General features: G+C 46.2%; 1 protein-coding gene across 1 annotated transcript; it reads right to left on the bottom strand.

The window, feature by feature from the left end:
- Positions 1-31,161: 31,161 nt before the first annotated feature.
- On the bottom strand, positions 31,162-125,466 carry LOC127573778 (T-box transcription factor TBX22-like). Its single transcript, XM_052022284.1, has 9 exons — positions 125,299-125,466; positions 44,487-44,886; positions 43,720-43,876; positions 42,932-43,033; positions 34,051-34,225; positions 33,196-33,360; positions 32,719-32,783; positions 31,875-31,969; positions 31,162-31,733 (listed from the first exon to the last, which is right to left on the bottom strand). The coding sequence occupies exons 1-9, from the start codon at positions 125,464-125,466 to the stop codon at positions 31,162-31,164; spliced, it is 1,899 nt and encodes a 632-aa protein (XP_051878244.1).
- Positions 125,467-144,179: the final 18,713 nt, after the last annotated feature.

Below are 144,179 nucleotides of genomic sequence, written 5' to 3'. Positions count from 1 at the left end.
CCGGGATCACAACCCAATGAGTGTCCCCGGGACCACGCGCAACAACTTCCCCCTTCTGAGGGGGACCTTGTGGCTGTCGCACCCACACCCTCCCGGAGTCCTCAGTCTCAGGGGGTTCGGGGTCTCGCAAGTCGGGTGGTGGGGAGTGGGCCAGATGATGGGATAATGGAGACCCCCCTTGGCCAGTGGGCTGAGTGTTGAGCTGATCGACGGCCTGCTGCAGCACGCTCAACCACCCCTGCAGTGTGCGGGAGGGTGTCAGCGTGCGTATGGTTTCTTTCAGCAGGCCGTTCATTCTTTCTATCAGGCCTGATGCCTGGGGGTGGTAGGGGATATGAAACAGCCACGAGATCCCCGCCTCCGCCGCCCAGTTTTGTACCTTAGCCCCCGCGAAGTGTGAGCCCTGATCAGATTGTACCTCCCATGGGTCTCCATAGATGGAGAAGAGGTACTGCAATCCTTTGATGGTGCTGTTCTGTTCGGCCCTCTCACAGGGCACCGCCACCAGGACACCCAAGTATGTATCCACCATTGTCAGGGCATACTGTGCTTTATTGTGGCATGGGAGCGGTTTGATATAGCCTATTTACCACATGCGACCCGCTCCCGTGCCACAGCGAATGTAACCCGGTGGCCCCACCGGCCAGCCCCATGGTTTTACCTGGTGGCAGGTGGGACAATTTGCGACAGTGGTTTTACACTGATCCACTGTAAGGGCGACCCTGAACTGTTCTGCCCAGCGCCGTGTACCATCAGCCCCTAAGTGACCGCTCTTACAGTGCCCCCATACGGCTAGGGCACTGAGGTCGGGTTCCTCCGGGGGAACAATAATGCAGCGTATCTGGGCAGCCTGGTCCACAGCGGCATTATATATGGCCTCCTGAGTATTCTTGTGGGTGTGGGCATCCATGCGGTGGACTGATATCTGTCTCTGGCGGCTTGGTCCCAGATATAGTGCCAGTGTTCCTGTCCCCAGAGGGGGTGTCCGTGAATTCCCCACCCCGTCTCGTGGCACCGTGCCATCCACACCGCCACACCATTGGCTACTGCCCAGGAATCGGTACAGACGTGGACTGGCCCGGTGGCGTCCCATAGGGTAAGTGCCACCGCCGCCAGCTCAGCCAATTGACTGGACCCTCCTGCTCTCTCTTTTGTTAATGTTTTCCCCGTGGCGGGATGAAGTGCCGCCGCTTCCCAATGTTGTTTCCTGTTTTTCCAGCGGCTGGAGCCATCCATGAACCAGGCATGCAGTTTCTGTTCGGGATCGAGGGAGTCGAAAGGTTGGCCCCAGGATATGGGAGAGGGCTTGATCTCGGGTATGTCTGGGGATGGATGTGGGACTGGGGGAAGGACATGACCTGTTCGTGGAGGTGGCTGACCCCTTCCAGACCGGGTTCTGCCCGGTCCGCGATGTACCACTTCCACTTCACTATCGAGGACCTCTTTGTGTGTGGAGTTGGGGGACTTGACCCAACGCATTATGGGCAGGTAGGGACCAAGGACCACAGGGTCAGTACCGGTTTGGTTCTTGGTTGCGAGGAGCGCCAGGTAGCAGGCTAGCAGCTGGCACTCGAAGGGGCTGTAGCGAGTGGCAGCCTCAGGCAGTGATTTGGTCCAGAAGCCGAGCGGGACTCTGCGCCCCTGGACCTTCTGCCAGAGGTTCCACTCAGCCATCAACTGGCCAGCAGAGACCTGTAACTCGAAGGGGACCCCTTCCTGTCATGGGGAGAGGGACAGGGCTTGCTCCACTGCCTGTCTGGCTGCTTCAAAGGTGGCCTGTTGTTCAGGCCCCCATGAGAAAGGGGCTTTCTTGCAGGAGATCTTATAAAGCGGTCTCAGGAGTACGGTGAGGTGAGAGATCTGTTGCCATCAGTAGCCAAGGAGGTCCACAAAGCTCTGGGTGTCCATCTTGTTGGTGGGGACAGCAGAATTTAAAATGTTGTTCTTCGCAGTGTCAGCAATTTCTCTTCTGTCTGCGTGCCACTGTATGCCCAGGAACAATACATTCTGTGCTGGGCCTTGTATTAATGGCCCAGCCCCATTCTCTGAGGGAGGATATTAACATATCAAGAGCCTCTGAGACAATAGCCTCCGAGAGCCCCTGTCAATTACGCGGTCTATGTAATGGGTGGCTGACACCCCTGGGGGGAGGTGAATGGCTTGCAAATCTCGGGCTGCTAAACCATGACAGATTGTGGGGCTGTGCATGTAGCCTTGTGGTAGACGTTGAAATGTCTACCTCCCATCCCAGGTGAATGCAAATTGGTCCTGGGAGGTCTGGTGCAGGGGGATGGGGAAAAATGCATTAGCTAAATCTACCACAGCATACCAAGGTTTGTCTGGGCGCCCTGCAATATCTTCCACTAAAGTGACGATATCGGGTACTGCGAATGCGAGGGGGGGACAGCCTTGTTTAAGTGTCAGTAATCATGCGCCACGTCCCATTCTTTTTGCGGACGGGCCAGACAGGGCTATTAAAAGGGGATGCTGTGGGTCTAATGACTCCCTCCCGCAGCAGGGCTTAGACAGCCTCTGTAATGTCTCGGCGTCCCCCTGGCACCCTATATTGTCTACTGCAAATGATCTTGGAGGGAGGGGGAACAACGACCGGCTCCCACTTGGCCGCGCCGACCACCACCGTAGCACAGGACATTCCAAAGGTGAACTTGCCATGGTTGGTGTGCAGGGACTGTCCCTTCAAATGCTTTTAAATTTTAAATTAAGTTAAACTACATTTTATTTACAGCATGGTAACAGGCCCTTTCGGCCCAACAAGTCCGCGCCGCCCATTTTAAACCCCAAATTAACCTACCCGTACGTCTTTAGAATGTGGGAGAAAACCGGAGCACCCGGAGGAAACCCACGCAGATACGAGAGAACGTACAAACTCCTTACAGACAGCGACAGGAATCGAACCCCGATTGCTGGCGCTGTAATAGCGTCGCGCTAGACATTGATCCCCAGTATATATTCCGTGGAGTCTGCGATTAAAACAGTCACAGTTCGAGGAGGTTGGTTCCCGATGGTCATGTGACCCTGACTTCCTTTGCAGGCAGAAGGGAACCCCCCAACCCCTCCATCTGCATTTGGGACCCCTTCCACACAGCAGGGTTCCCCGGGACGATGGTGTGCTGGGCACCCATGTCGACGAGTGCCATCCACCTCTGCACATTCCCCTTTCCCCAGTGTACCACTACGGGTATATGTGGCCTCAGGTCCCCCGGGCGTGGAAGGGTGACGGAGCAGACACACTGGGGACCCTAGCCTTCATCCTATGGGAGCAGGGTAGGGGGCTGCCACCCCATGGTTGAGGATTCCTGCTGGTGGAAGTGGGACATTTCCTGTCGCAGCAGGTCCCGGAGCTGAGCCCAGAGGGCAGTGAAAGCTGCTTCGGGTGGGGGAGGTGCAGAGGCAGTATCGGTTTCTGCGGGGGCAGCCCATGTGGTCCGGCGGTTGGGGGTGCCTCCCGTGTCGGGTTTGGCCCTGGGGTGGTTGCGGGGCGTCCCCCGGCCAGGCTTTCCCCCACAGAGCTCCTTCCATCATGCATGGAGAGCGGGGGTCGGGATCCCATCTATGGTAGCGTGGTCCACCCTTGCAAGCAATAGGTCCAGGTACAGCTGCTTGTGCGTGAGGCGAGAGGTGGTGTCCCCAGCCTTCATCTCCGCTCTACGGACCTGTGTGGGCACCCCCCGCTGCATGTATTCTAACCCTTCCAGGAGGGTAATGGCTTCCCATACGGTCCTCCCATTGGCAGGTCCCATGAGGGGAGGACCACTGGCCTCAGGTCAGGGTGCGCGGTGGTGAACAGGTACCCCGCTAGCGCACTGATCGCAATAGTATTTTCTAACAGCCTGAGGTCACCCATCCCTGCGTATATGCCAGTCACTAGTGCCCATTCCCGGATGACCCTGGTGCCCTCACTGACTGTGCTCCACTGTGGTCGCGCGTATAAATCCCATTCAAGGAGGGTAGGGTACCAGACTCTCATGGCGGCCACTACCCGATCCCACAGGGCAGCGGTGTCCCCGATCCCTCCCGGTGATGCCCACAAACCGTTTTTAGTGCTCTGTTGGTCCAACAAGCTCCCCAGGGCACTCACCTCCTGGTGGGAGAGGCTCAAGTTGGGGGCCCCCTCATCCCACAGTCGGAGCAGACATGCGGCCAGCAGTTCGCCTGGCAGCTGGCAGTACCGATCTGCCAGTAGGGTGAGCTCTTTAACGGAGAAGTCCCAGGTCTCCGTAGTCTCGGAGGGGCCACGGTCATCTTCCCCTATGGGGGTCCCATCCTGAATCCCTTCTCTTCTATGGCAGACCTGGGAACGCGTGGTGACGGGTCAAGCTGGCAGGGGCTTGGGCGCATAGGGCGGGGGGGGTGGTATGATGGGGCTCGGGCTCTTCGGGTACCCCCTCCTCATCCTCATCCATACAAATGTCCCCATCCCCCAGCCATGCATCCAGCTTGTCACCATGCTGGACCAAGGCATGGATTTTAAACGGGTCCGGTTGCCAGCCAGACCTGCGGGCAGCTTGTGCCTGCTGTACTTGAATCAACTGGCAGGTGACCTCGGTACCCCTGGCTTCGAGGTCGTTGGCCTGAGTCTGGGCAGTCTGAACGGCCTCCTGCAGCGTGCAACATCGCTGCCGAAGTGTTTCTATCTCCTTTTCCCTCTGTAGGCAGGTATCCCATAACTAGTTAGTAATCTCAACCTGATGCCTCAAAAGGGATGCCGGGAGCCAGAAGGCCGCCGTTTGACTCCCTTTAGCTCTGGGGAACCCCAACTTCTGGAGGAGGGCCACCATATGGTGCTCCAGTTTCTTACCACATGGATCTAACTGTTCAGCCCAGTCCACTGGCTTACAGTGGTCTCCAGCAGACTGGCCAGGCTCCCAAATCCCTCTCTCTCGTCAGGCCATCCTGGGATCCTCTCCTTAGTGCCTACACTTTCCTTCTTTCCCCTGTTCCAGAACATCCTACCCGCATCTGTGTCCAGCCAATACCCTCAAGACCCTGCTCGCAGTGCCAATTGTTATGAGAAAGGTTCTTATGGATCTTAAAGATAGAGGTATCTGGACACACAGTCTTTGTACTTTAAAAAGGAGGATTTTATTTACAAAGACCAACGTGGGAACAGAATGTGAAGGAACAAATGCACACTCACACACTAGCACTCGGGTGATGGCGAAACGTGGGGGAAGTCACAACAGTGATGAAGTGCATGCAAGCACACACACAGACACACGCAACGAACTAGAACAAATGATCAGGGAATGAACAAATATGTTGTCTGAATCCCCTGAATCTGGACAAACAATGGCTCTACACTACTGTGAATCTACTTAGGATGCTCCTAGACCCCTGTGGAAGTGAACCCTCTCACTTGTGGTCTCGACCCCGGCAGCAATCAGAAAAGAGAGAGAGCTGCCCACGCGTACCACCTTTTATAGGGCTGGAACTGGGTGGAGCCCGTTCAGGTAATTCAAGCAAGCCAATGATTCAGGGTCAAGAACAAAGGTGTGTTACCAAGCCAATCCTTAGGTGTGCTCTAAATGGGTGGGGTGGAGCCGAACCCTTGATTGACAGCGGTGTACCTTCCAACCCAATGGGCAATGCTATCATCCGACCATGGGGGTCAGTTAGTGTTGTCACTATCATCTGACCCCTGGCCTTTCATACTACAGCAACCCAGAGGTTATTCCCCTTGAGGTCCTGCTTTTCAGCTTCCTATCTAGCTCCCCATATTCCCTCTTCAAGACCTCATCTTTTTTCCTACCTATGTCATTGGTACCAATATGTACCACTACTTCCAGCTGTTTGCCCTACCCCTTCAGAATGCTGTGGACCCAATCTGATACGTCCCTGACCCCGGCACCCAGGAGGCAACATAGCATCTAGGAGTCCCTTTAACACCCACAGAATTTCTTATCTGCCCCCCTTACTATTGAATCCCCTATCACTACTGCTCTCCCTTCTTTACCACATGACCAGCCTTAGTGCCAGAGACCTGGTCACTGCGGCTTTTTCCCTGTAGGTCATCCCCCCCAACAGTATCCAAAGCTGTATACCTTTTATTGAGGGGAACCACCACAACAGTACTCTGCACTACCTGCCTTTTCTCCTTCCTTCTCCTGACAGTCACCCAGCTACCTGCTTCCTGCAGCTTAGGAGTGACTGCCTCCTTGCAGCTCTTATCTATGAACTCCTCGTTCTCCTGTAGGAGCCAAAGGTCATCCAGCTGCATCTCCAGTTCCCTAACATGGTCAGTAAGGAGCTGCAGCTGGATGTATCTCGTGCAGATGTAGCTATCAGGGAGTTTGGAGGTATCCCAGAACTCCCACATCTCACACCACTGAGCCCGGAGCCATTCTTATTACTGTAGCCTGGCACTGAAGGAAAAATCAAAGAAAGAATGAAAGAAACTTACCAGAGACTTACCTTAGCCTCTGCCTTCTCACGCTGAAGCCTCTTGAGCCAAAGCCTCAAGTGCTCCACTCTAACCCTGGTCCACTCACACAATGGCCACTCCCACAAAGGCCGCTCTGCTTATACCTACCTTCCTTTTATCAATTATTAACAATTTGCAAATGTGCCTCTTTCAGACTCTTTCAAGGTGAAACTCACAAGCACATGCACAGAGACTCAACTCTTTTCAAAGCTGCCACCTCAAATTTTGCTCCAACTCCCAACTCTGCAAGGTGAAACTCATGTGATTGGCTCTTAATTGTCTCCTGAATCCTGGGGCAATGAGGGATAAAGAACTAATGCCAACAGAGGCAGAACTGTCTCTGTTTTGTCAATGAAGTTTCAGAAAATGCCTGATACTTTGGCCTAAATTTAACCTCAAGAAGACATGTCCTTTTATCCAACATTGTTAGGGAAATTCACTTAGATGTAAAATTTGTTTTCAAAAATATTTTTGATTTAATTATTTTCTTTTGTCTTGCTTAAGAACCAATCTATTCCATGCAATGCAATGTGAATGAACTGTACAAGGAACCCTCAACTGCCTGAGTTCATGACTCCTCTTCCATTCAACATAACAAACAATATGTTCAGTCTATAGCTTTGGACCTGGCTGATGTTGTTCCATTGTAATTATATACTATGTTTTAGTAAAGTATTTAAAAATATTATTACTGTATTTGTTGTTTTAAAAATCTCTGAGCTGAACTTGTTATGCAAGGAAATGCACAATATCAGGAGTATTCCTTAACAGAGAGCCAGAGCAAATAATTTTAGAGAACATGTTAAAGCTTCACCCCTTAAGGTTAGAAGTGGCAGAACAGGAAGTCTACCTTCAGGTGTAGCTGACAGCTTAGTAACTGGAACTCCCTCTGCTTGTTGCCAGAAGTTACGAAGATTGTTGGGTGCACTAAATATTGATGGGAGAGTGAGATACCATGGCTGCACCCCACCGTACCAGGGAATCCGACTTCAGCAGGGTGTTGCAGACATTCTCACTCATGGTTTGTATTACTCTGCAATGTGATGACGGCTCTTTGTTGTTGTTGTTGAAAGCTCCACATGGACCCATCGATCACATCCTGCCATCTTCAGCCCCGCTAACAAATTATGGTCCAAAAGGTTAAGTGTTGGTTGGGAGAACATGTGTGGGCGTGGAGCAGCGCATGCCAGAAGAGCGGCCCCGTGACACAGAGCCTGCAGGGACATTGAGGGCAAGTGTTAAATTACTGGCCTTTGAGGCACCCAGTTCAAGTGACAGAAGGAAAAATAAACCTAACCGGTCACAACTTCAGATCAGGCACTGCATCTGATACTCATTTTTTGTAACCAGTGGATAAAATAAACTGTGAAACACTACTGCCTTATTAAAAACATGGACCCACAGCGTTGCAATCTTTTAACAGCACAGGAATTTACTGACTTTTGCTTCTGGACTGGTAAGTCATTAAGTAAAACAAGTTAACATTACCTCTACAGAACTGGATTGTAAGTGTGTTACCCTGAGAGTGCTTTAATGACAATAACAGACAGATTGTTTAAGATGCACAGGAGCAAATCTTCAACATTAGACAAACACATTTTCAGGCTTTAGAAAACTATTAACATTTTATGAAGCACAAAGCTTCGTTCATTCATCTCACTAGCAGATGTCTTAATCAATGAAATATGGAGAAGAATTTTAACCTCAAGGAGCACGACAGTTGTAAACCAGAAAAAAACCCTAGCCTGGTTCCAATCACTCGAGTTCTGTTTTTAATTCTATCGCATTAGCATACTTAGAAACAAACTCCTTCAGAAAGGCAGATTGCCTCTCGAGTAAGATAATAACTAAATAGAAGTGATATTTCAAATGACCCTCAAATTTAATGGCACCTCATAAACTCCCCAGACTGGCTGAGTCAGTAGCAGCAATATGAGAACGGAATGGCAACTGAGGGGTCAATCAATCTCATAGAAATACTGAGACTTGGAACTGTGAGTGAGAACAGGCCACCCCCAACATATTTGTTGGGATTTATACATTGGCTGAATCAGAATGGATGGCTGCCTCGATCGGATATTGGACAAGGAGCAATATGACCTGTTCAGAGAGAGGGAGTAACAGAAAGGAGTGCAGGAGCAAATCATGCAGCAGAATTGGCAGGGACCACAAGGAGAGACCCAGCTTCCTTGACACATCTGAACAGCAATGTTTCATGTAACAATGTTAAATCAGGCGCTGACAGACATCTTGCCTCTCCTAAAGAAAGACCTAGTGACTGTCCTTAATTTCTTTGGCTCAGGAACCTTCCAAAGCTCTGCTGAAAACATAAACAGATTCTCCCTAATTGATAATCTATAAATTCAACAAGGTGGGGATTTAGGCCTGGCTGCCAAGGCTACTGATTATGACAACTTTTCTTGTGATGAAGCTAGTCAGGAGGTGGGATTTGTGGTCTGGCTATCTTCTCAAAGGTGCAGAGTGTTATCAGCTGAGCACAATGATAACCAGCTCATTCAGGAGGGTTTGTGGACTTCAGGGCTTCCATTCCATCATCATGTAACCACAAGATGATATTTCTGCATGGTCCTTGGTGATTACACAGTGCTTTTGTTTTTCCTTTAACAGCCAAACTTCGTAATATCATTGGATCTGGAACCAGATTTAAGAAATGCCTTAAAAAAGGGATACCCTATTCATCCTTAATTGAATCTAACCAATGAAGCCAAAGGGATTACTGCAGGACCACCAGGTGGTGATGGTCAGCATGTTACAAGTGCATTTCAGGAGACTAGATAAATCTGAAAGTGCCGGTTAATATGTAACAGTCAGGGTTCAGAATGGTCGTAGCCTGCTGGACAGTAACATTGAGCAGCAGTGAAGTCTGGACCAACAACAGAAATAATGTAAGGATTCTCTTCAGACAATTTAGATGTGGCACATTCAAGAAATAACTGTGTATAAGGGTGGGGTTATGGACACAAAGTGAAGTTGCCAGTTCCAAAGGTTCCTTTTGAAATCATCCATTTATGTTCCAGGAGCACCACTGCTCCCACTCTGTTGCAGTGGACTTTGGTCCCAGTCAATACAGGAAGCCCAAAACTGAGTTAACTACTACCCTAATAAATGGCAGATATCTCACCATCCGTTCTGTGTCTCCAAGGTTGATCAGTCTGATCACTGAAAGTCTAAAAGCCGCAGATGATGGAAATCTGAAATGGAAATAGAAGGATTGACGTGTGTTTATTTTAATGCAAGGAGTATAAAGTGTAAGGGAGATGAACTTAGAGCATGGATCAGTATACAGAACGATGATGTTGTGGCCATTACAGAGACTTGGCTGAGAGAGGGACAGGACTGGATGCTTATTGTTCCAGGGTTTTGATGTTTTAGAAGAGAGGGAGGTAAAAGAGGGGGATGAGCTGTGCTATTAATCAGGGACAACATCATAGCTGCATTCAAAGGGGACATAATGGAGGGCTTATCCACTGAGTCTATATGGGTAGAACTCAAAAATATATGCAATTACTCTGATGGGTTGACACCACAGATCCCCCAGTAGCCACCAGAATATTGATGAAAAGGCACGTAGGCAGATTAGGGAGAGGTGCAAAAACAACAGCGTTATCATAGTGGATGACTTGAATTTCCCCAAAATAGACTGGGACCTCCTTAGTGCAAGAGGGTTGGACAGGGTAGATTTGTTAGATGCATCCAGGAGAGTTTCTTAATCAGTATGAACCTTGCATTGCGAAATGAGCCAGGCCAAGTGACTAACCTATCAATGGGGGAGCATGTCGGACACATGTCAGATGTGGAGGCTGCTTAAACACCAACTGCACAGTGTACAGGACTGGTAGGTTTCAGTAAGAAGGGAGGACAAGAAGGTAAAGGTAAATGGAAACCTTGGATGATGAAAGAGGTTGTGAATTTAGTCAAGAAGAGAAAGGAAACATCTGTAAGGTTTAGGAAGCTAAAAATAAACAGGGGCCCTTAAGGGAATACAAAGAATCCAGAGAAGAACTCAAGAAGGGAATTAGGAGGGGCCATGAAAAGTCCTTGGCTAGTAGGATTAAAAGGAATCTCAAAGCATTATATACATACATGAAGAGCAAGATGATAACGAGGGAGAGGGCAGGACCACTCAAGGATAAAGGAGGGAACATGTGCTTGGAGGCGAAGAATGTGGGTGAGGTCCTAAATGAGTACCTTGAGTTGATATTTAGCAAGGAGAAGGATGTGGAGGATAGTGAGAGCAGCATAGAGTGCACTAATATGCTAGGGCATTTTGAGATAAAGAGGGAGTGTTGGGTCTCTTGAAGAACATTAAAGTGGATGTCCCCAGGGCCTGATGGGATATACCCCAGGTTATTGGGAGCGGCAAGAAATCAGATTGTTGGGGCCTTGATCAAGATCTTTGTGTCCTATCTAGCCACAGGCAAGGTCCTGGAGGAATGGTGAGTAACTAATGTTGTTCTGTTGTACAAGAAGGGAAATGAGGCAATCCTGGAAGCTATAGACTGGTGGGTCTTGCATCAGTGGTAGGAAAGATATTGGAGAGGATTCTTCGGGATGTGATTTATGAGCATTAATGACCTAATTAGGGAACAGTCAGCATGGCTTTGTGCAGGGCAAGGTCATATCTGGTTAACTTGATTGAGTTTTCGAGGAGGTAACGAAGGTGATTGGGTGAAGCTAGAGGAGGGGATGTTGTCTAGATGGATTGTTGCAAGAGGCGTTTGACAAGGTCCCTCATGGTAGGCTCATCCAGAAGATTAAAGATGCATGGGATCCACGATGACTTGCCATTTGGATTCAGACCTGGCTTGTCCAGAGGAGATAGAGGGTAGTGGTCAATGGATCTTCTTCTGGCTGGAGGTCCATGACTAGTGGTGTTCTGCAGGGATTCATACTGGGACCTCTGCTGTTCATGATAGATATAAATGACCTGGGTGAAAACGTGGATGGGTGGGTTAATAAGTCTGCACAAGACACAAAGTATGTTGGCATTGTGGATAGCGTAGATGATTGCCAAAGGATACTGCTGGGGAAGTGTGAAGTTTTAGACTTTGGGAGATCTCAAGAAAGGGAAAGTACACAGTTAATGGCAGGACCCTTATTGGTGTTGATGTACAGAGGGATCTTGGGGTCCAAGTACATACTGTAGCTCCCTGAAAGTGGCCACACAAGTCGATCGGGTAGTAAAGGAGGTACATGGCATGCTTGCCTTTATTAGTCGAGGCATTGAGTTCAAGAGTCAGGAAGTTATATTGCAGCTTTATGAAACTCTGCTTAGGGCTGCATCTGGAGTATTGCATTCAATTCTGGTCACCCCTATGTAGGAACCATGTGGAGGCTTTGAAAAGGTTGCAGAAGAAGTTTACCAGGTTGATGCCTGAATTGGAGGGCATGTGCTGTAAGGAAAGTTCAGACAAACTATGGTTGTTTTCTCTGGAGCAGCAGAGGCTGAGGGGAGACCCGATAGAGTTTTATAAAATTATGAGAGGCATAAATGGAGTAGACAGCCAGTATCTTCTTTCCCAGGGTCGAAATGTCTAATACTAGAGGGCGTGCATTTAAGGTGAGAGCAAGTAAGTTCAAAGGGCAAGTTTGCTTTTTTACACAGAGACTAGTCGGTGCCAGGAATGCACTGCCAGGGATAGTCATAGAAGCAATATGATAAGATGTGTTTAAGTGGTTTACATGTGCTGTACTGTTCTATGGTCAAAACAGAAAGTGCTGGAAATACACAGCAGGTTCAGCAGCATCTGTGGAGTGAAGAACAGGATTAGTTTTTCAGGTCAATGACCCTAGATCACTGTTCCATCTACCTGTCTAAGTGTCTTTTAAATATTGTTATTATACCTGCCTCAACTACATTCTCTGGCAGCTCCTTCCATATATAAAAAAATTCTCAATGTAGTGGTTTTGTTTTGTGGCTTCAGGTTTAGTGTTAGACTTTTACCAGTTAAATTCATCAAAAATGCCTGAAGTCCAATCTCTAGTCATTTGTGCTGAAGGGTGTAACCCTCTTTGTGCGTTGTTCATCTGTGGACAACCATTGAAGAAGTGCGACAGGAGGTATTGTGTGATGTTCCGAGGACACTGAGTGCAATTGCCGGGAGTCGTGGTCATGTCTTCAGAAGCAGAGTAGCTAGCTCATGGAACAGTGCTTGGTAGGTATATTCATATGGGCAAATGCAGCAAATGGGATTAGTTTAGATGGGCATTTTGGTCGGCATGGGCAAGTTGGGCCGAAGGGCCTGTTTCCTTCACCATGAGGCATTGAGTATAGGAGTTGGATGTGATGCCTACGTTGTACAAATTATTGGTGAGACTGCATTTGGAATAGCGTGTGCAGTTCTGGTCACCATGCTATAGGAAGGATGTGATTAAGCTGGAGAGGGTACAAAAAGATTCACAACGATGTTGCCAAGACTGGTGGGCCTGCATTTTCAGGAGAGACTGGATGGGCTGGGACTGTTTCCCTGGAGCGAAGGAGACTGAGGAGGTTACCTTGAGGTTTAAAAACTATGACACTCATAGATAGGGTGAATAATCATAATCCTTTAACCAGGGTAGGGGATTATAAAACTGAAGAGAACAGGTTTAAGGTGACAGAGAACGGATTTAAATGGAACCTGAGGGGTAGGTTTTTCACAAAAAGAGTGGTAGGTATTTGGAATGAACTGCTGGATGAAGTAGCAGATAATAACAATATTTAAAAGACATTTGGAGAGGGACATGGATGGGAAAGGTTTAGAGGGATACGGGCCAAACACAAGCAAGTGGCATTAGAGTGGATAGTTCACCTTGGTTGGCATGGATAAGTTGGGCTAAAGGGCCAGTTTCCATGCAATATAAGTCTATGAATCTATGAATTCCCTTGAAGAAGTCATGGTTTTCTTCCCTTTAAGAGTGTTTTAACCTGAGCCTCATGTTTCAGGGGCAATACTGCTTGCTGGACCACCATTGTCTCATCATTCATATAGAGACCGATGTGAAATATGTGGGGAATTCCTCCGTGGCCATCAGTGGAGAGCAGATAGGGTGGGACTGGAATCGAGGAAAACTGGAGCACATGGTCTCATGGAGAAGACCACCCCCTTCCCAGAGTATGGAATGGGCCAATCACACCCTTTAGGTGGCCCTAAACCCTTCTGATCAGTAGCAGTCATCCAGCTCATGGATCAAGCAGTCTGGGAACTGCAGTTAATGCTCCACTGTGTCCTCAATCAATATAAAGGCTGCTAGCAATGACTCCTTTGTAAATTAAAGATCACAGAAGATTATGTGTAAGACAAAATTATGTCCCAGGCAATCACAAATGACTCACCTCTTTCACAGTGATGGACTCCTCAGTTATTTATGAAGCTTGAGGGTTGCAACTTTCCTATTGGTGTGGATAACCACAGGAAGTGCCTGGTCCAATGGGAGGAACTTCCACTGAAAAGGCCATAAACCAACTGAGAAGCAACAATGTCTCTGGAACAAACGATGTCCCTGCTGAAGTTCTAAAGCTCAGCAAAAGGAACTTCTAATGTGAATTTGCAAACTGGTATTGCTTCCATCAGAAGGGTTATGAGAGGGGACTTCAGAGACTCCACAATTGTGACCACCTTCAAGAAAAGAGACAAGTCAGAGGGTCCCTTTCTGTCTGGAGCCCCTCTTCAACCCACCTCCTCCCAGTGGCCTCAATGGTCTCTGAGTCATAGGATGCATTCCTTCCATCACAAAGACATACAATGGACATCACCGCGTGACCTCTCCAAGAAAAATGCATGGAGCAGAACAAACCACTATCTATTTCCATTCTCACAAAAGCCTTCAACACTGGTGACTAGGAGAGGCTGTGGACTATGCTGAGGTCAAGAAGGTTGAGAGCTTCAAGTTCCTAGGAGTGAACATCACCAATAGCCTGTCCTGGTCCAACCATGTAGATGCCACGTCCAAGAAAGCTCACCAGTTCTTCTACTTCCTCGGGAGACTAAAGAAAATTTGGCATGTCCCCATCTACCCTCACCAATTTTTATCAATGCACTATAGAAAGCATCCTATCCGGATGCCACCATGGCTTGAAATGGCACTGCTCTTGCCCGAGACCATAAGAAACTGCTGAGAGTTGCGGACACAGCTCTGCACATCGCAGAAACCAGCCTCCCTCCATGGACTCTGTCTATAACTTCTCGCTGCCTCAGTAAAGCAGCCAACATAATCAAAGACAACCCCCTCCACCCCCCAGACATTCTCTCTTCTACCCCCTCCCATCAGGCAGAAGATCAAAAGCCTGAAAGCACATACCACCAGGCTCAAGGACAACTTCTATCCTGCTGTTATAAGACTATTTAATGGTTCCCCAGTATGATAAGATGGACTCTTCACCTCATAATCTACTTCATATAACCTTGCAACCTTATTGTCTACCTACACTGGCACTTTCTCTGTACCCGTTACACTTTATTCTGCATTCTGTTATTGTTTTACCTTGTACTACCTCAATGCACTGTGTAATGAATTGTATGAATGGTATGTAAGACAAGTTTTTCACTGCACATCGGTACAAGTGACAATAATAAACCAATACCAATAATACACGGGTATTTTTTTGTCCTCCCATTTGAGTACCTAGAGGAAGTAACTTGCTGATTCAGAGAGCACACAAACAGGGGCTAGAGAAACTCAGCAGGTCAGGCAGCATCTGTGGGAGGGAATGGACAATCGAAATTTCGAGACGCTTCATCTGGACTGAAAGATAAGAGGGGAGATAGTCAGTTATAAAGAGGTGAGGAGGGGTGGAGCAAGAGTTGTCAAGCAATAGCTAGAACCCAGATGAGGGGGCTGAGACGCAGAGGGGGAGGGAGGAAAGTAGGAATGATGTCAGAAGCCTGGAAGGTGATAGGTGGAAGTGACAAAGTGCTGAAGATGATGGAATCTGATTGGAGAGGACGGCGGACCATTGATGAAGGGAAGGAGGAGGGGAGGGGAACTTGTGGGGAAGAATGTGTGGGTGATGGGCAGACTGAGTGGGTGGAGAGGGAAAAGAGAAAGGGTGATGGGTGCCGGTTGCATGAGGAGGAGAGAGCAAAGGAGAAAAGTCACAGAGGGGAAGCGATTACTGGAAGTTTGGGAAATTCAAAGTTCATGCCAACAGGTTGGAGACTGCCCAGCAGAATGTGAGGTGCTGGTTCCCCATCTGCTGATTTAACTTAACTTCGTCCTGACTCAGAAAGTGTCATGTCCCCTCTGCCCCTTCCTCCACTGATACATTGCGTGAGTGAGCTACACATCCTGCCCTGCACTCATGTCTGAGGTACACATCCTGCCCTTGACCCACGTCTGAGGTACACGTCCTGCCCTGTACCCATGCATGAGGTACATGTCCTGCTGTGTATCTATGTGTGAGTTAAAAGTCTTGCCCTGTACCAATCTGTGTGCTACACGTCCAGCCCTGCACACATGTGTGAGCAACATGTCCTGCCCTGTATCCATGTGTGAGCTACACGTCCTGTCCTGTACCCATGTGTTAGGTTCATGTTCTGCCCTGTACCCATGTGTGAGCTACACATCCTGCCTTGAATTCATGTGTGAGCTACACATCCTGTCCTGTACCCACATGTGAGGTACATTTCTTGCCCTGTACGCATGACTGAAGTACATGTCCTGCCATGTATCCATGAGTGAGCTGCACGTCCTGGCCTGTACACATGTGTGAGTTGAACATCCTGCGCTGATCCCATTTGTGAGCTACACATGCTGCCCTGTACCCACTTGTTCTATATAGAATGTCGCATTCCCCATCCCCCCGCCACTCCATTCCAGCTTTCAACTGGATGATGTCTTGAGCTTTTGGCTCTGTCAGTTGAGAAGGAGTATCTTTCTCAAATTTGTTTGTTGTCAGAAATTTGTCTCCATCCTGTGTCTGCAACATGAGAACATTCAAGCTATAATTCTATCAAACATATCTACCACAGACCCTACCCCAGAGCAGACTGGTCAAGTGAGGCTGTGTCATTGCTTCCAGGATCAACATCTTCATCTGTCTCTTGCCTTGTGTTGAATTTACTGCCACTTCTTTCAGGAATGCCAGCCTCAAAGAAGTTCTGCTCTCCTCTCCAACAGTATTTACGTCTGCCTTTGGCTCTCCCATTATCTCTGTTTCTCTTTACACAGATGCTGCCAGACCTGCTGATTGATTCCAGCATGGTCTTAGTTCAGATTTCCAGCACCTACAATTTTGTTTTTCATTTTTCTCTTCTCAATCGTTCTTGCCACAGTATTGTGCCTCATATCCAACAGACTTCCTACTAGACTGAAACTAATCAGCAGGATGAATGACTAATGTTCAACACCCTGTTTGCTGTCATTAAGAAGTAAAATGATTCCAATGTCTGCAGTATGCAGCCAGTTGTTGTGTATCACACATTCAGAGGCCAAGCTCCAGATCATTGTTGACTTGTTCACTGAAGCAACGAAGGGAATGGGCCATATACACAAACATCTGCAAAGCAAAAGTGCTCTGCCTGTCTGTCCTGTTACATGACACTGTTTCCTGGCAACAAAGATCCATGAGTCACTGGGAAATGTGGATCACTTTCCATATCCCAGCAGTCACTTCTCAGCAAAGGCAGATAACAACTCACCACCTACACAGCCTTCAGCTTTCTCAGGAAAGGAGCATTCAAAGATTAAGGGTTCAAACCCAGAACTAGCTTGTGAGCAGTACTGACTCCTGCCCTCCTGTATGCTTTGGAGACTTGGGCTACCTATAGCAGGCATTCAAAGCAAAGGAGAGATACAACCAGTGGTGACTCAACAAAATCCTTTATGTCCAACAACTCCAGTAATGAGATTTGAAATTACATAACCAGTTTCAGTGGCCACTGCCTAACTCCATATTCCCAAAACATCCACTCTGTTCAGAGCTCCCTCATGCTGTTATGGGAGTTGAGAGGAAATGATCAAAGACCCCTTTAAGAAAATGTCACTTCTTCACCAACTTGTGGCATTCATTGGCCAATGATCACTCAAAATAGAGGAGGAGCATTCACATGGCCAATGAGAATTTAGATTTCTTAATCTTAACCATGTGAAATCCCAGCAAAAACAACAGGAGGAATGGACCTTCTCCCAAACTGCCCTCCCACCACAGACTGTCAGTCACCTGTTGCACCAATGACAGTCGCAGGTTCTCACATCAACCTCATCAGCTGCCTCAGAATCCACGGAACTGGAATGGAAGCAAGTTGTTCTCGACCCTAAGCCTGCATGAACTCAAGGCAGGAAGACCTCGCATTTCACATTCAGCATGGGATGGAGGAAAGTGTTCACTAAGTGCCCATCTCAGTGCATTGTTGCTGAGGTAGGGTAATCCTCCTGACATGTGTCACTTTACAATTGGAGTTCTGATGTTCCAAATCCAAAGGCAAAGTAGTGCCAGAACTCAATGTATAATAGCTCTGGAGTCAATGTTCTTTTTCTCCTTAGTGCGTTCAGTTGATTCTCAACAAGATTGCATCCAGTATTCAACTACTTCTTTATCTTGAACATCAAAAAACTGCAGATGCCGGATATCCGAAGTAAAAATAGAAAATGCTGCATCAATTTGAAAACTACTCAGTAAGTAAAGCAACATCTGTGCAAGGGCAAACAGTGTTAATACTTCAGGACAAAGACCCTTCATCAGAATGAGAAAGAAAGAAAATAATTTCTTTTAATTTGCAATAAAGGGTGAGAGTGGGATGGATAGGACAAAGGGAATGTCTCTGGTAGGGTGAGGCCAGGGTCGCCAAGATGCTTCCACTATTTGTGCAGCAGTGTAGTTTGTACAAAGGAATCCTTCACTCCAGCTGTAGGTACCCTGCCATCTTAAGCACCATGCAAAGAAAGATCTATTGTTATTAGAATTTTGGTTAGTTATGAAAAGATGTACAATAATGCAGTCAATTCATCAAACATTGCAGAAATCAAAGCATTTTAAACTGCTTTCTGGTAGAGTGGAATGGAATAGAAGAAGTTAAAAAGGAGTGATTTGGCTATGATATTCTCAGTGATGCCTTGTGGTCACCTCTTGAGCCACACACATGAACCAGTAAGTTTTTGTGTCACTGGGAAATGAGCCTCTCTTTCTGCATGAATGTTAAAGCTGCCACCGCTGTATAATTAAGAATGGGGTTTCCTTTACCCAGTATTCTGGCAAAGGCTGAAAGCCACTCATTTTAACCCTTTAAGATTGCTTAACTAAAGTCTGCATTAAAATAGCCCACAGATTTCCCGAGAGCTGGAAAGTCTGCGGCAGATTTTACTGACACACAAGGTACCACAAGGAGTCCACCAGTGCAGCCCAGACACAATCAGTAAGACCAGCCTTTGGCACTTGTTTTGAGCCAGAAAGGCTGTTCCCCCATAAACATTATGTGATATACTGTTATTTTTTGAGGTATTTTTTGAGGTAGCATACATAAGGTCTAAGCAGCAAGGTTCAGACAGGGCCCGTGAGGATTATAGAGTAGCGAGGAAGGAACTTAAGAAAGGGCTGAGGAGAGCTAGAAGGGGACATGAAAAGGCATTGGCTAGTAGGGTTAAGGAAAATCCCAAGGCCTTTTTCACGTACGTGAAGGGTAGGAGGACGGCTAGGGTAAAGGTAGGTCCGATTAAAGACAAAGGTGGGAGAATGTGCCTGGAGGCGGCAGAAGTAGGAGAAGTTCTCAATGAATACTTCTCTTCGGTATTCACCAGGGAGAGGGGTCTTGATGACGCGGAAGGGAGTGCTGGTAAGGGTAATGTTCTCGAGGGTGTAGATATCAAGAGAGAGAATGTGTTGAAGTTGTTAAATAATATCAAGACAGATAAATCTCCGGGGCCTGACGGGATTTTCCCCAGGCTGCTTCGAGAGGCAAGGGAGGAGATTGTTGAACAGCTGGTAAGGATCTTTGAGTCCTCGTTGTCCACGGGGATGGTGCCGGAGGATTCGAAGGTGGCGAATGTTGTCCACTTGTTCAAAAAAGGTAGTAGTAATAGTCCAGGGAATTACAGACCGGTGAGCCTTATGTCTGTGGTGGGTAAGCTGTTAGAAAGGATTCTAAGGGATAGGATCTAATCATAGACTGATTAGGGACAGCCAGCATGGCTTTGTGAAGGGAAGATCTTGCCTCACAAGCCTGATAGAGTTCTTTGAGGAGGTGACGAAGAAGATTGATGAGGGTAGTGCGGTGGATGTGGTCTATATGGATTTTAGTAAGGCGTTTGATAAGGTTCCTCATGGTAGGCTTCTTCAGAAGGTCAGAGGCCAAGGGATCCAAGGAAGCTTGGCTGTGTGGATTAGGAATTGGCTTGCCTGTAGAAAGCAGAGGGTTGTGGTGGAAGGAGTGCCCTCGGATTGGAGGGCAGTGACTAGTGGTGTCCCGCAGGAATCGGTTCTGGGACCTCTACTTTTTGTAATATTTATAGGTGACTTAGATGAGGAGGTGGAAGGCTGGGTTAGTAAGTTTGCGGACGACACTAAGATCAGCGGTGTTGTGAATAATGTGGAGGGCTGTCGGAACTTACAGAGGGATATTGATAGGATGCAGAGCTGGGCTGACAAGTGGCAGATGGAGTTCAATCCGGAGAAGTGTGAAGTGGTACACTTTGGAAGGACAAACTTCAGGGCAGAGTACAAGGTAAATGGCAAGGTCCTTGGCAGTGTGGAGGAGCAGAGGGATCTGGGGGTTCATATTCACAGTTCACTGAAAGTTGCCTCACAGGTGGATAGAGCAGTTAAGAAGGCCTACGGGATGTTACCTTTCATAAATCGTGGGATTGAGTTTAAGAGCCGCGAAGTGATGATGCAGCTTTACAAAACTCTAGTTAGACCACACTTAGTTTTGGTCGCAGCATTATAGGAAGGATGTGGAGGCATTGGAGAGGGTGCACAGGAGATTTACCAGGATGCTGCCTGGATTAGAGCATATGGAATATGAGCACAAGCTTAAGGTGCTAGGGCTTTATTCACTGGAAAGGAGGAGGATGAGAGGAGACATGATAGAGGTATATAAAATATTGAGAGGAATAGATAGAGTAGACAGCCAGCGCCTCCTTCCCAGGGCGCCAATGCTCAAGATGAGGGGGCATGGCTTTAAGGATATGGGTGGGAGGTTCAGGGGAGATGCCAGGGGGAGGTTTTTCACCCAGAGAGTGGTTGGTGTATGGAATGCACTGCCTGGGGTGGTGGTGGAGGCAGATACATTGGACAGGTTCAAGAGTTTGTTGGATAGGCACATGGAGGAATGTGAGATAGAGGGATATGTGGGAGGAAAGGGTTAGGTAGTGTGAGAGTGGTTTGATGGATGGCACAACATGGTGGGCCAAAGGGCCTGTTTTGTGCTGTATGGTTCTATGGTTCTATGGTATTTAACAGCAGGACGGCTTTGTAAATACCAGAAACGTTTGTTTGTTTTAGAGTTACACTTGATCACAATCAGCATTGAGCATGGAGGTTCCTTGGATAGCTGACAGTAAGTGTAGTAATTTTGTGTTTAACATCACCAATGCTAATGGCACACAACACTCTGAACATCTTACAGCACTGGCATCAGTGTGAATCAACAGTGGCATCTCCTGCCTGTTCTACTGGCTGTCCCTGTGTTGCACTTGTGGACCCCTCATAGAATCAATGGAACAACAGGATCTAAGAGTCATAGAGTTATACGGAACAGAAATAGGACCTTCAGCTAAACTCATCCATGCCGACCAAGTTATTTACCTGAGCTGGTCCCATTTCTCTGAATTTGGCCCATATCCCTCTAATCCTTTCCTATCCATATACCTGATCAAATGTCCTTTAAGCATTGTAATTGTACCCGCCTCTATCACCTGCTGGCAACGCTTTCCATATACCCAACACCCTCTGTGTGAAAAGCTTGCCCCACTGGTCCCCTTTAAATCTTTCCCCTCTCACCTTAAACCTATGCCCTCTGGTTTTAGACTCCTCTACCCTGGAAGTGAGACAATGACCATCCAAGTTATCTATGCCCCTCATGATTTTATAAACTGCTATAAGGTGACCCCTCAGTCTCCTACACTCCAGGGAACAAAGCCCCAGCCTATCCAGTCTCTCCTTATACTGTAACTCAAGCCCTCCAGTCCCAGTAACATCCTTGTGAATCTTTCCTGCATCCTTTCCAGCTTAAAGGCATCCTTCCTCTGTTTCAGCAACAATAGCTGTACGCAGTACTCTAAGTGTAGTCCCACTGACATACAATTGTAACATGACGCCCCAACTCCTGTACTCAATGCCCTGATTGATGAAGGCCAGTGTGCCAAATGCCTTCTTCATCACCCTGTCTACCTGTGTCACTACTTTCAGGGAACTTCTGCAGACTTTCCAGCTTTTAGCCTGAGTTTGTACTGAATTAAACCTGATGCAAGCATGTGCTTTCATGGGGTAACAGCAGTGAACACGAGGGCTTTCAAGGTAATTTTTACAGAAAAACCCAGTCCATTATATGGGCTATTGTTATACACCATGAGAACACTTTAAGCTGAATTCTGACTCCGGATAAACCACATATAATTACCCAGCTCTTTCTACACCAAAGCTGATATCTCTATTTTTCACATGACATGTTATTTTGTAACTCAAGAGGAGATTTAATACATTATTTGCAGTGACTTTGTTCATTGTTTCTGGAAATATTGGAACATTGGGCAAGAAATATGATTGATGTTTACTTTCCAAATGCTTCAGAGTGAAGAATTTAATCCTCATTCCTATTAAATAATTCTGATAGAAGATCTCATTCCATGGCCTTCGCAGGTGGTCTCACATTGTAACCAGATGAACTAATTTAATAAAATGAAGCTGTGCATGCTGCTATTTCTCTGGATTGGGAATAAGGCCCAGATGTGGCCTTAACACTTCAGTGAAATGAACAGGAAGGTTCTCTATACTACTAATATAGCAAGTCCCTGAGCACAAATAGCATAATTTGAAGTCCTAACTTTGACCTGCAAAATTATACCTGTCTACATGCACTACCGGTTAGTTGATGTTACATAAACTTGCACAGATTGAAAATAGGCCATGTGGTTGTAAACTCAGTCTACCCCAAATCTCCCCCAAAACTGAAATAATATTGGAGATTGTCAGAGAAATTGCAGCTGGAGAAATTTATAAATCTGGAACTGTACCTGGGATTAGCACATCCTTTGCACTAATCACTGATGCCTTAAGTAACACGTATGTATTCAACCATTTCTGTTTTATTTTCAAGTTTGGACTTCCAGCTCATGGTTTTCAATGCATTAAGGTTCAATTTATTTTTTTAACCTGAGGTCTAATATTCGCAGGAGGGTTTTTTTCCTTACTTTAGTATCATTTCCTCATAAATAATTCAGGAATATTCTTTATTTATTAAGCATGGTTTGATGTTTTCAAATCTGGAATATAGATCTGAAGGGGACATTTTTCACCTGAACTCTGGTACAGAAAGAATTTCAGTGAATTGGCTTTCCTCATCCATAATCAGATTCCCCTTCCCAAGTTCAAAGGTACCATGCTGTCCCTCATTTATTTAACCTATTATACTCAATCTCTTGACCTTGCACTTTTTAAATCAAGAAATTGCTTCGATTTTCCTCAAAACATCTTCAAAGCCATAAACCCAGAGCCTGGATATGACTGGCCAGAGGGTGTTCATTTAAATCATGTTAAAGTCACTGAAAAAATTAATTCTAATGACCATTAAGATTAAATCCAGACAGATTGAAACCCAACATTTATTCTTCTTCTGTGGGTCATGCAACAAATCTGTATGGGCTAAAATTGAAAATACAACGTGCATTGAAAAGAACAAAAGCAAGTTGTTAAAACAACGTGAAATGCAATGCATAACAGTTTTCAGATGTATGACAACAGAGATGTGTGCAGTTTACTGAAAAAAAAATTAGGGAAACGTGAACACAGGACTGTTGACAGATGGCAACTGCTTCCCGGATAATAGTCTAAAATAGTCTACTCCATTCACTGCTAACATATTTGGCATGTACTTTCATGAATAATAGAATGCACTGTGTCTCCATTTTGATAAGTACGACCATGTATAACCACATTCATGGCTGTAATCTATTTTCCTAATAGAAGGGTGATCACATTCTCCCAAGCCTGGTCATTGGAAGATGATTGGTTTTCCAGTTATTAGAAATCTTTATTTGTGACATATTTGAGTTTAGCTTTTTTTTCCATATTACACAGGAGTAGACAAAACTGGATCTGTCATTAACACTGGCGTCTCCATCAGTTCACTTGGCAACACAAATCTAACAAGTGTTCATCAGCTTCAGTTTTGAGATTTTCTATTAACCCAGCAGCCTCAGCAGATTATTTTGTGAGGTGTGTATGTGGAGTGTGTGAATATGAGACAACTAATGTGACTTTTTTTTCTCTACAAAAGAGTAATTATAAAATAAAGCAATCCTGTTTGGTGACTGGAGGAATGCCCATAATTTGTTGTTGGACAGATTTCTTACCGTCACTTTGACTGTATGAAACCCCTCAAAGCACAGACCAAGTATTCTGTTCATAGAGATAAAACATCTGAAGATGGAAAGAGACAATGAATGTGAAACCGTCACAGAGGTTTGGTCAAGGAGAACACAGAAGAAAGGTTCTTAGCACAGTAGATGGAGAATTTGTCCAATGTTAATTGTTTTACACTCAAACTCCCAGGTCACTACATACATGGAGAAGTGATCTATAAAGAGAGATCCCTGAGCCCGCATGGAACAAAATTTTTAATTTTGCCGTCCCCAAGAACAAAACCGACACACAGAGGTTCGTGGGACTCCTTGGTTATTGGAGACAGCATATCCCGCACCTTACTATGATCCTGAGACCCCTCCATAGGGTTTCCCGAAAAAAGGCCACCTTTTCCTGGGGGCCTGAACAGCAGGTCACCTTTGAGACAGCGAAGCAAGCTGTGGAGCAAGCCCTGACCCTTGCCCCCCATCAGGAAGGGGTCCCCTTTGAATTACAAGTCTCCAGTACCGAGTCAATCGCTGAATGGAGCCTCTGGCAAAGGACTCAGGGGCACAGAGTCCCGTCTGTCTTCTGGACTAAGTCCTTGCCGGAGGCTGCTGCCAGCTACAGCCTTTTCAAGCGCCAGCTGCTGGCCTGTTACCTGACGCTCCTCCCCACAGAACGCCAAACTGGCACTGACCCCGTCATCCTTCGCCCCCATCTGCCCATCATGCGATGGGTCAAGTCCCCCGACTCCACTCACAAAGAGGGCTGAGCCCAGAGGTGAAGTGGAAGTGGTCCTTCACGGACCGGGCTTGGCCCGGTCCGGAAGGGGTCAGCCGCCTCCACGAAAAGGTCATGTCCTTTCCCCAATCCCAGTGTAAGACCACAGTCGTGAACTGCCCCATCTGCCAGCAGGTAAAACCACAAGGTTGGTCAACGGGGCCACTGGGCCATATTTGCCGCAGCTCGGGAGAGGGTCACGTGTGGCAGGTAGATTATATTGGACCGCTCCCACGCCATAACAGAAAGCAATACGTCCTAACGATGGTGGACACGTGCTCAGGTGTCCTGGTGGCAGTGCCCTGTGAAAGGGCTGACCAGAACAGCACCCTCAAGGGATTGCAGTATCTCTCCTCCATCTATGGAGTACCGTGGGAGGTACAGTCCGATCAGGGCTCCCGTTTCGTGGGGGCCAAGGTACAAAACTGGGCAGCAGAGGAGGGGATCTCATGGCTGTTTCACATCCCCTACCATCCCCAGGCATCGGGCCTGATCGAGAAGATGAACGGCCTGCTGAAGGAGACGATACGCACTCTGACACCCTCCCGCAAACTGCAGGGATGGTCGGGCATGCTACAGCAGGCCGTCGATCAGCTGAACACACGGCCCACTGTCCAAGGGGGGTCTCCATTATCCCGCCATCTGGCTTACTCCCCACCATCCAACTTGCGAGACCTCGAATCCCCCGGGACTGAGAAGTCTGGGAGGGTCTGGGTCCAACAGCCACAAGGCCCCCTCAGAAGGGGGAAGTCATTGCGCGCGGTCCTGGGGACACTCGCTGGGTCACGATTCCGGGTCGAACTAACCTGTCCTGTCTCCATACCCAACACTTGACCCGCCGGGAATGAGTTTGTTTCCCCCATTACAGGATGATGGCACTGCTCCCTCCACCCTCCATCTCTTTCTGCAGACTGTGATGATTGAGGAGATGTCTGCTCAACCTTCCCTTGAAATTACTCACGGATCCACCAGCACCTCCAAAGACGGAACCGTGGAACATGTGGAACAGTTGAATCTACCCCTGAATCCCAGCACACGCCGTTGAAGCCTTGCCATCGATGATGATTCCTTTGGCTACTTGTCAGAATGGACTGTTTACATGGACTCTCTTGTTTTTATTAGTTTTCTTTTTATCTCTGTTGCGTCAGTGTTGCGTGGTTCGGTCTCCCTGTTGCGCCTGACGAGCTCGTTATATCCATGTTCTGGGGGGGCTGGATGGTAGTTCCTCATCATTTCCCCCACCACTGCACATTCCTTCCAGAGATTCCAAATGGGGTGGGTGTTTCAGGAGCTGGTATTTCCCTTCATACAATTTGACCTCCACGTGAGTCCCGACCCTCAGGGTATTCCGCAGTGGTGTAGACTCCAGGATGAGTACAGTTCCACATTTTCAGTTGGCTGTTTTGAGTTTGAGCGAGACTGGTGTCCAGGTGCCCCATGACCACTGCTGATGGTGCCACTAAGCTGGGGTTCCTTAAACTCCAAACATGACCTACTAGATCTCCGGCTCCAGTACCTACCCATGGCTCCCCACGGGCTGGTACAGTTGCTGTCTTCCAGTGTTTGACGGTGCTCTGAATCCACACTCGATGAACAGGGGGAGCACCCAGCACACAGTGGGTACAGGGACAGCAGGGTCATCACGGAGGTGGAGAGGCTCGAGGGGATAGCCTGCCCCCTGTATTGCATGGCCAGACTGTCCCATGAGAAACGACGACAGCAGCGGAGCTGACTGCAGTCAGGCTGGTAACCTGGTAGAATCAGATGGCCCTGGATGGTCCACTCGCTGCGGATGGTGGTACATGTGCGGTGATTACAAAGGAGTGCTGCACCTTTATCTCTGATAAACCCAGCAACCCCTCCAACCTGGCTGCTCACTTCGGGGACTTGGTGGCCAAAACTCAGCACCAAGGGACCAGATCCTCCAGCACAACACCTTATGGGAAACAAGTGGCCATTTGGGTCACTGGGGGATGTTGGGCTACTGTCATCCACTGGCCATTGCCCTCCTTTTGTTGATTATGGTTTCTGTGAACCCTGATAGCTCCCCCCTTGATTAGCAAGTCATCTAACTTCCGAGGGGTGGAATGTTGTGAGAAATCCACATGGCTGTCACGTGACAGTAATGACACTGACCCCCGCTGACCGGAGGACAGCATTGCTCCTCAGATCGGAAGTGATACTACTGTCAATCAAGCTGCGGCTCCACCCACCCCTCAGGTGTGAGAGTACCTTTTGCCTCTGAACTTGCCTGACCAGTACCCTTTGTCTCTGAACCTGCTGGACCATTGGCTGTGGCAGGAACCTTTGTCTTTGACTCCCACACCATTGGCTCATTTAAATCACAACAGTGAGGCTCCACCCAGCCTCCTAGCACCATAAAAAGGGCTGCATCCACTAGCCCTTTCTCTTTTGACGACCCCAGGAGTAATGAGACAATGCTGCAGAGATCATTGGTAAGAGTGCATCACACATGGTCAGGGAGCATTTCACTCAGACTCAGAGAGCATTAAGGGCCAATGCTAGTGTGGGACGGGCATTGAAGTGTTATATCCTGAAGTTGTACATTGTTACTGTGTGCTTGTGTGTATGTGTGAGTGTATCCTCAACTAGTTGTGATCCCCTCTTATGTTCGTGGTATCCTGTGCGTGAGTGAGCGTGTGTCTGTTCCCATCCATTCTGTCCTGTGTTTGCCTTTGTGATTAAACTAGTATTGGTCTACAAAGCTCATGTTCGGAGTCCTTGATCCTTAAGACAGAAAACTTGTGTCCTTAAGACACACAACATGGTGACTTGACCATTTGGATTCAGAATTGGCTTGCCCATAGAAGGTGGAGGGTAGTTTCCAATGGGTCTTATACTGGCTGGAGGTCTATGACCAGTGGTGTTCCACAGGGATCTGTACTGGTATCACTACTGTTTGTGATATATATGAATGACTTGGATGAAAACGTGGATTGGTAAATTTGCAGATGACACAAAGATTGGTGGCATTGTGGATAGTGTAGATGGTTGCCCAAGGATACAGTGGGATATGGATCAGTTAGACTTTAGCAAGGCCTTTGACAAGGTCTCACATGGTAAATTGGTCCAGAAAGTTAGAGCACATGGGATCCAGGGTGAGCCGGCCAACTGGATAAAAAATTGGCTTGGTGGAATGAGTCAGAGAGTGGTCATGGAGGATTGTCTATCAGAGTGGAGACTTGTGACCAGAGTGGAGACTTGTTACAGGGATCGATATTGTGTCCCCTGCTGTCAGGAATTGGACTCACCAGTGTTTTGTACAACTGTAACGTGATGTCCCAGATCTTGTACTCAGTGCTCTGTCCCATGAAGGCAAGTGTATCAAATGCTTTCTTCACCACCCTGTCTACCTGTGATCCAAGATATTATCCAAGATATTATCTTGTTATACTCTATAAATTTGTCCTCCACACAATTACAGTGTGAAAAAGTTTTCCATTGGTGGATGTAGATGTTATGCACTGATATATCCTGCATGACCTTATCACTGGAGTGAGTCCCAAATATCTGAGTCCCCACTTAAAAGCCATCAATATAAATACTGGCAATTACTTAAGGAAGAATAATTGTGTCCCTATCACAGAACTCAGCACAGTTAAAATGGCACTTTACTTCCACATGAAAGCAAAATTTACAATATTCTCAGTATGATCGCCAAGTGCACAAAAGCATGTAATGTGAAACCACTTTAGTTATCATTGGTAATCACACATCACATGATTTTCACATTAGGTTCAGCATGATTGTATAAAACCAGATTTGAAAATAACCTTGATGGCCCATTTAATGTTTGGGCACTTCCTACTGCTAGAAGATGCTGTGCACTCAAAGCAAAAACATAAGTACAATGCTCCCAGCCTTATCATGCTGAGATCTTATCAATCAGAGTGCCACAGCAAGGTTGTACTCTGTGAATCTCAGCTTGAGCCTGGTATCTATCATATGCCTACAGCAAAATGTAACAGATAACTTAATCATATTAGTATCTCCTAGAAATTTAAATAACCCCTTTCTGGCAGCTCTGTCATACTGATGCCAAATTTTAAATAAATTTTAAGTTATAACCACCAGGAGCACTTCACTTCCTTTGTTTAGTTTAATATCTTCATAGTTCAATGAATAAACAGAAAATTCAATCCTCAGCAATACATACTGGATCTCAGTATAATCAGACAAATATTAAAAATTAGTTTATGGTAATGTATTGCATTTTTTAGAAAGTAGTTTTAAAGCATCTTGTGAGTTTTCTTTAGTTATAAAAATCTACATAAACAAACAAAGACTCGCTGCTACATTGAGTAAGTACTGGAGAGACCTTTACTGCAGCTATTTTTTCTTGATGCCAATGTTCTACACAAGCCTTATCCAGCCCTCTTCACTCAAGGGAAGGAAGGAATTTTAATCCTTTCTCCTTTATCCACTCCTTTTCAAATGAATCATTTATAGAGTCCCAAACCACTTGATATCAATGAAACATATAGTTGGCATTGTAATACACTGAAAGCTGGCATGATATTGGGCTTTTTACCATAAGGAATATGTTAGTAATGTATTAGCACTCTAGCACTGCATGATATGGAAATAAGATGTACATCACCATTATCCCAATGGACTTTGCAGATTATTATTTTGAGGCATAATAATAATTGCTATGCCGGTGAATGTAGTTAAAATTTCCACAAGATGGTTTAGATTGTTTCAAAATGTCAAACTGGTTTGAAGAAAACAATTATCCAGTTTAAATTGAAATAAATACCAATTCATCTTTCTTAGTACAGAGTAGTTCTGTATCCATATGGTGCCAACAGAGAAGCACTCCAATAACTATCTGGCTATTGTAGAACCAACCCTGACAAACCACACACTGTCACTATCCAAATACTGCAACAGGTGCAAATAATCGTTCAACAGCTAATGCCCCACTGACATTAATAATCACAGACATCAAGAGCCAATAGTTTTATTTTACAATGCATGCTCACTGGTGCTAGCAGTTCAGGATAAAATAGGAAAATTCCACACCCTAATAATTAAAAGTCAGAGAGAGATAAACATTGTTTCCCTCCATAAGTGGAGAGAATTTCCTATCAATGGCTTATATTTTTCAGTAAAATCTGCCTATTGTGTTGGTATGTAGTAGATCTCTGTGAAATTGATTGTATTAATCTGCCAGGAAATGAGATAGCTTTGGGTGCGAGTTCCTGTATTGCATCGTATCTCGGTTGTGTGGGACTGGATGATGCCTTTTCCTCTATGTGTTATTGTCAGCAAGACCTTACAAACTTTGTAGTGAGGAGGGTCACGCCATCTCATATTGTGAACATTTCTGCAGTTTCCCATAATGGTCTGTCGCTGCAAGTTCACTGATCTAGCTGTGAATAAATTAGTTAAATGTGAATTCCTGTTGGTGATGATATTTGCAGATTGACAAGGTCATTGAAATGGTTGTTTTAAGAGCACTTTGACCCTTTGAAGCGTGACAAAAGGATACTAGACTCAAAGCAACTACTTTGTTTGGATAGTGTTGTTCAAAGATTGTTATATATACACATATAGGTTTAATTCTCTTCAAAATATTGCTGCCAGCTACTGTCCTGGGAGTTAACCGGTGCTTCCAGTGACTTCCGCGTTGATGAAGTATTAATACATCAGATCATCAGAAACATTTCGGGACAATGTTCCACCAGTGGTTCCAACACGCTGCCCTTGTGTTCTGTCTTTTCACAAACGCGATGCTGTTAGGTTTCATATGTTGAAGAGAATGATATTCAAATGCGCATAATACTTTCAAATCTCAGATACAAAATAGTCCTACCGCACGTTTAGAAATCTACATCTGATAAACTGTATTTTAAATATGTTTGTGTGGAGAAGTGGCCCCACGTTCAGGATGTGAGCGCCGAGCTAAAGGAGTGCTCGCGGTGCTCTGTGTTGTGTTGGGGTCTGCGTGGAGGACATTTCGGCGCGGCCAATTGACGTTGAATGTGTGTAGAGGTCCAAGCCTTCCAAAGTATTCTATTTTGGAGGAACAGAGTGCGCCATAAAGTGTCGAGGAAGGGTTTGTGTGAAGTGTAAGAATCTATCGGACTGTGCCTTGCAATATGTTACCCCCTTTGTCTCTGTACAAAGTCAAACATACAGTGTGGGCGGGTGTCGCTGGTTTCCGAGGAATGAATTGTAGAACGAAACTTCAACCCGACAACAACTTTACAATGAATCTCCCATCCAATTCAGAGCTGTTCTGCTGAGTTCGGCATTTTCCGAAATTGCATGTTGTTTTTCTTTTAACAGCAAAAGCCGGTCACAGACGTTGGTGAATCGCTGTCCTGCGTGGAAACAAGTCCCGCAATGTACTTCCAATCGCCTGTTCCCAGGGCAAGCGGACATTTACAGTTCTCCCCGTTGTGCCCTCGCCTGGTTAGAGGCAGTGGTTGACAGTCTGGGTCCACCGGACTGTCTTACCCTCTCTGAAGCTCTGCTCAGTTACCGGAGAGCCTGCGGTGCGCTGGGTCCCCAGTTTGAGTGGACCTGCCGCCAGTCTAGAAGGTGCGGACACACTGTACCCACAGAGAGAGTGAGGGCGCCGCGCACACCAGCCGTGGGGACTGAGGTCCGGCTGAGCCTCGGTACCCGCTGGGTGCGCCAGGTGAGACAGAAGCACAGTGGGAGCGAGGTGCAGACCGTGCCCGCTGCCCTCTCCACCTCTCCCGGTCAGCGCCGTGAGTGAGGACACGGAGGGGACACGAAGCATGAGCGGCGGAGCTCTCTGTGTGACCAACAGGTCGGGGGGCGAGGTGTCGCAGGCCGGCAGGGCGAAGCGCTGGGGTCCAGGGCCGCCCTTGTCACACACCGGGCTGTAGCGGGCGGTGTTCCGGCATGTCACCGCGAGGGATCCCGCGCCGAAGTGAAGCAGCCCCGGCGAGCAGGTCGGAAGCAGCTCGGAGCGGGTCCCGGTACCGGGTCTCCCCAGCGGGCAGTCGAAGCAGCCGGCTGCGGAAGGAAGGTTCACAGATTAAAAGGCAGCCTGGAATTGGCTGAGGAGGTGGTGGTGGAAGAGACAGAGACTTATTGAAAGATTGAACATTTTGTTGAGGTCACATGGATTCACGGATTCAGAGACATTGCACACACCTGTTTTTTGGATGTCAAATGCCTGAAAACCCAGCGATGGCCGGCAGTTCGTGGGCCTCCAGGGGTAATTGTCCATCACTTGCTCCAGACCAACCCTAAATGCAAGAGGACAGTTTAATCGCGCCTACAGTATCCAAGGTATAACGACTATTCTGGGAACACCTGACAGTCACGTGTCTCTTGGAAAATGAACCCCCATTCAAAAGTCCCCAATTACTGTAATCACTCTAACTATCTGCAAGTTACCTGATAACACTGTGTGGACACAGCTCAGCACATCATTGAAACCAGCCTCCCCTCCACGGACTCTGTCTACACTTCTCGCTGCCTCCATAAAGCAGCCAACATTATCAAAGACCCCACACACCCCAGACATTCTTTCTTCTTCCCTTCCCAACCGGCAGAAGATACAAAAGCTTGAAAGCATGTATCACCGGGCTCAAGGACAGTTTCTATCCTGCTGTTATAAGACTATTGAAGGGTCCTCTTGTACCATAAGATGCATTCTTGACCTCACAATCTACCTCGCCATGGCCTTGCAGCTTATTGTCTGCCTGCACTGCACTTTCTCTATAACTGTAACACATTATTCTGCATCCTGTTATTGTTTTCCCTTGTACTACCTCAATTCATTGATGTGATGAAATGATCTGTATGGACGACATGCAAAAGAAAACTTTTCACGGTACCTCGGTGCCCGTGACAATAATAAACCAATAAACACCCCCTGTTAACCAACTAGCAGCGTTTAGGATGATATCTGAATCTGTAACTCCATCGCCGCGCACAGAAGAATCTATGAACTATTGAAATAAAGGTTTCGCCAGACCAGGACTGTGTGTACCTGTTTCTCCCGGGATCCCTAAAACCTTTAGCGAAAGGATTTCTGTCAATTTTCAATCTTGTGATCTACAAGGAAAGTAAAAGGGGTTACAATAAATAATAGGTTGATTTAAAAGCTGAAGGTTAGAAGCCACACTCGGAAAGGTTTGGGACATAATGGAAAACTGACAGAAAAACACGGCAGAAAGGGCGGTGCTTCGATCGGGGATTCAAAGAACTTTAGTATCAGAAAATTAAGTTCCAGTAAATAACGTAGAATCGAGATTTAAGATGAAAAGAATGTTGTTTTATATAAACATGTAAATCGATAAAGGTGTATAATCAAATTAATGCAATGTGTGTAATTGGATTGTGTCCAGAATTCAGCCGTTATACGGGAGGTGACTTCCCCTCAGCTGTCCGTTCCCTTTCTCTCCCCTTCCCTCCCTTCCCGCTGCCCCCCTCTCGCCCCCTCCCGCCTGTCAGTGCCACTGTTTACCTGTTGGTTCTGATAAGCTGTCACAGTGGTGAACTCTGTCTCTGGAAAGGCGAAGGTGTGCAGTCCATGGGGCGGGAGGCGCTGATTTACAGAGAGATCCGTGTCCGCCTCCTTCACTACCACATGGATCCGCGGACGGTACCTGTGCATGGATTGCAGGATAATCTGGCGGGAATGATACAAATGTTGGATCAGCGTTGTATTTACAACAAAAATAACACATATTGTGTGCATTAAACTGCCCATCATCTCCCTTGCGTTGTACTGTACGTGTCGACACAGACTACATGTTCGATTAACGAACAAACAAGCTAAAGTTAAAAATCCTCCGCTCATGTGTTTGAAACTGCGAGCTACTTCCCTGCTCACCGTGAGCCCACTGGATTTACTCCACTGCTGCTGTGGGTTCTGCTCAACACCGGCTCAGCCCGGGGAATGGACAAGCTGCCGTTTCTCGTTTGGCCCAGCCCAGCCCAGCCCCACAGACCGGTGTGGGAGCGCGACTCCCGTAGTGCACTGACCATTAAATGCCAGACTCGTGTGTGCCGGCTCTGTAAAAGAACCGCCGAACGATACCCAGTCGTCTGCTCGCTTCCCAAACTCCAGCACCTTCCTCCCTTTTAAAGCACCGACCCAATTCCCCTTGAAAATTTGTTATTGAATCTGCCGCCAGTATCATTCCGGGTCATGACACGAACGCGTTATTACTGAGGTGTTACCGTGCGGTCTACACACTCACTCAGACCTGAAGGTTCGTCCACACAATATGTTTGTTGGGCTGATTCGGATTGTGGCTACAAGGCCACAGTTTTCAGGGGAGGGGGTGTGCACTTCTGAGACGACGATAACTCTTACATGTCCTTTCTGGTCCAAGTCGTTGTTGGTAAGTTTCACCCGGTCGAAGCTGATGACCTGTTTCATCCAGGACTGTCCTGAAGTTGGCGAGTCGGGGTGGACGTAGAGTCGGGGCGTCAGCGGAGACTGTTCGCTGTTTCCGGCCACCATCCACTGGGAACTGTGGTACACGTACCTGCCAACATCATACACGTGTACAAGTCTCTGGAAAAATTCCCATTCAATTCCCCCTGCAGAAAGCCTTTGTGACAGACAATGTTTTCAAGATCAGAAGCAGTTTTTGTTTTGCGAGTTCCCTAGATCTGCGGTGACCAGAAACGGGTTCATTATGTGCCATTATGTTGAACAGTCAAACTTCCTCTTAACCTTCTCTGCTCTAAGGAAAACAGTTCTATAGACATCCCATCCATCTGAAATTCTAATTACTATTTCCTAGACCAATGTACATTGAATAGTGTCTCATCTAAAACCTAAGGATACACATTCAGTAAATTGCTTTGAAGAGCGGTTACTGCCACATAAGATTATAGAGCTGTTGACGGATAGATCTCACTTTGCGGTATTTTCTATACCCGCAGTCACTGACTGGTTACTTTTTGCCCCATGGTTTCGATCTGCAGCTCACGTACAACGTTCTACATAAACGACAAACGTTTACATGTTTCGATTTGTTATGTAAGTAATTCAGAAGGTAAATAAGCTTTTATTGCTAGGGGGTAAGAGTTCAAAAATAGAGAGGTATTGTTACAATTGTACTGGGTGTTAGTGAGGCTGCAACTGAAGTATTGTACACAGTTTTGGTCCTCTTATTTAAGGATATTGGAGGCAGTCAGATGAGATTCATTAGGCTAATTCCTGGAAGGACAGGGTTCTCCTATCACAATAGCTAAAAATGTAGACTGTGGAGTTTAGAGGAATGAGTGCTGATGTTAGTGAAACATTTAAGCTCCTTAGGTAGCATGACAAAGTAGATGTTGAGATGTTTCCTCCGGTGGACAAATCTGGAATGAGGGGATACTGTCAACAGTCTAGGGGTTACATGTTTCAGACATGACAGAGAGGGGTGTAAAAGAGGTGGGGGAGTTGCGCTACTGATAGGGAAAATGTCACAGCTGCACTCAAAGAGGACATCCACTGAGGCAATATGGGTAGAGCTCAGGAATAAGAAAGATGCAAACACTCTGATAGGGTTATACTACAGGCCGCCCAATAGCTAGTGGAAGATAGAGGAACAGATACGTAGCAGATTATGGAAGAATGTAAAAACAACAGGGTTGTCATAATGGGTGACTTTAACTTTCCCAATATTGACTGGGACTCCCTTAGTGCCAGTGGCTTGGGCGGGGCAGAATTTTTTCGGTGCATCCAGGAGGGTTTCTTGAAATAATATGTGGATAGTCCAACCTGAGTAGGGGCCATATTAAACCTTGTACCAGGGAATGAGCCTAGCCAGGTGATCAAATTTCTGTAGGGTAGCATTTTGGGAACAATGATCATCATTCCATAAGTTTTAAGATAGTTATGGATAAGAATAAGACTAATTCTTGGGTGAAAGTGCTAAATTGGGGAGAAGCCTAATTACAACAGGGGGACTGGAGAAAGTAGACTGGGAGTAGCTGGGAATTAATACATATCTGATATGTGGGAGCTGATTAGAGTTCAGGACCAGCATGTTCCTGTGATGATGAAACATGGGGATGGCAAGATTTGGCAACCTTGAATGATGAGAGACATTTTAAATTTAAACAGAAAGAGAAAGGAAGCTTATTTAAGGTTAGGAAGCTGAAATCAGACAGGGCCTAAAGGAAGCAGGAAATAACAAGCAAGGAATTAAGAGGGTTAAAAGGGGCCACGAAATGTCCTTGCCACATAGGATTAAGGAGAATCCCAAGGCATATTAGGAGCAAGAGGATTGCTTGGGACAGGGTAATTCCACTCAAGGACAAGGGAGAGAATTAATGTCTTGAGTGAGAGAAAGTGGGTGAGGTCCTTATGATCAATTTACATTGGTACCCACCAAGGAGAAAGACATAGGGGATAGCGAGATCAAGGAGGGTATGTTGATATTTCACAGCATGTCAGTATTAAGAAGGAGGTGGTGTTGGGGCTCTTGAAAAACATTAAGATTGGTAAGTCCCCAGGGTCTGATGGGATCTATCTCAGGATATGGGGGGGGGGGGGGTGAATTTCTGGGGCCTTGACAGAGATGTTTGTATCTTATTTAGCCATGGGCTAGGTCCCAGAAGACTCAAAGATAGCCAATGTCGTTCCTATGTTTAAGAAGGGCAATAGGAATAATCCAGGATATTACAGGCCAGTGAACCTTACATTAATGATAGGGAAATTATAGAACCATAGAACAATACAGCACAATAAGGCCCTTCGGCCCATCAAGTTGTGCCGACCTTCAAACTACTCCGAAGACTATCTAACCCCTTCCTCCCATATATCCCTCCATCTTAAATTCCTCCATATGTTTTTCTAACAATCTCTTCAACTTGTCCAATGTATCAGCCTCCACCACCACCCCTGGCAGCACATTCCATGCACCAAACACTCTCTGGGTGAAAAACCTCCCTCTGATATCTACTTTGAACTTCCCACCCATTACCTTAAAGCCAAGCCCTCTTGTATTGAGCATTGGTGCTCTGGGAAAGAAGCACTAGCTCTCCACTCTATCTATTCCTCTTAATACTTTGCATACCTCTATCATGTCTCCTCTCATCCTCCTTCTCTCCAATGAGTAAAGCCCTAGCTCCTTTAGTATCTCCTCATAATCTATCCTTTCCAATGCCTCCACATCCTTCCTATAATGAGGTGACCAGAACTGGACACAGTACTCCAAGTGTGGTCTAACCAGAGTTTTGTAAAGTTGCATCATCACTTTGCGGCTCTTAAACTCGATCCCACGGTTTATGAAAGCTAAAATCCCATAAGCTTTCTTAACTCCCCTATCCACCTGTGTGGCAATTTTCAGTGATCTGTGGATATGAACCCCCAGATCCCTCTGCTCCTCTACACTGTCCAGAATCCTGCCATTTACCTTGTATTCCACCTTGGAGTTTGTCCTTCCAAAGTATGCCACCTCACACTTCTCCGGATTAAACTCCATCTGCCACTTATCAGCCCAGCTTTGCATCCTCTCAATATTCCTACATAAGCTTTGACAACCCACCACACTATCCACAACACCAACGATCTTTGTGTCATCTACAAACTTGCTAACCCACCCTTCCACACCCTCATCTAAGTCATTAATAAATATCATAAAAAGTAGAGGTCCCAGAACCGATCCTTGTGGGACATCACTAGTCACAGCCCTCCAATCTGAATGCACTCCTTCCACCACAACCCTCTGGTTTCTACAGGCAAGCCAATTCTGAATCCACACAGCCAGGCCTCCCTGGATCCCTTAGCCTCTGACCTTCTGAACAAACCTACCATGCGGAACCTTGCCAATGCCTTACTAAAAGTCCATGTAAACCATATCTACTGCACTACCCTCATCAATCTTCCTGGTCACCTCCTCCAAGAACCCTATCAGGCTAGTGAGGCAAGATCTTCCCTTCACAAATCCATGCTGGCTGTCTCTAATCAGTACATGATTCTCTAAATGCTCATAGATCCTATCTCTAAGAATCCTTTATAACAGCTTGCCCACCACAAACGTAAGGCTCACTGGTCTGTAATTCCCTGGACTAACCCTACTAACTTTTTTGAACAAGGGAACAACATTCGCCACCCTCCAATCCTGCGGTACCATCCCCGTGGACAACGAGGACTCAAAGATTCTAGCCAATGGTTCAGCAATCTCCTCCCTCGCCTCATGAAGCAGCCTGGGGAATATTCCGTCAGGCCCCGGGGACTTATCTGTCCTAATATTTTCTAACAGCTCCAACACATCCTCGCTCTTGATATCTACACACTTTAGAACATTACCCTTCCCAACACTGTCCTCAGCATCATTAAGACCCCTCTCCTTGGTGAATACTGAAGAGAAGTATTCATTGAGAACCTCACCCACTTCCACAGCTTCCAGGCACATCTTCCCACCTTTGTCTTTAATCAGACCTACCTTTACTCTAGCCATCCTTCTGCTCTTCACGTTCGAGTAAAAAGCCTTGGGATTCTCCTTAATCCTACTCGCCAAGGCCTTTTCATGTCCCCTTCTCATGCTCCTCAGCCCCTTCTTAAGTTCCCTTCTTGCTACTCTTTGTGAAGGGAAGATCTTGCCTCACAAGCCTGCTAGGGTTCTTTGAGGAGGTGACTAGGAAGATTGATGAGGGTAGTGTAGTGGATGTGGTCTACATGGGTTTAGTAAGGCGTTTGACAAGGTTCCGCATGGTAGGCTTCTTCTAAAGGTCAGAGGCCAAGGGATCCGGGGAAGCTTGGCCATGTGGATTCAAAATTGGCTTGCCTGTAGAAAGCAGAGGGTTGTGGTGGAGAGAGTGCATTCCGATTGGAGGGCTGTGACTAGTGGTGACCCACAGGGATCAGTTCTGGGACCTCTACTATTTGTGATATTTATTAACGACTTAAATGAGGGTGTGGAAGGATGGGTTTGCAAGTTTGCAGATGACACAAAGATCGGTGGTGTTGCGGATAGTGTGGAGGGCTGTAGAAGCTTGCAGAGGGAAGCTTGCAGAGCTGGGCTGACAAGTGGCAGATGGAGTTCAATCCAGAGAAGTGTGAGGTAGTACACTTTGGAAGGACAAACTCCAAGGCGGAGTACAAGGTAAATGGCAGGATTCTGGACAGTGTAGAGGAGCAGAGGGATCTGGGGGTTCATATCCACAGATCACTGAAAGTTGCCTCGCAGGTGGATAGGGTAGTTAAGAAAGCTTATGGGATGTTAGTTTTCATAAATCGGGGGATTGACTATAAGAGCCATGAAGTGATGATGTAGCTTTACAAAGCTCTGGTTAGGCTACACATAGAGTACTGTGTCCATTTCTGGTCACCTCATTAGAAGGATGTGGAGGCATTGGAAAGGGTGCAGAGGAGATTTACCAGGATGTTGCCTGGATTAGAGAGTATGGATTATGAGGAGAGACTAAAGGAACTAGGGCTCTCCTCTTTGGAGAGAAGGAGGATGAGGGGAGACATGATAGAGGTATACAAGATATTGAGAGGAATAGATAGAGTGGACAGCCAGCGCCTCTTTCCCAGGGCGCCAATGCTCAAAACAAGACGACATGGCTTTAAGGTATTTGGTGGGAAGTTCAAGGGTGATGCCAGAGGGACGTTTTTCACACAGAAAGTGGTTGGTGCATGGAATGCGCTGCCTGGGGTGGTGGTGGAGGCTGATACATTGGACAATTTCAAGAGATTGTTAGATAAGCATATGGAGGAACTTAAGTTAGAGGGATATGTGGGAGGAAGGGGTTAGTCTTCGGTGTGGTTTGAAGGGCGGCACAACATGGTGGGCCAAAGGGCCTGTATTGTGCCGTATTGTTCTATGGTTCTATGGTTCTATTCCTCATGAGCCCTGTCTGATCCTTGCTGCTTACACCTTATGTATGCTGCCTTCTTCTTCCTAACTAATTGTTCCACCTCCCTTGTCACTCATGGTTCCTTCACCCTGCCATTCCTTCCCTGCCTCACCGGGACAAACTTATCCCTAACATCCTTCAAGAGATTCCTGAACATCGACCACATCTCTGTAGTACATTTCCCCTCAAAAATGTCACCCCAATTTACACTCTCAAGTTCTCGCCTTATAGCCCCATAATTCGCCTTTCCCCAATTAAATATCTTCCCGTCCTCTTTGCTCCTATCTTTGTCCATGACAATGCTAAAGGTTATGGAGCAGTGGTCGCTGTCCCCCAAATGCTCACCCACTGAGAGATCTGTCACCTGACCCGGTTCATTACCTAAAACTAGATCTAATATGGCATTCCCTCTAGTCGGCCTGTCAACATACTGTGACAGGAATCCATCCTGTACACACTTAACAAACTCTGCCCCGTCTAAACCTTTGGCACTAAGCAGGTGCCAATCAATATTTGGGAAGTTGAAGTCTCCCACTATAATAATCCTGTTATTTTGGCATCTTTCCAAAATCTGCCTCCCAATCTGTTCCTCAGTATCACTACCACTACCAGGGGGCCTATAGAATACTCCCAGTAGAGTAACTGCTCACTGTCACAGAACCTCCTATCTGTTTCCCTGACTATCGTGTCCCCTATCACTACTGTCTTCCTCTTCTCCTCCCTTCCGTTCTGAGCAGCAGAACCAGTCCTAGTGTCAGAGACCTGGCTACTGCTGCTAGGCCCCTGCAGGTCATCCCCCCCAACAGCTTCCAAAGCGGAAAACCTGTTATTGAGGGGAACAGCCTCCAGGGTCCTCTCCACTACCTGCCTGTTCATTTTCTTTTTCCTTTTCCCTACCCTGACAGTCACCCTTCTAGCTACTTCCTGGACTCCAGAAGTACCTGCTGTAAGGGTGGTGACTGTCTCCTGATGTACAGTATCTACATAACTCTCTCCCTCCCTGATACTCTGCAGTGTTTGAATCTGCAACTCCAGCTCATCAAGTTTGAGCCGAAGTTCCTCCAGCCTCAAGCACTTACTGCAGATGTGGTCATTGTGGACCGCAGCAAGGTCCATGACCTCCTACATCAAGCAGCTGCAGCATACCACCATGTCCTCCATCTGAACTAATTCTCTTTTTCTCCCTACCTAGTTTTTTCCTCCTTAAAAATTTATAACAGATAACAGGTAAACCTTACCTTTACTTACCAGCTACTCATCTGCCTCACCCTTTTAAGCCAAAGCCCCTTGAGCCAAAGCCCAAATCACTCTGCTTCCCCCTCACTCAGCTGCCCGCTCCGACGCTGCCCGCTGGATATGGCAGATTTCTTTTTAAACTGTGCACACGCTAACGACTGACATCACGCGCCTGTGCACTTCCTCCCCACTGTCTCCGAAACCGTTAGAAGAAAGAGAAAAAAAACACTTAGCTTCTCGGAGTTCCTCGGCCGTTTCCGTGGAGTTCCAAGGAGATTATTGGAGAAGATTTTTGGGGACTGCATTTGGAAAAACAGGCACTTATTATGGAGCATGGGTTTGTGCAGGGGAGGTCATGTCTTACAAACTTGACTGAGCTTTTTGAGGAGGAGATGAAGATGATTGATGAGGGTAGGGCAGAGGATGTTGATAACATGGACTTTAGTAAAACTTTCAACAAGGTCCCTCACGTAGGCTGATCTAGAAGATTAAGATGCACAGGATCCAATGGTGATTTGGTAAGATGGATCTAAAATTGGCTTGGTCAGTGAAGTCAGAAGGTAGTGGTGAAGGGGTGTTATTCTGACTGGAAGTCTGTGACCAGTGGGGTTCTGTAGAGGTCAGTGCTGGACTCTCTGTTGTTTGTAATATATATAAATGATTCAGATGAAAATGTAAGTTGTCTAATTCATAAATTTGCATGCAATTGATGGAGTTGTACATAATGAGGATGGATGTCAAAGGCAATAGTTGGATGTAGATTATTTGAAAATTTGGGCAGAGAAATGGCAGATGAAGTTTAATCTGGCCAAATCTGAGTTGTTGCAGTTTGGGTGATCAAATATTAAGGACAGTACACAGTTGGTGGCAGGACCCTTAACAGTGTTGATGTACAGAGGAATCTTGAGGTCCAAATCCAAAGCTGCCTGAAAGTGGCTGCACAAGTTGATCGGGTGGTAAGAAAGGCATATGGTATATACATTGAGTGGGGCATTGAGTATAAAAGTTGAGAAGTCATGATGCAGCTGTAAAAAACTTTGGTTAGGCCACATTTGGAGTAACGTCTGCAGTTCTGGTCACCACACTATTGGAAGGATGTGGAGGCTTTGGAGAAGGTGCAGAAGAGGCTCACCAGGATGTTGCCTAACTGTAAGGAGAGGTTGGGCAAACTTGTGTTGTTTCCCCTGGAGTTCCAGAAGCTGAGGGGAAACCTGCTAGAAGTTTATAGAATTATGAGAGGGCTCAATAGATATTCAGAGTCTTTTTCCCTGGGTGGAAATGTCAAATACGAGAGGCATAGGTTTAAGATGAGAGGGGGAAAGTTTAAAGGAGACGTGTAAGGCAAGTTTATTACACAGAGAGTGGTAGGTGCCTGCAACATGCTGTCAGAGAAGGTGGTAGAAGCAGATATGATGGCAATGTTTCAGAGGCATTTAGATAGACACATGGACAGGCAGGGAATAGACCATGTGTAGGCGGATGGGATTAGTTAGATTGGCATCTGGTTGGGCCTGTTCCTGTGCTGTACAGTTCCATGTTCTCTGTTCCATGTTCTATATTCTATGTTCTGTGTTCTGTGTCTTATGTTTAAGACCATTTAAAACTGAGGTGTGGACTTCTCACAGGATGGTTAATCTCTGTAACTCTGTACTTCAGAGGGTTGTGAACATTCAAACATCGGGGTACTGAAATTGGTGGATATCGTTGTGAAAGGTTGGGGAATTAAGGGTTATGGGGAACTGGCACAGAAGAGGAGTTGAGACTTGGGATAGATCAGCCATGATCATACTAAATGGCGGGGTAGGATTGAGGGCCCGAGAGGCCTACTCGTACTCCTATTTTCTTGTGAATTCTCATGTCTACTCATATGTCGTATAATGTTGAACTCATGTAATATTCTCTTGACTCTAAAGTTGAGGGAATCTTGTTTTGTAGGCAAAAATATATGTTCCCCAGGGAGTCGGTATGAGCTGATTAAGTTCCAGTTGAAGTTAATTACTCATCTAATTGCTGAATGGTTATTTAAAGAGAATTAAAGGATGCCCGCTTTACTGTCTGTGTGTGTCATGTTTTCTACAGGGCAGCGGCGTCGGTTTGTCACCGTGCCGGTGTAGAACTCAGTCTTCACGATGAAGATCTGAAGCGAAAGGTACCTGTATCTCTTGGAATCCACGGGGATAATATCCATGGCGATGTAATAGTGCTGCTCGGGTTCCAGACCTCTGATTTTCACCCTGACGGCGGGAAACATGCGCCTGTGCAGGAATCAGCACCGTTAGAACTGAATGTGCACTTTGACCCGCCTCACCAAGGTAGAGGCAGACAAAGTACGAAACATTATCGAGTTGTAAATGGGGTTTCTTCACTGGTTGAAGAACCTGCCTCGCCGATTCTGCCGATCTATAATCAATGCCGCTTGCAGTGTCTTCCAGGCAATCCCATTATTTGGGGAAATACAAATCTTAACATTAAAATCTTAACTTTTTTAAAGTGAAAACCACAAATCAGTGGGCTCGCTTTTAATGTACGTAGAGGCGACAGAACTGCATTGCGGTAAATGTCTGATATTAATATAAACTTCTGATTCCATTTCCAAAACTCCAAATTACAGACATTTATAAACCTTCCAAATGAACAGATCATTCAACCCTAAACGCCAGCCTCAAAATAAATCTCCAGCCAAGCAAACACATTTCTGGAAGTAACTGGACCCGTTCATCAGAACTGATTTAAGACATTAATCCACATTATACCTTGCAAATCTTCAGTTAACTCAAGTGAGATTCTTTTTGTTTTTACTTTATCGATTTTTTTCCAACGGGCAATGCCTCTTAAAAACAACTAGTTTTCGTTATGTTCGTTATACGCCGAGGAAGGAACATCCACAGTAAATGAAGGAAGTGAAAGGGTCTGCACGTCGTGCACAGAGCCAGTGTCTCACCTGCCAGCTTTCGTGATGATCATCTCGGTTCCAATCTCATGAAACCTCTTCCAAAGATCCGTCCCTTGTAATTCTACCTGTGGACCTTCAGAGGCACCGCCGAGTGATCCGGGAGACGGAGACGTAAGGGTTTTGGCCCCTTCTGCTCTCGCCTCCTCTGATTGATCATATGCAAGAAATCAAGAACAATATTCTGATCGAAACAGTCACCAACCCACTTCCAGTGCGGCCGCCTCACTCGCGGTTACATTAACCTCCCGAAGCCCCCAGCTCATTGACACGGTTTCTCTCTCTCTCTCAAACCATAGCAATCTGGGTGAATTTTAATCTTACTACAGTTTAGCTAACGTAACTCAAACGGCAGTCACGTTTCGGCATCTACTGTCTATTTTGTGAATCCTCAACCACTCGAGCCACTGATATTTTCTATTGTTAATCTATTCTCATTTCCAGAAAGAGAAACCTATCTGTTAAAAAGGGAAAATAAAAGCCCACGGAGGTCGATTCAACCCCGAATAAAAAAACCTGCACGTAAAACGATTAAAAATATATATAACGTGTTAACTGAAAAAAACAAAGGAACATTCGGGACCCCGATTATAAATTATTTAATCGAATTTGGAACAGTATTTAATTATTCCTGAGTTGTTATTACAGTCCCTTGCAGGTTTAATCAAACACTATTGAAGTGTGAAGTCGAGGGAGACCTCTCTGGTATTGAAGTGTGTGGAAGTCAGTTGGATCAATAGTCAGTGTAGAAGACTAACCAGACTGTTCGTCCTCTTCGTACTTCGGTTCCCCGGGCCGATTCCGCATGTCGTTAAATCGGCCTCTCAGCTTCCCATTCCCAATATCTTCATGTTTTCTCTTCAGGGAATTGCCCACTAGAGATTCCACGGAGAAAGCGTGAGCCCTGGAACTGAGAGCCATCGGGCTGCCAACATCCAACATTGGCGGCGACACACCAGCCCGAATACTGAGGGCAGTTGGACTAATCCGCGGGAAGGGACTGGGAGACCGGTCGGATTCTCTCTGAGCCCCAGACTCAATCCCATTCCAGCTAGCGAAAAGCTTTGACCGGATGGCGCGCTCCTGTCTGCACCTCCAGGCAAATGTGCATTTCTTCAGTGTCAAGTGGGGCACTTGTGGAGGGCGAGAGCTCGCCGCCTGTCAAAGTCAAACCAATAATACCAGTGCAGACAAGAACGAGTGAAGCTCCACTCATCACTAATTATAACCAGAGAAGAGCCTACTTTCCACTGGCTGAACGTGGAGATAATCGTTTGCAGCCATACCTGTCTGTGTGTAGGTACAGTATGTGAATGTGGGCATGTGCACATCACTGTCACGTTTTATTAGCCGTGTAACAAGATGAGCTCAACGTTGGCAAATAACCCATCTTAAAAGGGAAATGATCTAATAACTGGCGCAAGTGTCCATCCGTATGTTCTACATATTTATATGTGTATTTATATGTGTGGGCAGTTACACATGTATATCCATAAAATATATGTGTTAATTCCTGTCTGCTGGTCTGTATCTCTGTACACACAAGAACATGTCATGTGTACATGGGCTTATTTTCTAAATCTTGTTAAGTTTTCGTTGATTTGGAAACGCTCCGGGTGTAATCCTGTGTAAGTGCACATGTGGTCAGAACTGTAGAATATCAATCACGGGACTTGCATCTCGATTCGAGAGATGTGTTTCTAAGTGGATAACAGAGAAGAAAGTGTAGGGGGGGTGTGACATGTTGATGAGCTTCTGGAATGGGGGAACCGGTTAAAGTTTGTTATTATAGTCTCTGCATTTTGCAATTATCTCTGCTCTAGGATGCGCTTCCCGAAATACTTCCCCGTTCAGGCACTCGGTGATTCAGTGTGTAAGTCGAACATGGACGTGGAATCCTTTCCATTGGCAGAACTACTATCGGAATATAAAATCACTTGGCATTGCACGTCATTTTCTGTGCCGAAGATTTTCTACCTTTATATCTAATCTAAAACCGCAAATGCGCTGTTCATACATGTGCGATCTGGAGTGACCGCGTCCTTGTAATGTTCAGCTCAGCGCTGACAGCCGAACCCGGCAGGGTCAGTGGGTTAGTTCATAGCCCTGCTCCACAGGGCCCACAGATCATGGCTTGAGAGGCAGCCTGCCCGTCCAGGATTCACACCAGTTCCCCGTAACTACCGCTCCCCTCCATACCAAGAGCTCCGAGCTATTCCAGTCCCTGCAAGTGTTTTCGTTTATTCTTTAGTCGATAGATAAAACCGAATTAATCATGGAACATTGTAAAGACATAGTAAGAATTTATTGCTCCGTAATCTCCAATAAAAAACTGTTTAAAAAGAAAGCAAGTACTCAGACAAAATACTTCAACATTCTCAGTACCGGTAGTGATTTCCCATAGGACCCGTGGAAAAACAAGGTTTAAGTTTTAATAAAACCCCAGAGTTGTTGTTCGTAGGATTTTTACGGTGCCTGATACTTGACATCAGTTTTTGAACAAGTTCGGGAAGCTTAACAACGAGGTGTAAATTTAATTTCAATCTGCCAGAAAGTGCACGTTAACAAGTTCCGACCAGATTCTGCATTCGGACATTGAGCCCCCTTTCTCACGCTCGCCGCCAGCGCTGGAGAATTAACTTGCCCCAGGTAAATTCAACTTTCAATAACCAGATGCACTCAGGGTGGCCAATTATTTATACATTCACAGCATTTAAGCAGGAAAGTTCGATAGAATTTCCACCCGAAAAATGAATTAAGCCATTGAATGCTCCGTGTTGGGCAACCGCACTTTCTTCCTTCTGAATTCTAACCGTGCAAAAGATCACTGAACAAGTTAGCCCAAGTGATTAAAATTCCAGACGCGGTAATATTAAACGAATCAATAAAATATGTATATATTTACAGAATATCTTATTTCACAAATGATTCGTTTACCAAAACAATATTGCCCATACAAAATTATTTTAAATGCAGTCCAATATTTATAACGATGAAGTTGTATTATCGTTTGATTGAAGTCTTCAAGGATTTTACTACTGGGATTTCTTCAGCCAAAATGTAGGCATTTAAAAGGTTCACAATTCCCCACTGATATTCCCCTTACCAATTATAATATTTAATTGTTGTTGCAGTTTAAAATCCACTCTAGTTCTGTTTTTTTTTACTGGCGAATTTAACACGCGTTGTCCAGAAAGACAAAATAAAAGATGAGGCAGGTATACCATATGAGCTGAACGGAACAGAAACACAGCTGATTGACATTTAACTGTTTCCACATGTAAAAATATTTTCTTTCATGAAACTTGAATGGAAATGGACAAGCAAAGGTTTCTCGGAGGATGGGCACAGCTCTGCGGTGCGTTCTCGGTTTCCTTTCTCAATTTCCATTGGATTATTTCAACAATTGCTTTTCTTCTGGTTTATTGAAACTGACCTAATATTTCCAGCAATCTATGCTTGAATGACTGAAACTAAAGAGAACGTGAGATGATGTAGAATTCTCTTCTTTTCGGACAGTACATTCAATATTCTAATCGTAAATGAGATTAAGCTGAGAATGCACTATTTGGAATTTATACTATACTAAGATTACTGAGTACTCTAACCTAAAGAGAGCTTTAAGGGTTATCTTAAAATTTTTAATATTTTAACTTTTCAGTCGATTCGCCTCATGATTTTGAGGAACAGGTATTGTTTCCTTTCTTGTGTCTTATCGGTTAACAAAAGAAAGGTATACCCAACTTTACAGGGCAACGTTACAGGATATTTTAATAGTTAATTACAGAAATAAGTTATAGGTTGCTCACGGGAACCTTAAACGACGATGACAGAATTGCGCTTAGATTTCAAACGGTCAATATGTGTGTGAATATGTGTGTGCATATCTGTGTGTGTTACCACAGATTGTGACAGTTAATTGCTCAGAGCAGTGTGATTAATTTCGATTTGCAGCGATCACATTTCAAACACATCGAAGAAGAAACATGACACACCGCGGTGTTTGCAGAATAAATTATCGCGCCATTCTATTTCTTGTTCAGCCGTGAATTGGATTTCATTCAAATCTTTACTGTTGGAGAATTACTACATTTCTGAATCATTAATTACTGGAAAGTATAATCGTTCCCAAAGCACCAACATGACATGGAACACACAAAAAAAGTGCTGGAAGAACTCAAAAGGCCAGGCCGAAACACCGACTGTTTATTTCCCTCCATCGATGCTGCCTGGCCTGTTGAGTTCCTCCAACATTTTTTTGTGTATTGCTCCAGATTCTGCAGAATCTCCCGTGTAACACTGCATGCAGTACATTAATGTGGTACCTTATTCGGTCCGAGAGGAACCTGCTTTGTAACTCCCAATATAAACTACCTTTTCATGTAAAAAGGATACTCGTGGGTGATTAGCAACTTGTTAAAACTAACGGCGGCGGGGGGGGGGGGGGGGGGGGGGGGGGCAGGCAGGTTGTTGTTGTAAATCGTAAGTTTTCCACAAATTTAGGCACCACAATCCGAATCTTAAAGCTTCAATGTGAACAACTATAATGGGCTGAGACACCTCTTTGATTCGAACCGTTGTGAGAGATTGAGACGGGCGGTAACATCTCTCCATTAAAGGTTTTTTTTATCGTTCGATGAATGGAACCCTTTTAATAACGAAATTTATGGAAATATTTTTAAATCCATCAGTTGTCCTGCCGTAACCGTGTGTATGGGGAGAGTTGAGATTCGCCAAGGGACAGGAGTTCTCTGTGGGGATTGCCCGTTCATCCGTCGACAGTCATGCTGATAGGGATGCAGTTAAACAGGAAATTGGAGCTACATGTAAGAGGGCTGCACGTGTAATCATGAACAACTTTAATCTACATATAGATTGGTCAAATCAAATTAGATATCTTTATCGCATACAGTGAAATGCATCTTTGCGAGGAATATTCTGGGGGCATCCCGCAAGCGTCGCCACGCTGCAGGTGTTAACATAGCATGCCCACGACTTCCTAACCTGTTAGTCTTTGGAATGTGGGAGGAAACCAGAGCACCCAGAGGAAACCCACGCAGACACAGGGAGAACGTATAAACTCCTTACAGACAGTTGTGTTCAGTTCTGTTCGCAGCATTATAGGAAGGATGTGGAGGTGTTGGAGAGGGTGCAGAGGAGATTTACCAGGATGCTGCCTGGATTAGAGCGTATGGAATATGAGGAGAGGCTTAAGGTGCTAGAGCTTTATTCACTGGAAAGGAGGAGGATGAGAGGAGACATGATAGAGGTATATAAAATATTGAGAGGAATAGATAGAGCAGACAGTCAGCGCCTCCTTCCCAGGGCACCAATGCTCAAGACAAGAGGGCATGGCTCTAAGGTTATGGGTAGGAGGTTCATGGGAGATGTCAGGGGGAGGTTTTTCACCCAGAGAGTGGTTGGTGCATGGAATGCACTGCCTGGGGTGATGGTGGAGGCAGATACATTGGACAGGTTCAAGAGTTTGTTGGATAGGCACATGGAGGAATGTGAGATAGAGGGATATGCAGGAGGAAAGGGTTAGATAGTGTGAGGGTGGTTTAATGGATGGCACAACATGGTGGGCCGAAGGGCCTGTTTTGTGCTGTATGATTCTATGGTTCTATGGTTCTATGGAGAGCGGCTGGAATTGAACCCAGGTCGCTGGTGCTGTGATAGTGTTATGCTAACCACTACACTACCGTGCCTGCCTTAATTACCAATAATTACTAATTAGGAATTACTGGAATGTGTACCTGATGGTTCTCACAGTCTCATAACTTCCCCCATTTCTGGTGTATTGGTATTGGTATCTGTTTATTATTGTCACTTATACCGAGGTACAGTGAAAAGCTTGTCTTACAAACCCATCGTACAGGTCAATCCATTACATAGTGCAGTTACATTGAGTTAGTACAAAGTACATTGATATAGTACAGGTAAAAACAGTAACAGTACAGTGTAAAGTCTCACAGCTACAGAGAAAGTGCAGTGCAATAAGGTGCAAGGTCACAACAAGTGACTTGAGGTCATAGTCCATCTCATTGTATAAGGGAACTGTTCAATAGTCTTATCACAGTGGAGTAGAAGCTGTCCTGAAGTCTGGTGGTATGTGTCCTCAGGCTCCTGTATCTTCTACCCGATGGAAGAGGAGAGAAGAGAGAATGTCCCGGGTGGATGGGGTCTTTGATGATGCTGGCTGCTACACCAAGACAACGAGAGGTAAAGAGAGAGTCCAAGGAGGGGAGGCTGGTGTCCGTGATGCGCTGGGCTGTGTCCACAACTCTCTGCAGCTTCTTGCGGTCCTGGGCAGAGCAGCTGCCATACCAAGCCATGATACATCCAGATAGGATGCTTTCTATGGTGCATTAGTAAAAGTTTGTGAGAGTCAAAGGGGACAAACCAAATTTCTTTAGCCTCCTGAGGAAGCAGAGGCACTGGTGAGCTTTCTTGGCTGTGGTATCTGAATGATTTGACCAGGACAGGCTGTTGGTGATGTTCACTCCCAGGAACTTGAAGCTCTCAATCCTCTTGACCTCAGCACCATTGATGTAGACAGGTGCATGTACACCATCCCCTTTCCTGAAGTCAATTACCAGCTCTTTTGTTTTGTTGACGTTGAGGGAAAAGTTGTTGTCATGACACCATTCCACTAAGCTCTCTATCTCCTTCCTGTACTCCGACTTATCGCTGTTTGAGATACAGTCTACAATGGTTGTATCATCTGCAAACTTGTAGATGGAGTTAGAGCAGAATCTGGCCACACTATCGTGAGTGAATAGGGAGTAGAGTAGAGGGCTGAGGATGCAGCCTTGTGGGGCACCAGTGTTGAGAATAATCGTGCCAGAGGTATTGCTGCCTATCCTCACTGATTGCACTCTGTTTGTTAGAAAGTCAGGGATCCAGTTACAGAGGGAGTTGTTGAGTCCTACCTTCACTGACCTTTGTTGGACCAACACACTGAGGAACCAACCAGAGAGCCCAAGTTTAATGTGGGAAAGTGTGAGGCCATGCACCCTAGTAAAAGGAACCTGAAGCAAGACTGTTATCGAAATGGAGAAAGATCGTAGATGAGCCAAGTACAAAGGATCTAAGTAGACACAAGAAACTGCAAATACTAGAACCTGGAGCAACAAACAATCTGCTGGAGGAACTCAGCGGGCTGAGGAGCATCTGTAGGAGGGAAAAAGTTATCAATGTTTCAGGTTAAAACCCTGCATCAGAACTGAGAGTGGAGAGGGGAGATGGCCAGCATAAGGAGGAGAAGGGGAGTGGCGAGAAGTATTCCGAGGCAATTGGTGACAGAGGAGGGGTGTAAGATGACAGGCAGGTAGTGCCAGGTAGGGAAGGGGAGTGGGGGTGGAGTGGGAAGACAGAGGCAGGTGAATGATAAATGGAGGCAGACAGAGGGAGAGGGAAAAGAGAAAAAAACAGATGGAACAGGGTGGGAGAGGAGAGACAGCTGCTGGAGGGCGATAAGCAGGAACACAAAGGGCTACCAGTGCTGGACTCTGATAAGTAAAGGAGGTGACAATGAGAACCATTAGGGGAGAGGTGAAGGGCAGGAAGAACCAGATGGGCAGTAGGGGGAGGGGAGAGGGAAACCTGTGCGTGGTGGGTGGACGGAACCAAGATAGGGGAGGGGAAAGGGAAAAATATGGGTGAAAGGAGCCTGGGGGGAGGGTGGTAAAGGGAACAGAATTGGGAGGACCGGAGGATCAGAAGTGGGGGGGAAGGGGGTGTTGAGAGGGGAAAAAAGGAAAAGGTGGGAGTTTACCTAAAATCGGAAAACTCAATTTTCATTCCATTGGGCTGTAGACTACCCAGATGGAATATAAGGTTTTGCTCCTCCAGTTTGCATTGGGCTTCATTCTGTCAGTAGAGAAGGCCAAGGACGGACAGGTCAGTGTGAGAATGGAAAAGGGAGTTGAAATGTATCTATAGCTGGGAGCTTGGTATGGCCATTGTGGACTAAGCGTAGATGTTCTGTGAAATGGTTACTCAGTCTGTGCTTGGTCTCACTGATGTAGAAGAAGCCACATTGGGGGCACTAAATGTAGTTGACAAGGTTAGGGGAGATGCATGTGAACCTTTACCTCACCTGAAAGGACTATTTAGGTCCCTGGATGGTAGTGAGGTGGATGTGGAGGGATGAGAGAACCAGGGAGTCATAGAGGGAGTGGTCCCTGCAGAAGATGAAAAGGGGTGGGGAGGAGAAGGTGTGGCTGGTGGTGGGATCTTGTTGCAGCTGGTGGAATTGACAAAGGATGATGTGCTGGATGTGGAGGCTCATAGGGTGAAAGGTGAGGATTAGGGGACTTATATCTCTGTTTTGTCTGGGAGGAGGTGGAGTGAGAGCAGAAGTATGAGGAACAGAGGGGATGTGAGATTGGGCTCCATCAAACACAGCAGAAGGGAAGCCACATCTCCTAAAAAAGGAGGACATTTCAGACGTCTTGGAGCAGAAAGCCTCATCTTGAGAGCAGATGCAGTGGAAACAGAGAAACTGGGAGAAAGGACTGGCGTCCTTACAAGAGACAGGGTGGGAAGAGGTGTACTCTAAGTAGCTGTGGGAGTTGGTGGGTTTATAGTAAATTTTGTAATTAACATCAGTGATTATTATGTTAGTAAATAATACCCCTTCACACATAGGTTTCCCCACCCTTACCCCACCATCTGGTTCCAACTGTCATTCAGTTGGACCACACCTGGTATTGTGTATTATTTTCATCTCCCAATTTAAGAAAGGATATATTGGTGTTGGAGACAGTCCAAAAGAGGTTCACTCAGCCAATTCCTGGGATGAGATGGTTATTCTATCACAGGCAGCTAAAAAAATTAGATCTAATATCTTCAGCGTTTGAGAATGAGAGGTGATCTTTTTGAAACAAGTACGATTCTGGGAGACACACAACAGGGTAGATATCGAGATGTTTCCAATGTGGGAGAATCTCAGAGGACACAGTTACAAGGTAAGGGGGCAGGCATTTAAAACTTAGGTGTACAGGGAATTCTTCTTGCAGAAGGTGCTGCATTTCTGCAATTCTCTACTCAAGAAGGTTCTGGAGATCATTAGGTTATTTAAAGAAGTAGATAATTTTTTGAAAGATCAGGGAAGTGAGAGCTTGAGGAATTGTCACAGTGGAGGCAAGTCATATCAAAAGGAGGGGCAGGTTGAGAGCCATAGAATCATACAGCATGGAAACAGGCCCTTTGGCCCAACTTGTCCATGCCAACGTGTTGCCCAGTGAGTTAGTTCCATCTGCCCGCATTTGGCCCATAGCTCTCTGAACCTCTCCTTATCTAGATGGCTTTTAAATGTTGCTAATGTGTCCACCTCAACCACTACCTCTGGCAGCTTATTCCAAATTTGAACCACCCTTTGAGTGAAGAAGCTGTCCCTTTTAAATCTCTTGCCTCTGATCTTAAGCTTATGCCCTCTTGTTTTTAGCACCCCCTCCCTGGAAAAAAGACAAGGTGCTTTCATCCTGTCTATGCCCTTCATGATCTTATATGGCTCTATCAGGTTACTCCTCAGTCTCCTATGTTCCAGGGAATACAGTTCTTGTCTACACAACCTCTCCTTGTAACTCAGGCCTCCAAGTCCAGGCAACATCCTGGTAAATCTTTTCTGCACTCTTTCCAGTTTATTAACATCTTTCCTATAACAGGATGACCAAAACTGCACACAAAACTCCAAGTTCGGCTTTACCAACGTCTTGTATAACTGCAACATAACTTCCAATCTCCTATATTCAATGCCTTGACTGATGAAGGCCAACGTGCCAAATGCCTTTATTACCACCCTGTCTACCTGTGATGCTGCTTTCAGTGAACTATGTACTTGCACTCCTTGGTCCTTCTGTTCCACAACACTCCCCAGGGCCCTATATTCACTGTATAAACTAACTTAAATTGCTCCAATTTTCTTATGTTCTAATGTTCCTATGATTAGGGACAAAGGAGTTGTAGAACAATTGAACACACATTTTGGTTCTGTCTTCACAACAGTGTACACAAATTACCTACCAGATATGTTAGACAACTGAAGGTACAGAGAGAGAGAGGGAGGAAATGAAGAAAATCACAATTAATCAGGAAGTAATATTAGGTAGATTAATGGAGCTAAAGGCAGACAAATCCATAGGACATAATGTATATCCCAGAGTACTAAAGGTTGAACACTTGGAAATAGTCATCTTCCAAAATTCCTTCAACTCCGAAGGATGGAAAACGTAACCCCTTTATTTAAAAATGGAGGAAAGGGAAAACAGGAAATTACGAACCAGTCATCATAACATCAGTGGTGGAGAAAATGCAAGAATCTGTTCTGAAACTCGCAATACATTAGCAGGGGGAGAGAGTGTGCCCTTTGAGGAGGATGCAGAAAGGTTTCAACAAGATTTAGGTAAAGTTGGGTGAGTAAGCAATGATGGCAGATGCAGTTTCACTTGCATAAGTAATCAGATGTCCACTTTGGTTGTAAAACCAGAAAAGTTATTATCTGAATCGTGATAGATTGGGAAAAAGCAAAATGCAAAGAAATCCACGTGTCCCTGTACAATTGCTGAAAGCAAACATTCAGGTGCAGCAAGCAGTCAGGAAGACAACTGATAAATTGGCTTTCATTGCAAGAGGATTTGAATACAGCAGAAAGGATGTCTTGCTGCAGCTGTACAAAGCTTGGTGAGACCCCATTGAGAGGTTTGCATGTAGTTCTGTGTTCCTCAGCTGACAAAGGATGTTATTGCAGTGGAGGAAGTCCATCCAAGGTTTACCACGCTGATTTCAGGGGTGACAGGACTGAGATATGAGGAGAGTCATTGGCTGGGTCATTATTCACTGGGATGTAGAAAAATTAGAGGAGATTTCATAGAAAGCTATAAAATTCTAACAGGATGAGATAGACTAGGTACAGAAGGGATGTTTGCAATGGCCAGGGAGTCCAGACCAGGGGGTTACAGTCTCTCAATGTCAGGTAGTAATAACTAAGGTTAGGAGAAATTTCTCCACCCAGAAGGAGGTAAACCTGTGGAATTCTCCACCACAGAAGGTAATAGAGCCCACGGAAATGGATATATTCAGGAATGTGGTAGATTTACTTCTTAATGCCAAAGGATCAAGGGATATGTGAGGAAGTTGGGAATGGGGCACTGACCCAGCCATGAACAATGGAGCAACCCTGAAGAACCAGTTGGCCTAAGCCTGCTCCAATCTTCCATGTTTCTGAAGTGACCGCTGAGGCCATTGTGACACCCCAGAATCTGCCACAGTTTGGAAGGAGGTCCTTCTCCGGGGTGATTCAGTGCATAAATTGGGAGGTGGTGTGCTCCTTCTACCATTTATGCTGGCTTTGGAGTGCTCCTGATGAATGGACTTAGTTATTCATGTGATCTGCGATTCTCCTTCCGAAGTTTGAGCTCTCCTGGACTAGTGCATCCCACAAATCAGGGTGAATTTGTACTTTTTCAAGGAAACTTTGAGAATATAACTGAATTTCTTGTCCATCAGATAATCTTTTACCATGACAGAGCTCAAAATAATATGGCTATTTTGGGAGTCTCGTGTGAAAAATCTTGGCATATCAGTTGATGCTAAACTAATGCAACTAGGGCTCGTGGCTAGGGATAATGGCCTGAGAAAGATGATTCTTGTCTGTAATTACTGTGAAGAAGCCATGAGCTCAGGGGACGGAACTGTGATATCCTCAAGCATATCGATGTTATGAAGGAGGAGGTGTTGGAGATTTTGAAACACATAAAGGTACATGAATCCCCATGGCTTAACCTGGTGTATCCTAGGACATTGTTGGAAGCAAGACAGGAGATTGTGAACCCTTGGCAGAGATTATTGTGTGTTTGTTAGCCACAGGCAAGGTACCAAAAGACTAAGAGATAGCTAATTTTGTGCCTTTATTTAAGAAAGGCAGCAGGGATAAGCTGGTGAGCCTTACCTCAGTGGTGGGAAAGTTATTGGAAGAGATTCTGAGGAACAGGATTTATTTGCATTGGGAAAGGTGAGGACTGATCAGGGATAGCCGGCATGGCTTTATCTGTGGGAAATGTTGTCTCATGAATTTGATAGAGTTTTTTGAAGAGGTAATCAAGATGATTGACAAGGGCAGGGCAGTTGATGTTGTTCTCATGGACGTTAGCAGAGCCTTTGACAAGGTCCCACTTGGTAGACTGGTCCAGAAGGTCAGATCACATGTGATCCAGGGTGAACTAGCCAATTGGATACAAAATCGGCTAGGTGGTAGGAGTCAGAGTGGGGTGGTGGAGGTTTGTTTTTCAGGTTGGAGGTTTATGACCAGTTGTGCACCACAGGGGTGCTGGGTCCACTGTTATTTGTTATATATATGAAAGATTTGGATGAGATTGTAGGTGGCACGATTAGTAAGTTTGCAGATGACACCAAAATTGGTGGTGTGGTGGACAGTGAAGAAGATTGTCTAAGCTCACAATGGGATGTTGATCAACTGAGAAAGATGGAATTTAACTTGGAGAAATGTGGAGTGATGCATTTTGGGAAGTAAACCAGGGCAGGATGTACACATTGAATGACAGGGCTCTGGGCAGTGTTGCTGAACAGAGAGACCTGGTGGTACAGGTAAATAGTTCCCTGAAAGTGGGAACACAGGTGGACAGGATGGTGAGGAAGGCATATGGCAAGCTTGTCATCATTGAGTACAAGAGTTGGGACATGATATTACAGTTGTACAAAGTATTCGTTAAGTCACCCTTGGAGTATTGTGTGTAATTTTGGTCACCACACTATAAGAAGGATGAATTAAGCTCAAGAGGGTGCAGAAAAGATTCACAAAGATGTTGCTTAGATTGGAGGGCTTGAATTATTAGGAGAGATTGGATCGGTGGGTCTGTTTTCCCTGGAGCGACGGAGGCTGAGAGGTGACATGATAGAAGTCTATAAAATTGTGAGAGGTATAAATGGGGTAGATAGCCAGTGTTTGCTTCCCATGATATGGGTGTGTAAATCTAGAGGCCATAGGTTTAAAATGAGAGGGAGAAGGTTTGAAGGCTAAATAAGGCACAGAGAGGGAATGTGGAGCCAGGGCAGGTGGTTTCAGAGTAAAGGGAGGGGCATATTGTCTGAGAGGGTGTGAGCGGAGTCATTGAACAGTTTCCATTTGGATGTGGGCAGATCTCTGGTCTATAGGGAATGAAGGGACATGGTGAATGAGCAGAAAAGTGGAGTTAAGCCAAGATCCTATCAACCACAGTCTTACTGAGGGGCAGAGTGGGCTTGAGGGGCTGTATGGCTGACCCATGCACCCATGTCTATTGCTGTTATGGGTAGGGTTCAGATGGGGCACAGTGGCACAGAGAATAGAGCTGCTGCCTCATAGCACCAGGTACCCAGGTTCAATCTTGCCCACAGCTGCTGTCTGTGTCGAGTTTGCAGATTCTCCTGTGACTCCGTGGGTTTCCTCTGCGTTCTCCACTTTCCTCTCACATCCCAAACAGATGTTGGACTTTTAAAAACTGTTAAAAGTGCCCTCAAAAATTTTTAAAATATCTTCTTTAAAGTAGAAATATCGTTCAAATTCCTTAGATATCTTTACCCACCAGAAAATATTGAGCTCACTCTAGCAAATTTCAATTAACCCAGCACTCTCAATTTTTTCAAGGAAATGTGTTTAGGATTTCTGCTATGTGGAGTGAAGTGATTGAATTTTAAATGACCTCACAAATTTTATGATTGTGCCCTTTTGTTCCAGATATGTCTGTTCAGTGAAATCATCTATTTGTATCAGATCCTTCAGTCATATTAAATATCTTGATTATGTAAACTTTCAACATTATAGGCTTGAGAATATAAATCAAATTTATGCAATTTGCCCCTATCATTTAAAGATTTAGGTCTTGGTAACTTCGGGTGGCTCTGTAATCCTTCCAATGTCAATTTTTTTTTAAATTCCTGTGTATGTGAGCTCTACTGGAAGTTCAACATTCATTGCTCTTGGGTATGAAGTAGCACTTTTTTGTATCTTCTGGTGAAAAGGAGATTAAAGAAAAGAAGGCAAGATCCAATGGAGCGGCCATTTTTGGGTGGCCATTTTGAGGAGGGTAGCCTTGAGGTGGAAGTGTAGACTTTGGTGAACACTAGGCTTTGGTGAACCCCAGGCTTCAATGAGGAGAGTGAGCAGCAACAGGGTAAGTTTTTGTTTTCCTTTCCTTTCCTTGGTTCTACAAGTTGTTGAAAGCAGCAGGGCTGGCAGTCAGTAGAGTGGTCTGCCCCTCCTGTGAGATGTGGGAGATCAGAAAGTGTTGAAGTGTCCCTAACGACTATGTCTGCAGGAGGTGAGTCCAGCTATAGCTCCTCTCAGACTGCAGGGATTGGTTGGAGCAGCTGTTGGACTCTGCTGCTCAGACTGATCCATGCAGTCTGAGAGGAGCACACTGGAGCATACAAAGGTATATGTCAGTTAATGTCATTGTTTCTCTGGGAAGATCCACTCTGATGTTCATTTTTATGGGGACAAGCAGATAACAAAGCATGTTTTGTATCAGTAACCAGTGAGTTTTAAATCTAACTGATGCATGTAATCTACTGCCTTTGGGATTGGTGGCTCTACAGCAGAGCCCTTGGGAAATCACTGTGCAGCAAAGGCAGACATCGGTGATGAAATTCAAAATCATCCTCAAGTGCCAGCATCATTATTGTTTGAGTTAGGAAAAGGGGGTTTCAACATCAGGATCTCAGACCTGGTGCAAAACTCCACTGGTCTCCTGGGTAGCAGTGATACCTGCCCTCCCATATGCTTCTAGTATCTGGACCACTTACAGAAGGTAACTGAAGGCACTGGAAAGATATCACCAATGCTGTCTCTGCAAATCCCTTCAAATTCACTGGAAGGATAAGGAGACGAATGTCAGTGACTTCTTCCAGCCTAACATCTCCACCACTGAGGCCCTGATTGCACTCCGTTGGTTCATATGTCAGACACTAGACTTTCAAAACAGACCCAGCATTCCGAGCTTTCTCATGGGGAAAGATTACCAGGCAGACAGAGGAAAATATTCAGGATACACTTAAAACCTCCTTGGAAGAAAATATTACAATTCTGCCCGACTTCTGAAAATTCCTGACCCATGACTGCCCAAAGTGCAGAAGGAACATCTGAAATGGCGTTGAGAATGGTGAGTCCCTGCGTCAGGAGCAGACAAAAGTCCTGTGTCAATGGCAGAAGGATCACAGAATATCATAAATGACCTGCTCCATCTGTGGAAAAGATTGTGGTTCACACACAGACCTCTTCAAGATCCCACAGAGCAGAAGCAAATTATCCTCGATCCAGAGGCACTGTAGCAATATATCACTGGAGAGGAACTGACCAGGCTGACAGAAAGATATCGACCTAGCAATTTGTTTGCAGCATATTGTTTTACTGATGCAAAGTGGACAACCAGCCATTTAATATGGTGATTTTATGCTTCCTTGGCCAAAGTGAATGGCCCACCTGTTCAGTAATGACTCCTGCAAGGCATCAAGGGCAGTAAACCAGGGTAAATGTTTGTCTCTTTGCAACTTGTGAATGATGTCATTTTGGGACCCCTGTCCAACATTTGTTGGTAGCTCTGCTCACTACACACTGAGCGCAGTTGGGTATCTGGTGGCCAAACTAACTAAAGGATACATCTTGCAAATGAAAGTTTTGATTTTTAACTTCCCTTTCTTGTTGGATCAGTTGAGCACTTCTCAGCTCCTCAGTAAATCTATCGGAGTCTCCCAGCCACAACGTTATCTCCACATCATTCCCCACCCTGTGTCCTTGACTTTGTTTGGCACTTTAATCTGCATCCCAACTGGCCAGTCATTATTCCACTGAAGCCAGTGGACCAATTCCATGTGTTACCACCAGCCTCAACGTGTTGTCAATTCTCGTCAATTATTAGAGGGGAAAGATTAGAGGGGACCTGAGCGGTAAGATTTTACTTAGAGGGTGGTGGGTAATGGGAACAAGCTGCCAGAGGAAGTGTTCGAGGCAGGTACAGTTACAACATTTGAAAAACATTTGGACAAGTACATGGATAGGAGGGGTTTGGGGAAAATGGTCAAATGCAGACATTTGGGACTAGCTCAGGAATACACCTTGGTTGGTATGGACGAGTTGGGCTGAAGGGTCTGTTTCTGTGCTACAGGTATATGGCTCTATGAATATATTAGCAACTGCGAAGAAGCCTCGTCTCTGGGGACTCTTGCACTTCTAGTCTGATTTCCCATGTCATCCTGGTTGTGCTTAAATAACTCTAAACATATGGGAATTCTTGGAAGTCAACTGTATCCTGCTTTAGCTCTCTTTTGTAGTTTGCATTAGTATATCAAAGCCCTGTAGCTCCAGGCAAGTTGCACAACATTCTTGTTGAGTAAATAAAACACCGGGATGCTGTCTGAGTAAGACATTGCCTTGGATATAAATTGCTCAGTTTTCATCAATGCAATATTCTTCAAGGTTTCTATGATATAGTATGCTTAAAAAGTGGCCTTCACATTGAGAAAACGTACTGTTCTTAAATAATGCCAAGTTATGATAGTAATGATTGAGCTGTGGACACAGCTCAGCACATCACGAAAACCAGCCTCATCTTCAGGGGCTCTGTCTATATTTCTCACTGACTCAGAAAAGCAGCCAACATAATCATGGACCCCACCCACCCTGGACATACTCTCTTCTCCCACCTCCCAACAAGCAGAAGATACAAAGTCTTTGAGGCAGCTTCTATCCCGCTGTTATAAGACTATTGAACGGTCCCCTTGTACGTGAGCTTATGACTCACACTTACCGGGAATTCCTGGTTCACAGGAAATAATTGCAACTCCCAATCCCAATTACAAACAGTGAGGATGGACTCTTGACTTTACAATCTACCTCGTCATGGCCTTGCACCTTATTATCTGCCTGTATTGCACTATTTCTGTAACTGTAACACTTTAACACTTTATTCTGCATTCTATTATTGTTTTCCCTTGCAATACCTCAATGTACTGATGTGATGACATGATCTATATGGATTGTATGCAAAACAAAATTTTTCACTGTACATGTGACAATAATAAACCAATTTACCAATTTGCCAAGGAAAATGGTTGTAAGCAATAACACCTTGCCACTGGCGTTATTACATCTGTTACCTGCCCAATGTTGAGCTGTCAGTCACACTGCTGCCCAAGGCAACACCATGAGGATAGATTGGAAAATGTTACACAGAGGCTAGTAACAGCATAGGAAGATCCTGCAAGGCAATGTCAGGAAAAAACAGACATCTTTTCTCATAATGACTGGGTCACATCTTTTCTCATAATGACTGGGTCACAGCTTCTAGTACCTGAGAACAATATGAAAGAATTGCGTTGTCCGTTGGATGTCAAAGAAAACAAAATGTTAGTTTACATTATTTGCATAGAATGGTGCATCACTGGTGTATTCAGCCCTTTAATGTTGTACAATGGACATGATGCTCTCATTTTATAAATGTTGCAGTGTTTCTGATGTTGTTCTTATTGCTCCCAGTTTCTATTATTTGTAAATCACAATAGACCATTATTTTTCTGGTACCTTATTTCATGCATTTATGATGAAATATTACATATGTGATACCAAAATGAGCTTGTACAAAATTTATATCTGTGTTAGGATGTTAGGTGCATCCAGGAGGGTTTCCTAAATCAGTATATAGATAGTCCAACAAGAGGAGGGGCTGTACTGGATCTGGTGTTGGAAAATGAGCCTGGCCAGGTGACCGATCATACGGTGGGAGAACAGTTAGAGAACAGTTAACTACAACTCTTTAAGTTTTGAGGTAGCTATAGATAAAGATAAGTATGGACCTTGCAGGAGATTATTAAATTGGAGCAGGGCAAATTACAAGAGTATTAGACAGTGTCACGAACCAGCAACAAAAGAAACACACTGAGCATGATTCAGTGTTAAAAACTATTTTATTAATCACTACTTATGATAATACGTAAAATAAAAGTAAAAATGTTAGTATGTTAGAATTCAAAAATGTTAAACCTTGAACGTTAACCCCAAAACTAAACTCTTTGTGTGTGTGTGTGACAAAGTCCCAAACTCCAAGTTCCGGAATGTTTCTTAAAGTTCAGTTCCGCAAGCCATAAGGTGAAACATGACCAAGGGCTTCTTCAACAACCACCGTTGTCTGAAGATAAGACGTAGACGTAGAGAAACATAGAGAGAGTAAATACGAAATCCAAATGTTCCACGATGGAACCCAAACGACACTCCAGTGTTTACTCGGTAGTGACTTCCTCACCCCGAAAAGCATCCGAATCGTGGTCGTCCACACACAAATACCTGTTTCCTTCTACAGGTCAGCAACAAAGTGAACTCCACCGGATTACTTCCAACTTCCATACATGGATTTCAGTGGCAGACATAGATATTGTTTCTCATCCATCGATAGAGAAAACTAGCAGGCTGGTGTCTCTCTCCCTTCTCTCTCTCTTCTCTTCTTCTTCTTCTTCAACAACGTCATTACGTCCTTTATCTTCTATTGACGTAAGCACGCCCCACACACACACACACACACACACACACACACACACACACACACACACACACACACACACACACACACACACTCTCTCTCTATCTTAAAGGGACTTTTACTGAGTCCGTAACAACAGAAACTAGGGAGAGTTAATTGGGAATGGCTGTTTTTGGGCATGTCCAAAATTGACATGTGGAGGATGTATAAAGACCAACTGCAGAGAGCACAGGACATGTATGATCCAAAAAAAGGAAGGACAAGGATGGTATGTAAGGAAAAATTGGATGTTGAGAGAGGTGGTGAATTTAGTCAAGAAGAAAAAGAAAGTTTATGTAAGATTTAGGAAGCTAAAATCAAATGGAGTGCTGAAGGATCACAAAGAAGTTAGAAAAGAACTCAAGAAGGGAATTAGGAGAGCCAGGAGGGGTCATAAAAAGTCCATGACAAGTAGGATTAAAGAGAATCCCAATGCATTCTATACATACGTCAAGAGCAAGAAGATAAATAAGGAGAGGGTAGGACCATTCAAGGATAAAGGAAGGAACATGTGCTTGGAGGTGGAGGATGTGGGAAAGGTCCTAAATGAGTACTTTGTGTTGGTATTTACCAAGGTATTCTCCTTGGTAACTACTAATACAAAGTATTCATTTAGAGTAATTTGTGTTGGATTGAGAGATGACCGTGGAGTGTACTAAAATGCTGGGGAATTTTGAGATAAAGAAGGAGGTAGTGTTGGGTCTCTTAAAGAACATTAAGGTGGGAAAGTCTTCAGGGCTGGATGGGATATGTGCCAGGTTATTGAGAGAGGCAAGAGATGAGATTTCTTGGGCCTTGACAAAGATCTTTGTGTCCTCTCTAGCCACTGGGGATGTCCCTGGAGGACTGGCAAGTAGCTAATATTCCTCTATTGTTAAAGAAATAGGGAGAATCTTGGAAGCTATAGACCGGTGAGTCTCACATCAGTGATAGGGAAGCTATTGGAGAGGATCCTTGGCAATAGGATCTATGAGCATTTGGTCTAATTAGGGACAGTCAGCATGATTTTGCATGGGGCAAGTCAAGGTACCTTCAATCTCTTACCTTCCAAGGAATAAAGTCCCAGCCTACCCAACCTCTCCCTATAACTCAGGCCCTTGAGTCCTGGCAACGTCCTTGTAAATCTTCTCTGCACTCATTCCAGTTTAATTATGTCTCTACAGTAACAGGGTGACCAAAACTATACACAATACTCTAGGTGCAGCCTCTCCAACATTTTGTCCAATGGCAACATAACATTCCAACTCCTGTACTCGATGCCCTGACTGATGGAGGCCAGCATGCCAAACATCTTCTTCACCACCCTTTCTACCTGTGATGCTACTTTCAGTGAACAATGTACTTGTACTCCTAGGTCCCTCTGTTCTACAACACTGCCCAGGGCCTGACCATTCACTGTACACGTCCAACCCTGGTTTGACTTCCCAAAATGCAACACTTTGCCCTTATCCAAATTGAAATCTATTTGCCAATCCTCGGCCCATTTACCTAGGTGACTAAGGTCTCCATTTAATTTTTGTAAACCTTCTTCTCTGTCTATGATACCACCTATTTTAGTGTTATCTGAAAATTTACTCATCATGCCTTGTACATTCACATCTAAATCATTTATATAAATAATGAACAACAAAGGTCCCTGCACCAACCCCTGTGGCACACCATTAGTCACAGGCCTCCAGTCCGAGAAACAACCTTCCTCTATCACTCTCTGCTTCCTACTATAGGTCCAGTTATGAATTTAGTTAGCTACCTCTCCCAGACTAGCCTGCCACTTGGGACCTTGTCAAAGGACTTGCTAAAGTCCATATAGGCAATATCCACTGCCCTACCCTTATCTATCCTCTTGGTTACCTCTTCTGAAACCTCAAAAAGATTTGTCAGACACAATTTTGCATTCACAAATGTATGCTGACTATCCTGAATTAGACCTTGCCTATCCAAATGCTGGTAGATCCTGTTCCTCAGAATCCACCATTGATGTCAGACTCACCAGCCTGTAGTTCCCTGGCTTGTTGTTGCCGCACTTCTTAAATAGCAGTGCAACATTAAACACTGTCCAGTCTTCCAGAACTTCATCTATGGCTAAAGATGAAGCAAATATCTCTGCAAGGGCCTCCACAATTTCCTCCCTAGCCTCCTACAAGGTCCAAGGATGCATTCGGTCTGGCTCTGAGGATTTATCCACCTTAATGTACCCCAAGGCCGCCAATACCTCCTCCTTGAAAATTCATATGTGGTCTAAGACATAATCACTCATTGCCCTCCTTTATTTAGCATTGATCATTTTATCCACAGTAAAAGCTGATGTTTATTAAGAAGATCATTAAAAATCTCACCCATCTCCTGAGGCTCCAAACATGCTGATCTTTAAGGGGACCTATTCTCTGCCTTGCCATCCTTCTATTCTTAATATATGTATAGAATCTCTTGGAATTTCCCTAACCTTGTCTGCCAGATCCATCTCATATCCTCTTTTTGCCCTCCTGATTTCCCTCTTAAATGTACTCCTACACTTATAGTCATTGTGCCTAAACCCAAGGTATGCCAGAGTTCCCTAAACTTTCCAGACTTGCCCTTCACCTTAGCAGGAATATGCTACCCCTGGACTCTTAAAAGCCTCTCACTTGCCAGTCATCCATTTACCAGCAAATAGTCTCACCCAATCGACCTCCACAAGATCCCGCCTAAAACCTATGAAATTGGCCCTACCCTAGTTTAGGACCTTAACCTGTAAACCTGTCCTATCTTTCTCCATAACTATTTTAAAATTAATGGAATTGTGATCACTTAAAACTAATATAATTATGATCATACTAATCCCACTTGCCTTCATTGATTCCATTTAAAGACTTAGACGAAGACAGCACCAGGCTAAATTTACATCTTTATGTGATGCAATGATAAATAGAAAGTCTCTATTCAATTTTACTGATTTTGACTTTCTCCATATTCTGTGTCATTCTATGATTAGACCAGTAGAAGAGAAGGTTTTACATCCATCAAAACCTTACGCAAGTGAGGGAGGGTGCCTCAATTGGAGAGTTGGGGCAGTCAGTCTCTGGGGATGAGACTGGTGTGAATGATGGGGAATTGACACTGTGAGTAATTGGTGAGGAATCACTTTAAGTTTGTGGGCTAAAACTGGACTCATTGGAGAATCCAGTGGTCAAGGGTATTGATGGATTTGCCAGGTAGAATCTGTCTGCAGACTCTGGACTTCCATGTTTTTACATACATGCACTGAAGTCCTGTACTAGAGAAGTCTTGTACTGGCATACACACACTAAATGTCAATAATTCATCATAGAACTGCTGAGAATTTCCTGGCAAGTTTCTGGCCAAGGTTTGGAGGTGTGATATTTTATTCACTTGAGGATAACCCTTAACTGGTTAGCCGTAAGAAAGATCCTAAAAAACCTACTTAAAGGTTGCTTAGAACTTGAGTTACAAAGAGCGCTCGAAAGATTGGCGGGGATGGGACACATTCAGGGAATGAGTTGAAATAACCAAACTGAGGCTGAAGGGAAACAATGTCACATTAAAGACAATAGCACAACCTTCACTGTTGATCCTCAACAAGATTTATGGCCATTATGATGGTAAGGGGCATTACAGAAAGAAAGGGTGACAGAGCTCTCAAGATGACAACCTTCTGTTACTCTTCACCTCTGCAATCTATACTTTCAATCATTTCAGAGTCTGCATGTAAACTGAGAAAGAACAGTTGTGAAAAAGGATGTGAAGGGTTCCAACAATTGAGATATATTTAATTATCTATTTAATTTGTGACATCCTTTACATATTGATTTTTCTGGGGATCTCCTTTTGAATATAAATGTCTCCTTAGCCCTTTTCAAATTATGTGGAATTAAGGTAAGGGTTGTAATGATGAGAGTAGCCAAAGGCTGATGTTAATCATACAGACTGAATGAGAAATGGAAAGATTGTGAAGAAAATTTGAAGAATTTCTAGTCTGTAGTGACAGTGGAAAGACCATGGAGTGGTATGAACTAATGGGAGTTTTTGCAGTAACAAAAACATTGTTTTTGAGTTAAACATTGTATTTCTGTATTTCCATATGACATAGGCCTTTGGCTCATCGAGTCTCTGCCTGCTCTCTGAGCAATCCCATTCCTTACTTATTTCCCTATAACTTATTCTCTCTCACATGCCCATTAACTCCCTCCAGATTCTCCTATCATTGACTTCCCCAACATCGGCATCCACACAGTAACCATTGCAAATTGGATCCAAAATCGTTCTGGTAATAGGAGGCAGAGGGTGATGGTGGAGGATTACTTTTGTGACAGTAAGTCTATGACCAGTAGTGCACTGCAGAAATAGGTGCTGAGACCCTTACTCTTTGTAATATCTATTAATGGTTTGGAAGTGAATGGAGTAGGTATGATCAGTAAGTTTGCAGTTCACATGAATATTGGTGCTGTTGATAGTGAGAGGGACAGTCTTAACCTACAGGACAAATATCTGGATGAGCACTTGAATCACCAAGGATAGCATAGATTGGTACTTGGTGGACATGGTGGGACAAAGGCTGCTTCTGATCAGTATGACTCTATTGACCAGAAATCTGATGGAACAAGTAACAAAATCACTGTGACAGTAAAAGCAGGTCATGGGCTTAGTATTCTGTGATGAGTGATGCATCTGGTCCCCAAATTTTTCCGTCTAGGTACAAACCAGGAGTGTGTTGGAATACATGTCTTTTTGATGCAGCTTCAATGCTTCAAGTCAATAACTTGCCTCGTTTGGTACAGAGCCCTCCATCCTAACATTCATCCCCTTCACCACTGGCACATCCTGATTGCTGTGTATACTATTCAAAGAATGCACTTCACGTACATGCCAAGACTGGGCTGATAACAGCTTCCAGACTCACAATATCCAAAGACAATGGTGGTGGGTGTATGAATATCACTACCTGCAGATTCCCTCCAGGTACACAGCACAATGACTTGGAAATATGTCACTGTTCCTCAATCACCATTAGGTCTAAATTCTGAAACTCCTGACTCCAGTCACAGAGTGACTGCAAATATTAAAAAAGGTATTGGTATTGGTTTATTATTGTCACTTGTACCGAGATACAGTGAAAACCTTGTCTTGCATACTGTTCATACAGGTCAATTCATTACACAGTGTATTGAGGTAGGACAGGGTAAATGCAATAACAGAATACAGAGTAAAGTGCCACAGCTACAGGCAAGTGCAGTGCAGGTAGACAATAAGGTGCAAGGTCATAACAAGGTAGATTGTGAGGTCAAGAGTACATCCCATTGTATAAGGGAACCATTCAATAATCTTATCACATGGGATAGAAGCTGTCCTTGAGCCTGGTGATATGTGCCCTCAGGCTCCTGTATCTTCTGCCTGTTGGGAGAGGAGAGAAGAGAGAATGACCCGGGTGGGTGGGTTCTTTGATTATGCTGCCTGCTTCACCAAGGCAGCAAGAGATATAGACTGAGTCCATGGAGGGGAGGCTGGAAGGGAACCTAACATTCAAATTTTCAGGAGCAATTTGCAATAGGAAATAAATGTTGATCATAAATCTCAGTATAGTCTGGAATTACTTCTGAACTTTGGTATTGTATGTATGCCCTGACATCAAATGCCTAACACTGTGTCATTGAAGTGATTGTTAACTTCCTTATCCTTGCCTTCTCTTGATGTGCCCCAATTTCATTCGTGCAGACAATTGATGAGTAAAGTGATCCAAAAAGCCCTACACCAAATTTATCTCATAGAGTCATTAAGTCATACAGCACAGAAACAGGCCCTTTGGCCCAACTGGTCCATGCTAACCAAGCTTCCCATCTAAGCTAATCCAATTTACCCACGTTTGGTCCATATTCTTCTAAACCTTTTCCATCCATGTACCTGTCCAATTGAATGTTGCTAATGTACCTGACTCAACCACTTCCACTGGAAGCTCATTCCATATACTCACCACCCTCTTGGTGAAAAAGTTGCCCATCAGGTTCCTATTAAATCTCTCCCCTCTCACCTTCAACCTATGTCCTCTAGTTCTTGATTCCCCAACCCTGGAAAACAGACTGTCCCCATCCACCCTATATATGCACCTCATAATTTTATACACCTCTATAAGATCATCCCTTAGTCACCATTATCCTCATCAACCATGTACTTATACTCCTAGGTCCATCTGTTCTACAACACTTCCTTGGGCCCTATTGTTCAACGTGAAAGTCCTCCCCTCAGTTGTCTTCCCAAAATGCAACATCTTGCACTTATACAAATTAAACTCCATTTTCTATTTCTCGGCCCACTTACCCAGCCAATCAAGATCCCTCTGTAAATCCTGATAACAATTTACACTGTCAGCATCACCACCTATTTTAGTGTCATCTACAAAATTACTAACCATGTCTTGTACATTCTCATCCAAATCATTGATATAGATGACAACTAGCAATGAACCTAGCGCCAAGCCCTGGGGAAGACCTCTACTCACGGGCCTCCAGTTTGAAAAAACAACCTTCCACTATTACTCTCTGGTTTCTACCATCAAGTCACTTCTGTATCCAACTAGCTAGGTCTCTGAGGATTTAATTTTCCCATGTGATCTAACTTTCCATAGCAGCCTGCCATGTGGAACCTTAGCAAAGTTCTTACTAAAGTCCATATAGACCACATCTAATGCCTTGTCCTCATCGACCTTCTTGGTTACTTCTTCAAAAAATTCAGTCAAATTCGTGAGACATGATCTCCCATGCACAAAGCTGTGCTGACTATCCCGAATCAACTCCTGTCTTTCCAAATGCATGTATATCTTATACCTCAGAATCATCTCCAGTAACTTATCTACCACCCTTGTTAGGGTCACTGGTCCATAGTTCCCAGGTTTATCTTTGCAGCCGTTTTTAAGTAAAGGCACACTTAACAAATTCCACCCTACCTAAGCCCTTAGCACTGAGAGTCCCAGTCTATATTAGGAAAGTTAAAAAACCCTACAATGATAACCCTATTATTCCTGCAACATTCTGCAATCTCTCTGCATATTTGTTCCTCTAATTCTCATTGATATTGGGGGGCCTGTAATACAATCCCAACAAGGTGATCATTCCTTAGGATACCTAGGATCATCCAGGACTCTGAAAGCATCACAGACAAGAGTTTTAGCAAGGTGGTCACACCTAAGGTGCAGGCAGCAGATAGCTGGGTGACCACCGGGAAAGGTAAAGTGAGCAGGCAGAGAGTGCAGGGTTCCCCTGTGGCCATCCCCCTCAGCAACAAATGTGCCCTTGAGATGACCCAGGGCCCAGCAGCAGCAGCAAGTCAGTGGCACTGGGGCTGGCTCTGAGACTCAGCAGGGAAGGGTAAAGTCATGCAGATCAATAGTGATAGGACACTCGATAGTTAGGGGGACAGACAAGAGATTCTGCGGCTGCAAAAGAAATGCCAGGGTGGTGTGTTGCCTCTTGGTTGCCAGGGTCAAGGATGTCTCAGGGTGGCTACAGAACATTCTCAAGGGAGAGAGGGAGCAGCAGAGGTTGTAAAGCTCATTGGTACCAAAGACATAGGTAGAAAGGAGGATGATGTCCTGCACAATGAGTATAGGGAGTTAGGAAAGAGGCTGAAAAGCAGTACCTCGAAAATAGTAATTTCTGGATTACTCCCAGTGCCAAGTGCGAGTCAGGGCAGGAATAGAAAGATAGAACAGATGAATATGTGGCTGAGGAACTGGTGCAGGGGGCAGGGTTTCAGGTTCTTGGATCATTGGAACCTCTTCTGGGGCAGGGGCGACCTGTACAAGAGGGACAATTTGCACCCTAACTGGAGGGAAACCAATATCCTGGCCAGGAGGTCCACTGGTGCTCCTAGGGAGGCTTTAAACTAGTTTGGCAGGGGATGGAAACTCGAGCACCATGTCAGAAAGTGGAGGGATTGAGAGGAAGGCAGATGTCATGACCAGTAAGTCTGTAAGGAAGAACAGGCAGGAGCAAGGTAATAGACACAATGGGATGGATGGGCTGAAATGTGTTTATTTTAATGCAAGGAGTATTATGGGTAAGGGTGATGAACTTAGTGCATGGACCAGCACATGGAACTATGATGTTGTGCCCATTACAGAGACCCGACTGAGAGAGGGACAGGACTTGATGCTTGATGTTCCAGGATTTCGATGCTTTAGTAAAGATAGAGAGGGAGGATAAAGGGAGGGAGGTAAAAGGGAGGGTGGTTGGGAGAGTTCTGTTCGCCTACGTACAGTAAGGATATCAATAAGCTTGAAATGATGCAGAGAAAATTTACATGGATGTTGCCAGGACTTGAGGACCTGAGTTATAGGGAAAGGTTGAATAGATTAAGATTTTATTCCCTGGAGGACAGGAGAATGAGGGGACATCTTATAGAGGTATACACAATTAAGAGGGGTATAGATAGGGTGAATGCGTGCAGGTGTTTTACCCTAAGGTTGGGTGAGACTAGAACTAGAGGACATACATTTAGGGTGAAAGGTGAAATATGTGAGAGGAATCTGAGGGGGAATTACTTCCCTCAGAGGGTGGTGCATGTGTTGAACAAGCTGTCTGTGGAAGTGGTAGATGTTGGTTCAATTGTAACATTTAAGAGAAGTTTTGATAGGTGCATGAATGAGAGAGGTATGGAGGGCTATGGTCTGGGTGCAGGTAGATGGGCTTGAAAATGAGTATAAGGTATAATGAAAGGTTAGGAGAGTAGAAGATTGTGAGCCCTGAAAAGAGAATGGCTGTAATAGACTGCTTGAAATAGCTGTGCTTCACTTTGTAATGCCTTGCTTCAGAAATTTTGCTTGCTTCAGCTAGTTTTCTTCAGCCTTGAGATATGATTATACAGTAAAATCAGTTCTTGTCTCAGCAAGTCTGCAGACTTGACTCTTGCTCCACTAAACTGACCCTGAGCCCACCATGAGAATCCTTATGTATGCAAAGATAATTGGTGGAACAAGATGGTCTGAAAAGATTAAGGAACCATAGCTTTTGTAGAAATAGTAACTTTTTAAAGTAAATTCCTTTGTAACCAATCACGATGTAGAAAATAAGTGCCATGCTGCCTAACTAATGCATGATCATTCCTTGTATGGTAATTGTTTGCACCTCTGAAAAAGTATAAGAATGTATGTAGATCAATGTATCTCAGAGACCACCCGGTCTGGGATGTAGGTGCCTGGCTTGGTGCTCTCTCCTCAGATCAAGTAATAAAGAGATTGAATGAGAACAGTGGTCTTTTGAGTCTTCTCTCCGACTGAATTCGACAATTTGGCGAGCCAGCCAGGAGTCCAAACGGCACCCAGCGGTGAATCGGTGTAAGTGGAAGAGGCAGAAACTCGCGATTGGAGACAAGATGGGCCCACAGGACGATTTGACCCTGGTCTCCTCTCAGCCGTGATTCTGTAGCTCTCCCCCTTCGATCCCCAACTGGAGTGACCTAAGGACTCCTCGAACCAGAGGAGGGGAAATAGGTCGGTAAGACCTATTTATTTAAGTATTATTAATCTAGCTAGGCGCAGAGCGGAGTAACCAGGCCCTGCCTCCCGACAAAGGTTTGAACAATCTGGCTAGGCGCAGAGCGGGGTAACCAGGCCTCACCGGCTGATGATTAGTGAGACAAGGAGAACGAGAAGGGGAAATCGGGCCCCCATAAGACCCGGTAAAGAGTTGAAGGTAAGAGATTGTGAGTGCTCGGGGAAAAGAGAAGGGGGGTGGAGGAGATAAGAGTCACCGAAACAGCATCCTGCCTTAGACCGGTTGTTAAGAGGGAAAATCCCCCACGCGAAGGTCAGAACCTGAAGTGAATGCTGGAGTAGAGTGACAAAATGGGTCAAACCTTAGACAAAGGGGATGTTAAAACACCCTTGGGAAAATTGTGTAAAGAAAATCCAGATCTAAAAAAGAGTTTTCATCAACTTAGTGCACGATTGAACAAGAAATTGGGGGACTATAATTGGCCATTGGGGGGGGGGGACTTGGGATTTAGAAAAACGTACGCGCACTGAAACAGAGGTTTGTAAGACAAATTGTTCCCAAAATTGGAAGGATCTCACTACTAGATGGAAAGGGGTGGCAGAGAAATTGAATGAGAAATCTAAACAGACCTCTTGGGGAGTAAACGCCAAAAGGAGGGATATCCCTATTACAGATGACCAGGGTATACCCCGTCCATATATAGTCCTTAAAGCCTTGTGTGAATTGTATGATAAAAAAGCAATTAAAGCAAAGGGGGAAACTGGTAAATGAATGGCGCCTTTGGACATGTCTGGACTTCAACTACTTTTTGAGAGTAGGGAAGACACCGATATGGAAGATGTAGTGCCTCCGCCCCTCCCTTACCCCAATGGGGGCGCGGCTGTTTCCCCATTGTATCTCCAATTTCCCTCCCAACTTCCCACCTACTCAGAATCAGAGGAACAGGGAGTTGAGAAAACCGACCTAGCAGGGAGAATTTTTTTGACCCCATCGCTTGTCGTACTAGGTCTCATGATGAAAAAGGGAAACTTTCAAACTCCCCTGGAGTGTAACCCAGGAGCTAGGGAGATAAAGACTCTCCAGGGTACAAAGCCCAAGACTTCTGCAACCCATCATCAGACCTTGGCACCCAACCTCAGGCAGTTCCATAGCAAACCCACAGGGAAGGGAGTACATTTAAACCGCCCTGAGAACGGGCAGAATAGCGACCCTGAGGATACGGACTCAGATACAGATGATGACCATTCAGGGAGGCATTGGCTAGAACCATGGCCCCTGATAGGCCATACCTAAGTGGCAGTGCCCCTCGGAAAAGTCCTCTGAAGCCCCCGGCTAAACGACAACTTCCCATACGAAGGGCTCCAAACCCCAGGGTGGGACAACAACGGTCAGGGTGATACGGTTGAAGTATATACCCCCTGGAAAACCCCCAGGAGATGTATATGATCATGAATTGGGGCCCCTCGATATGAAAACAAAACCCGAAGATTTTATTGAGCACCTAATGAGTACCATTAGAATCTATCAGGCTACATCCAGGGACCTATACAGCCTTTGCTGTATGTCCCTTTCTGTGCACAAGAGGGACAAATGGCAACAGAATTTGCAACATAATACGTGGGAGGAATTTGAGGTCGCCCACCCTAACTCAGGTGATCAGGTGTGCCTAATAAGGGAAGCCCTTCAAAAAACACTGCAACAACCAATAGATTTAATGAGAGTGATGTCCTGTAAGCCAAAGAAAGATGAGGATGGCCCAGAATTTTTTGATAGGTTCTGCTCCACCTATGCGACCTATGCAGATGATGAGAATTTCCAGAGGGGAAATACATCCCTCACTTTAATGCCCTTCTTATGCGATGCCTCCCAGAGGAGGTCAGTAGAGCTATAGAGATACATACCTTAGATTGGGCTGTTAAATCTAAACCTGATATGAGAAATCTAGTTACTCACCTCTGGGGACATTCCAAGGCAAACACTGCACCAGTAACTGTTAAAAGGGAAATGATCCAACGTTCCATGAACCCCAGTAGGCCTCAATGAAGACGACCGATGGATTCTTCCTCGAGACAACCCTGGCCCAATAATGTGGGTTGGCAAATGGAACCACAGCCATGTGTTCTGGGATGAGTTGAGCAGTGGGGGCATGGATACATCAACCACCCGAACGGGCCTCACTGCCGGGGACCCCCTTACATCCCAGCCCCGCCAAGATCCCGTGGACCCCTGGCAATGTTCCGTTCCTCTTGCTTTGCATGTGGAGGTGTGGGACATTGGAAGCAGGATTGTCCCTTTGCAGACTCCGTCACTCCACCTCGCGGACCTCCATCCCACCCGCCTAACCCTCCACTCCCAAAAATGGCCCCTTTTACCACTCGCAATCCTTTCCAGCAATGACTCCTTAAGGGCAAACGGGCATATCAAATCCCACGGGAAATCCCTGTGCTAAGTAATGGGCCCAGCAGAAGAACTGGTCATTCACATTCAGGTAGAATCTGCCAGCCTACCTTTTCTACTTGATACCGCGCTTCGCCTCTACCCTGATAAGGCAACTAGATTAGCTTGTGATTTTCCCCTTCAATAATATGATTTCTCTATCGGGATTTTCTAACCAAGTCCAGTGGTTACCCCTAACGCAACCACTACAGTATGTTATGGTTGTCAGCAATCCATATTCCATTTGGGATAACCCAGTCACTGGGTACGAATATCGCAGGGAGAGATATGCTATGCGCACCCTCCTATATCCCTGGACTGCACTACAGATGGGATTACTTTAAATGAACCAAATAAGGTGCTCGCATCCTTTGGATGCTACCCCCCCCCACAGTGGTGGTCCTTAGATATTGATGATTTCCCCTTGGCCCTTATCCTCAGCCCAAAAAATCCCCATATAAACCTCACGTAACTCTTGCCTATGATCCCTCGGGAAGATCAATAGAGCTTCGTGCCACGTTTGCCCAGTTTGAAGGTCTGAACTATATGATAACCTTTTTTGCGCTAGTTACTGCTGCCTTAGGGGTTGCCCTCGCTGTAGAAGTCCCCCCTTTTCCTATGGCATCAGCTCCAGGGCATAGCCCCCCATATTACCCTGGCCATTTCGGAAGGACATACAGCTAAGGAGTTGGGTCCGGAGGTCTTTAGGGCCCTCCAACAAACCGACCCCCTACAACATGATGAGGAACAAGTATACAACGGGGGAAAAATCCAGTATTTTGCATATCCACTCACTTGTCCTGGAATTGTACTACACCACCAACCCCCCATGGATCCCTTACAGGATCCTCCCTCTGAGACCTGGGCTTATTCCAAGACGCAAGTGGGCTTGACCGATAGTGCACCGGTAGAAATCCTTCTAAAACCCGAGGTAAAGTTTCCCCAAGTAAAACAATGTCCACTTAAGGCTGAGGCAGTACAAGGGCTACGTCCCCTTCTTGCATCGCTCCTCCAACAAGGCATTTTAGTTCCCTGTCAGTCTCCTTGTAATACTCTGATTCTAGCAGTCCCGAAGCCGGGATGCCCTGAGTGGCGCCTTGTTCAGGATCTACGGGCTATTAACGCCATTGTGGCTCCACTTCATGCTGTGGTGCCTAACCCTGCAACGATTCTCAGTTTAATTCCAGCATCGGCCAAATGGTTCACCATTACTGATTTTCAACATGCCTTCTTTTCAATTCCTTTGCACGAGAACTTGCAGTACCTTTTTGCCTTCACCTTTGAGGAAAGACAGTATACCTGGACCCCGCCTGCCCCAGGGATTCATCACTCTCCCACTATATTTTCACAGACCCTCTGCGGCCAACTGCATGATATTCATTTTCCAGGGCAGTCCGTTCTCATACAGTATATAGATAATCTGCTACTGGCCAGTGGCACCCAGGACAGCAATTTTACCGATACTAATTATTTATTGAATGCTCTCCATTCACACGACTATGTTGTCCCACCAACCAAGGTCAAACGGGGCCAGTCCCAGGTTAAGTTCCTTGGGGTCCTGATTAGTGCCGAGGGTAGGATGCTAACGCCTGATAGAACGAGGGACAGGATCTACTTGTTTTTTGGAAAGGCAAGGACTAATTAGGGATAGTCAGCATGGGAAATGTGTCTCACGAATCTGACTGAGTGTTTTGACAAGGTGACCAAGAGGATTGAAGAGGTTAGGGCAGAAGACATTGTCTACATGGTCCCATATGGTAGGCTAGTCAGGTTTTCTGAAGCAGTATATAGAGAGTCCTACTGGGAAGGGGGATGCATTTGTCCTTAGGCAATGTGGATGGGTAAGTGATTGAAGGGTCTGTGGAGGAACCTTTCAGAACAGTGACCAGCATTCAATTAGCTTCAAGGTAGTCATTGGAAAAAGATAAAGTTGGTCATTGAATTAGAGCCTAAATTTGGGGGGAGGGCAAAAATAAGCCATGAAATGATCTTGGCAAGTAGGATTAAGGAGAATTCCAAAACCTTTTATGAGGATATTAGAAGCAAAAGGGTAGCTAAGGAAGGAATAGGTTCCTTCAGGGACTAAAAGAGTAATCTATGGGTGGAGACAGGGGACATGAACAAGATCCTAAATGAATAGTTCTCATCAGTGTTCCCAAGGAGATGGAGGTGGAGATTGGAGAATTAAGGGATGGGTACACTGTACCGTAGCATAGCGGTTAGCGCGACACTATTACAGCGCCAGCGATCGGGGTTCGATTCCCGTCGCTGTCTGTAAGGAGTTTGTGCATTCTCCCGTGTCTGCGTGGGTTTCCTCCGGGTGCTCCGGTTTCCTCCCACATTCCAAAGACATACAGGTAGGTTAATTTAGGTTTAAAATGGGCAGCACCGACTCGTTGGGCTGGAAGGGCCTGTTACCACGCTGTAAATAAAATTTAAAAATTTTAAAAAATATTCTGCAGCATGTCTGTATCAGGAAGGAGGAAGTGTTAGAGATATTGGAGCACATTAAGGTGGATAAATCCCCAGGGCCAGATGGGATCTATCCCAGGATGCTAACAAAGCAAAGGAGAAGATTGCTGGAGTACTGGCAGTGATTTTTACATCTTCATTAGTCACAGGTGAAGTATCAGAAGATTGTAGCATGGCTAATGTTGTTCCCTTATTTAAAAGGACAGTAGGGATAAGGCTGGAATCTGCAGGCCGGTAAACGTTTCATCAGTGGTAGGGAAGTTGTTGGAGAAGATTCTGAGGGACTCGACTTATGTTTACTTGGCAAGGCAGGGACAGATTAGGAGAAATCAGCATGGTTTTTTGCAGGGGAGATCATGTCTCATAAATCTGATTGAGCTTTTTGAGGAGGTAACTGAGGAGACTGATGAAGGTAGGGTGATAGATATTTTCTTTATGGACTTTAGTAAGACTTTTGCCAAGGTCCTGCCTGACAGCTGGTCCAGAAGGTTATGGCATAAGGGATCTGAGGAGTGTAGGTGAACTGGATCTAAAACTGGCTGAGTGATAGGAGACAGAGGGTAGTGGTGGATGGGTGTTTTTCTGACTGGAAAACTGTAACCAGTGGTGTACCACAGGGATCAGTGCTGGGACCTTTGTTGTTTGTCATATATAGATATTGGTATCGGATTATTATTGTCACCTGTACTGAAATGCATAGAGTCATAGAGCAATATAGCATTGAGACAGGCCCTCAGGCCCAACTTGTCCAGAAGGTTCTTAGAAACAGCCATTTTATTAGGTGCTCATCACAGTACAGGTCAGACAGGCTCGGTCTGTACCAGCAAGCAAGGCAAATAAAGAAGTAACAAAGGAACTTGAGCACATGTTCTTCCTTTATACTGCAAACCGGTCTGAACCAGTTTAGATAAGGAAACCTGTGAACAGGTACTGACTGAATCACTCTTCAGTTTTGCAGACGAAGAAACTACAGAAGTATAAAACCAAATGTACTATAAGTTACTAAAAGTTTACAGACAAAAGGGTGATATACAAACATATAAGCAAGCATAAAGAAGGTGAAACTACAAGGAAAAACAATAAAAACAACAATCTGGACCCTAATCCAACAGTCCTTCCTTTGATTCTAAATACAACATTTTGAATCAGTACACCTGAACATTCAGAGGTAAAACAACTTGCGGTACCAGTGTCGAGTATAAGACTAAATCATGTCCAGTGGTTTGTGACTTTGTTTGACTGGTTAGTGGTTTATTCACTGTAGCCCAGTGGCATAGGCACTGAGTCAGAGATTACTAGCATATTAACTTCAGGGCTTGCTGTCTCCATCTTGATTTCTGGGTGCCACCTTAGCTCGCTTGCAGTGGCGAGCGTGTATCCACTTACTTTTTCCTTCGACCTTTACTGCTGAGTTAGTACTCAACAGTACCTGATAGGGTCCTTCCCACCAAGCGCCTAATGGCTCCTCATGTGGTTTCTTGATCAGGACCCACTCTCCAGGAATCAAGGTGAGTTGTCCTCCTGCTGAATGGCTTTAGACAAAAGAAACCTGTTGAGAAGCAGACTGAACAACTTTGGTGAGTTTCACACAATAGTCCACTAGGCTGTCTGCCATAATGTGTATATCAGCCTCTCTGAAGTCAATAGCTCCAGATAATGACATAGATCATCCTGTCACCACCTCAAATGGGCTTAATCCAGTCTTTTTGTCTGGGGTTGCTCTGATGCTGCATAAGACCATGGGGAGGACTGGAGGCCATGGTACACCCTCCTCGCGATACTTAGTCAGTCTTTGTTTAATAGTCCCGTTCATTTGTTCCACGTCCTGATGGCTCTGGGTGATGTGGACAGCAGAAGGACCATTCGATGCTCATCAGCCGGCATAACTCCCGACATAGACTTCCAGTAGTCAGAGTCAATGCGACACGATAATCCCCATCTCAGGATGTAGTCCTTGATCAGAGTTTTTGCTGTCTGTGTGGCAGAAGCTTTTCTTGCTGGAATAACCTCCACCCAACCTGAGAACTTGTCCACTATTACCAGTACATCTGAGTATCCTTGGCATTTTGGAAGCATTATGTAATCCACCTGCGGGTGCAAAAATGGTCCAGGTGGGGCTGGAGCTCTTAATTGTGGTAGCTTTTCTGCTGCTCCCAAGTTTGTTTCCTGCCATCTTTTCAACGTTTGTTGGGCTTCTGAACTAAGCTTTGGATTCCACTACTACTGGGAGAATTTACTGGACATCTTTTCCATTCCAATGTGTCCTAGGGAGTGTATCTGCTGTGCCAGATAAGGAATCAACATGGTTGGGGCTACCAGTCTGTGATTAGTGCCATATCTCCATACTTCATTGCTGTTCAATTTCCCATCATTCTCCATCCAGGACCACTTTTCTTTGTTAGAGCAACGAGCTTGCATTTCTTGAATATCCTGCATGTGACAGAGAGTTCAAGTTTGTTCTCATGACTTTAGTTGTCGATTCACTTAATTTATTCCTTTCATTGGGAGTGAGAGACAAGCGAGCGGAAGCAGCCAAGGAGTTCCGAACAGATAAGTTTTCTCCCTAACGGTTCGGGGATAGCGGGGAGTAACTGCGCAGTCACGTGACGTCATTCAGTGCGTGCGAACAGTTTAAAACGAGAAGGAAATTCTTCGGCGTTTTCGATCAGGAGCAAGAGGCAAGAGAGCGGAATCAGCCAAGGAGTTCTGAACAGATACGTTCTTTTCCCTAACTGTTCGGGGATAGCAGGGCGTAACTGCGCAGGCATGTGACGTCAGTCGGTAGTGCAAGAACAGTTTAAAAAGAAGACTGCCATATCCAGCAGGCAGCGTTCGGAGCAGGCAGTGGAGTGAGAGGGAGCAGAGTGATTGGGCTTTGGCTCAACGGGCTCAGGCGTAGGGGGCAAGGCGGGTGAGTAGCTGGTAGGTAAAGGTAAGGTTTACCTATTACCTGTTATTGTTATAAATTTTAAGTGAGATAAAACTAAATTGGTGTGGCGACTCACCGTCTAGTCGGGCGAACCGGCTTGGCAGTCGGGTCGCGCGGCGTCGGAGCGACGGGGCCCAAGATGGCGGCGGGCCTCGTCTTTCCGAGCGACGGGGAGAACCTGCGCGCGGGAAAGTCCTGATGACGTAGGACTTACGTCATTGTCGGTTGTTTTGGGCAGGAACATTCTCCCTTAAAGGGCCCGCGCAAGGTGGGAAAATAAACCAGTTCTGTTTGGCAATCCTCCGAGTAGAGTCTTGTTTTATTCCGTGGTAGCAACTGCTACATTGGTGACCCCGACGGTCCAAACGGCTTTTGGACCCGCGAAATGGACGACAGCGCAGCAGCCAACGCAGTGGCCCTCAAGCTGCCCACCTTTTGGACACTTCGGCCCAGCGTCTGGTTTGACCAGGCTGAAGCGCAATTCCACCTTCGACAGATCACCTCCGACTCCACGAAGTACTACCATGTGGTTAGCTCTCTGGACCAGGAGACAGCCACCCAGGTTGGAGACTTCATCCAGTCGCCTCTGGAGGAAGATAAGTACCCGGCTTTCAAAGACCTTTTGATCCGGACCTTCGGCCTCTCCCGTCGTGAGCGCGCTGCCCGCCTGCTTCATCTGGATGGCCTGGGGGACAGATCCCCATCTGCCCTAATGAATGAGATGCTGGTATTGGCCGAGGGACACAAGCCATGCCTGATGTTCGAACAGGCCTTCCTCGAACAGCTCCCTGATGACATCCACTTGTTGTTAGCTGACGCCGACTTCAGCAACCCCCGTGAGGTGGCCGCCCGGGCAGATGTCCTGTGGAGGGCCAAACGCGAGAGCGGTTCGTCCGTCAGTCAAATCACCAGGCCGCGAGCCCAACGCCCGCCTCGCCCGGCCCCAGCCAACCGAGCAGCCACGCCCCAGGAACGCAGACGACGACACGGGTGACCAGCTGTGCTTCTACCATCAGAGGTGGGGTGCGGAGGCCCGTCGATGCCGCCCACCCTGCAAGTTTCAGGGAAACGCCAGGGCCAGCCGCCGCTGATGGCTACGGTGGCTGGCGGCCGACAGAGCCTCCTCTTCGTTCAGGACAAGAAATCTGGACGGCGTTTCCTCGTTGATACTGGAGCGGAAGTCAGTATTTTGCCCCCGACAGGCCGCGACACTCGTGACAGGCCACCAGGTCCTCTACTCAATGCCGCCAACGGTACAACGATATGGTCTTTCGGCACCCGTACGCTTCAATTACACTTTGGCGGCAGCCGTTTTACCTGGACCTTTACCCTTGCCACAGTCGCCCGACCACTCCTAGGAGCCGATTTCCTTCGGGCCCACAACCTGTTAGTCGACCTGCGAAGGAAGCAGTTAGTCCACTCTAGCACTCTCCGGACCTATCCCCTGGGAGAAATCAGCCCACCAGCCCCGCGCCTGGACTCCATTTCCCTTACTGGCGACAATTTCGCCAAGCTCCTAGCCGAATTGCCATCGATTTTGGCACCTTGGTTTACAAATTCTAGGCCCACACACGGGGTACGACACCATATCATTACCACAGGGCCACCCCTTCATGCCCGAGCACGACGATTACCTCCAGACAAGCTCCGCCTGGCAAAGGAAGAGTTCCGTCACATGGAGGAGCTGGGGATTGTTCGCAGGTCAGACAGCCCCTGGGCCTCCCCCCTGCACATGGTCCCCAAAGCCACCGGAGGGTGGAGGCCCTGCGGCGACTACCACAGGCTGAATGACGCCACCACCCCGGACCGCTATCCCATCCCTCACATCCAGGACTTCACAGCGAACTTACATGGGGCCCGCATCTTTTCCAAAGTGGACCTCGTTAGGGGATACCACCAAATCCTGGTCCATCCGGATGACGTCCCCAAAACTGCGATTATCACCCCATTCGGCCTGTTCAAATTCCTTCGGATGCCGTTCGGCCTTAAGAACGTCGCGCAGACCTTCCAGCGGCTGATGGACGCGGTAGGCCGAGACCTGGACTTCGTGTTCATTTACTTGGACGACATACTGATCGCCAGCCGTAACCGCCAGGAACACCTTTCCCACCTCCGCCAGCTGTATTCCCGCCTCCGCGATTTCTGCCTCACGATTAACCCGTCCAAGTGCCAATTCGGACTTGACTCTATCGATTTCCTCGGCCACAAAATCACCAGCGACGGGGCAACACCCCTACCCGCCAAGGTGGATGCTATCCGCCATTTTGCCCACCCCGACACAGTCAAAGGCCTACAGGAATTCCTTGGGATGGTCAACTTTTACCATCGTTTCATCCCTGCAGCAGCCCGTATCATGCGCCCTCTGTTCTCGCTGCTGGCTGGTAAGGGCAAGGACATCACCTGGACTGACGAGGCTGCGGCTGCTTTCGTTAAGGCCAAAGACGCCCTGGCAGACGCCACGATGCTGGTACACCCCAGGACTGACGTCCCGACTGCCCTCACGGTAGACACGTCCAACACCGTGGTGGGTGGGGTACTGGAACAGCTACTCGAAGGCCGCTGGCAACCCTTGGCATTTTTCAGCAAGCACCTTAGACCGCCCGAACTAAAGTACAGCGCTTTTGATCGGGAACTTCTAGCACTGTATCTGGCGGTCCGGCATTTACGATACTTTCTAGAAGGCAGGCCTTTCACCGCTTTCACCGATCATAAGCCTCTGTCCTTTGCCTTCTCCAAAGTCTCCGATCCCTGGTCAGCTCGTCAGCAGAGACATTTATCCTACATTTCCGAGTTCACAACTGACATCCAACATGTCTCCGGAAAGGATAATGTCGTTGCTGATGCACTTTCCAGACCAACCATCCACAACCTATCCTTGGGTGTCGACTACACGGCCCTAGCTGACGCACAGCAAGCCGACGACGAACTGCCCAGCTACAGAACCGCAGTCTCGGGTCTGCAGCTCCGAGATTTCTTGGTTGGTCCAGGTCAGCGGACCCTACTTTGCGACGTTGCGACTGGTCAGCCCCGCCCTATAGTCCCTGCAGCCTGGCGGAGACGCGTTTTTGACTCGGTACATGGGTTGGCGCACCCGTCCATCAGATCTACTGTCCGACTGGTCACCAGCAAGTTTGTCTGGCATGGCCTGCGCAAACAGGTCAGTGAGTGGGCCAGGACTTGTCCGCACTGCCAGACGTCAAAAATCCAGCGACACACCAAGGTCCCACCACAGCAGTTCGAGCCTACCCGTAGGAGGTTCAACCACATACACGTTGACCTCGTGGGCCCTCTGCCGGTTTCAAGAGGAGCCCGGTACCTCCTTACCATCGTGGACCGGTTCACGAGGTGGCCTGAGGCAACCCCCTGGCTGACATCACAACTGATTCCTGCGCCCGAGCGCTGCTCACAACTTGGGTCTCACGTTTTGGCGTTCCGGCCCACATCACTTGAGACAGAAGCACCCAATTCACTTCCAGTCTCTGGGCTGCATTAGCGAACCTGCTAGGGACGCAGCTGCACACCACCACGGCCTGCCATCCTCAATCAAACGGGTTGGTGGAACGTTTTCACCGCCATCTGAAATTGGCCTTGATGGCCCGCCTGCAGGGTCCTAACTGGGTTGACGAGCTGCCTTGGGTCCTGCTCGGCATACGCACTGCCCCCAAAGAAGACTTCCGCACTTCGTCAGCTGAGCTTGTATAAGGGGCGCCACTAGTTGTCCCCGGGGATTTCATACCTGCCCTTCGGGACCAAGGGGAACAACCCCCAGCAGTCCTACAAAGACTGCACGAGAAGCTTGGCGCCTTGGCCCCGATTCCCACCTCACGGCACGGTCAAGCCCCATCCTGCCAGCCCAAGGAACTACGGGACTGTAAGTTTGTTTTCGTTCGCAGGGGCACACCTCGGGAGCCATTGCAACGACCATATGAGGGACCGTTCCGAGTCATACGGAATAACGGATCCACTTTTATTTTGGACATTGGAGGCAGGGAACAGGTTTTCACGGCGGACCGCTTCAAACCGGCCCATTTGGATCTGCAACAGCCTCTCGAGGTTGCCACACCGCGACGCAGAGGCCGCCCCCCTAAGCGGCAGCTGGCACAGCCCTCGGACCTTGGGGACTGTCTCGCCGGTTCTGGGGGGGGTTCTGTGGCGACTCACCGTCTAGTCGGGCGAACCAGCTCGGCAGTCGGGTCGCGCGGCGTCGGAGCGACGAGGCCCAAGATGGCGGCGGGCCTCGTCTTTCCAAGCGACGGGGAGAACCCGCGCGCGGGAAAGTCCTGATGACGTAGGACTTACGTCATTGCCAGTTGTTTTGGGCGGGAACATTCTCCCTTAAAGGGCCCGCGCAAGGTGGGAAAATAAACCAGTTCTGTTTGGCAATCCTCCGAGTAGAGTCTTGTTTTATTCCGCGGTAGCAACCGCTACATAGGGAAAGAATTAGTTCAGACAGAGGACATGGTGGTGTGCTAAAGCTGCTTGATGTGGGAGCTAGTGGACGCTGCTGGGGTGCACGGTGACCACTTGCAGTAAGTGCTGGAGGCTGATGGAACTTCAGCTCAGAATTGATGAGCTGGAGTCACAGCTTCAAACACTGCGAAGCATCAGGGAGGGAGAGAGTTATGTGGATGCTGTGCATCGGGAGACAATCACTCCTCTTAGAGCAGGTACTTCTAGTGTCCAGGAAGTAGATAGAAGGGTGACTGTCAGGGGAGAGAAAAAGAAAAAGAATGGGAACAGGCAGATAGAGCAGAGGACCCCGGAGGCTGTTCCCCTCAATAACAGGTTTTCCGCTTTGGAAGCTGTCAAAGGGGATGACCTGCAGGGATCAAGCAGCAGTAGCCAGGTCTCTGGCACTGGGATCGGTCCTGCTGCTCTGAAGGGAAGGGAGGAGAAGAGAAGGGCAGTAGTGATGGGGGACTCGATAGTCAGGGAAACAGATAGGAGGTTCTGTGGCAGTGAGCATGAATCCTGGATGGTTTGTTGCCTCCCAGGTGCCAGGGTCCGGGATATCTCTGATCAGGTCCACAGTATTCTTAAGCGGGAGGGAGAACCGCCAGAAGACGTAGTACATGTGGGTACCAACGACATAGGTAGGAAGAGGGATGAGGTCCTGAAAAGTGAGTTTAGGGAGCTAGGCAGAAGGCTGAAGAACAGGACCTCAAGGGTAGCAATCTCAGGATTGCTGCCAGTGCCATGTGATAGTGAAGATAGGAATAGGAGGAGATGGCAGACAAATGTGTGGCTAAGCAGTTGGTGCAGGAGGGAAGGTTTTAGATTTTTGGATCATTGAGATCTCTTCTGGGGAAGGTGAGATCTGTACAGAGAGGAGGGGTTACACCTGAACCCGAGGGGCCAATATCCTTGAAGGCAGGTTTGCTAGGGTGGTTCGGGAGGGTTTAAACTAGTTTGCGAGGGGGATGGGAACCAGAGGGGTAGGTTAGAGGAAGAAGTGGTTGTGGAAAAGTCAGATCTAACATGTAGAGAGGCTTTGAGGAAGGAGAAGCTGAGTACAGGGTATAAAAGTAGAAAGGTCGATGGGCTAAAGTGCATTTACTTAAATGCAAGAAGTATCAGGAATAAGGGTGATGAACTGAGAGCTTGGATAAGTACATGGGTTTATGATATTGTGGCTCTTGCAGAGACTTGGCTGTCACCAGGACAGGAATGGATATTGAATATTCCTGGATTTCAGTGTTTTAAAAGGGAAAGGGAGGGTGGGAAGAAGAGGAGGAGGGGTGGCGATACTGGTCAGGGATACTATTACAGCTGCAGAAAGGGTGGATAATGTAGAAGGATCCTCCCTAGGGTCAGTATGGGTGGAAGTTAGGAAGAAGAAAGGAGCAGTTACTCTACTGGGAGTATTCTATAGGCCCCCCGGTAGCAGCAGGGATACTGAGGAGCAGATTGGGCAGCAGATTTTGGAAAGGCACAAGAGTAACAAGGTTGTTATCATGGGAGACTTCAACTTCCCAAATATTGATTGGCACCTGCTTAGTACCCAAGGTTTAGACGGGGCAGAGTTTGTTAAGTACGTCACAATATGTTGACAGGCCTACTAGAGGGAATGCCATATTAGATCTAGTATTAGGTAATGAACCAGGTCAGGTGACAGATCTCTCAGTGGGTGAGCATTTGGGGGACAGCGACCACTGCTCCATAACCTTTAGCATTGTCATGGACAAGGATAGGAGCAAACAGAATGGGAAGATATTTAACCGGTGAAAGACAAATTATGAGGCTATAAGGCTAGAACATGAGAGCGTAAATTACAAATGACATTTTTGTAGGGAAGTGTAATATGGAGATGTGGTCATTGTTCAGGGATCTATTGCAGGACGTTAGGGATAAATTTGTCCTGGTGAGACAGAGAAGGAATGGCAGGGTGAAGGAACCATGGGTGAAAAGAGAGGTGGAATAACTAGTTAGGGAGAAGAAGGCAGCATACTTAAGGTGTAAGCAGCAAGGATCAGACAGGGCTCATGAGGAATATAGAGTAGCAAGGAGGGAACTTAAGAAGGGGCTGAGGAGAGCGAGAAGGGGACATGAAAAGGCTTTGGCAGGTAGGGTTAAGGAGAATCCCAAGGCTTTTTACTCGTACGTGAAGAGCAGAAGGATGACGAGAGTAAAGGTAGGACTGATTAGAGGCAAAGGTGGGAAGATGTGCCTGGAAGCTGTGGAAGTGGGTGAGGTTCTCAATGAATACTTCTCTTCAGTATTCACCAAAGAGAGAGGCCTTAATGACGCTGAGAACAATGTTGGTAAGGTTAATGTTCTAGAGCATGTAGATATCAAGAGAGAGGATGTGTTGGAGCTGTTAGAAAATATTAGGACAGATAAATCCCCAGGGCCTGATGGAATATTCTCCAGGCTGTTCCGCGAGGCAAGGGAGGAGATTGCTGAACCACTGGCTAAGATCTTTGAGTCCTCGTTGTCCACGGGAATGGTACCGGAGGATTGGAGGGTGGCAAATGTTGTCCCCTTATTTAAAAATGGTAGTAGGGTTAGTCCAGGGAATTGCAGACCAGTGATCCTTACATCTGTGGTGGGCAAGCTGTTGGAATGGATTCTAAGAGATAGGATCTATGATCATTTAGAGAATCACGGACTAATTAGGGACAGCCAGCATGGCTTTGTGAATGGAAGATCATGTCTCACAAGCCTGATAGGGTTCTTTGAGGAGGTGACCAGGAAGATTGATGAGGGTAGTGCAGTAGATGTGGTCTACATGGATTTTAGTAAGGCATTTGACAAGGTTCCACATGGTAGGCTTCTTCAGAAGATCAGAGGGCATGGGATCCAGGGAGGCTTGGCCATGTGGATTCAGAATTGGCTTGCCTGCAGAAAGCAGAGGGTTGTGGTGGAGGGGGTGCATTCAGATTGGAGGGCTGTGACTAGTGGTGTCCCACAAGGATTGGTTCTGGGACCTCTACTTTTTGTGATATTTATTAATGATTTGGATGAGGGGGTAGAAGAGTGGGTTAGCAAGTTTGCAGATGACACAAAGGTTGGTGGTGCTGTGGATAGTGTGAAGGGCTGTCGAAGCTTGCAGAGGGATATTGATAGGATGCAGAGCTGGGCTGACAAGTGGCAGATGGAGTTCAATCTGGAGAAGTGTGAGGTGGTACACTTTGGAAGGACAAACTCCAAGGCGGAGTACGAGGTTAATGGCAGGATTCTGGGCAGTGTGGAGGAGCAGAGGGATCTGGGGGTTCATATCCACAGATCACTGAAAGTTGCCTCACAGGTGGATAGGGTAGTTAAGAAAGCTTATGGGGTGTTTGCTTTCATAAGTCATGGGATCGAGTTTAAGAGCTGCGAGGTAATGATGCAACTCTACAAAACTCTGGTTAGACCACACTTGGAGTACTGTGTCCAGTTCTGGTTGCCTCATTATAAGAAGGATGTGGAGGCGTTGGAAAGGTTGCAGAGGAGATTTACCAGGATGCTGCCTGGTTTGGAGAATATGGATTGTGAGGAGAGACTAAGGGAGCTAGGGCTTTCCTCTTTGGAGAGAAGGAGGATGAGTGGAGACATCATGGAGGTATGCAAAATATTAAGAGGAATAGATAGAGTAGACAGCCAGCACCTCTTTTTCCCAGGGCACCATTGCTCAATACAAGAGGGCATGGTTTTAAAGTAATGGGTGGGAAGTTCAAGGGAGATATCAGAGGGAGGTTTTTCACCCAGAGAGTGGTTGGTGCATGGGGGTAGTGGTGGAGGCAGATACATCTGTCAGGTTGAAGAGATTGTTAGATAAGCATATGGAGGAATTTGAAATAGGGGGATATGTGGGTGGAAGGGGTTAGATAGTATTAAGCGTGGTTTAAAGGTCGGCCCAACATGTTGGGCTGATGGGCCTGTATTGTGTTGTATTGTTCTATGGTTCTATGGCTCTACTTCTTTCATTCCTTCCCATGCTGCCTATTTTGCTGCCTTGACCGTTGATGCATTTCCGAGGCTTTCAACTGTGTCCATTTTGGAATGACCTTTGCATTTTAATACAGCCTCTTCTGATGGTAATTGTATAACATCCATTAATCCATTATACATCCATTGATGTATAACATCCATTAACCAACTGGCCATTCTTGATTGGGTTGAGCAAGGGCTGCAGGGAAGGAGCCAGTCGTTTTTTGACCTTGAGACTGTGTCAATTATGTCCAAAAGTTGCCTTTGTTGATCAATAGTCAGTTGATGAAACCGTGCTATCAGGTCAGGGTCTTCTGACATTGGTGCAACTAATGCCTGTTTCCGTTGACCGTCTTGTTTCCTGGCCCTACAACGTCTCGCCCAATGTCACATCTTACCATGATAGAGCCATGCTTCTTTAGGGTCTTGATTCTTTCGTTGGTCAATGGGTAGTCCTACCTGTAATACTCTTACTCCAACTTCCTTGCCTTGTTCCACTTGGTCAGCGATGTTCACTAACTGGCTGTATGAAGTGTTAGGTTCATTCCAAATTTGATTTGCTAACCTAACCATTCTGGCAACATCTGACTTCAGGCTATCCATAAAGGTTGACTTCAGTAGACCATAGTCAGATCCCTCTATGTTATCTTCATTTACCATTGGCACTCCTGAGTGGTCCAGCCACACTGTTCTGAAGCATTCTTCATATTCAGGGATGTCTTCAGAGTTCTTCTGCTTGCAGCTGATGACCTTTCCCCAGTCTGTTGGTTTTGGGGTTTGCTCATGCAACAACATCTTAATGGCATTCCAACCAACTTGTAGTTTTTGCTTATCCTCTCCTATGTCAGTATCAACTTTCTGCATCAACCATCTGACTTGATGAGGAGATAACTAGTGGCCAGAATTTGGATGCCATCATATGGGTGCATACATATTCTTAACACACAAGTTCAGTCAGGTCTTTGAACTTCTGATTTTAGGATGCGGAACCACTTTGGACCATCTATCAATCTTCTCAGGTTCAGCAGATTTGTGAGAAAACACTTGTCTTGCTTCATAGGATCCGCCTTCATTCCTGCGCAGTTTCTCTTGCTTGGTCTTTAATTGAGCCAGTCAAGGCATGGCTGCCAGTCCTATTTCCTCATCATTGTCATCATCACTTGAGTCGCTAGAGGTCACTGTAGCATCCATGTCATGTCCATTCTGCAACTCCTCTAACTTCAGATAGAGGCACAGTTTTGGATTATTGTCTGATGTGGGGAGTATATCCTAAGGGGGAGGGTCAGTGACAGGACCAGCCCTCTCAGGACCTCGTTGTGCTTCTTCACACTGTCTCAGTTTGTCTGAGCTTCGTATAGTTCACTTCGACTCAATCACACTTCAGCTTTTATTTTCTTACTTGTTCAGTTAACACAGACTTGCTGTCTAGATTTTTACCGTCTCTGTCATAATGACTTCGTAATTTATCACAATTCTCATTTTCCTCTCTCGCTTGTTCAGTTAGCAACAGGTTTGCTCTTTAGATTTTTCACAGTCTTTATCATGCTGACTTTGTAACTGAACACATATTTAATTGTGATAAGACTGCTAACGTCCATCCAGTTTTCTTCTTTCCCTCAGGCATTCTCTGAATCTTACCCCATGCCCTTTTAATATCATCTAGCAGCCAAATTCCATTAGACTCAGCATTGATGGTATATTTCGTTCTGATTTCTTCACCAGTCTTATCCAGTTGGAATACTTTGTTTAGATAAAAACTCAAACCCTCAGTCATCTGTTCACTCGTAACAAACGGAGATTCAGTTCCCCTTTTTCCTGTAGTTAGTTTCTTCCTAATTTGGCCATGGTTTTGATTCTCCTTCTACTACACGTATAGATATAAAACAGTTGTTCGTTTACTGGGGGCCTATAGCCCAAACCAATGGGAGCCTATAGCCTGAATCAATGGGAATCTCTAGCCTGAATTAATAGATTGTACAATCGAAATTCAAATGGACCATATGCAGCCAAATAGATCACACCGAATCGTCAAATTAATAGGCTATGCACAGCTGAACGATACTGTTTAACTTTACTTAAAATTAAAATTAGAGGAGAGGATCCTCAGGTTTTAACTTCATTCTTAGATGTCCTTCAAATAGTGAATTGAGGCAAGAACTAAGTGCTTCTCTGACGATTAGGAAAATAAGGAGGAAGGTCTTATCTCCCATTATATGTGTACACTGGAATTTTCTGTCTCATCTGGGATTCTTCCTGCCCTTAATCCTCTCAACTATCCTGTTCATGTTGCTAAGTTGTTTGATCTGGAGATGATGTTGTCCAGAAGGTTCTACAGAAGTCAAGGATGAGATGCAAATCTTATAGTTACAGCCATTTTCATTAGATGTTCATCACAGTACAGGTCAAACAGGGTCAGCCTGTACCAGGAAGCAAGTCAAGTAACAAAGAATTTGGCAACATGCTCTCCTTTATACTGAAGTGATACATTTTGGAAGATAAAATTTGAAGGCAGAATACAAGGTTAATGGCAGGACTCTTAGCAGTGTGGAGGAACAGAGGGATCTTGGGGTTCATGTCCATAGATCCCTCAAGGTTGTCGCGCATATCGATAGGGTTGTTAAGAAGGCTTATGGTGTGTTGGCCTTCATTTGTCAGGGTATTGATTTCAAGATCTGTGAGGTACTGTTGCAGCTCTATAGAACTCTGGTTAGACCATACTTGGAGTATTGTGTTCAGTTCTGGTCACCTCATCATGGGAAGGATGTGGAAGCTTTAGAGAAGATGCAGAGGAGATTTACCCGGATGCTTCTTGGATTGGAGAGCATGTCTTATGAGGATAGGTTGAGCGAGCTAGGGCTTTTCTCTTTGGAGAGAAGGAGGATGAGAGGTGACTTGATAGAGGTGTACAAGATGATAAGAGGCATAGATCAAGAGGACAGTCAGAGACTTTTTTCCCAGGGCGAAAATAGCTACACGAGGGGGCATAATTTTAATGTGATTGGAGGAGGGTATAAGAGAAATGTAAGTTTTTTATACAGAGAGTGGTGGGTGCGTGGAATGCACTGCCAGCAGAAGTTGTGGGGGCAGATACGTTAGGGATATTTAAGAGACACTTAGATAGACACATGAATGATAGAGAAATGGAGGGTTATGTTGGAGGGAAGGGATAGGTAGATCTTAGAGCAGAATAAAATGTCGGCACAACATTGTGAGCCAAATGGCCTTGTACTGTGCTGTAATGTTCTATGTCCTACTTTTGCTGCTTACTTCCCAATCCTTAGTTCTCGCCGGTTTAGGATTGCCTACCTCCTCAATCCCCAATTCTCTCACACAATTATCAGTTACCACTTTCAGTAACTTACTGGGAATCCTCTTGAGGTAATGGCTGCACATGGAAGTCCAACGTATGACAGATGGAAGCCCTACTGCAGCAAAATAAAACCCCTACACTCACGTGTTTCACATTTTCATGGAGAGATCAATTTGTCATTCTAGTCACTAGTGTACTTTACAAATAATGCACAGAACATGAGTATTAAATTGCCCTCAAAGTTTTGGAGATTCAAAAGTCAAAAAAAATCCAACAGAGAAAGCATAATACAGTGAAAATCTTTTGTTTGTATGCCATCCAGACAGATCATTCAATACATAAGTATATTGAGGCTGTAAGAAAGAAAAACAGAATGCAGAACATAGTGTTTCAGTTACAGAGAAAGTACAGTGCAGGTATATGAGAATGTAGGTGGTCTGATTAGTAAGTTTGCAGACATCACAAAAATTGGTGGAGTCATAGATAATGAAGAAGGTTGTTTAAGGATACGGTAGGACATACACCTGCTGGAGAGTTGGTTGCACCAGTGGCAGATGGAATTTAATGCAGACAAGTGTGAGGTAATGCACTTTGGCAGGTCAAATTGTGGTAGGACATATAGTGTAAATGGCAGGGACCTTTGGAGAGACACTGGGGTGCAAGTCCATAACTCTCTGAAAATGGAGACACATATGGATAGGGGAGTGAGGGCAGCATTTGGAGGTGGGGAAGGGGAGCAGAGATGATTACATTTGTTATAATTTGGAATCATACAGAAGTTACAACACAGGAGGCCATTCTGATTGCCATTCGTAGGTCAAGGCATTAAGTATAAAAGTTGGGACATCACGTTGCAGTTGTATAAAACATTAGTTAGACCGCACTTAGTGTATTGTGTACAGTTCTGGTTGCTATGATTCAGAAAGGATGTGGTAGCAATGGAGAGAATGCAGAAGGGACTCACCAGGATGTTGTCTGGAATGGAGGGCTGTAGTTATGAGGAGAGATTGAATAGTCTGGGATTATTCTCATTGGAATGTAGGAGGCTGAAGGGTGACCTTATAGATGTTTATAAAATTATGAGGGACATAGATAGGATAGATTCAGAGTATTTTTCCAAAGCAGGGGCATTTAGAACTATAAGGCACAGGTTTAAGATGAGAGGGGAGAAATTTAAAGGAGATCTGAAGGGTAAGTTATTCACACAGCAGGTGGTGAATATCTAGAACGAGCTGCCAGAAGAGGTGGTAGAGGCAGGATCAATCACAGTATTTAAAAATCATTTGGACTGGTACTTGTTTAAGAAAGAAGTAGAGAGATACAGGCCTAATGTGAGAAATGGGATTAGTGTAGGTAGGCATCACAGTTGGCATGGATGAGGTGGGTTGTAAGGGGCCTGTTTGTGCGCTGTACGATCACTGGAGCGGGCACTGGAGAGGTCCTATGCAGTCCTTCAGGGTTAAGGATAATTTGCTTCCTTTCTTCTTCTGTGGGTTTTGAGGAGGTTGATGAGCTAATGTGTGATCTCCACAAGTGGAGCAGTTGGTGATCCTTCCATTATTTTCACTGGGACACTGAACTTCCAGTGAAGAGAGCTGAGGTTTTCTGTGCTATCCTGGATGTTCCATCTCCTTTCTCAGCCAGGGATACCAGCGAGCCAATGGGAACCTTGCATTTTTTCAAGGAGACTTTGATAACGTACCTTATAAGGCGTTTCTTCTGTCCACCTGGTAATATTTTGCTGTGATGGGTTTTGGAGTAGAGTGGGAATCCAGGGTTGGACATGTGAAGAATCCTTCACTCTCCTCCAAAATCTGTCAAAGTCCACTGAGTGTAACTTGTGTATCAATGTTAGGAGACTGGGTTGTTGGCCTGGAAGTGAATGCAAGAGTTGGTTCCCTTCATCCGTAAGTAGTTTTGGAGGATTTTCACAAACTGCATTGGTGTACAGACTCTGATAATCCAGTACCCTTAGGATGCAGGGTCCTTATGCAGGGTTTTGACCGAATTGTCAACAATTCCTTTCCTCCCATAGATGCTTCATGACCCGTTGAGCTCTTCCAGCAGATTGTGTGTTGCTCCAGGTTCCAGCATCTGCAGTCTCTTGTGTCTCTCCAGTACCCTTGAGATTTTGATGGTGCCAGACTAGCAGATTGGATAGTACTTGTATTAATACACCAACACACTTTTAATTCACAATTGTTTAGATGTTACACAGTGGTATAATAAATTTTCCAGTGAACCAGATGAGTTTAAAACAACACCGGAAATTGGTCCCATTGAAGTTAAAAGGAGCACAAGAAATGGGGTCCTGGTGAGTTCAGAGGGACTGTGGGAAACAGAGCCCCAGTGAGTTTAAAGAGACCATGAGAAACTAGGCCCTTGTGAGTTTAAAGACAATGGGGCCCAGTGAATTCAAAGGGAGCACAAGAAGCAGTTCAGTGAGCCAGGTGCTAAACCATTTGGATTTCTGAATAACTTGATAGGAAATTATCGAAGTTTAACTGTCCCACTCCAGTGTCCATTACAGGTAATCGATATCTCTGAAGTGTAATGGAAGGCAGGGATGACTGTTGCCTGGTAGGCCATGAACTTTGTACATGATTTGACGTCTTGATCTTTGAATGTGGTTTTTCCTGGATAGCTGAAGATTGTGCTGTTATACTGGACTGGTGGTGAATTTCAGCATCAGTGTCTCCTAGGCTAGAGGTGGGTCCTGACATATTTTCCAGGGTCCTTATTGTTAGGGGTGGTATTGAGCAGCAGCTATGAGTTGGTAAAGAGCCATTGTTTTGCAGCATTTAGTGTAAGACCCATTCTCTTGTGCTCTTCAGTGGAAGTCAATGATCACTTGGAGATTAACCTCTGAACCTGCATATATGCAAGTGTTTATCTGCGTACTGCAGCTCGCTGATCTTCTGATCTGGAGATGATGTAGACTGTACAGTTTCCCATTCCTCTTCTAGACTAGTTTAATTCTAGTGGGAAGCTTGTTGGAGATGAGGTACAATATTTTGGTAAGGAAAATTGTGAAAAGGCTTGGAGTGATGACAGCTTCCTGCTAGATGCAAGTCTTCACTGAGGCTGGGTCCGTGGTGGATCTGTTGGTTAGATCCATGGCCTGCAGGTGTAGAATGGAGATAGATTGTCAACAGCTCTAATATTTGTATTTAGTTAGTTATTTTAATTTAGTTCAATGTAGATAAATGTGAAATGGTTCATTTTGGTAGGTCAAATATGATGGCATAATATTAATGGTAGGACTCTAGGCAGTGTGGAGGATCAGAGGGATCTTGGGGTCTGAGTCCATAGGATGCTCAAAGCAGCTGCACAGGTTGACTCTGTGGTTAAGAAGTCATACGGTGTATTGTCCTTCATCAATCGTGGAATTGAATTTAGGAGCCGAGAGGTAATGCTGCAGCTATATAGGACCCTGGTCAGACCCCACTTGGAATACTGTGCTCAGTTCTGGTCACCTCACTACAGGAAGGATGTGGAAGCCATAGAAATGGTACAGAGGAGATTTACAAGGATGCTGCCTGGATTGCGGAGCATGCCTTATGAAAGCAGGTTGAGGGAACTCAGCCTTTTCTTCTTGCAGCGATGGAGGATGAGGGGGGACCTGATAGAGGTATATAAGATGATGAGAGGCATTGATCGGGTAGATAGTCAGAGGCTTTTTCCTAGGGCTGAAATGGTTGCTACAAGAGGACATAGGTTTAAGGTGCTGGCGAGTAGGTATAGAGGAGATGTCAGGGGTAACTTTTTTACTCAGAGAATGGTGAGTGCGTGGCATATATATGGTGAGTGAGTGCTGCCAGCAACGGTGATGGAGGCAGATAATAGGGTCTTTTAAGAGACTTTCGGATAGGTACATAGAGCTGAGAAAAATAGAGGGCTATGGGTCTCTAAGGTAGGGACATGTTTGGCACAGCCTTGTGGGTCAAAGGGCCTGAATTGTGCTGTAGGTTTTCTATGTTTCTATGTTTCTAAAACATGGCAAGAACCTTTGTGGAAACATAATCAAACAAAAGCAAACTCCAGGACAGAGGAGCTGCTGTTACCTGATACCCAGGAGCACCAGGTGTTGTTAACACTGTCCTGAGCAGGTCCTAGTCTGGGGCTGAGATCCCACTCATCTCATTCTGGACCACCCACCTAACGGAACTGACCCCCAAGACCCTACCTTCCTCCTTTCTACCAACCTCACTTACCGATTGCCCTCTGATTTGGGGTTCTTTACCTCAATTCCTCTTTCACTCCCTCCCCTGACCAGCTCCAAATCCCCAAGTCTGACCCCAACTCTCCTTTTACCCACTAAATCCCAATCAAGGTCCTGAGCTGCCAACCCCTATCCCTTTGTCTTCTGCAGCTCCATGGACCCAGCCCAGCCCTGTATTTGTGCAACATGCAAACTCCATGCAAACAACACTCAAGATCAGGATCAATCCAGGATACCTGTGCATTGTGTCACCCCGTTGTTTGCTATATTCAATTTGATAAGATAATGTACTATGAAAAGATCATGATGTGAATAAAATTATATTCCTGCATTTACATAACACTTTTCACAATCTTGGATGCCCCAATATCTAACATTTTTTTTAATACTTCTTAAAAAATTTTATTTACAGCGTGGTAACAGGCCCTTCTGGCCCAACGAGTCCGCGCCGCCCATTTTAAACCCAAATTAACCTACCCGTACGTCTTTAGAATGTGGGAGGAAACCGGAGCACCCAGCAGAAACCCACGCAGACACGGGAGAACGTACAAACTCCTTACAGACAGCGACAGGAATCAAACCCCGATCGCTGGCGCTGTAATAGCGTCGCGCTAACCGCTACACTACCATGCTTTGAAATGCAGTTACAGAGTCATTGGCAATACAGCACAGATACCTTTGGCCCAATGAGTCCATGCTGACCACGGTGCAGTTCCTGGGAACATAGGAAGCACAACAGCCAATTTGCACTTACCAAACTCTCACAAAGCACTGTGATAATGTCCAGATAATCTGAAATTGACTAAGGGATAGATGTTGGGCAGGACACTGGAAGTAACTTCACTAAATACTGTATCAGACTTTCGTGTAACATGTCATCCAAGAGGCAGCACCTTCAACCAGAGACATGCACAGGAATTAACACTGACCACCAATCACTCCCTGCCATAACCAGGCAGAAGCTGCTAATGCTCCTAGCAGTCATTTAAAATAAGGTAAGATAAGATATCTTTATTAGTCACGTACATCGAAACACACAGTGAAATGCATCTTTTGCGTAGAGTTTTCTGGGGGCAGCCCGCAAAGTGTTGCCATGCATCTGGCACCAACATAGCATGCCCACAACCCGTACGTCTTTGGAATGTGGGAGAAAATCGGAGCATCCGGAGGAAACCCATGTAGACACTGGGAGAACGTACAAACTCCTTACAGACAGTGCACCAGCAGCCAATATACAATGAAACTTTTATTATTCTTGACTGTTTGATATGTACTCAGTTAGGAGGTGGTATTACAGGGGTGTGTGTATCCATTGGGGCACAATTCTATCTTCACTAGCGTAAGCTCTCAGTTCTGGACTGAAATGTCAGCCTGGAATTAGTCCTCAAGTCTTTGGGGGACCTGAATCCACAGCCTCTGGCATAAAAGGCTATCAGCTGAGCCAGAGCTACCTTGATAATTGCAGGTTGATAGCCTGCTTTGCACTCAAGCTGAATTCATTTTTGCTACTATTGATTTGTTATTAGCCATTTTGCTCTGTCACCAAAGAAAAATTACCATTTCCCATGTTTGTTCTTGTTGCTTTAAGAACTTATGACTCTCTGTGGAAGGAAGCTTTTCCTGCATTCTGTTGTACATCATCTATACTCAATCAAATATCAATATCTTCTTATTCTTTGCTTTTGGATGAATGAACAGTTCCTATCTATTCTCCCCCAAACTGTTCCAATTTTAAAAACGATCAAATCACAATTATCTCCACTGCTACAAAACAAACTTTTAAGTGGTATCTGTTGGTAATTCGTGGTAAGATCACAACATTTGCAAAGGTTTAAAATGTTTTTTCCCTATATCCAGTGAAGTTACTGACCTATCTGAGGCTTCGTTCTAATCAAAATTATTCATTACATTTCCTTCATGAATAGACTAGTTAACCTCAATCTGTGACTGGGAAATTACTGATATTTCCAGAGTGAGTGAAGACCTTGACTAATTTGATATTCTGGGTTACACAAGGAACATTTTAACTGCTCTTTTAGCATTTATTGAATGACAAACCATTGTTTTTGACATATCCTTCCTGGAGACAGGACATATCTTACAACTGACTGCTCAAGTTAAATTTAATTCATTCTTTTTGTTGTCTTGTAAGTATTCTTAATTTGCTTGAATACAAATTTAGCACTGGTACAAAAAAAATGGAAGTATTTACTTACATAAAAACTGTCCATGAATATTATTCTGGGTGATTGTAATGCTTGAAAGATCATTTCTAAACAGTCAGAGTCAGTGGAAGTGGAGTTTGCAGGTTATACCTAAAGTGGAGGGCTGTCTTATGACCTCTTGTACACTTGGTGGTCACTTGTACAATTGGTGGTCTTGGTTCACTTCAGATGGCATCAACAGTCAATTGTAGGTAAGAGTAGAATGTTCCCTATTGGGAAAATGCAAGTGAACCAGTTGTGTTTTAATGACAACTAAATTCACTTTTATAATTTGATGTGGTGTGTTTGACTGAATGAAACTACACTATCTTTAGGTTAGCTTGTCCATAAGTATAAGGATTGTATAATTAAGTATCAGGACACATATAATTTTGCCCATAAGTTAAGTAACTGGAAGACTTGAGTTATAAGGAGAGACTGGATAGGCTGGGACTTGTTTTCTCTGAGGGGTGATCTTACAGAGGTTTATAAAATCATGAGGGACACAGATAAGGTGGATGGTCACAGTCTTTGCTCCAGGGTAGGGGAATCTAAAACCATAGAACATAGGTTTATGTTGAGAGGAAAAAGATTTCAAAGGGAATTGAGGGTAACTTTTTCACACAGAGGGTGGTGAGTATATGCAATGAGCTGCCAGAGGAAGTGATAGAGGTGGGTACAATTACAATGTTTAAAAGGCATTGAGACAGGTACATGGATAGAAAAAGGTTCAGAGGGACATGCACCAAATGCAGGCAAATGAGACTAGCTTGGATAAACATCTTGGTCGGCATGAGTGAGTTGACCTGAGGGGCAGGTTTCTGTGCTGTAGAACTCTGACTTTATAACTTTAAGTTTATTGATGTAGGAATGATTTTGACTGTCCTTGCCAAATGTTGGTTCTGGCATGCAATCCAATAGTGGACCTTTGGAAATAAGCCAGAAAATATCTTAGCTATGATTGTTCAAGAACTCGAAGTACAAGTCCAAATAAAATTGTCCAAGTTTATACATCGTGCATTGATTAAAAGTAAAAAGCAAGTTCTGAACTGTTATTTGGGTCAAATGAAGGAAGTGAAATCATAACTAGGACATGGGATCACTAATTAGAGCAAAAAAAACAAGCTGATTCTATGTACTATACCTCCATGTATTCTTTTAACCATATTCCATAATTTCTTCATCTTCAGACTTTCATTTTAAGTGGCTCGTACAATGCGAAAGGCACTCAAGATAATTGCTTTTCCCTTGGAAGATAGCTAAGGAGTCCAACTTTTAAAAAATTACTGCACAGCACTGCCAAGTGGCTGCAGACTTCAAATACAACATAACCAGAAAATGTTTGAATATTTCTCATTGCATCAGAAATTTCATGCTAAATGTTGATCTCTAATTTGAATTTCTACTTGTTCTGGCAATGATAATTTCAAATTAATTGATCTGTTAATCTGAAGAAACATCCTTTCAATATTTAACTGACCAAAACTTATTATAAATTTGAAAATCTCCATTAAGTCCTCCTTAAACCTGGATCCCTATGTTCTGTTCACTTGCTTTTATTGGTCTGTCTTCAAACATGGATAATTTGACATTTAGCTAAACTGACTGCGTCTTTCTGTCTGTTGTACATCTCTCTATTTTCAAAATATCTTTCAAATTCTGTCCCACATTTGCCACGACATCTAAATTGGAACTGAACTACAAATTGTTGGAAAACTTGAAATCTTATCCTCTTGTGTTAATGACTAAATATATAGATGGAAAGCCAAATGCAAATTCCTTCAGCATATAATTTGCCAATAATTAGTCACCTAGTGTTGTGGTGATATGCATTGGAATATTAATGTTTTTGTTAGTTAACTGTTAATTGTTAAATTAGTCATCTAGTGTTGTAAGTGATATGCATTGGAATATTAATGTTTTTGTTAGTTAATTGTTAAAAAGCAGTTCATGCAATTTGCAATGTTCAATGTGGCACTTTTGGTGTGTGTCAGTAAATACCAGGTATTTGCTTTGAAATGTGTGCATGGAATATTCAGCATAGAACAGTACAGCACAGGAACAGGCCTTTCAGCCCACAATGCCAATGCCAAACATGATGCCGAATTAAACTAATCCCTTCTGCCTGGACATGACCCATATCCCTCCATGCCCTGCATATTCATGTGTCTATCTAAAAGCCACTTATAAACTACTCTGCTTCCACCACTACCCCTAGCAGCCCCTTCTAGGCACCTAGCACTGTGTAAAAAATCTTGCCCCACATATCTCTCTTAAACTTTCCCCTTCTCACCTTGAGGAAGTAAAGGGTTAAAAACTGTCACCATACCTATAGCTGATAGAAAAAATACTTCACAAGCAAGAGCACGCAAGCTGCTGACTCAATGGATAAGGTGTTAATTATTTTGTCTGGAACCTTGGTTTCAGTCCCGTTATGCTAGACAATAGGAGTACTGGGTGCAATAAGCAATGAGTGGGAAGCTTGTCCTAAACAATGAGGGGTGACACCTGTCTTTGAATTTCTTGATTATAACTCAATTATGCTGGACAATAGGTGCGATGTCTGTCTCGGGATCTCTGTGGCTTGACCGAAACTTGCGGCACCGCATGCATTAAGTGTGCGTGACAATATCTGTATAAATTTCTGTCTCCTCCTTTGCACGGAGAGACCTTGGGAAGCGACTCTTAACGAGTGCTGAAGAGACCTCTCCTTAGAGCTGCACTGCTAATAAACACGTTTTATCAAATCGACCTCGTGGCACTGTGTTACTTTACAGTGGACAGAAGTGAGAACTTGATTCCGAGACAACAACTTGGTGAGCCAGCCAGGAGGCCAAGACGAGGTTTCGGAAGCGGCGTGAGCGATCGACGGGGATAACAACTACCTGAGACGGAAGGGCTCACAAGGTACGATTCACCTTGATCCCTCTCAGGGAGTCAGACACCTGATCGATCCCTTCGCTTGTCGAATATCCTCTGACGGACTCCTCGCGAACCTGTCCGAGTGCCACAGATAAGTGGGGTTTGAGTCCCCAGTTAAGTTAATTTCGTGTTTGGGGTTCAAGTCCCGAGTTAAGTTAATTTCGTGTTTGGAGTTCGAGTCCCCAGTTTCGTTAGTTTCGCGCTTGGGGTTCGAGTCCCCAGTTTCGTTAGTTTCGCGCTTGGGGTTTGAGTCCCCAGTTTCGGGTTTGGGGTTCGAGTCCCTAGGTTTGGGTTTTAAGTTTGTGAATTTCAAGGTTTTGAGCTCTAAGTTTTGAGATTGGTTCTCCGGTACTACCACCCTGCCTGAGATCGGTTCTTAAGAGGGGAAATCCCCCATGGGAAGGTCAGGAACCTGAAGTGAGTGAAGGAAAGAGACCGATCTTATAGATAATTGCAGCGATTTGTACCGTACGATAGGGAAGAAAACAGAATGGGACAAACTCTTGATAAGTCTGGGTCCAATACCCCACTATCTAAGTTATGTAAAGACGATCCGAAGGATGAGAGTAACTTCTGTAAATTATCGGCATGCCTCAATAAAAAATTGGGAAATGAAATATGGCCATTGGGGGGAGCTTGGGATGTGGATAAGTGCCTAAAAGCAGAAAGGGCGATTTGGGAGTGCAATACGGGGGAAAAATGGAAAATATTAATGTCTACTTGGAGAAAAACAGCCGAAGACCTAACAAATAAATCTAAACAGAATAGTTGGGAACATAATGCGCGCAGAAGAGAAATCCCAAGAGTTGGGAAGTCCTGAAGTCTCAATGCAGAGACCACGATGCTGAGAGGGACAGAAGGGGTAGATCAGGAGAATAAGGAAAAACGTAGGAAATAAGGAAAAAATAAAAGAAATAAGGATAAAGTGGAGGTACCTCCCGACGTGTCTGGCATGCCCCTGTTGTTCCAAAGTAATGATATGGACGAAAATGAGGAGGATTGGATGGTCCGACCCACAGCCCCTACCTACCCCCCCGTTTCACTGCCACCCCCATATAATGCGACTAGTCCACAAACCATTCCGCTCTCACCACCAACGACTGCTACCCAAGTCCCGCCCCAAGGACAATTCCATGGACCTATTGTGTCGTGAACCAGGAATCAGCTTAGATGGAGAGAAAGCCCACATATGAACGGCTCTAAGGCCACAGACAAGTGATGGAACTTTTTGGTAGAGGACAGACCTTTAGTAGATTCTCAGACGGACACCGATTATGACTCCGATTCTACCCTTGATTATGACAACCCTAAAGATCCCGGCCCACCACCTATGTTGAATAAGATAAAGGGAACCAAGGTTAAAAAACAATTCCCCAACAGGAGTGTTCCCAATCCGGATCCAACCCAAGCAAGCGCTAATCCTACGATCCAAATCTACACCCCTTGGAAGCCTCAGGAGATGTGCCTAATCATGAGTCAGGCACCCAACCGTAAAACCAACCCGGAGGATTTCATAGATTATGTGATCAGAACAATTCAGATGTACCAGGCCACCCCCCAAGACCTTTTCAGTCTTTGGTGCATGGCCCTTACAACTATTGAGGTGGAAAGGTGGAAAGAATACCTGGCAAAACTATGAGGACTGGACAGCCTTTCAGGCGGCCGTCGAGCCTCAGGATGAGGTAACCACCATTAGAACTGCCCTTCGCAAAACCCTCCAACAGCCTATTGACATAACTAAGGTTTTAGAATGCCAACCAAAACAGGGTGAGGACGGCCCAGAATTTTGGGACCATTTCTGTTCACTTTACGGTACCTATGCGGGGGAGGATGCTTACAACAGAGGCAATGCCTCCCCCCAGTTTAACGCCCTCCTATTACAATGTATTCCTGAGGGAGTGGCGACAGCTATCCGCACTAATAACATGAATTGGCCTGACTATACACGACAAGCCATGAGGTCCACCTCTGGAATAATGGGCGTGATTCAAAAGCCACAAGGGTAAAACAGGAAACAGTCCAGAGCCCCCTTGGCCCCGACCTCCCTACTCTGATAATACGGAATATCAAATGGAGCGGCAGTTTTGCATTCCAGGAGTGGTTGACCAGCCTGGTAAAGGATATCCACTGTACCCCAACGACGCAAGAGCCCCAGTGTATGGGCCCCCTTGTGAGCCACCACCACCCCCTCGTAATTACCCAGGACCCAGGGGACCCCAACAACCTACACCGGCGAGTGTCAGGTCGACAGGATGCTACCTTTGTGGGGCACCTGATCATTGGCGGCGGGACTGCCCCCACTACCGCCATTGGCAGACTAGACCGCCTGGTAGACGACAACCTTTTTCAACTAACAACCCATTTTCTGCCTGACTAGCTGTGGGGAGTAGCCATTCCATGTACCCTACCCTCACCAATAACCTGGAGGATGAACCCATCATCAATTTCTTAGTTGAGGGAAAGCCGATCCCCTTTATGATAGACACGGGGGCAAATACCTCGACCCTCGAAGCTCCTTGTATCACCAAGCATGATTTTAAACTGTCCACTGCCTCAGTTCCATTTAGCAGACTGGAGGGACAGGAAAGATCCTACCCCTTAACTGAATCTTTACAAGTGAAATTTGGAGATTAGGAATGTCTGATCCAATTCGCAGACCGAGGGATTAACTTGGCCAAGAGGGACCTGCTCTGCTCCCTCCGACTCAAAATACAATGCCTGGATGAAGGAATTACCATTACTGGCCCTAAACCCCATAGGATCCTCTGGATTCACCAGCCTTCTCAGTGGTGGACGGTGGACTTCACGAATGGAGATTTTGACCCACCCTTGAGAACCCCTGACCTGCATGTGACGCTAGCTTATGACCTCACAGGGGTCTCAAGAGAGCTAGAAGGGTTGTATGCTCCCTTCCTGGGTAGCATGGTGACTGTCACTATTTTAGGGGAAGTAGTGGGTAAGGAGGGGGCAGCACTTTTAGATCAAGTGCCTAATGAATTGTGGAATCAGTCAGGCTTGATGTCCACTCACATTACCCTGTCAGTAATGAGGGTCATAAACCGAATGAGCTGGGATTCCTAGCCCACTGGGGGATTCCCCAGATACTGCCAGAAGGGACCCTGACATTACCTCACCCCTTTCTCAATGACAGGCTGTTTACGCCACCATCAGCCCCACCGACTCCCTTCAGATGAGCCAACTCCCGATTTATGGGCTGTGTCAAAAACTGAGGTAGGATTCACCCCAGTGACCCCAGTCCAACTCCGTGTAAGACCGGGAGCACAACTGCTTTCTGTCCCACAGTACCCCCTTTGGAGAGAGGCAGTTGACGGAATAACCCATTTAATAGATTCATTCTGCAAACAGGGCATTCTGATTCCTTGCCAATCACCTTGCAACACTCCCATTTTACCCATCCCCAAACCCGGGCGGACGGAATGGTGCCTTGTACAAGACCTGTGTAAGGTCAATGAGATAGTGGAGCCTCTACATCCCGTGGTCCCGAGCCCAGCCACCATTCTCAGCAGCATCCCTGCCGACTCCTGTATTTTTACTATTGTGGACCTCCAGCATGCATTTTTTGCAATTCCCCTATCTCCCAACTCACAGTACCTGTTTGCTTTCACCTTCCAAGGTCAGCAATACACCTGGACATGTCTCCCACAAGGTTTTATACACTCTCTGACTATTTTCTCCCAAGTTTTGCATAAACAACTCCAAGGTTTGCAACTTTCTAACAAATCCACTGTTGTCCAGTATGTCGATGACCTTTTATTGGCAAGCCCCTCGGAGCCTGCCAACATCACGGACACCAATAGACTACTTAACGCACTCCGCTCTTGGGGATACGTAATACCTCCACAGAAAGTAAAACGAACCCAGCATCAGGTGAAATTTCTGGGCACCCTCTTAAGTGCTACTGAGCAGCAGCTCACTCCTGAACGTATTGCACCCATCATTGCTACCCCACCACCCGCTACCCCGAAGGGTATGCGCGCCTTCTTAGCTTTAGTAAATTTCTGCAGGCAGTGGCTACCTAACGTGGCCCTCCTTACTAAGCACCTCACACCCCTGGCTTCAAGCCAGTCCGTGGGACCTTTTTAACTTACAGAGGAACAAAAAGAGGCCTTTGATAAGCTCAAACAGGCCCTTGCCAGCGCCCCGGCCCTGGGACGCCCTCTATATGATCACCCATTTCAGCTTTTTGTGAATGTTCTGGAGGACTGCGCTACAGCCGTTCTTACTCAAACCCATGGGGATAGAAAAAGACCGGCGCATATTACTCCACTCGGCTGGACCCAGTTGCCAGGGGGCTCCCACCATGCTCACAGATGCTTCCAGCCATCTATTCCCTAGTAACAGCAGCCTCCAATATAACCCTGCAACAGTCAGTAGTTATTTATTCCTCCCATACCATAACGGCACTCCTAACCTCTCATCAGACGCAACACCTTACCCAGGCCTGCTTAAACAGATATGAGGTAGCGCTCCTGCATAACCCACTCCTCACTTTTGTCTACTGCACCACCATTAACCCTGCCACCTTTCTAGAGGTCCCACTGGAGGATCTTGCAGATCCACCACATGACTATTTAACACGTAACCACTTTTTGACTACACCCCATCCGGACCTTTCGGATAAAGCCTTCCAGTCAGCAGACTTAAACCTGTATGCGTTTTCGAACAGGGAACCCGCCTTTGCGGCTATGCCATAGTAAACGACTCCCATGTTGTGGAGTCTGCATCTTTGCAGCCCCCAGTCTCTGCCCAAAAAGCAGAACTCTTTGCCCTGACCAGAGCTTGTATTTTAGCCAAGGACAAAGTAGCTAACATCTTCACTGTTTCCCGCCATGCTTTTGGAGTTGCCCATGATTTTGGCCAACTCTGGGCGCACAGGGGCTTTTTGACCTCTACAGGTAGCCCCATATAGAATGCGGCTTATGTAAAGAACCTCCTCCAGGCCATCATCCTTGCTAACAAATTGGCCATCATTAAATGCTCGGCTCACCTTTCAGACGCCTCCCTAGTAACACAGGGCAATAACAGGGCAGACACAGAGGCTAAATTGGCAGCACACCAGGGATCTAAAATCGTTTTGACTGTGGAAAAACAGGCAGTTGCTTGTAAGCCAAAGATAACAACACAGGCACTCCAGACATGGTGTAATATGAAAGGCCAGGGGTCAGATGACAGTGACAACACTACTGACCCCCATGGTCTGATGATAGCATTGCCTATCAGGTCGGAAGCTACACCACTGTCAATCAGGGGTCCTGCTCCGCCCCATTAGGTAAACACCTTTGTCTTGCTGGACCACTCGGATTGGTCTGTGCGAGCACCTTTGATCCTGGCCACATCTACTATTGGCCCGTTTAAAACACCTTTGTCCTTGCTGGGCTCCCCAGCCCCCCAGCAGCATAAAAGTGCTGCATGTTTGGTTTTTCTTTCTCTTTTTCTGTGTCCGAGGATGTTGAGGTGAGCTGTGCACTACTCCAGGGCAGTTAGTTAAGGACTCCCGAGACCAAAGAGCCAATGTTTGTCCAGAATCAGGGTGTCCAAACATTGCGTTTGTCTTTGTTAATAAACCATTTTTAAGTTACAAAGACTGTGTGTCCAGACCTTTATCTTTAAGATACCAAAAGAACCTTTCTCACAACACATGGTCACTGTGCAGCACTTACAGGGGGATGCCCCGACTCAGAAAAACAAATGTGGAAGGCGCAAGGGTGTACGCACTCTGCGCCACACGGCCTCTGGATTACCCCAGTCGGTCAAGTATGTATACCTGATTCTTTGTTACCAATGGTTATTGACTGCCTACATTCTGACACCCACCTTGGCAAAGAGGGAATGAGTAACATTTTACTACGTATCTGGTGGCACCCCAGATTGGAGGAAGCAGCACAAGGCAAAATACAATCGTGTTTGATATGCCAACAAACCAATGCTGGGAAAGGCGTGAGGTGCAGGTGGTCCTTTTGAATGTATACAACTCGACTTTATTGAATTACATTGTTATAAGTACTGTCTCATTATCGCTGATGTATTTAGTAGATGGATTGAAGCTTTTCCAAACACCAACAATAAGGTCTCAACAGTGGTGAAGTTATTGCTTACAGAGGTTATACCAAGGTTTGGGGTACCCCGACAGATAAGTTCAGACAATGGTCCCCACTTCATAGAGAAAATAAATAAGGAGTTGTGCGAGGCACCGCATATCAAACAGCAGTTCCACTGCGCCTACCACCCTCAGGCAGCGGGTATAGTAGAACGAGCTAACGGCACCCTGAAGAATAAACTAACTAAATTAGTATCAGAGACGAGTCTAAATTGGCTGAAGGTTCTCCCCTTAGCATTATACCACATGAGAATTACTCCCCACTCGGCCGCCGGGGTGTCGGCTACCGAAATCATCTATGGACGTCCGGGAAGAACCCCATGGGACGCTGACACCCAGCCCCCCACCCAGGTTGACCTTAGTATCATGGGGGATGTACTACAAAGGTATTTCAGACAAATTACGTCCTCTCTAAAATTTCTTCATTCACAGTCCTTTAAACCACTGGAAGGACAGAATGTGGAACTGCCTGACCTGGAAATCGGAAATTCGGTACTGATACAAGATTGGGAGCACCCTAAACTCGGACCTCGGTGGATGGGCCCCTTCCAGATACTGCTCCAAACTCCTATAGCCGTGAAAGTACAGGGCCAGGAATGCTGGATTCATCTGAGTGACTGTAAACGATGGCTGCCGGAAGAAAGATGATATTTCTTAGATTTGGACTCCTTACCATTACTAGTACTCTTGCGTGGGCATTAGAGGATAATTTCTTTTACAAAGTACATAGGCAGCTACATGGGAATCGCACCATTTTCTACCCCTTGGCAGAATCAGTGGAAGGCCTTTTTCTAGCCACACCAAGCTGGAGCGGCAGGGCCCTCTTAAAGTACGAACACTCAAAAACAAAGTGTATTGGGCAGACGGGAACTTACGGGAGGATGCTGCCGGGAAAATGCTTGCAAAGAACAGTAACAGGTCCTAGTAGCACAACCAACCACCAGTCCTTCTCCCGCTGCTTCACCGGTAAAGGATGGGGTTGTGGGATAGCGATCATACAGGATACGTTATCATGTGCCACCACTACTTGTACAGGGAGAAAATGTGGATTTAAGGGGGGATGGTTTAGGTGTGAGTGGGCTGCCACTAGGTGTGTTACATTACTTGCAGGGAAGTGATGGGTTTATGGGGAAGGGAACGGGACCAACGTGAAATTGTCTAATGTCTCTTTAGAATGGCTAACCAGGGAGAATTACCTAAGAGAGTATGGGAGAAATGTTGTTGGAATCTCTTGGTATTCTCAGATGCCCAGTCCACAGCAATCGGGTAATATAACCTGTTACTGGGCTAAGGAAGGATATGTGTTCCTCTTTAATGGTACTTACACTACAGCCACCCCATCTCTGCCAGCCTGGTTTGCAATGGGAACGATCAGGCCGGTCACGGTCCCCTGCCCCCAGAAGGCTCATGTCCAACGAAGACTTGTGGTGCGGTCAGTTAGTGAGGAGTTTTGTGAGGACTGGAGGGATCCTATTACGTTGGGATCTCCCTTATCGTCATTAGACTATGGGTTTCTGAGTACTCTCTCTCTGGGGGGTTCAGCAGGAACTAGAGCCACAAAAAATGGAACTACCTTATTTGTGGACTGGCCACGCTGGGAAACAACCTGGAGCGGAACTCTCGAGAGCAACTCTCATCCCCATTCTCGGCGCCACTCTAGGTTATCACTCTAGGTTGTAATGATAAAAAGGAGGGAATGAGGAAGTAAAGGGTTAAAAACTGTCACCATACCTATAGTTGATAGAAAAGGGCCTGGAGGCAGTGAACTGGGAACTGGCGGAGCTTCGACTTCATGCCCAGCAGACCCGGTATGTTGTGGACTACCAGTTGGCTCAGCAAGGAGGAGTATGTGCCATTGTAGAGGACAAATGTGTCACCAATGTGAGAGATGAGTCCTACAACATTTCCCATGTCATTCAGGACATTCAGAAGCAAGTAGACAGCTTCGGCAGGGACTTACAGGATGGACAGGTTGGTTGGGGTGACTATTAGGAGGATCGTGGGCATCATACCTGCTGCATGGAATATAATAGTATGCTGTGTGGTGCTGGCCTGTGTGGTGCTGGCCTGTCTAAATACCTGTTGCAAGGTCCTTATTAATAAACTCTCCGCCCCGTTCTCGGCGCCACTCTAGGTTATCATGTAATGATAAAAAGGAGGGAATGAGGAAGTAAAGGGTTAAAAACTGTCACCATACCTATAGTTGATAGAAAAAATACCTCGCAAACAAGAGCATGCAAGCTGCTGACTCAGTGGATAAGTTGTTAATTATTTTGTCCGGAACCTTGGTTTCAATCCCATTATGCTAGACAATAGGAGTACTGGGTGCAATAAACAACGAGTGGGAAGCTTGTCCTAAACAATGAGTGGTGACACCTGTCTTTGAATTTCTTGATTATAACTCAATTATGCTGGACAATAGGTGCAATGTCTGTCTCGGAATCTCTGTGGCTTGACCAAAATTCGCGGAGCCGCATGCATTAAGTGTGCGTGACAATATCTGTATAAATTTCTGTCTCCTCCTTTGTACGGAGAGACCTCAGAAAGTGACTCTTAACGAGTGCTGAAGAGACCTCTCCTTAGCGGTGCACTGCTAATAAACGCGTTTTATCGAATCGACCTCATGGCACTGTGTTACCTTACAGCAGACAGAAGTGAGAATTTAATTCCAAGACAACAACCTTAAATGCATGTCCTCTAGTACCTGACATTTCGACCTTGGGAAAAAGATTCTGACTGTCTAGTCTATCTATGCCTCTCATAATTTTATAAACTTTTATCAGGTCACTCCTCAGCCTCTGACATTCCAGAGAAAACAACCTAAATTTGTCCAACCTCTCCTTATAGATCATGCCCTCTGATTCAGGCAGTGTCCTGGTAAATCTCTTCTGTACCTTTTCTAAAGCCTCCACATCCTTCCTGTAATGGGACGACCAGAATTGCACACAATACTCCAAGTTCAAGAGTCAGGAAGTTTTGTTGCAGCTTTAAAAAAACTCTGGTTCGGTTGCACCTAGAGTATTGCATTCTACTCTAGTCGCTACATTACAGGAAGGATGTAGAGTCTTTGGAGACGGTGCAGAAGAGATTTATCAGGATGCTGCTGTATTGTGGAGGGTCATGGCTGTCACGTGACAGCACTGCCCATTACCTGGTTGAAAGACACACCACTGCCACGTGACAGCACTGCCCATTACCTGGTTGAAAGACACACCACTGTCAATCAAGGTTTGGCTCCACCCCACCCATCAGTGCACACCTGACCATTGGTCCTTTAAGCACCTTTGTACTTGGCCTTGGGCCATTGGCCTTTGTATCGATTATTCCTTGCTAGCACCGGGCCATTGGCCTTTGTAAATTACCTGAGCTGAACCCCCCCCCCCAGCCCTCCAGCACTATAAAGAGTGCCACATGTGCTTGGCTCGCCCTCTTTGTCTGCTCCGAGGGATCACCCTGCTTCATTCCAGGCTGAGGACCATGGAAAAGCACTGGAGAAATTGTTGGTGAGGTGTGCACTGTTAAAAGGGTTGGGAGCATTTTAGTTAGTGTCCCTGGTAGCATAGAGCCGTGCCTGCTCTGAGTCAAGGGGTGGCAGGTATTGTATTGTTTTTCTTTGATTGTCTGTACCTAGTTTGTTTTGTGTGTGTGTGTGTGTGTGTGTGTGTGTGTGTGTGTGTGTGTGTGTGTGTGTGTGTGTGTGTGTGTGTGTGTGTGTGTATTTTACCCCTGTTGTGATTTCCCACGCTCGCCATAAACTGTGTGCCTATGTTTGTGTTATCCCCGTTACCATTTTCCCACGTTCATCTTTTATAAATAAATCATTCATCTCCAGACTGTGTTCAGAGTCCTTGCCTTCTGAGATTTCTGCCTGGATTAGAGGGCATGTGCTGTAATGAGAGGTTGGACAAACTTGAGTTGTTTTCTCCAGAGCAGCAGAAATTGAGAGGAGACCTGACAGAAGTTTATAAGATTATGAGAGGCATAGATAGTCAGCCAGTATCTTTTTCCCAGGGTTGAAATGTCTAAAACTAGAGGACATGCATTTAAGGTGAGAGTGGGTAAGTTCAAAGGAGATGTGCGGGGCAGGTTTGTTTACACAGAGAGTGGTGGGTGTCTGGAATGCTTTGCCAGGGGTGGTAGTAGAGGCAAATATGACAGAGGTATTTAAGCAGCTCTTAGATAGGCCCATGAATGAGCAGAGAATGGAGGGATATGGACCTTGTGTAGGCAGAAGGGATTAGTTTAGTCAGGTGTTTAATTACTAGTTTAATTAGTTCAACACAACATTGTGGGCTGAAGGGCCTGCTCCTGTGCTGTACTGTTCTATGAATATCACAAACGACAGAGGTCCCAGCACCGATCCCTGTGGAACACCACTGGTAACGGACCTCCAGCCACAATAAGTCTCATCAACCCTCTGTCTTCCATGGGCAAGACAATTCTGAATGCACATTACCAAATTACCATGAATCTTCTAGATCAGCCTAACCTGAGGGTCATAGAACATAGACCAGTACAGCACAGGAAACGATGTTGTGCTGAACTAATTAAACTAGAAAATAAATGCCTATCTGAGCTAATCCCTTCTGCCTACACAATGCACATATCCCTCCATTGTCTACACATTCAGGTGACTATCTAAGAGCCTCTTAAATATCTCTTGTTATATTTGCTTCCACCACCACCCCTAACATCCACATCCTCTGTGTAAAAAACTTGTGAACAGATGCTGTATGACCTGCTGATTTATTGAGTCACAGAACAATACAGCACAGTTACAGGCCCTTTGGCCCAATGAGTCCATGCCAACCATGTTGTCCAACTAACTAGGCCCAATTTCCTACATTCAGCCCATATCCCTCCAGACCCCTCCCCTCCATGTACCTATCCAAGTGCTTCTTAAGTGATACTATTGTATCTGTCTCAATCACTTCTTCTGGTAGCTCATTCCATATATTCATCACCCCCTGAGAGAAAAAGTTACGCCTCAGGTCCCTTTTAAATCTCAGCCTAAATCTATGCCCCCATGTTTTAGACTCCCCTACCCTGGGGAATAGACTGTTACCGTCCACCTAATCTAGGCCCCTCTTAATTTTAATCAATTTCTATAAGGTCGCTCCTCATTCTCCTGTGTTCCAAGGAATAAAGACCTAGCCTGGCCAATCTCTCCCTACAACTCAGGCCCTCTAGTCCTGGCAACATCCTTGTAAATCTTTTAACTATGTCTTTCTTATAACAGCGTGACCAAAACTGCACACACTACACACTACTCAAGCACAGCTTCACCGATGACTTATACAACTGCAACATAATGTCCCATCTCCTGTACTCAATGCCCTGAGGCCAGCGTTCTAAACACCTTTTTCACCACCCTGTCTACCTGTGATGCCGTTTTCAACTAACTATGCACTTGTACTCCTGGGTCCCTCTGTTCCATTACACTCCCTAGTGTCCTACCATTCACAGTATAAGTCTTACACTGGTTGGACTTTCTAAAATGCATCACCTCACACTTAACTGTATTGAAATCCATTTGCCACTCCTCGGTCCACTTCCCTCACTGATCAAGATCCCCCTGTAATCTACGATAACCTTCTTCACTATCAACAACACCTCCTAATTTCATCTAATCTGCAAACTAATTTATCAAGCCCTGTGCATTCATATCCAAATCATTTATATAAATAACGATTAAAAGGGTCCCAACACCAACCCCTGCAGCACACCACTAGTCACCGGCCTCCATTCTGAGAAACAACTGTCAACCACCACCCTAACTCCAAGTCAATTTTGAATCCACCTAACTAGCTCTCCCTGGATTCCATGGGAACTAACCTTCCAGACCAGCCTGCCATGCGGGACATTGTCCAAGGCCTTGTCCAAATAGACAACATCCAATGTCCTACCCTCATCTATCCTTTTGATTACTAAAAGATTCATCAAGCATGATTTCCCATGCACAAAACTAAGCTGACTCCTCCTAATCAGACTGTCTACCCAAATGCTGGTAGATCCTGTCCCTCAGAATTCTCTCCAGTAATTTCCCCAGTGCTGATGTCAGGCTGACCATCCTGTAGTTCCCTGGCTTTTCCTTGCGACCTTTCTTAAACAACAGAAAAACACGAGCCAACTTCCAGACTTCAGGAACTTCACCAGTGGCCAACAATGAAGAAAAAATCTCTGCAAGGCCTCCGCAATTTCTTCTCCAGCCTCCCACAAAGTCTGAGGTTGCACTCAGTCAGGCCCTGAGGATTTATCCACCTTAATGCACTGTAAGGCTGCAGATACCTCCTCCCTGGTAATATGAATGTAATCCAAAACATCTCCACTTGTTTCCCCTACCTCTTGAGCAACCATGATTTTCTCCTCAGTAAACTTCGAGGAGAAATATTTGTTAAAGATCCCACTCATCTCCATCTCCAAGAGGAGACATAAGCGGCTCTGCTGATCTCTAAGGGGAGCTACTCTCTCCCTACCCAACCTTTTACTCTTAATATATCTATAGAAGCTGTTGAGATTTTCCTTAACTTTACCTGCCAGATCTATCTCATAGTCTCTCTTTGCCCTCCTGATTTCCCCCTGAAGTGTATTCTTAATTTTTATAGTCATCAAGGGATTCACTCGTCCCTGATCTCCCAAGCCCAATATATGCTTCTTTCTTTTTCTTGACTGGAGCGTCAATACCTCTCGTCAGCTAGGGTTCCCTAAACTTGCCAGGTTTACCTTTTACCCTAACAGGAACATGCTGCTCCTGGAATCTTGATATTACACTCTTAAAAACCTTTTGCTTTTGCTTCAAACAGGCTCTCCCAATCAACCTCTGCTAGATCCTGCCTAATTCACCCAAAATGAGCCCTCCTCCAGTTTAGGACCTTCACCTGTGGACCTGTCCTATCCTTTTCCATCACTGTCTTAAAACTAATAGAATTATAGTCACTCAGTTGTCACCTCAGTTAATTTCCTACCTCATTTCGCAAGATAAGTTCCAGTATTGCACTGTCCTGAGTAGGTCCCTCTGTATATTGACTCAGGAAACTTTGCTGGACACATTTCACAAGTTCCACCCTGTCCAGGTCCTTAACACTCTGGGTGGCCCAGTCAATACCAGGGATATTAAAATCTTTCACTTAAACAAACCCATTATTCGTACAACTAGGAGCAATGCCTCTGCACACCTCAAATTCTCGCTGACTATTGGGGATCTGAAACACAGACCCACTGGAGTGATGCTCCCTTTCTTGTTCCTAAGTTCTACCCATTGAGCCTCACTGGACAATCCTCCAAGAATCTCTAAGTACTGCTGTTATCTCCTCCCTTATCAAAAAGGCAACACTCCCTCCTCATTTAGCTATAGTTATGTCACGCCCATAGCATCTGTATCCTGGAATATTGAGCTGCCAGTCCTGCCCTTCTCTCAGCCATGTCTCTGTTATGGCTGTAACATCGGTCCTCAGAGCCAATTCACATTCTGAATTCATCCACTTCACCTGTTAATCCTCATGCTTTAAAATAAAAGCAGTTTAACTGAGTATTCCTTTCTCTCCCTTTACGGTGTTCCTGCCTATCCGGATTTCTAAAAACTTGCTCTCTCAGGCTACTGCTTTATCTCATGACTTGCTTCTGCTCAGATCCCAACCCCCTGCCAATCTAGTTTAAGCCTTTCTATATAGCACTAAGATAAAATAAGTTGTCTTTATTTGTAACATGTACATTGAAACACACAGTAAAATGCATCTTTTGCATAGAGTTTTCTGGGGGCAGTCTGCAAGTGTCGCCATGCTTCCAGCCCCAACATAGCATGCCCACAACTTCCTAACCCATACATCCTTGGAATGTGGGAGGAAACCGGAGCACCCGGAGGAAACTCACGCAGACACTGGGAGAATGTATAAACTCCTTACAGACAGGGCAAACTTCCCTGCAAGGATATTGGTCCCTCTCTGGTTCAAGTGCAACCTCTTGTACAGGTCATCCCTACCCCAAGAGAGATCCCAATGGTCCAAGAACCTGAATTTCTGCCCCCTGCACCAGCTCCTCAGCCACAAATTCATCTGACCTATCCTTTTATTAATGACCTGGTTAGCACATGGCACCAGGAGTAATCTTGAGATCATGACCCTCGAGGTTCTGCTCCTTAATCCCTGCACTTATTCTGCAAGACCTCATTCCTTGTTCTACCCATGTTGCTTGTACCAACATACATCACGACCTCTGGATATTCGTCGTCCCCCTCAAGAATTTTCTGCAGCTGCTCAGAAACATCCTTAACCCTGGTTCCCAGAAGACAACACACCATCATGGCGTCTCTTCTATGGCCACAGAATCTCCTGTCTGCCCCCTGTACTATCATGTCTCTTATCACTATCACCTGTCTGACTGCACCCTTTCCCTCTGAGCCTCAGAGTGTCAGAGACCTGATTGCTGCTGCTAGCCCCTGAAAGATCATTCCCCTCAACAGTATTCAAAGGGATATACATGTTACAGTGGGGAATGGCCACAGGGGAACTCTGCACTGTCTACTCCCCTTAATTTTCCTGGTGGTCACCCATCTATCTGAAGCCTGTACTTTGGGTGTGACCACCTCCGTAGAAGTCTCATCTATGACATTCTCAGAATCCTAGATGATCTGGAATTCATCTACTCCAGCTCCAGTTCCTTGACCCTTTCTGTCAAGAGCTGCATTTGGGTGCACTTCCCACAAATGCAGTCATCAGGGAGACTGTGAAGTTCCATGGCTTGCCACATCTTGCAGGAGGAGCATTCAACTGCTTTGACTGCTATCCTGCCTCTACTGAGTCAAGTGTTAATGATGAATAAGAAATTAAAATAAAACTTACCTGCTCCTCACCTGTACCTCCTCACCGAAGCCTCTCTAGCCAAAGCCTCAACTCCTCACTCTTACACTGGTCCACTGTCACAATGGCCATTGCAAAATGGCCGTTCCACTTAACCTCACCTCCCTTTTGTTGGTTGAAGTGCCCTCAAATTAGCTAATCAATGAGATTCGCCTTTTTAAAAGTTCCCGCTTTCACTCTCAGCTCCCGATTCCTCTAAAAGTGAATCTTCTTCCAGCAGATTGTTTATTGGTCCATCTGCCATTTCTCCGCCAATATCTGCAACTGATCTATAACCCCCTGTATCCTTTGGCAATCTTCTACACTATCCACAATAGCATTAATTTTTGTATCATCTGTGAATTTACTAACTCACCCATCTACATTTTCATTCAGGTCATTTATATATATCACAAACAACAGAGGATCCAGTATAGATCCCAGTAACACCACTAATCACAGATGTCCAGCTAGAATAAGTCCCAGCGACAACTACCCTCTGTCTTCTGTGGTTCAATTCTGAATCCAATTGGCCAAGTCACCACAGATCCTATGCATCTTAATCTTCTGGAGGAGCCCACCATGAGGGACCTTGTCAAACACCTTACTAAACTCCATCTAGACAACATCCACAGCTCTACCTTCATCAATCACCTTTATCACCTCCTCAAAAAACTCAATCAAATTAGTAAAACATGACTTGCCCCGCACAAAGCCATGCTGACTGTACCAAATGAGGTCACAGTTTTCAAAATGCTCATAAATCCTATCCTTAAGAATCCTCTCCAATAGCTTCCCTACCACTAATGTGAGACTCACCAGTCTATAGTTTCCAGGATTATCCCTGTTTCCCTTCTTGAATACAGAACAACTTTAGCTACTCACTGTCCTTTGGGACCTCACCTGTGGCTAGAGAGGACATGAAGATCCGGGTCAAGGCCCCAGCAATCTCATCTCTTGTCTTTCTCAATAATAAGATAAGATATCTTTATTAGTCACATGTACATTGAAACACACAGTGAAATACATCTTTTGCATAGAGTGTGCTGTCACCACGCTTCCGGCGCTAACATAGCATGCCCACAACTTCTTAACCCGTAGGCCTTTGGAATGTGGGAGGAAACCAGAGCACCCAGAGGAAACCACGCAGACAGAGGGAGAACTTACAAACTGCTTACAGACAGTGGCTGGAATTGAACCCTGGTCGCTAGCACTGTAAAGCATTACGCTAACTGCTACACTCAGGCCTGGGATGTTCTTCAAGAGATCCAACACCACTTCCTTCTTGATCTCTGTTATCTGTTGTGCAGTGCTCATTTGGAATGCTGACAACAGAAATTGGGTTATGTTGGTGACCAATCACAAAGGACATGTTTCATGGTGCTCCATCTATTGAACAGCACAGTTGATACTTACATCTCTCCACTGTTGATCACAGCTCAGTGAACAGTCTGAAGATTCAGGCTGCTGCTGCAAAATCACACTGGCAGGTGGAATTTAATCCTGATAAGTGTGAGGTGATGCTATCCTCAGAAGAACTATCAAGGAGAGGACATACAAAGAATGCAGCTTTGGGTGAAATGCACGGCCATTTCTCCACTCATTATGTCTTTGCCATTGATGCTTCTGTAGTGGTCCTGCTGACATGCTTCACAAGCTGGAGCTACAGGACAGGCTTTGGAGATGGGCCAAACATGCCTGGAAACCTCAAGAGAAGAAGGGTTCATTCCTGTGGATCCTCTTCCCCAAGAGTGTTTGGTCCAATCTCCAACGTTCCATGAGCAGTTTTTCAGGATAATAGCATTTTCTGGATCAGTATAGACAATGATCTGTGATTTTCTGTTGGCAAAGCTTTGACTATTGGCTGGGCTATCTGCAGCCAAGATCACTGTCACCCTGAATTACCTTTGGACAGTCCAAGTGATGAAAGTGTAACTATTTCTTGTTTGCAATATTCTTTGCAGTGAGGGAGCATATGGGAGGTAATGGATACTCCCTAGTCAAGGAAAATGGATTTTGTCTCCTCTGTCCTGAGCAGACACCATCAGGCTGAGCATGGTGTGGATCTGTGAGGTCTGTGGGCTTCCCAACATTCTTGGAGGTAGGCTGTACTTGCATGGTGCTTCAGGCTGTCCTCCACAACCCAGAGCTTTTGTATGAACTACAAGGGTTCTCATTTCCTGAATATGTAATTAATGGTCGATCATGAGAAAAAAAATTCTCTTTATCATGTTTCTGGGAGTTTGCGTGACTGTTTTATTTTTCAGCGGTCTGTGTTATCTACCAAACTTCTACTGCTACTGCACTTGGAGAGTGGGTTCTTGAGCTCTGCCCTTTCCTTTCTTGGCTTCTGACTTCCATCCACACTCCGAGGAGTTTGCCAAATGTTGTTATAGCTATTGTCACAGGACCACGATGAATGCTAAAGAGAATTTCAGAGAGGGTTGAATATTTTATTGTCTCCTGTTGCATGATACACAGCCTCACCCCAGGAAGATTCAACTTTGAAGAGGGTGAGGTGGAGGAATGGATACCACAGCTGGCAGTGGGAAAAGATCTTGGCAGATGGAGGAGAAGAGAGGCCCTCTCTGGCTAGGCTGATTGCCCTGAGAATGTTCAAGACTTGCTGTCTGGGCATAGAGCCAATGAAGCGAAGGAAACATAGGAAGTGGTGGGCTATTCTTATACCATCAATCTTTCAATTGCCAAGCCCCCTTGCTGAAAGAATACTGTCTAATTCACAATCTACACCTCAGCCACAGCTCACTGCATTTGCAATTTCTTCCAAAAGCTATAACTCTTGCCTGTATCATGACTGCACAAAACTGACTGCAGCAGCTTTCACTGACGGAATGAACATTCCTCAAGTGCCCATGTATTAATAACAAAGCTACAGGGAAAGGATGACACCTTTGGAATTATAATGCAATGTACTGAAACAACCAGTCAGTCCTGATGGGTCTGATTCAATGAAAGGCAGAGGAATTTGGTACATCTGCAGAGGAGTTAGGTACCTCAGAAGGAATTGTCAGCATACCCAGAGGAATAGCTCAGTTCAATCAAATGTTTACATTGAGAAATGTCACAGAGATGTACTATAATCAACTGAAATTCTGGAAAAACACAATGGCTCAGCAGCATCTGTGGAAAGAGAAACAGTTAATGTTTCAGGTCAAAGATTTTTCATCAGAACTGAAAAAGGGAGAAAACAGGTTAGTCTAAGTAACAGAGAAGGTGGGGGAGGGCAACAGGTAGAACAAAGGCAATCTCTGTAACGGGGTGAAATGATGTAGCCATTGACTGGAGAGTCGAGCTTCCTTGTCTGTATAATGTGTTGCTAATATTGTGAAGTCTGGGTGGTGTTGTATCGCCTATCCAACTGGGACATGCTGAGCAGGTCAGGATATACAAATGAAAGAAACAAGAGAGAGGAAAGACAGAAAGAGGGAGCAACTTATCCAAATTTCAATCCTATGCTCCAGAGTAACCAATCCAAGTCTGTCCAGCCTCTCCTTCCAGCTCATACTCTCAAGTCCAGGCAACATCTTGGTGAACCTCTTCTGCACCCTATTCAAAGCCTCTACGTCCTTCCTGTAATGCAGTGACTGAAGCTGCACACAATACTCCAAGTATGGTCTCATCAACATCTTGTACAGTTATAACATGACATCCCAACCCCTGTACTCAGTGCCCTGACAAATGAAGGTAAGAATGCCTACACCTTCTTCACCAATCTGTCTATCTGTGTCGCCACTTTCAGGTAACTCTGCACTTCTACATTTAGGTAGAAGTGGTTCTTCTACAACACTTCCCAGGGCCCAGTCCTCCACTGTGTATGCCTTGGCCTGGTTTAACTTCCCAAAATACACCACTGTACTTGTCTGCTATTCCTTTGCCCATTTTCCATCTCTGTCTTTCTAAATCTTCTTATTCCTTTAAGATATTCTTTATATCTACCTCTTAGAACAAACATTTGAATATTGGATCTAATATCTGTTAATCTTGTGCAAAATTTTGCCTGGTGGTGCATCTGCAAAATATTTTGGGATATCTACCTACATTAAAAATATTATTCTTGTTGAGGTTGTTTTGTGCATTGTGAACATTAGGCAACTGGTACTCAGAGTCATCCAGCATGGAAACAGGGCCTATGGTCCATCAAGTCTGTGCTAATCATCAAACCTATTTATGAAGAACTTGCATCAAGTTCAAGCCTACTTATGAAGTCCTACTCTGTAGAACTTAGAAACAAGAAATCAAGAAGGGAGGGTCACTCTAGTGGGACTATTATAAACTCCCCACTAGTCAGCTGGAACTTGAGGAGCAGGTGTGTAGAGGAATTGTCCTCACTTGTAAGAATAATGGGGTTGTTTAAGTGGGAGATTCTAATTTCCCCAGTATTGACTGAACTACCCAGAGAGTTAAGGGCTTGGACAGGGTGGAATTTTTGAAATGGGTCCAGGAACATTTCCTGAGTCAATATATAGAGGGTTCTACTTAGGAGGGTGCAATACTGAACCTCCTCTTGGGGAATAAGGTAGAGCAAGTAACGGAAGTGGCAGTCAGGGAGCACTTTGGCTCTGGTGACCATAATTCTATTAGTTTTAAGATAATGATGGAAAAGAATAGGACAGGTCCACAGGTTAGGGTCCTAAACTGGAGCAGGGCTAACTTTGAGGGAATTGGGCAGGGTAAAGCAGATGTTGATTGGAAGAGCCTGTTTGAATGGAAAAGAACAAATGGCAAGTGGGAGGCTTTAGGAGTGTGAGATCAAGAGTCCAGGAGCAGCAGGTTCCTGTTAGGGTGAAGGGTAAACCTGGAAAGATTAAGGAACCTTGGCTGACAAAGGACATTGAGGCTCTGGTCAAGAAAAGAAGGAAGTATACATTGGGTTTTGGAGGATGGGAACAAAGTGAAACCCTTACTGACTATAAAAAGATTAAGAATACTCTTAAGAGGGAAATCAGGAGGGCAAAGAGAGGGTATGAGATGGATCGGACAAATAAGGTTAAGGAAAATCCCAAGAGATCCTATAACAATATAAAGAGTAAAAAGATGGCTCAGGAGACAGTAGGTCACCTTAGGAATCAACAGGACCACCTATGTCTTGAGCTACAGGAGATGGGTGGGATTTTTAACAAATATTTCTCCGCAGTGTTGACTGAGGTGAGAATTGTGGTTTTTCAAGAGATAAGGGAAACTAGTGGAGATGTTTTGGAGGAAATTCATCTTACCATGGAGGAAGCACTTGGGGATAACGTGAATAAATCCCCGGGGCCTGACCAAGTACATCCATGGACTTTGTGGGAGACTGAAGAAGAAATTGTGGAGGCCCTTGCAAAGATATTTGCTTCATAGTTAGCCACTGGTGAAGTTCGCAAAGACTGGAAAGTGGCTAAGGTTGTTCTGTTGTTTAAGAAGAGTAGTAGGGACAAGCCAGGGAACCTCAGGCCGGTCAGCCTGACATCAGTTGTGGGGAAGTTGCTGGAGGGGATTCTGAAGGACAGGATCTACCAGCATTTGGATAGAGAAAGTCTGATTAGGAGGAGTCAGCATGGCTTTGTATGTGGAAAGTCATGCTTGACAAACCTCTTAGAGCTTTTTGAAGAGGTAACCAAAAAGATAGATTTTTTTTTGTCTATTTGGACTTTAGCAAGGCCTTTGAAAAGGTTCTGCATAGTAGGCTGCTCTGGGGTAGATGTTGTTGTTGTCTATTTGGACTTTAGCAAGGCCTTTGAAAAGGTCCCGCATGGTAGGCTGCTCTGGAAGGTTAGGTCCTATGGAATCCAGGGAGATTTAGTTAAGTGGATTTAAAATTGGCTTGGAGGTAGGAAGCAGAAGGTGGTGGTTGAAGGTTGTTTCTCGGAATGGATGTCAGTGACTAGTGGTGTGCCACAGGTATCGGTGTTGGGACCCTTCTTATTCATTATTTAAATAAATGATTTGGATGTGAATTCACAAGGCTTGATCAATAAGTTTGCGGATGACACGAAATTAGGAGGGTTTGATAGATAAGTAGATAGAAGAGTGCAGCACTGTATAGGCCATTCAGCCCATGATATTGTCCCGATCTTGATGTCAACTTATACTAAATGTCTTCCTGTTTTATCATCCACATCCGTCCATTCCCTTCATATACATGTGTCCATAATAAAGCCTCTTAAACTCCACCAAACTGCCTGATTCCACTACTACACCTGGCAACCCATTCCAGGCACCTACCACACTCTGTGTAAAATACTCGTTCTTCATGTCACCTTGAAACTCTCCTCCTCCAACATTAAATGTATGTCCTCTGGCGTTTGACATTTTTACCCCGGGGGAAAGATTCTGATGTCTCTCAAAAACTATGCTTCTCATAATTTTAAAAACTTCTATTACACCTCCCCCCAGCCTCTGGCACTCCAAGGAGAACAACCCAAGTTTGTCCAACCTTTCTTTATAACTCATGCCCTCTAATCCAGGCAGCACCTCTTCTGCACCTTTTCCACAATCTCCACATCTTCCAATAATAGGGCGACCAGAACTGCACACAATACTCCATGTGTGGTCTAACTGAAGTTTTATATAGTTGCAGCATGACTTCCTTACTCTTATACTCAACATCCCTACCATTCCATATGCCTTCTTTACCACCTTATCCACTTGCACAGCCACTTTCAGTGAAATATGGACCTGGACAACAAGATCATTCTGTACCTCAATGCTATTAAGGGGCCTACCATTAAGTGCATACTTTCTCCTTTCATTTGACCTCCCAAAGTGCAACACCTCACACTTGCCCAGATTAAACTCCATCTGCCACTTCTCTGCCCATATCTGTAACTGATCTATATCCTGCTGTATTCTTTGATAGTACTTTAAACCATTCACAACTCCACCCATCTTGGTGTCATCTGCAAATTTGTTAATCCACCCACCTACATTTTCATCCAAATATATCACAAACAACAGAGGTCCTGGCACTGATCCTTGTGGAACACCACTGGTCAGGGATATTGAGCCAGAATAACAGCCTTCCACCCCTACTCTCTGTTTTCTATGGACAGGCCAGTCCTGAATGCAAACTTGCACCTTTGTCACTTCCTCAAAAAACTCAATCAAGTTTGAAAGACATGACCTGTCCCTCACAAAGCCATGCTGACTGTCCCTAAGCAGGCTACACCTTTCCAAATGTGCATAAATCCTATCCCTCAGTATCCCTTGCAATAGCTTCCTTTCCACTGACATGAAGCTCACTGGCCTATAATTACCTGGATTATCCTTATTTCCTTTCTTGAACACTACTCTCCAGTCCTCCAGGACCTCGGCTGTTGCTAGTGAGGACACAAAGATCTTTGTCAAAGCCCCAGCAATCTCCTCGTTTCTTTCAATATTCTGGGATATATGCCATCAGGCTATAAGAAAGATGTGGTTAAACAGGAAAGAGAGCAGAAAAGATTAACAAGGATATTGCCAGGACTAGAGGGCCTGAGTTTTCAGGAGGGTATGGCAAGGCTAGGTCTTTATTCCTTGGAACCATGGAAAATGAGGGGCGACCTTATAGAGATGTTTAAAATTATGAGAGGCATAGATAAGGTGGACTGCACTAGTCTTTTCTCCAGGGTAGTAGAGTCCAAAACTAGGGGACATAGATTTAGGGTGAGAGCCGAAAGATTTAAAAGGGAGCTGAAGGACAACTTTATCATACAGAGGGTGGTGAGTATATGGAACAAGCTGCCAGTGGAAATGGTTGAGCAGGTACAACAGTATCATTTAAGAAGCACTTGGATAGGAACATGGAGGGGAGGAACTCAGAGTGATATGGGTCGAATGCAGGAAATTGGGACTAGCTGGGTGGGCACTATGGTCGGCATGGAGTCATTGGGGTGAAGGGCCTGTATCCGTGCTGTATTGCTCAATGTCTCTATGACTCTACTCCAATCCCATTTTAGTCCCCCCCACATTCCCATCAACCCCTCCTATATTCCACCAGTCACCTACATAGTGGCCAATTAACTACCAAGCAACATCTTTAGCTGTGGGAGAAAACTGAGTGTCGAGGAAACCCAAGGGGTTACAGGGAGAGCATGCAAACTCCACCCAGCAGTAGAGGTCAGGATTGAACCCAAATTACTGGAGTTGTGAGGCTCTTGAACTTGTGTCGTTGCATTCATCATTATGTTCTCTGTTGCAGCCAGTTCATTCTGCAATAAAATCATCGGAAGAGGCAAAGACAGTATGCAACAAGTGTTTCACTGTAGCTCAGTACATGTGACAATAATAAACCAATTCCAAAACCAAAATTATGCATGTAAATTTGTAAAGGCTCATCAGGGAATAACTACAGACATGTATGGTGCGGATCGTTAAACTTTGTCTACGTTGGCATAGAGTCAGTTGAAGCTATATGGATTGAAAATGTAACTGTTAACATGTTTCCAGCAGCAAAACCCAACAGGGTGGATAATGAGAAGCCATCAACTTTTGACTAATTTACCAGACTAGTTGGATGTTGCAGTCAGTCATATTTTACTCTCTGACATCTGTTTGCACTTAACTCCTTCATTTATAACAAGATCATCAAATTGCATGCGGACATATCACTTATAGAAAATTTTCTGTTTTCGCATTCTTTTTGGCTAAAGCATACAATGCATAATAAGCATGTTCTGAGAAAAGGGTCTTTGGGGTCTCAAAGGTAGAGGACTCTGGCCACAGTCTTTGGATTTTGAAAAAGGATTTATTCACAGAGAGAAACATGGGAACACAATGAACGGGAACAGATGCACACTCGCACACATGCACACGGGTGATTGCAAAGTGTCGGGGGAGTCGCAACAGGGGTGAAATGCACACACCACACACACACACACGCACACACACACACACACACACACACACACAAAGCGAACTAGTTACAAACGATTAAGGTAAACACAATACGGTGCCTGAACCCCCTAACTCTAGACAAGCATCGTCTCTACGCTACTGGGAATCTACTTAGGATGCTCCTAAACTCCTGTGGAAGAGCACTCTCTTACCAATGGTCCCTCGGCATGGTTTCGACTCCTGCAGAAATCAAAAAAGAGAGCCATCCACATGTGGCATTCTTTATAGTGCTGGAGAGCTGGGTGGATCTAGCTCAGGTAACTCAACAGGTCCAATAGGTCATGGCCAGGTACAAAAGGTGTGTACAGGAACAAATGGTCAGGAGTGTGTACTAAAGAGTGGGTAGGGCCAGACCTTGATTGACAGTGGGGTCACTTTCGACCAGTACTCAATGGTGTCACATGACAGCCGTGACCGTTCACACTACGTTCGACCCCTCGAAAGTTACATCACATGTCAATCATGGGAATAGCTATAACTAAGCTAACAAATATGTGTCAGTATGCAGTACTAATGGAAGGCAGAAGTGGTTCTAATAATCTGACAAGCACAGCACAAAATACAGATAGCTACAACAACTAAAACGAGGGCGGTGGTCCAGTGGATGACAGTTGCCCACCATCCACCCAGTGAGCCAAACAGCCACCAGTTTCCCCATGAAGTGTCGTGCTGGAGGAGCTGGTCCCTTGCTTTTTGGATTTTAGCCACCGAGTCCTGAATGTGAGCAGCCAGGTTGGTGATGTTGCTGGACTCATCGGGGATGAAGGTACAGCACTCCCTTCCAATTACTGCACAGATGCCACCATCTGCAGCGAGTAGGTAGTCCAGGGCCATCCGATTCTGAAGGGCAACCAGCCTGACGGCAGCCAGCTCCCCTGCCGTCCTCGTCAGGACATCCTTGGTACGTTGCAGTGACATATTTGTTTCATCGACCATTGTCTGCAGCACGCTGGTCATCCGGATGACTTCACGGGACAGTCAGGCTGTGCCATACGTGGGAAAGGCTATCATCTAGATCCTCTCTGCCTCAGTGATGGCTCTTTTGTCCCAGTGCCCACTGTATGCCGGGTGCTCCCCACGGTCATTGAGAGCGTCGATATAGGGCACCACAAACGCTGGAAAACAGCAAGCGTACCAGCTTGTGGGGAGCCACGGGTAGGCACGGTACCACAAATCCAGTAGGTCCCATTCAAAGCCCAGGGAGCCCCCAGCTTAGTGGTCCCACCGGCGGTGGTCACTGAGGCACCTGGGTACCAGTTTCACTCGCAGTCACTATGGCCAGCTGAAAAGGTGGAACTGTGGTTGTTCTGGAGTCTGCACCAGCATTCTCTCGGCTTACTCAGTGGCTGCGGGATGACTCTGAGGGTCAGGACTCGGTTGGAGGTCAAATTGTAGGAAGGGAAATACCAGCTCCTGAAACACCCACCTCATCGGGAATCGCTGGAAGGAATGTCCTAAAGTAGTGAGGGCAGTGGCTGGGGACTACCATCAGGCCGCCCCAAACTGATATACCGGACCTGACAGGCGCAAAAAGTCTGTGTAAGCAGTTCATTTGGAGATCATTGAGGGGAATCAGTGTAAGTGGTAGAGCTTTACCGGCATGTGCTGGGGTTTGGACGCAAATCCAGCAGTCTGATTGGTTGGAGGTGTTGGCGAATTCGTATGCGATGCAGAGGAAGGTGTTAGCAGACATCCTGCTGCCGATCATCGCGGTGAGCAGGAGGAGTGAATGGAGTGGTGCCATTGTCCTTTAGGGGGTGGGTGGGGGGGTGGTTAGGAACAGACTCATTCTTGGCGGGACAGGTGTTGGGTATAGAAGACAGCGTAGGTTAGTGTGACCCAGAATCATGACCCCGTGGGTGTCCCCCGGGACCAGGCTCAACGACTTCTCCCTTCTGAGGGGGGCCCTGTGGCTGTCGGACCCAAAGTCTTCCTGAGTTCTCAGTTTCGGGGGGTCCGGGGTCTTGTAAGTCGGGAGGTGGGGAGTGTGCCAGATGGCGGGATAATGGGGACTCCCCTTGGCCAGTGGGCCATGTATTAAGCTGGTCGACAGCCTGCTGCAGCATGCCCGACCACCCCTGCAGTGTGCGGGAGGGCGTTAGCGTGCATATCATTTCCTTCAGCAGGCCGTTCATTCGTTCTATCAGGCCCGATGCCTGGGGATGGCAGGGGATATGGAACAGCCACAAGTCCCCGCCTCAGCCGCCCATTTCTGTACCTTAGTCCCCGCAGAGTGTGAGACCTAATCGGATTGTACCCCCCATGGGACTCCATAGATGGAGGAGAGGTACTGCAATCCTTTGATGGTGCTGTTCTGTTCGGCCCTCTCACAGGGCACCGCCACCAGGACACCTGAGTATGTGTCCACCATCATCAGGGCGTATTGCTTTTTATTGTGGTGTGGAAGCGGTCCAATATAGTCTATCTGCCACACGTGAACTGCTCCTGTGCCGTGGCGGATGTGACCTGGTGGACCCACTGGCCAGCCCCATGGTTTTACTTGTTGGCAGATGGGGCAGTTTACGACAGTGGTCTTACACTGGTCCACAGTGAGGGCGACCCTGAACTGCTCTGCCCAGCGCCGCGTACTGTCAGCCCCCAGCTGACTGTTCTTGACGTGTGCCCATGCAGCTAAGGAGCTGAGGTCAGGTTCCTCCGGGGAGATGGTAGTGCAGCATATCTGGGCAGCCTGGTCCACAGCAGAATTATATATGGCCTCCTGGGTACTTTTGTGGGTATGGGCATTCACGTGGTGGACTGAAATCTGTCTTTGGGCGGCCTGATCCCAGATAGAATGCCAGTGTCCCTGTCCCCAGAGGCGGCGTCCATGAATTTCCCACCCTGTTTCGTGCCACCGTGCCATCCACACCGCCACACCATTGGCTGCTGCCCAAGAGCTGGTATAGATGTGGACTGGCCCGGTGGTGTCCCGTAGGGTGAGTGCTACCGCCGCCAGTTTCGGCCAATTGACCTGGACCCTCCCGCTGCCTCTTTTATCAACGTTTTCCCCATGGCGGGATGAAGTGCCGCTGCTTTGCAATACTTTTCCCGTTTTTCCAGCGGCTGGAGCCATCCGTGAACCAGGCGTGCAGTTTTTGTTCAGGGTCGAGGGAGTTGAAGGGTTGGTCCCAGGGCACGGGGGAGGGCTGGATCTCAGGTATGTCCGGGGGTGGGTCCTGGGACGGGGGGGAAGACATGACCTGTTTGTGGAGGCGGCTGACCCCTTCCGGACTGGGGTTCGGCCCTAGTCCGCGATGTACCACTTCTACTTCACTATCGAGGGACGTCTGGGCTCAGCCCTCTTCGTGTGTGAGTCAGGGGACTTGACCCAATGCATTATGGGCAGTTGGGGTCAATGATTTGGTCCAAAAACCGTGCGGAACTCTGCGTCCCTGGACCTTCTGCCAGAGGCTCCACTCGGCAACCGACTCGCTAGCAGAGACCGGTAACTCGAAGGGGACCCCTTCCTGGTGGGGGGGGGGGGGCGGGGGGCAGGGCTTGCTCCACCACTTGTTTGGCTGTTTCAAAGGCAGCCTGCTGTTCAGGCCCCCAGGAGAAGGCAACTTTCTTACAGCAGAACGGGTCTCAAGTATGGTAAGGTGTGGTATGTGTTGCAGCCAATAGCCAAGGAGGCCCACGAAACTCTGGGTGTCCGTCTTGTTAGTGGGGACAGCAAAATTTAAAATCTTGTTCCGTGCAGTTTCAGGAATGTCCCTCCTGCCTGCGTGTCATTGGATTCCAAGAAACAATATATTCTGGGCTGGGCCTCGTAGCTTTTCCATATTAATGTCCCCAGACCCACTCTCTGAGGGAGGATATTAGGCATATCAAGAACCTTTGAGACAATGGGCTTCCGAAGCCCCTGTAAAAGTAAGTCATCTATATAATGGGGCGACTGACACCTTCCTGGGGGAGGTTGGATGGCTTGCAGTCCCCGGGAGATTAATCCATTGCATATTTGTGGGACTGTGGATGTAACCTTGTGGTAGACGTTGAAATGTGTATTGTCTCCCATCCAGGTGAATGCGAATTGGTCCTGGGAGGTCTGGCGGAGGGGGGATGGAGAAAAAATGCATTGGCCAGATCTACCGTGGCATACCACGGTTTGTCTGGGCGCCTTGCAATATTTTCCACCAACGTGACGATGTCGGGGCACTGCAGACGCAGCCGGGGGCAGATTGCTCAGTGTAGGTAGTCACACCGTCATGCGCCAGCGTCCCTTCTTTTGCGGATGGGCCAGATGGGGCTATTAAAAGGGGAGGCTGCGGGTCTAATGACTCCCTCCCACAGCAGGGCCTCTGTGATGTCTTGGTGTCCCCCCGGCACCCTATACTGCCGACTGCAAACAACCTTGGAGGGAGGAGCAACAACAATCAGTTCCCACTTGGCCGCCCCGACTACCACGGTAGCCCGGGCGACTCCAAAGGTGGACTTGCCCCGATGGTGTGTAGGGACTGTCCCTTTAAGACGTTAATCCCCAGTATGCATTCAGTGGAGTCTGTGATTAAAACAGTTACCTTTCAGGGAGGTTTGTTCCCAATGGTCATGTGGACCCTGACTTCCTTTGCTGGCAAAAGGGAACCCCCCCCCAACCCTTCAATCTGCATCTGTGCCCCCTTCCATGCAGCGGGGCTCCCCGGGACGATGGTGTGCTGGGTATCCGTGTCGATGAGTGCCATCCACCTCTGCACGTTCCCCTTTCCCCAGTGTACCGCTACAGGTATGTGTGTCATCAGGTCCCCCGGGCGTGGGAGGGTGACGGAGCAGACGCGCTGTGGACCCTGGCCTTCATCCTCTGGGAGCAGGGTAGGGGGCTGCCACCCCGTGGGTGAGGGTTCCTGCTGGCAGAAGTGGGACATTTCCTGTCACAGCAGATCCCGGAACTGAGCCCGGAGGGCAAGGAAGGCTGTTTCAGGTGGAGGTGGGACGGAGGCAGTATTGGTGTCTGTAGGGGCAGCCCATGTGGTCCGGCGGTTGGGAACATCCCCTGTGTTGGACTTGGCCCTGGGGTGGTTGTGGGTCTTCCCCCGGCCGGGCTTCCCCCCACAGAGCTCCTTCCATCGTGCGTGGAGAGTGGAGTTTGGGACCCCATCTATGCTAGCGCGGTCTACCCCTGTGCGCAACAGGTCCAGGTACAACTGTTTGCACGTGAGACGAGAGGTGGTGTCCCCAACCCTCATCTCCGCCCCATGGACCTGTGTGGGTGTCCCCCGCTGCATGTATTCTAACCCTTCCAGGAGAGTGATGGCTACCATATGGTCTTCCAGCTAGCTGGTCCCATGAGGGGCAGGACCACTGGCCTCAGGTCAGGGTGTGCGGTGGCGACCAGGTACCCCGCTAGCTCACTGGTCACTGTGGTATTCTCTAACAGCTCGAGGTCACCTGTCCCTGTGTAAATGTCAGTCACGAGTCCCCATTCCCTGATGATCCTGGTGCCCTCACTAACTGTGCTCCACTGTGGTCACCCGAGGAGGGTAGGGTACCAGGCCCTCACGGCAGCCACTACCCGATCCCACAGGGTAGCGGTGTCCCCGATCCCTCCCGGTGGCGCCCACAGGCCATTATTAATGCTCTGTTGGTCTGACAAGCTCCCCAGGGCACTTGTTTCCTGGTGAGAGAGGCTCACATTGGGGGTCCCCTCATCTGACAGCTGGAGCAGCCACATGGCTAGCTGTTCTGCCGACCGCTGGTGGTACCAATCCGCCAGTTGGGTGAGCTCCTTATCGGAGAAGTCCCGGGTCTCCGTGGTCTCGGAGGGAACACGGACACCTTCCCCTGTGGGGGTCCCATCCTGACTCCCTTCCCTCCTGTGGTGGACCTGGGACCGTGTGGTGATGGGTCGAGCCTGCAGGGGCTCGGGTGCATAGGGCGGGAAGTGGGTGTGATGGGACTCAGGCTCTTCGGGTACCCCATCCTCATCATTGTCCATCCATATGTCCCCATCCCCCAGCCATGCATCCAGCTTGTCACTGCGCTGGACCAAGGCTCGGATTTTAAACAGGTCTGGCTGCCAGCCAGACCTGTAGGTGGCTTGCGCCTTCTGCATTTGAATCAGCCAGCAGGTGACCTCGGTACCTCTGGCCGCGAGGTCGTTGGCCTGGGTCTGGGCAGTCTGAACTGCCTCTTGCAGCGTGCAGCATCACTGCCGGAGCATCTCTATCTCCTTTTGCCCTCTGTAGACATGTACTCTGCAACTGGCTAGTAATCTCAACCTGATGCCTCAGGAGGACGCCAGGAGCCAGACTCTCTTTGGCTCTGGGGAACCCCGACTTCTGGAGGAGGGCCACCACGTGGTGCCCCAGTTTCTTACCACCTGGATCTAACTGCTCAGCCCAGTCCACTGGCTTACCGTGGTCTGCCAGTGGGCTGGCCAAGCTCCCAAATCCCTCATTCTCATCGGTCCACCCTGAATCCTCTCCTCAGTGCCTCACTTTTCTTCTTTCCCTTGTTTCAGAACATCCTACCCACATAGTGCATGGAATGGGAAGCTGGAAATGGTGGTGGAGGCTGATATGATAGGGTCTTTCAAGAGACTGTTGGATCGGTAAATGGAGCTGAGTAAAATAGAGGGCTACGGTATGCCTAGTAACTTCTAGGGTAGGGACATGTTTGGCACAGCTTTGTGGGCCGAAGGGCCTGAATTGTGCTGTAACTGTTCTATGTTCTATGTTCTATATGAGTCCAGCCAAGCCCTTTAAGACCCTGCTTACAGCACCAAATTTTGCGAGAAAAGATTCTTTGGGGTCTCAAAGGTAAAGGACTCTGGACACAGTCTTTGTATTTTGAAAATGGATTTATTCACAGAGACAAATGCGGGAACAGAATGAACGGGAACAGATGCACACTCACACATGCACATGGGTGATCGTGAAGTATGGGGGAAGTCGCAATGGGGGTGAAGTGCACACACACACACACACACACACACACACACACACACACACAAACACAGCGAACTAGTTACAAGTGATCAGGCAAAACACAATACGGTGCCTGAACCCCTGACACTGGACAAGCATCGGCTCTATGCTACCGGGAATCTACTTAGGACACTCCTAAACCCCTGCGGTAGTGCACACTCTTACCAATGGTCCCTTGGCATGGTTTTGACTCCTGCAGCAATCATAAAAGAGAAAGAGCCATGCACATGTGGCATTCTTTATAGTGCTGGAGAACTGGGTGGAGCTAGCTCAGGTAATTCAACAGGTCCAATATGTTATGGCCAGGTACAAAAGGTGTCTATGGGAACCAGTGGTCAAGAATGTGTATTAATGAGTAGGTGGAGCCAGACCTTGATTGACAGTGGTGTTGCTTTCGACCAGTACTGGATGGTTTCACATGACAGCCATGACCTTTCACACTACAAAGCACAGTTGTACTCATGCTTAGTGAATGCAAAAGATTGTTGTGGGAATTCAAAAACAGTCGTTAGTTATCAACTTGAACAACAACATAGTAATATACCTGGTACAAAATTGATGTAAGTAAGTGTATGTTTCATCAATTCTGTGGAATAAATCCTTGCCTAATGACCTTTATGAAATATTTAAATTAATATATTTGAAAACATTTTACAGAATATTTACATTTTCTACTAATAACCTAGCAGTGCAGTCTTTCTTTTCTTTTTACAATATTTTTATTAATTCCACAAAAAAAAGAGTACATGCATCAAAAAGAGAATAAAAATACTACTGAATACATTGTGTTAAATCATACTTGAGATCACAATACTCTAAATTAATAATCACATGTGATAGTTAGTTAATAAAGAAAAAATTGGAATAATTTTATTATAAAAAAACCTACACCCACTAAAGCTGTTTCACCAAAGCTGTTTAATTAAAAAAAGACAAGGAAAAACCCATGAAACATAACAATATCAGCCAATATCAGTACTTTAGTCACCAAATCAAAGGTTAAGGAGATATATCAGAATCAAAATGGGATAGTTTGTCTTTAGATAAGTTAGGTCTATGGACCACTTTAAATTGAAGGAGAGAATGGCGGGTGCATAATGACAAAGTATTAACCAATTTAAAAATTTCATTCCAAGTTTCCTCAGAAAGCTGTGCAATCTTAAGAGGCTCAAGACCAGATAGCTATAACCCTTGTCAAGGTCAAACCTCCAACACAAAACTTCTGTGCTAAATCTGTACGAAGTTACTATAAGAAAGCCTCTGCCATTTAAAAGGTCACCTGTATTTCAGTAATGAGATAGTGCTATAGAAGACCATCTGGTCCCAAAGGATGAAATCAGTCTCTGAGACTGAGGGCTGGAAGTGATTTAATTTTGTTGCAATGCAGATGGATTCATTTGAATGCCATCGTGTCAACATAGCTGTGGATTGGTATATCATGGTCTTTGTTACTGCAGCCTGGATCAGGTTATAATGAAATAATTCCCCTTGAGTTTACAGTTGCACAACAAACAGGGTGTCCTGTACTTTGGTTTGGTCTGTTTCTTTTCCTCAGATTAAATTGGCTTTTATTAGTTTCATATGGGATTCCAGGACTGGACATATTCAAACCAGACACATATGTTTTGTGACACCAGTGGCACATGAAATGAGAGCTTTGTGGAATTCATAACATTTTCCAAAGACATTTGCATATAAAACTAGGGCCTGCATAATTCCCAGGTCACCAGGAAAACTGATCATCACAATTAGTGGTAAAGTCAAAATATTGTTAGCCTTCTTTAGGGGATTGGTCATTTAGCAGTGCTGGTAACATAATGACAAACGCGTAGGTGAAGCTATTGACCTCCACAGCTTGTACTTAATAGCCATGAGCAAATTTTCAGGTTCTTTTCCTCGTGATTTCCATTTTTTCAGATGGAGTGTGATGTGGCACCAAGCATATTAACTGGGGTAAAACATTGTTCCACCTTCTGTTCACTTGATCCATCTTTGATCATGAGAAACATTAATCACCCAGAAATTCTAGTGCAGTCAAATCTAGTAGGATGCAAACAGTACCGAAGGCTTTGTTTTGGTCATCAAATTCTGCACATTGTCCTCCTGTCCTAAAGTTAGACTCAGGATATTGGAGGTTGACCAAGAAGCAAATCACTCAGGTGGCTGAAGTTTGGGGTGCATGTGACCCTGGATCTGTGATTTGCCCCCACTCACTGGGGTTGTGTTGGTGTGGCAGAGTGGGGAGACCAGTGACACACTGGGGGAGTCAGGCTGGAGAAGTGGGAAAGGAAACCAGTGGTAAATTGTGGGAGGAGATAGACCAGTAGTACATTGCTGAGGTGTTGGGGGGGGGGTGAGGCCAGCAATGTGTTGTGGAAGTGGGGAGGGGTTGGAGATGGGCCGAGGAAGGGGAGAGGGAGGGAGAGGGACAGTGTGTTGTGGGAGTGGAGAGGGGGTGCAGGTGGGGGTGGAGAGGGGCAGTATGTTATTGGGGTGGGGAGAGTGGAGTGACAGTGTGTTGTGGGCGGGGAGGGTGAGGGGGAGGGAAGCAGCAAAGTTTTGCGGGGTTGAGGAGGGGTGGAGGGGAGGGGGAGTGTGTTTGTAGGGATGGGGTGAGGAGGGGGTGAGGGTGGGGGTGCAGTGGCAGAGGTGTAGGGGAGGGGAAGTGTTTTGTGGGGTTGGGGTGGGGAGTGTGTGGGCAGGGGAAGAGGGAGGGGAAGGGGTAGTGGGTTGTGGGAGTGGGGAGGGGTAGTTTGCTGTGGGAATGGGGCTAGGAATGGGTGAGTGTGGGGATGGTGTGGGGAGGGCAGAGGGGTGGTCAGTGTTCAGCTCCTTTACATGAGGATGAGTACAGTTGGTGGAAGTAGTGCTCCTTTGTGGGTTTGGATGGGTTTGCAGCCTTTGGTTACAAAGTCCAGATTGTGGTTTATTTTATTTTACATACTGAATTAATGTCTGGTAATTGAAGTTACTAAGTAAATTTATAACAGTTTACATTATTCTTTGCTATGTTTTTAATCACGTTAATCTATTTGAACAGCTTTTATGTAATTATCAAAAAGCCATCAGGATGCTCTGGTGCTGGGCCTCAGGATCTAATCACTGCTCGCAGGCTGTCCCATTGATGGGAAGCTGTGGACACTGATGTCTGGGTCAATCAGTTGCATGGATCTTCAGATGGGAACGACCAGCACAGGAAAACAGTGAGTGGTGAGGATGGGGCAGATTGAGCCACCTCAGGAGCCTGAAGACCCAAACTCAACGATTCAGGAACAGCTTCTTCCCCTCCGCCGTCAGATTTCTGAATGGTCCACGAGCCCATGAACACTACCTCCTTATTCCTTGTTTTTGCACTACTTATTTAGTTTTGTAATTTATAGATTTTTATGTCTTTGCACTGTACTTCTGCTGCAAAACAACAAATTTCACATCATATGTCAGTGATAATAAATCTGATTCTGATTCTGATTCAAGCAACAGGTTCCCCAGGTCCACATTTCCCCACAATGCTCAGAAACAAGCAAACTACATTGAATGCCTGGGAGCTCTGGTCCTGAAGTCAGAGTTGCAAGGGTGATGAGCCAGCCCAGCTGGGTCTGTAAGGTAACCTGGAAATGTTATGTTCACTCGTGGAAAGTAAATTTTAAATTGCGAAATTCTGAAAAAAAAGAACACATGAATTGCCAAGCAGTTATTCTTCTAACTGCCTTCCTGAACATAAAATAATTTATTTCAAAACTTCTGCTGCATAACAGCAAGCTGCTACAACATTTTCCTTTGTTTACTTTAAATTTAATTTTAAGATTCATCTGGGTCAAGGTTGCCATGGTGGTTAAATCCGTAAGGGCTCAAATCTTCAACTGAAATCTTAAAAATATTCAGCAGATTGTTCTATTTACCTCCTCAAGTTTAACAAAGGCAGATAGCTTGCAGGTTCAGCTTTTCCTTCGACACATGCATACTCACTCTCAGATTTATGAACAGAAATCCAATACACCAGTGAGGTACTGAATGAGCTACCCACACCAATTTATACAGGTATCATTCACACAGCATTTTCTTTGTGTAACTCAAGTAGGATTTAGCACATAGCAACTGTGCAGTTCCAAGCACCAGATGAAACTCAGCTATCCCAAACAAACATCCTGAAGCAGTGGTTCCTATTGACTGTGGCTACATCCAGACAGCATTGTGCAGCTGAAGCTAAGCTATTTACAACAATGATGACACAGACGTTGGAGCTGACCTCGACATCCTGGTGGAAAAGGTAGACTCCTGGAGAGAAGTTTTGAAGATTCAGGGGGACAGGAAGCTTTGTAGAACATAAATGAAGTGGGGGGATAGGAAGAGCCGATCAGAGAGGTAATTATATGCAATTGATACTTCTCAAACATGGTTCCAATCCCAAAAGAGGATTAATGACCTTGCACCTTTGCCAGGGATGTAGTTCAGTGGGAGAGTGCTGACTTTGCATGTAGGAGATCTCGGGTTCAATCCCTGACATCTCCATGCTGGTGTCTATGAATTTTGAACAGTGTGTGGAAATTGCCGGAGAAGTCCAATCCGAACTTAGAATTGATTCAAACTGTAAAATCCAAACGGATGTTGCTCTGAGTCCAGAGAGCTGGGAAGGTGAACAGCTGTGAGTTAAGTCACCTCCAAAGTTGCTTTCACAAACTTTCAGCTATGCTCCTCTTGATTAATGTAGAGAGGGACCTTGGTGTCCAAGACCATGGCTCCCTCAAAGTTGCCACACAAGTTGAAAGGATAGTAAAGAAGGTAAATGGCATGCTTGCATTTATTAGTTGAGGCACTGAATTCAGGAGTTGGAAGTTATGTTGCAGCTTTATAAAACTCTGAATATGCTGCATGTGGACTATTGAATTCATTTCTGGTGGTCCCATTATAGGACGGATTGTGGAGGTTTGGAGAGGGTGCAGAAGAGGTTTACCAGGATGTTGTATGGATTAGAAGGTATGAGCTATAAGGATAGGTTGGACAAACTTGGGTTGTTTTTTCTGGAGTGGTGGCAGTTGAGGGGAGACCTGATAGAAGTTTATAAGATTATGAGAGGCATAGGTAGAGTAGACAGCTGATATCTTTTTCCCAGGGTTGAAATGTCTAATACTAGAGGGCTGTTGTGGGAAAAGGTTCTTTGGGGTCTCAAAGGTAGACGACTCCGGACACAGTCTTTGGATTTTAGAAAGGAATTTATTTACAAAGACAAACGTGGGAACAGAATGAACAGGAATGGAAGCACACTCACACACATGCACTCAGATGTTCGTGAAATGTGAGGGGAGTTGCAACGTGGGTGAAGTGCGCTCGCGCGCCCGCACACACACACACACACACACACACACACATACACACACACACACACAGAGTGAACTAGTTACAAATGATCAGGGAAAACGCAATACAATGCCTGAACCCCCGATGCTGGACAAGCATCGGCTCTACGCTACTGGGAATCTACTTAAGACGCTCCTAAACCCCTGTGAAAATGCACACTCTTACCAGTGGTCCTTCAGAGTGGTTTCAACCCCAGCAACAATCACAAAGAGAAAGAGCCATGCACATGTGGCATCCTTTATAGTGCTGGAGAGCTGGGTGGAGCTAGCTCAGGTAATTCCATAGAACCATAGAACAATACAGCAGAATACAGGCCCTTCAGCCCACCATGTTGTGCCGCCCTTCAAACCACACCTAAGACTATCTAACCCCTTCCTCCCACATATCCCTCTATCTTAAGTTCCTTCATATGCTTATCTAACAATCTCTTGACGTTGTCCAATGTATCAGCCTCCACCACCACCCCAGGCAGCGCATTCCATGCACCAGCCACTCTCTGGGTGAAAAACCTGCTTCTGACATCTCCCTTGAACTTCCCACCCATTACCTTAAAGCCATGTCCTCTTGTTTTGAGCATTGGTGCCCTGGGAAAGAGATGCTGGCTGTCCACTCTATCTATTCCTCTCAATATCTTGTATACCTCTATCATGTCTCCCCTCATCCTCCTTCTCTCCAATGAGAACAGACTTAGATCCTTTAGTCTCTCCTCATAATCCATACTCTCTAATCCAGGCAACATCCTGGTAAATCTCCTCTGAACCATTTCCAATGCCTCCACATCCTTCCTATCATGAGGTGAGCAGAACTGGACACAGTACTCTAAGTGTGGTCTAACCAGAGTTTTGTAAAGCTGCATTATCACTTCATGGCTCTTAAACTCGATCCTCTGACTTATGAAAGCTAACATCCCATAAGCTTTCTTAACTACCCTATTTACCTGTGAGGCGACTTTCAGTGATCTGTGGATATGAACCCCAAGATCCCTCTGCTCCTCCACACTGCCCAGAATCCTGCCATTTACCTTGTACTCTGCCTTGGAGTTTGTCCTTCCAAAGTGTACCACCTCACACTTCTCTGGATTGAACTCCATCTGCCACTTGTCAGCCCAGCTCTGCATCCTATCAATATCCCTCTGTAGGCTTTGACAGCCCTCCACACTATCCACAACACCACCGATCTTTGTGTCATCTGCAAATTTACTAACCCACCCTTCCACCCCCTCATCTAAGTCATTAATAAATATCACAAAGAGTAGAGGTCCCAGAACCAATCCCTGTGGGACACCACTAGTCACAGCCCTCCAATCCGAATACACTCCCTCCACCACAACCCTCTGCTTTCTACAGACAAGCCAATTCTGAATCCACACAGCCAAGCCTCCCTGGATCTCTTGGCCTCTTACATTCTGAGGAAGCCTACCATGCAGAACCTTATCAAACGCCTTACTAAGATCCATGTAGACCACATCCACTGCACTACCCTCATTATTCTTCCTGGTCACTTCCTCAAAGAACTCTATCAGGCTTGTGAGGCAAGCTCTTCCCTTCACAAAGCCATGCTGGCTGTCCCTAATCAGTCCACGATTCTCTAAATCCTCATAGATCCTATCTCTTGGAATCCTTTCTAACAGCTTACCCACCACAGACATAAGGCTCATCAGTCTGTAATATCCCCGGACTATCCTTACTACCTTTTTTGAATAAGGGGACAACATTCACCACCCTCCAATCCTCCGGTACCATCCCCATGGACAACGAGGACTCGAAGATCCTAACCAACAGTTCAGCAATCTCCTCCCTCGCCTCACGAAGCAGCCTGGGGAATATTCCGTCAGGCCCCGGGGACTTATCTGTCCTAATATTTCCTAACAGCTCCAACACATCCTCTCTCTTGATATCTACATACTCTAGAACATTACCCTCACCGACACTGTTCTCAGCATCATCCTGACCCCTCTCCTTGGTGAATACTGAAGAGAAGTATTCATTGAGAACCTCACCCACTTCCACAGCTTCCAGCCACATCCTCCCAACTGTGTCTTTAATTGGACCTACCTTTACTCTAGCTATCCTTCTGCTTATCACGTATGAGAAAAAAGCCTTGGGATTCTCCTTAACCCTACTGGCCAAAGCCTTTTCATTCCCCTTCTCGCTCTCCTCAGCCCCTTCTTAAGTTCCTTCCTTGCTACTCTATATTCCTCACGAGCCCTGTCTGATCCTTGCTGCTTACACCTTATGTATGCTGCCTTCTTCTTCCTAACTAGTTATTCCACCTCTCTCATCACCCACTCTTCCTTCACCCTACCATTCCTTCTCTGCCTCACCGGGACAAATTTATCCCTAACATCCTGCTAAAGATCCCTGAACATCGACCACATCTTCATAGTACATTTCCCTTCAAAAATGTCATCCCAATTTACACTCCCAAGTTCTTGCCTTATAGCCTCATAATTTGCCTTTCCCCAATTAAATATCTTCCCGTCTTCTTTGCTCCTATCCCTGTCCATGACAATTATAAAGGTTATGGAGCAATGGTCACTGTCTCCCAACTGCTCACCCACCAATAGATCTCTCACCTGACCCAGTTAATTACCTAAAACTAGATCTAATATGGCATTTCTTCTAGTCAGCCTGTCAACATACTGTGTCAGGAATCCATCCTGGACACACTTAACAAACTGCACCCCGTCTAAACCCTTGGCACTAAGTAGGTTCCAATCAATATTTGGGAAGTTGAAGTCTCCCATTATAATAACCCTGTTATTTTCGCACCTTTCCAAAAACTGCCTCCCAATCTGCTCCTCAGTATCCCTACTGCTACCAGTGGGTCTATAGAATACTCCCAGTAGAGTAACTGCTCCTTTCTTGTTCCTAACTTCCACCCATATTGACTCTAGAGAGGATCCTTCTACATTAACTACCCTTTCTGCAGCTGTAACTGTGTCCCGGACCAGTATCGCCACCCCTCGTCCTCTTCTCCCCCACTCCCTATCCCTTTTAAAACACTGAAAAACAGGAATATTCAATATCCATTCCTGCCCTGATGTCAGCCATGTCTCTGTAATAGCCACAATATCATAGTCCCACGTACTTATCCAAGCTCTCAGTTGTCTCCCTTATTCCTGATGCTTCTTGCATTTTGGTAAATGCACCTTTAGCCCATCCACCTTACTACTTTTATAGCCTGTACTCTGCTTCTCCTTTCTCAAAGCCTCACCACCTGTCAGATCTGACTTTTCCCCATCCCCTTCTTCCTCTGACCTACTCCTCCGGTTCCCTTCCCCCTCACAATCTAGTTTAAACCCTCCTGAACCACCCTAGCAAACCTGGCTGCCAGGATATTGGTCAGTATGCAGTACTAATGGAGGGCAGAAGTTGTTCTAATAATCTGACAATTCAACAGGTCCAATAAGTCATGTCCAGGTACAAGAGGTGTGCACAGGGACCAGTAGTCAAGGGTGTGTGCTAATGAGTGAGTGGAGCTAGTCCTTGATTGACAGTGGGGTCACTTTCGACCAGTACTCGATGGTGTGACATGACAGCCGTGACCTTTCACACTACGTTCCACCCCTCTAAAGTTACACCACATGCCAATCATGGGAATAGCTATAACTAAGCTAACAAATACGCGTCAGTATGCGGTACTAATGGAAGGCAGAAGTTGTTCTAATAATCTGACGAGCACAGCGCAAAATACAGATAGTTATTACAACTAAAACAAGGGTGGTGGCCCAGTGGACGATAGTTGCCCACCATCCCCCCAGAGACCCAAATGGCCACCAGTTTACCCATGAGGTGTCATGCTGGAGGAGCTGGTCCCTCGCTTTTTGGATTTTAGCCACCGTGTCCTGAATTTGAGCAGCCAGGTTGGTGATGTTGCTGGACTCATCGGGGATAAAGGTACAGAACTCCTTACCAACTACTGCACAGGTTCCACCGTCTGCAGCAAATTGGTAGTCCAGGGCTATCTGATTCTGAAGGGCTACCAGCTTGATGGCAGCCAGCTCCGCTGCTGTCCTCAACAGGGTATCCTTGGTACGTTGCAGTGACATTTTAGTCGCATCTGCCATTGTCTGGGGCAGGCTGGTCATCCGGATGACTTCTCAGGACAGTCGGGCCATGCCATACGTGGAAAAAGGCTATCATCCAGAACCTTTCCGCCTCCGTGATGGCTCTTTTGTCCCAGTAGCCGCTGTATTACGGGTGCTTCCCGAGGTCATCGAGGGCATGGATATAGGGAACCACGAAGGCTGGAAAACAGCAACCATACCAGCTCGTGGGGTGCAGCGTGTGGGAGTGCATTAGCATGCCTATCATTTCCTTCAGTAGGCCGTTCATTTTTTCTATCAGGTCCGATGCCTGGGGGTGGTAGGGGATATGGAACAGCTATGAGATCCCTGCCTCCGCCGCCCAGTTTTGTACCTTAGTCCTCGCAAAGTGTGAGCCCTGACTGGACTGTACCTCCCATGGGACTCCATAGATGGAGGAGAGGTACTGCAATCCTTCAATGGTGCTGTTCCGGTCGGCCCTCTCACAAGGCACTGCCACCAGGACACCCGAGTATGTGTCCACCATCGTCAGGGCGTATTGTTTTTTATTGTGGCATAGGAGCGGTCCGATGTTGTCTATTTGCCACATGCTCCCATGCCGTGGCGAATGTGACCCAGTGGCCCTGCCGGCCAGCCTTGTGGTTTTACCTGCTGGCAGATGGGGCAGTTTACAACAGTGGTCTTGCACTGATCCACTGTGAGGGCAACCCCGAACTGCTCTGCCCAGCGCTGTGTACCACCTAGGTGACCGCTCTTGGGGTGTGCCCATGCGGCTTGGGCGCTGAGGTCAGGTTCATCCAGGGAGACAGTAGCGCAGCATATCTGGGCAGCCTGGGCCACAGTGGCATTATGTATGGCCTTCTGGGTATTTCTGTGGGTGTGGGCATCCACGTGGTGGACTGATATCTGTCTCTGGGCAGCTTGGTCCCAGATAAAACGCCAGTGTTCTTGTCCGTGATTCCCCACCCCGTTTCATGCCACCATGCCATCCACACCGCCACACCGTTGGCTACTGCCCAGGAGTTGGTACAGATGTGGACTGGCCCGGTGGTGTCCCGTAGGGTAAGTGCCACCACCGCTAGTTTGGCCAATTGACTGGACCCTCCCGCTCCCTCTTTTGTTAATGTTTTCCTCGTGGCGGGATGAAGTGCCACCGCTTTCCAATGTTGTTTCCCATTTTTCCAGCGGCTGGAGCCGTCTGTGAACCAGGCGAGCAGTTTCTGTTCGGGGTCGAGTGAGTCGAAGAGTTGGCCCAGGAAACGGGGGAGGGCTGGATCTCAGGTATGTCCGGGGGTGGGTCCTGGGACTGGGGGAAGGACATGACCTTTTCGTAGAGGCGGCTGACCCTTTCCGGACTGGGTTGAGCCAGGTCCGCAATGTACCACTTCCACTTCACTGTCAAGGACCTCTAGGCTCGGCCCTCTTTGAGCATGGGGTTGGGGGACGACCCAATGCATTACGGGCAGGTGGGGGCGAAGGACCACGGGGTCGGTACTGGTCTTGTGCTCAGTTGCGAGGAGCGCCAGGTAGCAGGCAAGCAGCTGGCGCTCGAAGGGGCAGTAGCCGGTGGCGGCCTCCGGCTGTGACTTGGTCCAGAAGCCGAGCGGGACTCTGCGCCCCTGGACCTTCAGCCAGAGGCTCCACTCGGCCACTGACTTGTTAGCGGAGACCTGCAATTCGAAGGGGACCCCTACCTGGTGGGGGGTGGGGGGGTGGAGCGAGGGGCAGAGCTTGCTCTCTGCCTGTTTGGCTGCTTCAAAGGTGGCCTGTTGTTCAGGCCCCCACAAAAAGGTGACTTTCTTGCGGGAGATCTTATAGAGGGGTCTCAGGAGTATGGTGAGGTGAGGGATGTGTTGCCGCCAGTAGCCAAGGAGGCCCACGAAACTCTGGGTGTCCATCTTGTCCGTGGCGGCACGGTAGCATAGCGGTTAGTGCGACGCTATTACAGCGCCAGTGATTGGGGTTCGATTCCCGTTGCTGTCTTTAAGGAGTTTGTACGTTCTCCCGTGTCTGCGTGGGTTTCCACTGGGTGCTCCGGTTTCCTTCCACATTCTAAAGATGTACGGGTAGGTTAATTTGGGGTTTAAAAGGGGTGGCGCGGACTCGTTGGGCAGGAAGGGCATGTTACCACACTGTAAATAAAAATAATTTTTAAAAAATTTAAAATTTTGTTCCTCGCAGTCTCAGGGATGTCCCTCCTTCCTGCGTGCCATTGGATTCCAAGGAACAATACATTCTGGGCTGGGCCTTGTAGCTTTTCCATATTAATGACCCAGACCCGCTCTCTGAGGGAGGAAATTAGCATATCAAGAGCCTCCGAGACAATAGCCGCCGAAGGCCCCTGTAACAGTACGTCATCTATATAATGGGCGACTGACACCCCTGGGGGAGGTTGGATGGCTTGCAAGTCCCAAGAGATTAATCCATGGCATATTGTGGGACTGTGGATGTAACCTTGTGGTAGATGTTGGAATGTGTATTGTCTCTCATCCCAGGTGGATGCGAATTGGTCCTGGGAGGTCTGGTGGAGGGGGATGGAGGAAAATGAATTAGCCAGATCTACCATGGTATACCACGGTTTACCTGGGCGGCTTGCGATATTTTCCACCAACATAATGATGTCGGGCACCGCAGATGCGGCAGGGGGCAGAATTGTTCAAGTGTAGGTAGGCCACCATCATGCGCCACGTCCTGTTCTCTTTGCAGATGGGCCAGACGGGGCTAGTAAAAGGGGAGGCTGTGGGTCTAATGACTCCCTCCCGCAGCAGGGCTTGGACAGCCTCTGTGATGTCTTGGTGCCCCCCCCGGCACCCTATACTGCTGACTGGAAATGTCCTTCGAGGGAGGGGGAGTGACGACCGGTCCCCACTTGGCCACCCCGACTACCACCGTGGCCCAGGCGACTCCAAAGGTGAACTTGCCCTGGTTGGTGTGCAGGGACTGTCCCTTTAAGACATTAATCCCCAGTATGCATTCTGTAGAGTGCAATTAAAACAGTCACAGTTCAGGGAGGTTGGTTCCCGATGGTCATGCAGACCCTTATTTCATTTGCGGCAGAAGGGAACCCCCCCCCAACCCATCTACCTGCATTTGTGCCCCCTTCCACGCAGTGGGGTTCCCCGGACGATGGTGTGCTGGGCACCCGTGTCGACAAGTGCCATCCAACTCTGCACATTCCCCTTTCCCCAGTGTACCGCTATGGGTATGTGTGGCCTCAGGTCCCCTGAGTATGGGAGGGTGACGGAGCAGACGTGCTGGGGACCCTGGCCTTCATCCTATGGGAGCGGGGTGGGGGGCTTCCACCCAGTAGCTGAGGGCTCCTGCTGGCTGAAGTGGGACATTTCCTG

Source organism: Pristis pectinata, chromosome 8, assembly GCF_009764475.1.
Source record: "Pristis pectinata isolate sPriPec2 chromosome 8, sPriPec2.1.pri, whole genome shotgun sequence".
Lineage (NCBI taxonomy): Eukaryota > Metazoa > Chordata > Chondrichthyes > Rhinopristiformes > Pristidae > Pristis > Pristis pectinata.
The sequence above is the reverse complement of the archived record's forward strand: the minus strand, read 5'-3'. Positions and strand labels throughout refer to the sequence as shown.

Excerpts from the sequence above, each read along its gene's own strand:
- LOC127573778 (XM_052022284.1), bottom strand. The coding sequence starts at position 125,466 with ATGACCAGCGTGCTGCAGACAATGGTCGATGAAACAAATATGTCACTG. Across the intron at positions 44,887-125,298 it reads CAGATGGTGGCATCTGTGCA|GCGGCGAGCTCTCGCCCTCC; the intron begins GTAATTGGAAGG and ends TGACTTTGACAG. Across the intron at positions 34,226-42,931 it reads GTGGATTCCAAGAGATACAG|GTACGTGTACCACAGTTCCC; the intron begins GTACCTTTCGCT and ends TGATGTTGGCAG.